General features: G+C 42.6%; 6 protein-coding genes across 8 annotated transcripts; 3 read left to right on the top strand and 3 right to left on the bottom strand.

Moving 5' to 3' along the window:
* The first annotated feature begins 5325 nt into the window (after positions 1-5325).
* Positions 5326-10789, top strand: rnft1 (ring finger protein, transmembrane 1). Its single transcript, XM_086160576.1, has 9 exons — positions 5326-5518; positions 6488-6948; positions 7022-7098; positions 7197-7297; positions 7545-7698; positions 7779-7937; positions 8028-8093; positions 9684-9785; positions 9864-10789. Exons 1-9 carry the CDS (start codon positions 5490-5492, stop codon positions 9996-9998), a joined length of 1284 nt encoding a protein of 427 aa, XP_086016702.1. The 5' UTR covers positions 5326-5489; the 3' UTR covers positions 9999-10789.
* A 2449-nt stretch (positions 10790-13238) lies between these two features.
* Positions 13239-26448, bottom strand: rps6kb1a (ribosomal protein S6 kinase B1a). 2 transcript variants are annotated; one of them, XM_086160575.1, is made up of 15 exons: positions 26300-26448; positions 25438-25481; positions 24142-24262; positions 21753-21821; positions 20993-21140; positions 20818-20875; positions 17722-17822; positions 17508-17598; positions 17342-17432; positions 17070-17177; positions 16930-16992; positions 16557-16634; positions 16368-16475; positions 15220-15332; positions 13239-15121 (listed from the first exon to the last, which is right to left on the bottom strand). In XM_086160575.1, exons 1-15 carry the CDS (start codon positions 26369-26371, stop codon positions 14860-14862), a joined length of 1527 nt encoding a protein of 508 aa, XP_086016701.1. In that variant the 5' UTR covers positions 26372-26448; the 3' UTR covers positions 13239-14859. The 2 variants fall into 2 exon arrangements, with proteins under 2 accessions (XP_086016701.1, XP_086016700.1); XM_086160574.1 differs by having other exon boundaries at positions 17342-17598.
* Positions 26449-38496: 12048 nt separating this feature from the next.
* Positions 38497-92873, bottom strand: LOC147226673 (vacuole membrane protein 1-like). Its single transcript, XM_086160403.1, has 12 exons — positions 92474-92873; positions 90773-90864; positions 90531-90669; positions 87194-87284; positions 85918-86028; positions 71195-71428; positions 66954-67085; positions 58471-58551; positions 57979-58095; positions 54060-54121; positions 39914-40016; positions 38497-38637 (listed from the first exon to the last, which is right to left on the bottom strand). Exons 2-12 carry the CDS (start codon positions 90843-90845, stop codon positions 38497-38499), a joined length of 1284 nt encoding a protein of 427 aa, XP_086016529.1. The 5' UTR covers positions 90846-90864; positions 92474-92873.
* Positions 92874-95608: 2735 nt separating this feature from the next.
* On the top strand, positions 95609-99436 carry ptrh2 (peptidyl-tRNA hydrolase 2). Its single transcript, XM_086160573.1, has 2 exons — positions 95609-95703; positions 96393-99436. Exon 2 carries the CDS (start codon positions 96403-96405, stop codon positions 96916-96918), a length of 516 nt encoding a protein of 171 aa, XP_086016699.1. The 5' UTR covers positions 95609-95703; positions 96393-96402; the 3' UTR covers positions 96919-99436.
* On the bottom strand, positions 98437-130469 carry cltca (clathrin, heavy chain a (Hc)). 2 transcript variants are annotated; one of them, XM_086160571.1, is made up of 32 exons: positions 130453-130469; positions 129955-130235; positions 120631-120838; positions 117234-117502; positions 116933-117094; positions 116727-116840; positions 116259-116432; positions 113274-113471; positions 111676-111876; positions 111132-111284; positions 110851-110973; positions 109817-109954; positions 109562-109726; positions 109209-109389; positions 107936-108099; positions 106723-106848; positions 106498-106640; positions 105962-106196; positions 105753-105875; positions 105518-105663; positions 105213-105396; positions 104934-105126; positions 104319-104476; positions 103963-104235; positions 103454-103771; positions 103212-103343; positions 103015-103125; positions 102755-102925; positions 102429-102650; positions 101770-101790; positions 99879-99954; positions 98437-99731 (listed from the first exon to the last, which is right to left on the bottom strand). In XM_086160571.1, the coding sequence occupies exons 2-32, from the start codon at positions 129994-129996 to the stop codon at positions 99598-99600; spliced, it is 5058 nt and encodes a 1685-aa protein (XP_086016697.1). In that variant the 5' UTR covers positions 129997-130235; positions 130453-130469; the 3' UTR covers positions 98437-99597. The 2 variants fall into 2 exon arrangements, with proteins under 2 accessions (XP_086016697.1, XP_086016698.1); XM_086160572.1 differs by lacking the exon at positions 101770-101790 and having other exon boundaries at positions 130453-130468.
* A 4479-nt stretch (positions 130470-134948) lies between these two features.
* nherf4b (NHERF family PDZ scaffold protein 4b) lies at positions 134949-140293 on the top strand. Its single transcript, XM_086160402.1, has 9 exons — positions 134949-134958; positions 136709-136730; positions 137324-137391; positions 137479-137690; positions 137781-137973; positions 138054-138190; positions 138515-138719; positions 138791-138987; positions 139174-140293. The coding sequence occupies exons 1-9, from the start codon at positions 134949-134951 to the stop codon at positions 139255-139257; spliced, it is 1128 nt and encodes a 375-aa protein (XP_086016528.1). The 3' UTR covers positions 139258-140293.
* The last annotated feature ends 3886 nt before the right edge of the window (positions 140294-144179 follow it).

Raw genomic sequence — 144179 nt, 5'->3', positions numbered from 1 at the left:
CTCAGACTGAGCGTCTAATTAATTCGCCAACAATAAGGCGCGCGTGTGTGTGTGTGTGTGAGAGGGAAAAAGTGTGTGTCTTGCAAATTACCGTGTACGCTTTGCATTCCTGGAGTGTTCTTTCATTGATTGGAGAGATTCATTCTTGAACAAAGTGTCTCATGTGATAAACAACGTGGCGCATTTCCTGATTAAGAGCCGACGTGTAAAGCAGTTCAAACACCAGGAAAGTAGCGGGGGTTGATGCTTCTGATCATTTACTCTCAGAAGATAAGCAAAGAGCGAGGCTGACCCACAAAGCGGGACACGGGGGTGAACTCCTCGGGTCGACGCTTATTCGGGAAAGCACAAGGGACTTTTTCTTAAACGACTGCAACGTACAGAGTCTGGGACGGGAATAGACTTTTAACGGCTAATCCAGCCACGCCTGTGCAAGGGAAGTGGATCCATGACAGCGCTTCATCCCCAACATGCAAATCCTTCTACGCCGGTCTGATCGCCAAACATCCGGCTCCGCTTGACGAGTATCGGGAGTCCCGTGACCCCGAACTGCCCAGCAAACCGGTGGTGGGGACTGGCGTTTTATCACACGAGGAGAAGCCGATAGAGCGGTCCGATTGTTCGTCACGTTCATAAAAATAGAGATGGGGTCCAATTTGGAGAATTAGGCAATACCTACAGGGGAGACGGACATGGTTTGGGCGCTTCTGCAAAGGCGAGACAGGGATTGACATCGTGGTGGACTAAATATCCAGATAGTTTTTTTTTGCGATTAAGTAATAAAAGCACCCATTTGGACCTATCTTTCTTCTTCTCCTTTGGGCTTTTCCCCTCAGGGGTCGCCACAGCAACTCAACCTTCTCCATCTAACCCTATTCTCACACAACTACCTTCATATCCTCTCTCACTTATTCCATCAATCTCTTTGGTCTTCCTCTAGACCTCCAATTCCAGCATCCATGTACCAATATCTTCACTCTCCCTCCTCTGTACATGACCCAACCATCTTAGTCTGGCTTCTCTGACCTTCTCTCCAAAACATCTAACATGTCCCTCCAATGGACTCATGATCCTATCCGCCCTCCCAAAGACAATCTTGACATCTTCATCTCTGCGACCTCCAGCTCTGCCGCTTGTCACTGTTTCTGGAGCATACAGCATCGCTGGTCTCACCACTGTCTTGTCCACCGTTCCTTTCATTCTGGTTGATAGTCTTCCGTCTCATGGTACCCCTGACACTTTTCTCCACCCATTCCAACCTGGACTGTTGATCATAGGTACTTGAAATCCTCCACCTTCGTTATCTCCACTTCCACCTGGGTTCCTCTCATTCACACACATATATTCTGTCTTTCTGTAACTAGCCTTCATTCCTCTCCTTTCCAGCACATACCTCCACCTCTCAAGATTTCCCTCAACCTGCTCCCCGCTCTCGCAACAGATCACAATGTCATCTGCAAACATCATGATCCATGGAGATTCCTGTCTAACTTCATCTGTCAGCCTGTCCATCACCACTGCAAACAAGAAGGGGCTCAGATATGATCCCTGATGAAGTCCCACCACCTCCATGAACTTCTCTATTACACCTACAGCACTCCTCACCGCTGTCTTACAAATAGCATACATGTCCTGCACCACTCTAACCTACTTCTCTACCACTCCAGATTTCATCATATATAGAATTATGCATTAGCTGGAGTCCTGGTAGGATTTGATGAGCAGCAAAGTCTAAAATGACTGTGAATTGTGCATTCCATCTCTCCGATTGGTTGCTGTTCTTGTCCTTCACTTCAGTCTGAAATGAAGAATCACCCCAAAAGGAAACCTGAGTGACATAAATCCAAAGTGCAGACTTAAACACGGACGTGACTCTGTAAGTTAATATAAATACCAATATAAGTGACTGACAAATTGACTTCAGCGGACCATTTCACAATTTGAATTTAAAAACGTCTTTTTATAATGTCGGTCAATGAAAATTTTAGATTTTAGATTTATTTGCTGCGCAAATGTCTGAGAACGGTCCCTTCATTTTTTGAGATACCTGCTGGTTCAGATGTCAGTCATTTCATGCATCAGGATTAACTGTAATTACATTTTTCCCCTGCCTGAGAAACTGCACTTCAGTTGAGTCATTTTGAAGGACGATAATTAATTGTCATTGGTGAATCATCTGGATTTCTCACCACGCGTTGCAACATGTGTTAATGAATCACACGTTCAGTGGAATTGCAATTAACGTACTTTTTTTTTTTTCTTTGCGTGAGACGCGTATTATTTCACCGCCGCCACGATGTGATCTCCTGTAGCGTTCTTCGAGGAATCAAGTTTTTCCAAAAAAGCTCTTCTCTAGATTCCACTGGGCTGAGGACTGGGTTACACGCATTGACACACTCCAAACCAGCACTTCAGAAATAACATCTGGATGGGAAAATGTCCCTTTTAGGACAACCCGTCCCCGCAGGTTTGGTGCTGGGAGCAAGAAACCGCTCAGCAGGGGCAACCAAACCATCCTACCACCCCTGCTTTTGGGATTGCATTACTTACAGAAAATCAGCGACAAATTAGAGACAGAAGTGCAATTAAAATAATTTTCAGTTCGCCCTCACATAATTCAAACTGTAATTTGCTAAACATAACCTTGAATTTCCAGTCTGCATATTTTCAAATAAACAAGATATACAATTACAATTATCTATTCCCGGAAAACTGTTTACGGTGACACTTCTCCGTATTAGAAATCATAGGGCTTTTACGCGGCACCAAAAAACTAGTTTTAAAACCAAAGTATTTCATAACTGCAGTCAAATAAAGGCCTGAGACTTTAGCCAGCTCGGAGCCAAACCGAGTAGCCCGTCACGACGAAGCGGACAGTAAACAGCCGCGTCTGGTCTGCTTCACAGAATTACATTCCCTCCCCGAGTCGCGTTCTGTCGATTGAAAAAAAAAAAAAAAAGGAATAAAAGTCCAAACCGGCACAGCATCGATGTGCCAGACTCGTGTTTCAGAGGTGTTAACGCCGCGGGACGAGGCCTCGGCAAACGCCGGCGCCATCTGTGTCTGCCGACAGGAGCGAAAGCAAAAGCGCGAGCCAAGGTGTTCAGTTCTGAGAAGGTGCACGTGGAGTCGCGCCTCCGGAGCACCTTCGCGACCTCCTGCGATGTACATCTGAAAATCCGCGGGCTGCATTCACGGTCGCCTGAAGAAACGGGAGGGACTCCCGGGTGGACGGATGTGTGTGTGCCGCTGATGGGTGCAGATGGCGGGGGTTGATTGTGGTTCTTGCTCCTCATTCGGCGCTGATGAGGTGGGAACTTCGGCCTGCTATCCTCCCCTCTCCGGAAGCAGACGGCGTCTTCTCATGGTCCAGCTTGATGAGACTATCAACTGGATGCGGGGGTGAACATCCGTCGCGTCCGCCCACCCTGTCCTTTCGGCGTGTTGGGCAATTTTCCCATGGAGATTATTTTCCGAGATGGAGATTTTCACTTCGATCCCGGGTTTCGGCGGTGGTGTCCTTGCCTGATACCATCTTTCACTCCCTGCTGGTTGCTGCTCTGATTCTCACCATTTGGAAGATTTCTGCCGCCCGCTGATTCCTAAACGCGATCTTTTAAAAACAGAGCCTGCCAAATTGAGTTATGAATGTGGTGAAGCAGCGACTGTGAGAGGACAGGGGGCATTCGCCAGAACCCGCTAACCACTTCCAGTGAAGACAGTTGCAAATCGTTTATTAGGCGGTGCCACAATTTTGATGACACCATTTCTTCCATCCTCCATATTTGACTGTCTGCAGCAGCACAAACGAACCCGCAAAATTCAAGACCCCGTTCTGTATTCTTATCTCAAATGTTTCCTCCCGTTTACTTTTGATTTACCGCTCACATTGCCAGTAAATGTTTGTAAATGACCCGTGTAAACTTGATAAATCCCACCTGTTCTCCGCAATCACAATTACAGACACGGCGCATTTGGAGGAGCGAAAGCCACAAAGTAAAAAATAAATCCGGGCATATCGCTCAAGCGTACTGCGGCTCCATTCATTCAAAACCAAGGGCAGAAAAAGCTCCCGGTTCTGGGAATGGCGTACAACGCTGTGCATAACTGATCAAAGCTATGAAATTAGAATTTCGTCATTTCTGCCCTTGGTATTTACACTATAATCAGGTTGTCTGATACAGCGCCCAAACTGTTGAATATCATGAGACAGTATTTTACAGCCAGACGCTTTGTGGAAAGACAGATTGGTTGTATGTGACTCTTTTCGCAAGACTTTATCATATGTACATTTTTGACAAAACAACAAATGAATAATTGTGTCAAGTTCTTGTCAATGCACCAGTGACACAAGAAAAATGGATGACCGAGTCCTTCTTTCTTTCTCACAGGCTGAGTGTTCCTTCTTCTCAGCCTTGCGCGGCGCTTCCCCGGGTTCATTTTTTTCTGTTTAGGACCATCTATGCTGACTGTGCATAGATAAGGCGGCTCACATGCACACTACTTTCATCCTTGTTGGGATTGGCGGTAATGCATTGTCTGTTCAACAGTTGGAATTAGTCCAGACATTTTGTTGGTTTACTAACGGAAAAGTTTTGTGGTTGGGCAAAGGTTTGCCATCTTGGTGAGTCATGCAGGCGCGCTTTACTAACACCATGCAAGTGTCAATAAACTGTCGCGTCTTGATCAAACGGCATTCTATTGATCTAACGTTAAAATTCAAAAATTCTTCACAAGTTGCCAATAGTCAACGGGTCTGAACAGCAGAAGCACATTATTCCTGCAACACCAAAAATCTGACGTATGACACTGATAACACGAAGAATGCACACAGCAATTAAGCAACAGGGTACCGAGATTTGACAAACTACATGATCACAAATGGTCCAGAAGGGCAGGTCATTGTAGGATTTAAGATAATTCCTTTTTTCTGCTTTTTAAGGAGTAAATTAGGCTCACGCTTTTTCGAGAAACTTTTTCTCTTTTGTTTTTTGCATACTTGCATTGTAATCTTTACATTTCACAAAGGAGAATCATTGTCCGCGGCTCAGCCGGTACAACTTTAAAACGGATACACCAATAAATAGATAAATGACAGTTGACTTCATTGAGGGGATGCAGTTGTGTGATTAATATTTAATAAGGGAGAAAATAACTCGCCAACATCGGATCTACAGACGTTTCCTCGGAATCACACATGATACATTTCATTGCACTGGCGGATTGTTTTTGTAATTCTCAGGTTGACCACTAGGGGACGCTAATGCCACATTTCACGTTCAGCACTACACATTCTCAGCGGCAGAAGAAAACCGTGACGTCACCGGTCGTAGACAACGTCAATATGTCCGGACGACCAGTTTAGGGCTTAGCTTGAGAGCTCACAGCTTACTTTTTGTTTTGTTTTTTTTGTTTGTTTTGTTTGGTTTCCTTTTTTTTTTATTTCGTTTGGCTACCCGCACGGTGTATTAAATGGGGACCGAGAGGTTATGATGAAACTCCGGGTGCAGAATGACAGGTGAGCCGGCCCTTTCGGTGGCCTGCCAGAAAAACAAGTGCTAGCCGACGATGCTAACGACAGCTCGTTTATCTTTCGGGGAAGTGTCATCTGTCAGTTTTCCCCCCTTTCTGGTTTAATCTCTTATCATAAATTGTGGCAGCTCATTTAAGTGTAATAAAACTGAATGCATCGTTGAGTTAAGGGAATTTTCCTACTGGGTCGAAGAAGCCTTAAACATTAACGGCACGTCTTAAAAACTAGCAAGCAAACTTGAGCTAATCCTGCTGTTTTGCTATTTTTCCACAAAGACATTTAAGCCGTGAAAAAAACAATCGCTTACTAAACATTTATGCCTGGCATGTCATTTTATTTTTATGTTGCCATGATAAGGCTTTCAAACGTCAACTCAATGACGACCAATCCTGAAATAATTAAACGATAATGCGTGAATTTTTCTAGTTTTTAAGTTGACTGGTTGGACATCATGAAGTTCATTCATGGAGGTGCGGTCAAAATAAAAATCGAAATAAATTATTTGACCTCCTGAGAAAATGCTCTTTATTATTTTAATTTATGTATTGTTTATTACGATCATAAGCATCTCGATGGCGTTTGTATTTTAATTGTCCGTGTCGCAACTATTGTAGATCTTGACCCCTCTCTTTAATGTATACACCATAAAATCAATGTATCTCATCTCCATTCGAATGCCCGGTTTTGTTTTATTAAATTTTGACATGATGCATTTAGATAATAAAAAGCGTACCTTTCAGCTATTGCACAGCTCTACAGAGAGTGTGGAGAAGTGCTGAAGATCTGAGCTAATCATTAGCCTTCACCAATCATTAATCAATCCTTAGACCATTAGTAAGTTTATCATCTTTGACATACTAGACGTGCAACAAGGAGCGTGTTATGTGATGCCTTTACACGGTGTTAAATGACTTTGTGATGCAAAATTGTTTTGTTTTCAATGATCTGACTTAGGAGTGATTCCAGAAGAAAACTGAAAGTGAGGGAGCCTCCCGCTGTAATGCAGCCTCATCCAAGCCAGGGGAACGCTCATGTGAAAAATGGTACATCCCTTTCTCTGCAACCGGAGCTCGTCACAAGGACGCCACCGTCCGGCGCCGCCGCGGCCCCGGAGAGCGGCGACGTGCAGATACCCATGACCGGCGGGGCCGGAGACGCCTGCGGAGGCGCATCATCCAGGAGGACGAGAGTCAGTTCTCACGGTCACTCCCACTCGCGCACGCATTCACACGGACACAGCCGAGCGCAGCACCAGCCCGGTTTGGAGCCCGAGCTCGACCAGCCCGACTCCGACCTGGACTCCGGGGAACCCAGTGCCTCGCTGTCGGAGCTCCGCTGTCTCCTCCGGTGGCTCCAGAAAAGTCTTCCCTTCCTTGTCATATTATGCGCTAAGCTAGTCATCCAACACGCCCTCGGTGAGTCAGACATTATGCGGACGAACGGCTCGGCTCCATCGAACCGCCCGTCTTACCTCTCCTCTTTCGACAGGGCTCGCCGTCGGTGTTGGCCTCTTCACAACTTTTCTATATGTGAATAAAAACATTCAAACTCATGTCTTTCTTCAGGTAAGTGTCAAAGTCGTCCAGAAGACGCTCAGAAATTAATCGTCACTTGCGATACCTAAAGCTCAGTTTCTCCCGTGTGTGTTTGTGTGCGTCGACAGGATCGACACGCAAAGCTGCACTGTGTGTGGCTGCTGTTCTTCCTGGTCTCCTCCACCATCCTGCTCTACTACACTTTTCACACTGAGACACTTTACCACTGGTAGTATCTCCTCTCTCGTCTGCGACCCAACCTCAACTAAACCCGTGCGATGTGACCGAGCTAATCGTGACAACATATAACCCGCAATCGGGCTCCCTATTGGATACGGAGTCTGGTGAAAAGAGTCGAAGATGTTTCTTTCTGATCGACTCAGCGATAGCTCGTGTTTTGAGACGTGTCGCAAAATCACAGATCGAGTCGACGAATGTTTGTTACTCATCTGCGAATTAACACTCCTTCCTTTCAGCCTCGTGTTCCTCGGCCCCACCGTCGAGCCTCTCGGTTTCTGGGAAGTTCTCTGGGCAGTCGGCGTCACAAACTTCATCATAAAGTTCCTCTTCATGGGGATGAAGTGCCTTATCCTGCTGGTGCCCGTTTCACTGGTCACCTTCCGAGGCCAGGTGAGACGGGACGCCCTTTCGGCTCGCGACGGATTAACGCGTCGCGTCTTCACAAGTGCACTGCCTCCCTGTGGCTCCAGGGACGGTGGCTGATGATGGCCGAGGAGCTCGGTCAGGTCCACCAGGCGACGGCTCCCGTTCCGCTGTGGTTCCGCTACCTGGTCACCTACCGGGAGGTGGACGGCACTCCAGGACTCACACTCGGGGTTTTGCTGGCGTTGCTCTACCTCATATTGAAGGTATCTGGCTGCTCTTACTGAACTCCAAAAAGATTTTTCAATGCACTTCAAACTTCCCTTTCAACATTTTGCTTTCTTTGACCCCTGCAGCTTTTAGCATTGTATGGACAGTGGACATCTCTACTGAAAACTGTGAGGATATTTCTAAAAGGCGAGGTCAGTGGCTTTTGACGTCATTTTGCCTTAAACCGAACGATTCAAATGCCTTTTCTCGCATCCGACGCCCGCATTTAACACCCCTGATCCGATCCATGATCTTTTAGTTACAATCTCACGTACGTGCGCAACATGATCAGATCTGACACATCACAAAGCAGGATTTTTCAGCTCCTGCATCCCAAAGGTCGTGCCCGTGGCCCAACCTGTTTTTCCCGTCTACGTCTGACTCACTTCAACCGTTGACTTGGATCTGGGAAATCTTCTATTGTAGCTCCGCTGCACAATGAGGGGAGTTAAGACAGTGAAAACAAAACCCGACTGCTTTCCTCTCTCTCTCTCTCTCTCTTTTGCTGTCATTTAAAAGGTTTTCCCTCCCGCCTCTAACAGTGCGCTCAAATCCCTGCTCAAATAAGCCGCACTTCTTCAGCTGAATTTGCATGGGATGTAAAATACGGTATTCATATCATTCAGAAAAAAAACAGTTAACCATGACTTCACTTCCTCACTCATCGGCACGTGTCACGCCCAAACGCCGTTGTCTATTTTTAATCCTCGTTGGTGTCGCATCCTGTTTATTTCTGTCACTGTTTCTGTTCTTTATCCTTGTTGTTGTTTTGGTCGTCTATTTCTCGTCCTTGCTTTTCTTTTGTTTTTCTTTTCGTTCTCTTGTCTGTTTTTATCCTCGTTCATTTTGAGGTCTTTTTTTGTGGATGTCTCTCGCAATCTTTTAATGCTCTCTATTATTTAGAATTATACTCATTTATTGATATTGATATTGTCATAGTTGCGCTGCTGTGACAAAACAATTTCCCCTATGGAGATCAATAAGTATAGCTTATATTTAGAACGCACATCCAAATTCATGAACATTTTACTGTCACACAGCATTTTTTGATTATATTTATATCTTACTGGTAACTCCTTTACTTTTTTTGGCATCCTTTCAGTAGGAAAATGATGTATCCTAGTTTTCAAGAGGGCAGAGTTTCCCTCTGCGCTCTGTTTTTCTTTTCTCTCGGACTAAGAATGAACTAAATCCACCCGGCTGTTCGTAACTGAGCGTTTTGGACTGCGCTTCATGACGAAATGAAAGTTAACAGTGGCCAGAAACAAACGCAAACTGAGTAAAATGTAAGAAAAAAAAGGGGCCTTTGCGAAGTCGATACCGGCATCCGTCGTGAAAAATGAAGCCGTCAGCAGAGCACAGCTCATCTGTTCAAGAGGAAGTAACAATCGCTTTCCCCGAAATAAAGTACTATTGCCGACATGTTACGACCGACCGCGTTCATTTCAGTGACCTGACCCATGAATCAACCCGTGGGCAGAATTGTAATCCATAAATCACGCCATTGGACAATGATGCACTCGCGTCTTGTAATTTCATTTTTGTTTGTAGGTCGGTACCAACAGAAACAATTTGAACAAGTTGACGACGCGCCGTGACGTCCTCCAGCCGATCCCGTCCCCGGCAACATTTCAATCAATGATTAATCGATCAGTTAATTCCCGCCCGCAGAAGCAGAAACCTTTTCGCTTGATATGCAAATGTTTGACAATAACAAGCTGCCGATGCGTCTGTGTCCTCAGCACACGGGCGCCGCCGCCACTCGCAGCCAGTGCAGTGAAGCCGGAGGCGTCTGTCCCATCTGTCAGGGAGAATACAAAGACCCCCGGGCTCTTCTCTGCCAGGTAACGCCTCGCAAGCGTCCTCGAGGTTCCCCGTCCGGACCGCCGTTAAAAATCGCACGCCATTCTCCCTCTCGCCAGCATATATTCTGCGACGAATGCATCGCGCTTTGGTTCAACCGGGAGAAGAGCTGCCCTCTCTGCCGCACTGTGATCACCGAGAAGGTCTACAAGTGGAGGGACGGAGCCACGTCTCCGCACCTGCAGATTTACTGAGCACCGAGACACAGTCAGGAAGCATTTAGTTTTGTTGGATATTCACTCGAGATAGTGATTTGTATGGTTGTCAAATCCCACTGACAAATTATGTTGTACACTGTTCATTTACTGGCCGGAGGACACTTTGTACCCGAGAGTCTCTCTCACGGAAAACAGAGGGGATCCTTTTGGTTTTTTTTTAATCCCTCATGCCTGAAAGTGTTTTGTTTTGTGTTTCATCCCCTCTCGTGTTGTGTTTTTGTCCCCCCCCACACACACACACACACTCAATAAGACAAATATTGACTTTCCACTCGGGGGCGAAGAGTTGTTCTAATACAACAGAAACTGTAAATATGGGAGATAAGAAAACTAAAAGTATTTAAATATGAAATAATTTCAAAGGTGATTTTCTAATTGGTATCAGTAAATGCTTGCAGGATTTAGCTTCAGCTGCATCTCTCAGATTAGCGGGTTGATAGAAAAGAGGGCGCGGACGACGAAAACGCCGTATTTGTCTCGAGAAGGCCGTCGCCCGCCACTTTCTGCCACAGAGGGTGGAGACGGACGCGACGTTTTCGTTCCTTTTCCGGCCTCTCGTGGAAAAGGCGCAACTCTTCTCATGAGATTAATTTACAAGTAAATTATTTTTATACAGAGGTGACATGGCCTCGTTTTTTTTTTTTTTTTTTTACAAACCAAAGACTGGGAGAAGCATCTATTTTATTATGTACGGAAGGACTTCCACTGTGTTATTTTTTATCCATTTTGACCCGTATATATCTGAATAAAGAACTACATTTAAATAAGTAGGGTGTTTTATTTCAGCTTAAACTCATCACATTAACGTCAATCACATATAATCTCGTGAAATTATCACGTTCACCCGTTTTCTTTCTCCGGATCCAAAGGAAGCCTCGCTTCTCAAATCATGACTCAAAAAAGTTCAAAACTAGAAGAAACACAATCCTGAGCTTCCTGCCACATCTGATGGACGCAGCATCCTGGTCCACATCCTGCTCCACCCGGAACCCCACGCAAGATGACACGCAAAACACCTGGAGCGGTACTCCCACCCCGCCTGCAGGGGGACAACCCACCACGACCCGCGTGGATGCAACACAACCACGCAAAAGCGAAATAAGCCAACCTGATCTGTAACAAAACCTCAATCCTTGGAAGTTTTTTGGGTGGAAAAATAGACGAAAGTAAAAAAAAAAAAAAAAAAAAAAAGACATGACCGGGAGATGAAGCGTGGAAGCGGGACGGAAACACGACTCACCGGGTCTCGGCGTGGGAAAATCACCTGGCGCGGGAATCCTCGTGTCTTTTACACGCTGCCTTTTTTCCCCGGGCTCCTCTTCGTTTTTTTTTTTTTTTTGTTGTTTTTTTTTTTTTTGCACAGAAAATTATTCCGTCTTGTTTTTATCGATTTTTTTTTTATTATTTTTTTTGTATTTTACCTCGCTTGCGGGCTCAGCGTTTGTCCTGACGTGTCACATGACCCGGGCAGCTTAAACACGTGCCAAGAAGCGCACACCTGATTGGCCGGGGGGGGGGGGGGGGATCATTTTCAAAACAACTTCCACACCTGTCATCATTTAAATGGAAATAAAATACCCGTATTCCACCTTTTGGTGCTAATATGCACCAGTTGTTTGCGCGGTGATCAAAATTCACGTCTCCGTGGGGTCGAGCAGCGAGTGTCCCTTTGGAACGCGACCATGTGGGATTTCACCGCTTCCAACCACTGCATCTAGAAGACTCTATCCGCTGAGATCTAGAACTAAATTGGAGGCCAGCACCAGCCGGAGGTGTCTGAGGTTGTGCCAAAACCACGGCTGCAGCTCTAATGACATTTTGGGGAAACCGGACGCCCCCCTGGCGGCATCCCGCCACAAAACACCACGCGGCCTTCGCAAAATCGTAAGAGCACATGTGGAGCGAATAGGTGTTTTTTTTCTGTCTGCAACACGAGACTGCATTGTTCCTCTTAAGCTGAAATATTGGGCTCCGTCCCCGACCTCAACAGCAGCCCGGCAACGTCCAGGGTTTCCAAACAAAACATCACTGTCTCATGTCAGAAACCATTCATTCGTTTGCTTTTATTTGGACCTCATTATGTACATGATACATATTAACACTCCATCGGCCACGTGAGCAACAAGTTTATGGGGTTTTTCATCCAGAAGTAAACTTGATATGATGGTTGTTTTCAAAAAACCTGACCAGAAGCTAAACGTCAGCCTCCCCCCGTTCACACACCTTGGAAGAAAAAAAAAAAACAAAAAAAAACTAAAATCCCTTGCATCACATCATATTACAGTGAAATGCAAAACCAAACAAATAAAACATTCTTTCAGATAAAAAAAAAAGGAAGTGAACCTCACAGATCACTTTCACAAACATACAGAGAACCACACACACAAGGCACACACAATGCCGCTCACGTCGGTTTTTGCATCATTTTCCTCATTCTACACTGCCTCTGCTTCAAGCACTGCAAAAAAATAAAAATAAAAAGTTCAAGTTTAAAGCGAGGAGAGCGAGATATCAAAAAGACATTTGAGGAGTTTGCCTCTTGAAAGATGCACTGCCGTTTATAAAGTACAAAACAAAAAGAGCAACACTGTTGTAGGTCACTGTTCTCGGTTGCAGAGAAGGCGCTGAGTCAGAGGTTGCAGTAACAAAGTAACATGTGGGTAGTGTAAATAAAAATCACAACGTTCGCACTTTAGGTGAAGAAAAAAAAAAAAAAAAAAAGGGGGAGACTGACGGGAATACAAAAATCAAATAATCCAACATTCTGCTGCATCATCTAAATAACACATAATAAATACCTAGCTTGCATAGTGTGAGCGATGCAGTTGATACACAATGCCACTGAAAAAAATAAATATGACACATGAGCACAAAAATACGGTCGTTTTAACGGTTCATAAAAAGAAAAAGTCAACTTAAAAAAAAAAAAAAAAACTGGTTCACCCAAACAGTGATTTTGGTCAGATTTTACAACACAGAGCAGTTTTACTGACAAATTCCTGCACTGTTCTAATCTTCATTTTCACTCAGCTTCGCAGCCGCTGTCAAACACAACTCGGCCGCGTCTCGTCCGAGGCTTCGACGTTTACCTTGTTTCAGTGAGTTCGCGGGTTGAAATTTGGCTGCCGGTTTTGCAAAAACAAAGCGTGGGAAAATGAAGTGACTCCGAACGAAAGAGCGTTCAGTCTTTTACATTCAACATAAAATAATAGGGGGGGAGGAGGCGAGGGGGTTGCGACACCGACCGGTGCCGCTGGACAGGCTCGCTGCAGAAAGCTCTCCAGTTGCAAACGTAAAGCAGCATTTGGTATTGATTGTGGTGAAATGATACTTGCAGCTGAAGTTTCACTTTGAGCTTTTTATAGACGCTTTTCTGGAAGTCGCGCTCCACCTACTCTTCACCGCGAGCCTCTCCGACAAAGCCTACGGGACTCTTTCCTGAGGCGAAACGTACTGGGTTTTAAGAGGAGCTGTTATTTAACAATTCTACAAATTGACAGTGTTATATGAAGTTCGTATGGACGGGAGGGGGTTAATCGAACAGCGTGAACCAACCATCCAAACAAATTTGAAGCACAGAAGCACCAATTACCGATATCAACGCCTCATCAGCTTGTTACTGACATCAGCATCCGTTTACGGCCTCTTATGAAACCTTTTTACCATAAAACAGAAACTGCGCCATCACACTTTATCTGGAATATGTTGCAATGACTGCATCAATTGCCAAAGTTTGCCTCAAACCATTTCCGCCTCTGTTGCGCAGACGGCGCAGCAGCAGCAGCAGCGGCAGCAGCGGCAGCGGCGAGGGTCTGGCTGGCCGTCCGGCACTCCTTCCCGAGATTTAGCATTGCGTCCTCTGGTTCAGTAAAGTAAAGCTCCTCTTAAAACCCAGCTGGATGATGCCAAGACTGTCCCGACACCCACGCCGGTCAAGAGGACGCGACGCCAGCAGAACGGTCGCCGCTTGCCCAGTTGGCTCTGCGGCGATGACTTCGCGTAACTCGGGAGCTCCGGACGGTTCCCAGTTTGAAACTAAAGTAACAAGAGAGCCGGCCAGTAAAATGTGGTAAAAAGTTCAAGTTAAAATAACAGCGGCCTTTCCCCCCCCCCCCCCCCCCTCCAACTAACCGAATGGTGACAGAAAACTGGAAAATACAACAAAAGTCAACAAGTGGGAAAAAAAAAAAAAAACACGGGGTGAAGAATTTGTGTGGTCCTGCTGAGACCACACACACCTTCTATCGACTGCTGCGTGACCGTCGAGGCTTCGCGTTTTCTTCCGACTCGGTCACCCGACTTCTTCGAGGCTCTCGCGCAAAACCTCCGGGGAGAACCGGCTCCCGGCACCGCCGTGGCGGCGGCTGAGGTCACGGGTGGAGCGGATTATAAGCCCGAAGCGAGCGGCGGGCGTTAGCGACGGCACAAGTTCTACTCCTTCCTCGGATCGTTTTTCGGCGACGAAATCCCACGATTGGTCGATCTGACAGTAACAGTGTCCGGACTTGAGGATGTAAAAGCACCATTGGGTCATGATTTTCATGCCAGCTGAGTAAATGATAACCCGCAGCAAGTGGTCCAGTCAACATCCGGCTCACGCTCCTCTGACGGACCGTGTGTGTGTGTGTGTGTGTGTGTGTGTGTGTGTGTGTCGCGTGCAGCAGGCTGAGGAGGCCGGGAGAAGCGAAGGCGCTGCTGGAAGAGCTGGTGATTGCTGTTAACAGTGTTTTGTCCAATTTGAAGAGTTCCTACAAGGTTCTTTAGAACTAAAAAAAAAAAAAAAAAATGACCAGAAAGGGGGAGGGGAGAGTCTTCGGGTGCGAGGCCGAGCCTAACGTCATAGGTTCATCCTGAGATGTTCAGGTCGCTTGGAGTTCATGGGGTAGGCCTGCTTTTTGTAGAGTCCCGCGTTCATGCCTGAGGGGTGCCTGATGGGAAGAGGGGCCGAGGCCTCGCACATCCCGCCGCCGCTGGTGTCCATTTGCTCCACGGAGACGTCCATGGGCTGCTCCGTGCAGCCGGCGGCGGACAGCAGCGACGAGCCGCCGATCACCGAAGGTCCGCGGGGCCAACAGTCCCCGCTGGCAAACTTCAGCGGACTGTAAAAAGAGACAGACGGGACGGACTCCCCTTCAGCTTCCGATGGTTTATCGATGACCTTTTCCGAAAAAAAAAAAAAAAAAAAACACACCGGTACCTCACAGGTGTTCTCGGGCTTCCCGGAAACTTCCGCGGCGAGCGGACCTTTGGCTCGAAGGAGAATTTCTCCTTGACGTTTTCCAGCACGGAGGGGGCCACGTACGTGAAGCCCTGGTGGGGGAGAGGGACCAAAGCACGGGACCGATCTGAGTTCACCTCTTCAAAACAGCGTCTCTCCAAAAACAACCCACGGCTGATGATGAGCAATGAAATGCTGAGCGAAGCCAATCATGCAATGTGGTCAAACAGCGAGCGGAGCTTCCAGGAAAGCCAAAAGGACCAAACCAGATGGGACACATTAACAGATTCTCGTAAGAACCTCATCCTTAAGAAGCAAATAACAAAACAATGTCCAGTTTTCGCTGCTGTTTTTTTCCCCCCTCTTTTGGCAGAAACAACTGTTAAAGGCTTTTTTTTTTTTTTTTTTAGCGATAATTAAAAACCTTCCCTGTTCCAAAAATCCCGTGAAGCCCTGAACCAATTAACAGTAAATTCTTTGGAAGTGTTTCTTGCAGAGGACTTTAGACAAACAAAAACATTATATCCTTATTGGAATTAGATGGCAATAGGTTTTAAAAGGTAGTATGTGTTTGGGTGACATGTGGAAATCCTCAGCTTTAACGCTTTTAGACACAAAAAAAAACACAAAAAGACACATTGCATCAATTATCTGAGCTGTACACCTTTCATATCAAAATCAGATATGCTGTATTGATCCCTGCTGATCAATTACTTTGTGTTGTGCGCTTCTGGTGTTTAAGCATGATTTAAGACATGCAGAGATAGAAGAATCCATGCGGTGGAAAGTCACATGAAATCAATGTTTATGGCTTCTTGGGAATCAGAACATGAGAATGTTGAGAAAATTCCACATTAAAAATAGTAGTTCAGGGGATCTGGAAGTAACTACCACGTATTTAAATCAAATATCGACCCTTGCTAAAAATAGAAGAACATTTTCGTTAATATTGCGCCATAAAAATCACCAATATCGAAGGCTAACTGGCACTGCTAACCCTTCAGTGAAGAACCGGCATGAAAATGCAAAAGGTAAAAAGAGAGAAATCGGCAGAAATCCGAGGTTGTTTCTGAGGCCGCAGGAACAGACGCTTCGGTGTTTTCGGAGCTACAGGAGGAGTCACCCACCAGGAAGACTTGGTTGGCGCTTTCACTGAGCGTGGAGTCGTCGGGGCTGTCCACGGGAGTTTGGCTGGTGAACTTGGAGTCGAACTGGCTGACGTCATCGGCCGATTGCTGCCAAGACAAGCGGGGTCGGTTAAACAGCGTGGCGGGGAAAGGTCACGGAGTTCACCGCCGCACTGCGGACCAACTCACCAGGAAAGGCTTGAACGGAGGCTCCACTTTACGTGCCAGGAGATCCTCCCAGTTTATATGGCGGAAGAAGGGGTGAGCCTGCGAGGTGTGAGGACGCACAGATACATCGCGTTGAAAACATTACTTTCTTGATTAATGGATGAAGCGAATTGTCCCGGAAAGACCTTCGACTGAAAGTAGAAAAATAAAACGCATGACAAAGTAGCTCGTGGACACAAATGTGTCTTTTTCGCTCCGTGCCGAGCCATGCAGTGGGGGGGACGGCAGGGAAATTTCATGTTTTCTTTGGCGCCGGTGCTCCGTGTGAGGAGAAAGGGAAGTGAACGACAAAATTAGATTTACGCGCGACGTTTTTCTGATTTCGATTACGGACCTGGACCTCGGCGGCGTCTCCCGGTCCCGCTCCCAGTCGCAGCGACGCGTTCCGCTTCAGCAGCTGAGGAGAAAAGGTTTGAAGACTTGACGTCTGGCTAGAGGAAGAAGGTAGAAGGAGGGGAGGAAGAGTTGGCTCACCTTCTTCAGAAGGTCCCTCGCTTCCTGCGTGAGGTAAGGCGGAAGGCTGAGTTTGCTTTTCAGGATTTTGTCGATGGTCTTCTTTCGGTTCTCACCGGTGAACGGAGGCTATTGGACGGTCCAGCGGAAAACAGAGAAGAGCATTTTTTTGTTGTTGTTTTCTTTTTTTTTTTGTTTTTTTTGAAAACGTGATTGCGTCTTCTCCTGGCCGCGGTGGTGTGATTTGCACTTTTTGCTTACTTTAGCGAAAAAGTTGATCGGTGTGCACTTACTGCTCCTGTCAGCATGTCATACATGAGAGCCCCCAGACTCCACCAGTCCACAGCCCGGTTGTGTCCGCTTCTCATGAGGATCTCCGGAGCCCTGGAGGAGGAGAGAGCAAAGGTGACATCCGGAGCGCGCCGCGGCGTGCAGGACGAATCCATCGGCGTGACGTACATGTATTCGATGGTGCCGCAGAAGGTGTGGGTGACCGTTCCGTCATGGATGGACTCCTTGCATAAACCGAAGTCCGTCAATTTCACGTGGCCTGGAAAACCATTTGAGAAATTCCATGAGATCAACGGACCGGGTGTCCCGTTCCGAGGCGAGAAAACTCCTCCGGCGGACGGCAAGCTTGTGCGTTTGAGCGTCAAAAAGATTACACGTGTACCGTTGTTGTTGAGCATGATGTTCTCGGGTTTCAGGTCTCTGTAGATGATGCCTTTCTGGTGCAAGTGACCCAGCGCCATAGAGATCTCGGCCAAGTAGAAACTGTCAAAACAAGAGACCGAGATGCACGTCGGGCTTTCAGCGGGTCTGCGATAAAGCATCGGCATTTCTTTCGGGAAAAACCCCGACATCGCCGGCCGCTCTGAGGTCGAGGTGAGATAGCCGAGGTCATTCGGGAGGAAGACGTGTCGCACGCTACACGAGAAACATGAAATAAAAGGAAACGGATTCATATCCTGATCCTTTCGTTCGCACTGATCTGTCCCTCTCAGCTGAGAGGTGAGAGGTTGTGGAAAAAAAAACAGCTCGACTGCGTGAACAATGAAGTTGTTTCAATACAAGAACGTATGTCAGTCTGCAACGTCATCGTTTGTTTGGCCAGAACCTCAGCGGGCCGTTGTCTAGTTTGTGTGTTTCTGCGTTTGTGTACCTGTGAGAAGCCGAAGGACGGAAGCGGCAAGCCATCAGCTGCTCGCATTGAAAAATGACCGATTTCTCAAATTCCAGCAGCTGCGTGATGCATTTCTCTCTAGATCCTCCTAGTTTCCCTTTTTTTTTTTTTTAAGAGCAAGAATGGGAACTTAACCTCCAGCCCAGGTATTTGGCAGAATTTGGTGTGCAGCTGTTATTTCAAAGATATAAATTTAATCAGCATCCAAAACAAAACAGAAGGTTGTGTGTGAGGGTTGAAGGGGAAGAAAAAGACAGAGCAGCTTGTCCTCCACCTGCAGCCCAGACACACCTGCATGCATTCCCCCCCCCCCCCCCCCCCCGCCGCTGATAAGGATCTGGAAACCTTTGCAGATCCTTATTTGCAGCCCGGTGTAGCATTACAAGACAATCATCTACTTTATACGTGAAGCATAGAGGAGTTATCAAGGCGTGATGTAATAATTCCTGTTTGGAATATTAAATATTCAACTGCCGGTTCACAGGATGACACCCGGGACTTGGTGCTGTTGTACCTCCCGTGTTTAAATAACACTCTTACATCTTAAGGATGGCAAATTTGTCAAGTGAAAACGGAAAGTGCCGGATCATTGAATTATGTAACATGGGAAGTAAAATATCGAAGTTTCGAATGAGATGCGTTCGCCGCGTTCGCCTCTGTGCTCTGGCCGTCTGCTATCCTGATAGAGTAAAAAAAAAAAAAAAAATTGAAAATGAATTTTGAAACGTTTAATTCACGATTGCATTACCGATGCATGTTTTCTTACCGGACTTTGACAGTAAAATCAGGAGTAGCTCATTGCCTAGGACGACGGCGCTCGCGAGGAAGCTTCATACTTTCAGTTTAATCACAGCGGGTGCTTTAATTTCATTTGAGCGTCTCGGCGTCCTCCTACAAAAATCGTGGCCTTTTGCGGCAAATGAACATAAAAGCGGGTCATGACATTTGCGCGTCCGTATTCGCTTTTCCGTGGAAAGTGTTTCGCATCCAACCGAGCGCTCGTGTGATACACCGCGTGCTAAAAACTCCTCTCTCGAACGTTAAAGTCACCAAGTTAGTCCTGTGTGTTTATAAAAAACACAACCCAAATGTCAAACTACCAGCGCAAAGAATAAAACTGCATTCCCTCCCACAAAGAGGGGAATCTTCCTTTATTTTTCCTTTGAACCCAGCCTATCTTAAAAGTCAGCCCGAAGTTGAAAATGACTTGGAAAATATTATATCATTATGATCACAAGGTTCTGAGGGAGTCTGTAGCTGCATGCGCCAACACCAGATCATCAGAACGAATGGAGCAACGTTTGGCCTCGAGGAGCAGGTGATTCGTATCAGCCGAATGATCCATCCTGCATCCCTGATAAACAGCCAGCAAAGAGTGTATTTTTCCCCGTCCCGCAAATGAATTGAAGTGTTCCGGATTAACGGGGGGAGTAAAGCAACCTCACCGACGCACGCGAAAGGATTCTTCTTTGGAAAGGCAACTGTCGAATGTTCCCCACTGACGACGGCGCTTTTCGCTGCCGACTCGCAACGCAAAGAGATTGGGACACCTCGGTTACCCCGAGGCTGCTGGGGGACGAGAAGATTCTTCCTGAGACTCGTCCGTCCAAATGAAATATGTAAATAGGACCGGCGGTAGAATTAAAAACAAAACAAACGCACGTAGGTGTACCAGTGTGCTTTTTCGGTTTATTCTCTCACCGGTTTGCCACGACAGCGGTTCCGAGAGATGGGCTCCGACTTTGCGATGAAACGTTTTACGGTATCTTGAGTGCGTTATGACGCGGCGTTCTGTTGTTGTTAGCAGGATTAGAAAACGAACGCACGATGTTTTTGAAATTTGGTGAGGCTTTATTCAAAGCGCCGCTTATTCACAAAGAAGCACGTTTTGATAATTGGCTGTTTCCGAGCGGGAGGACACTAGCTGGGGAGGAGCGGCGCCAAAAGGATGTGCTGTCAATAAACCCGCTTGGTTGAAATTGAAAATGACACAGGACTAACTCGGTTCTTCCTTTGCAACTTTTTTTTTTTTTTTTGGTCCAGACTTTTTACCCGATGCGGTGAAATCACTCGTACCTTTTGCATTAAACGGAAAATTATGAACATCCATTTGAAAAAAAAACAAAAGCCCTTTTTTTTTTTTTTCCGGGGTTTGTTCCCGTGTCAAAGAAGCCAAAACACTGAAGGCTGGTGTTTTATTCAGACGGCCAAAGAGCTTGGGAAAACCCCTCCGTAACTTCTATGACTATCTGGTATTCACTTCACACAGTGATAGACCAGCTGTGCAGTCCTCACGCACCATCTGGCCGTTCTGGCTCTCCTGTGTGAGTCAGGAAAGCCACAAACTTGCAAAGCTAGTTGATTGTTAAGAATCCAAATAGACTTGCGCATTCTGAAGTGGTCTGAGATTGTAAATCCTGGCTGTGGCTTTGGATTTTGTGTACCAATATGTAATGCGTGAGGGGAAAAGCGTCGGAAACAACTCAAATACTGTTAAAAATGATTCGTTTCGGCACAACAATCTGAAAGGGCCCAAAACAAACAGGGGGAAAATTCCCACGGGCCGACGGAAACAATGAGATTTACCATGCCGTGTCCTCCATGAAGATGCCCTCTCTTTCCAACTGCATGAACAGCTCCCCACCTGCGGTCACCACATGTGAAGTCGGTCTGTCAAACGCACTGATATTTTCACAAACGTATCCAAACTTCCAACCGAAACGGACGGGTTGGGTTTGCGCCCGGACGCCGATCTGCTCACCGCTGAGATACTCCAGGATGAGATACAGCTTTCCTCCCGTCTGGAAGGCGTAGATGAGGTCCACGATGAAGGGGTGCTTCACCTCTTCCAGAATGTTCCTCTCGGCTTTGGTGTGCGCCGTGTCCTTTGCGTTGCGCACGATCATGGCCTGGCGGGAGGGAGGGGGAGCACAGGGTCACGCTGTCTTCAGACATATTGTGTCGGCGCGTCAATGTCAGCTGCGGAGGCGGAGCAGGAGTCGGACGGCCAGCATGGTAGCTCCAGTCGAGTCTCATTAAGCCAATAAACACAGCCATTAGCCCAAACCTCAAGCTTCTGGGAATATGAGCGGTAGCGCGGTGTCAGCTGCGGAGCAGGCAGCGGCGCTGAGGTTTCACGGGGTAAAGCCTGCTGACATTATTTCGGGTGGTCTGCTTTTAGCTTCTGGCCTCATCGCTGGATGCACAAGTGTGTCACCAGGACAGAAAAGGGCACATGGTACATCTGAAACACTAGACATTATTTGGCTGCATTAGGCTTAGAAGTCTACTTAGTATTTAAGGAGCTAATCCCCCGCAGATGAGGCCTGCTTGTGTTTGCTTACATATGCTATTTCTATTACGCCACACTACTTACTGTGTACACTAGGTGGCAGTTAAGATCTAATGGGACGAGCTTAACCGCCCCCTCGTGCCCCGTAATTGAAGATCCGTCGGAGCGCAACGGATGTGGTGAGAGAAACCCTGAATAATCCCGAGACCCCACGGTCAGATTCACTCACCTTCTTCAAGACTTTCATCGCAAATATCTTGCCGGACGTCGCGCCCGAAACCTTCCGGACCTGAAAGACCTGGAAGGAAATAAACGGCATCAATAAACGGCATCAACAAACGGCGGAAGGGCGTTCGTTTTCAGTCATTTCTTCGAGGCTTTTGCTGATTTTTATGATTTCTGACATTTTATTATTTTTTTCTTGATTTATACATTTTAGGCCAAAATCTTGAGGGACTTTTTCTTCAAAACGGCTCGGTGATTTCTGGAGGGCTCACATTCGATGTTTTCTCATTTTAGGGTGAAGTCAGGAAATTTCTCACTTAATTACTGAGGGCATTTTCCCGTGATTTTAAAAACGAGCCGGCTCATTTGCCGAGGGGGGGGAAAGGTGATCGGTAAATTGGAACCAAATTGCTAAATTGCTAAAATAATTCATAAATGAAAGATTTGTCAAAAGAGTTTGTTTTTAACAATGAGCGGCAAGCAATTACCCAATTCACGAAGTAATTTCTCGATGTTTATCTTTTGTCACAATTACGGCTGGAACGGCCGGGTGCCATTTGAGAAAGTCATCTCTCGGCCGCCACTTTGGGAACCCCGAGAATAGAGGGCCGTCAGGGACTGCTTTCATTCTGCATGAGCTATGTTTTGAGTATCTGTTTACCCACATAATCCTTGAATGGTTGCTTGCTCTAAGTTTTAAGGCCAAGGAACCTCCGTCCGCTGCCAAAACATACAACGACGCAAGAATACACAACGAACAGTCTGTCTCTAAAAAGGTAATCATTTAGCAATGCTAAGTAATTTCCAAGTAGCAGAAAATTACTTCTTAGTCATCATACATGAATGCGCTTCAGTGAGGTCGTGCATGTGGATAAATGTGTACTTCATCTACATTGTAAGAACATTTCAATGCCTTATCGTCAACATTTAATCTCTAATTCTTCCCATGATCACATCTTTTCAGCTTTCATATCAAACCAACACCCCATAAGGGCATGTTTACACTATTACGCTAACATTACTTACAGAGGATAAGCAGGTTTAAAAGATTTCCACGAGTTTATCCTGGGGTTAGATAATTAATTAGGCGAGAGAACGTGTTTGCATTTGATTCCCAGACCTTGAAAATTACTCCGATGGATTGAAGTCGCACACATGCGATCGACATTCATAAGTCGTAGCAAAGGTGGTTTCATCGCGTAATACAGCGGAGGAGTCGGGAACATGGAGACGTACTCAACGCCGAAACAACGTGAGGCTGACGGTTTAATGGAAGAAAACTACTGGAGACCAACAAAGAAAAAAAAACAGCGATGCCAAAAAGCATTTCAGCTTCACGTCATTTTCAGTCCCAACACAGGAGCCCGGCCTTTGGATGGAACGGATTTGGTGTCGATATTTAATCCCTAATCTTGAGCAGGAAACGTCAGCTTCGGCTAAACGCTACGCTGTTAGCTTTCCTTGTAAAATGTAGAAAAAGTAGCAATAGTAACATAGCATATGATAAATAGTTTGCGTGGATATCCAGCCAGGTAGCGCGGAGCCACTGTGGCTCGGATATCTAATACGGCAACATGGCAAAAGATTATTAAAAATAACACGCGCACAGGCAAGCAACGTCTTAGATTTCTCGATATATTTATTGGAAAATCTGAGCCAACATTTGGTGTGTTTAAAAGGAACTTGACCACAAATAGTATCAATCGAGTGCAGCGAGTAACATCAGTATTTACTGTCTGAACTGGTACCAGCGTTTCGACGTATTCTTTTCAGGCTCTAAGATTAGACGCAGCGGGTGCAGATGATTATAGTTGTGTTTTATTCATGGTAGTAAACCGGGACGCACTTCAGAGAGGCAAGTCTTTATAGTTAGAGGGAGGTTTTTTTTTTTTCTTTCTTTTTTTTCCTCTACTTTCCACTGTTGAAATTACTATCTCATTGGAATTAAAAGGGTTATTGATCAATCCAGGAGAGTGGAACACATCCTGAGGTTTCCAGCCTGCAAAATGAAATTTCCAGACACTTAATTTAAGAAAAAAAAAAAAAAAAAAAAAATCCCCACCCTTTGGAATATCCTCCTCCACAATGAAATGATATGAGCAACTGCAAGACCCAGGCCAAAAAAAGCAGATGACAACGTGGTATTTCCCCTCACATGTATAAATTCAGGACTTTTCAACAACCTCGATTCTAATCTGGTTTTGTTTCTTTTCTTTTTTTTTTTTCTACAATGAATCAAGTGACTTGCATGCCGAGCCAAACCCATATTTCCAACTTTCAATATCCAAACTCTGAGCCAAGTTACATCTTCAAGAGTGAAATGGGGGCGAGCTGAGAGGCACGTGTTTCAGAGTTCATATTGACATTTCCACTCTAAATTACAGAGCTCTTACCTTTCCATAGCCACCTTTTCCCAGAACTTTGAGCAGTTCAAAGCATTCGGGCCTGATTTGCTCCGTTCCTTTATTCACGCTGTTCTCCGAAATTTCAAACTTCTCGCAGTCGTCCATGTTACTGGCAAGACAAACATACACAGAGAGAAAATGCTGAGAAAAATAACAATTTAAATGCAGCGCACTGAGGGTTTGGGGAGGAAAATGGAAACTGACCCAATGCGATGGCATTTTTAACACTCGAGCTTCCACGAACAGTGCAAAGAGCTTCAGTTCACTTGGATTCACCCTTTCCCTCATATTTTATTACATTTATTACCATTATTACCAAATATTCTACAAATGACCTCAAACCGAGTCAACATGGACGGCCATTTAATCAGGAGTTGACACCATATTCAAGTCAACTCGTACGTATTATTTACGTTTTTGGAACCAAAGCTGTCGAGTCATGAAATGATCCCGCGTTACTTTTGCTGAAAACATCAACACTGATTTCAATACCACAGCCTGCGTGACATATATTGTGCAGCCATGTTGGCGTGGAAACATCACACCTCAGATGATGCACTCATCAGTCAGTCAATTAGTCCAAATTGTGTGACAACATCATTAATGGCGAAATAGAAAATTGTTTATCTTGAAACGCCATTCATTCTGGAAAGAGACACTTTTTTGGCGGGACGGCGATGCAGTGGTTGGTGTTTCTGCCTCTGTAAGAAGGTTGCACGTTCTCTTACAGTATCTCCGTTTCTTCCCGCAGTCCAAAAACACGGTAGGTCAACCAATAATTTCCCAGACGTGTCAATGACAGTGAAGGTTTGATTGTCTCTATGACGCATAAATGAGAGAGTTAATGGTTATATGCCGATACATGATGCGCAAACGAGAGGTTGAACGGTTGCATGTCAATATTTGATTTGTAAATGACAGGGTGAACGGTTACATGTCTTCACGACGGACGCCGGGATCGGCTCCAGCTTCCCCCGCGACCCCGAGTGCAGGATAAGCGGAGGAAGATGGATGGATAAATTAAAAAAAAAAAAAAAAAAAAATCAACCGGAAGAAAAACTGCGGGCTCCTAATAAACAAAAATATTCATCAAAAGTGGCGTTAACTTGCTTCGGTTACTTTCGCTGTTACTGTTATGATATCTTCCAGACGGGTTGGCGTTGGTGTATTAAAAACATCATCCACACAAAGACTTATCACCGAGAGTCCTTGGAGATAAACTTCTTTTAATCGCCCAAAAAATATGCTGGTGTGTCTTTTTCAGAAAGGGATGCTTATACTTACAAGTCAAAACTACTGCACTGGTCCATGTACTCGCTGAGCTGAACCTGGAAACAACAACAGGTCAGTGAACGTCTCACAGCCCGTTAGTCCGTCAGTCAGTCAGTCAGTCAGTCAGGCCGCCCGATGCACCGTGAGAACCGGGTTGTTGCATTGATGCACTTGGTTGTCCTGGAGGCCGAATGTTTCACTCATGCCGCCGTTGTGTGTGTGGGGTGAACGGGTTCGTCCCGCCGGCCGGCTCCGGGGGAAGCCGCCGCCGGCTCCCCGGGGGAAGCCGCCGCCGCCTCCCCGGGAGGAAGCGGCTCTTTTCGGCCGTGTTGCGTTCAAGTGACGCCGTGAGCGGCGGTAGTTTGGAAACGTGACGCCGCGCCGGGCGAACGCCGACAACGCATTTCCATTATGAAGAGAGAGAGTCGCATATGAGACGTGTTCGGCGTCTGTCCACCATATTTCCACGACAACACAAATTAAAATGTGACGTTTGTCACCCCGGTTTTATGTTTTGACCGGTGACTTTAACGCAACGGGGTTATGGCGGACACGCCAAGGCGCTTTAACCACCGGCGTCCAACTCTTAATACTCTTAATAATGTCATCCACCGGAGTCGGTTACGAAGGTGGATTTAAAAACAAACAATGACAAACAACAAAAAAACAGCAACAGCTTTTATTCCAAGTTCGGCGCGTTTCCCTGTCCGACTTTTAAAACCGACGCTTTTTGTTTGGGACGCCGCCGGTAATTCGCGGGAAGATAAAGGGCGAGGGGCTGTCCGATAATGGACACCGCGTTGGCCTAGCAGATGCTAAACTAGCTTGAGAGTTGAGCCGGCGGGAGCTAACCGCCGACGCTAGCCGAACTCACCCCGTCTTCGAGTTCGTCGTCGGAGACGTTCTCGTCCGGCTGGTCCAGATCGATGTCGAAAACCCCGGCCATGGCCTCGGCGCTGTGCTCGGCGTCGACTCACAGACAGGCTGGGCCGCTCCCCCGCTTCACGGGAGAGCCGTCACCGTCCCGACCGGCTCCGGCAGACAGCATGAAGCCTTGCTAGCAGGCTCCGGAGCGGATCCGAGCACGACGGCGAGCAGCAGGGGGAGAAGCCTCTAGCGTCGGTCACCGGCACTACCCGGCCCAGCGTGGCCCGGTGACACACAAAAACGCTCATTAATCAATAATAATAATAATAATAAAAAAAAAAAGAAATAATTGCCAGCTGTCAATTATAAAGAAAATTGGATCACAACAGTAGCCATGTGCTTTTACCTCCCTTCTTGTCAACAACACGTGGACCCGTCAGGTAAACAAGTGTCACTCAACTTGTTTTGTTTTTAAAAACAGTTAACCCGGGGATCGCCGGTCGACGGCGGATCTTATGAAACGGGTTTCTTCCCCAGAACGGGGGAGGTCGGGAGGCACGGGGATGTTCATATAAATCAACAAAATGGCCCGACGCGACGGCAAACCCGAGAAATGGAGTTGTTTCCAAACAGCTGGCCCGTGGACCGGATGCATAGTTTGACGCTGAAGTGTGTTCCACCCAGCCGTAATCAGATTATATCCCAGTAAGTCACTGCACGTCCCTGATTTTTTCCCCCCCTCGGCACACTTTTCCTACCAATAGATGGCGGCAACTAAAGCGGAGAGGCCTCATTTTGTGACCCGGGAGTCAAAACACTATTATTAAACTCGTTTGCATTTCCAGACCCCGGCGGCACCCCCTCAGAAAGGGTTTTGAAATGTATCAGTCGCAGTCAGCCGACACTTGTTTTTCACCCGCTGAGTAAGATAGATAGATAGAAAGACAGATTGTTTGTGAGAGATCATTTGAAGCGAGTAGTTTCTGTCGGCCGGGGGTCCCCAACCTGTTTGACTGACAGGTGATGCGGGGGCGCATCGTGCACGGAATAAGAAAGCGTTTCGCAAAACAACGATGTACTTTGCAGACACAGCGAGAGGAGCATCGAAAGCGAACCCCATATTTTTCCCGAGCGTCCATCAAAATGATCCCAAAAACTTTCAAACAACGTCCCCGGATGAGCGCGCGGTACGGGAAAAGTCTAGCGTCTTTCCCTTACCGTCCCCCTGTTTCTTTTTGACGCTTTCGAAATTCATGGCCTGGACGAGAGACTTTTTTCATCGTCTGAATGATGAATTCAAGCGGTTAAAGGGAGCATTAAAAGAGCACTGGATGCGGAACCGGACAGAAGTCGGTACGGATTTGACAAAGAGGCACATGAGACTGGGTCACTGCAGGAGGCGACAAGCTGCAGCTTTTACAGCTTTTGTTTAAGAACAAAAGGGCCGGGAGAGAAGAATGTGGAAGTGAGAGAAGCCACATGTGGCCTTTGCAGCAATTCTCCCTCTTTCTTTCACACGCCGAGGCCTTCCTGCATAATCCCCGTGTGTTCCTGGATCTCGAGCGTGGAGATACGGCGATGTTTTTGCCGAAAAGGCCGCGTGTGCAAATGAAGCCTTTCATCGGTGAGATGCAGGAGATGCCGTGATGTTAAATAGGCCAGTTGCACGAATGTATTTTTTAACAACGCTTGAATTCCTCTGAGGGACGGGTGTTAAATAAACAAGCGGGAAATTCTGTAAATAATCAAAACCCACGCGAAACCAGTTACCTGGTTGAAAAGCTCAGCCCCGTTTCTCTTTATTTAAGGCCCTTCATATTAAGTCCGTAATATTAAGAATAATAAGAATAAGAATAAGAACAACTTTATTTATCCCGAAGGAAATTGTTGTGCCAGAGTTTCAAGTAAAACATAACAATGATAAATAATAGTAGGAAGGAGGGAGAATAAGAAATACAAATAAAACCATAAAGTGTCAAAGTCAAGGCTCTAAAGTGTTTTAAGGTCTTAAAAAGTACAAACAATGTGAAACACAAACGGCGTCAAACCTAATCAAACGTTCGGCGTCCTGACACATTCACTTTTTCGGGTCAGAGACGTTTTTTTCGTTGTGAGTCAAAAATGTATTTACTCATAAGAGAAGGGGGGGAGGTGAGGAAAGATTTTGCGATTTTCATTTCCCCGTTCGCCCTGTGACCTAAAAAGGTGAAACCGGTTTTATTTATCAATTTGCCTATTGATTAGCCTCGCTCACGGACTTCAACCATCCCCCTCCTCCTGCATCTTTAGTCCATCTTTGCATCGTGACCCCGTTTCAACCCTGATGCACCGTTGTCACAAGCCTCTGGTATTTCTCACGCTTTTAAATTAAAATAATCGAGCGCGGCGTCATCAGAAGCAATCTAACGGCGTTATTAAGGTTTTACCCGCAATGTGGGGCAGGGGAACGCCGTTTTCCCTCCGCCTCCTCCGCCAGCCAAGCGCGCTCGGGAATAACATCCACCTGTGTAATATTTACTACCCGGAAAAAAATAACAATAAGCGCAAATGCCTGTTGTAATTCCACCTACAGGAAATCAATTAAACAAAACGCAAAATTAAAATGATGAGGACGGGTTAAACGGGCGAGCCGGTCGGCAGTGTGTTTTAAATGAATGTCGTCTTCAATAATTCCCACCCGCTGCTTTCCTTCAGGCGGCCGGGCTTTCCATCAGCATGATAAAATAATTTGTTTTTGAATGATTAAACCATATTCGGCCTGCGTGGTACACCAGTAAAAGTGACAATGATTAAGGATGAAAATTCCCAGCGGGTCTTCAGTTTGGGAGCTGGAGGGTCCATCTCTCTCAGGAGGTTTGAAGAAGCCCCCCGCAGGTCGGAGTTACAGCTCCCTCTGATAGTTTATTTTACTTTCATCGCCCGGCGAGCGACAAATTATGATTTATGTGAGCGTGCGTGTGTCCTGTAGCCAGTTTGTCGTTGTTTACGTGAACAAAATAACAGTCCGGAGGTGTGCAGATAGCTGCGGAGCTCTGTTGTGGCTCTGCGTGTTGACCTGAATCGGAAACCCCCCGACCACGAGATGGAGAGTCGTAAATTTCGAACTCCCGGGGTGAAGATTCGTTTTTCGTTGACGTTCGGGAAACGTTCTTTGAAACTTTAAAACGGCAGGTGCCGCCCGTTAAACCGTACGATAACGCGCAACCGACGGTCTCCACGGATAAGCTATCTGATCGGGACGGCGATCCAGAGGCAAAGTTTATCTTTCGAATAATCACAATGGAGCCATCGCCTCTCGGCGTGCCGCGGGCAAATAATTCACGCGCGGCTCAAAGAGGTCAAACCCACGTTATTATCATGCACCTGTTCGCATGATGTAAAATCAGTCGGATTATTTGTTATTCAAAGAAAAACAAGAACCCAACGTCGGCCAAGCGGGGTTTACGCGTGCGGGATCGATACGAAATCAAAGGATCGCCGCGTGTCGAGGTTTTCTACATCGACCGATTATTTCGGTAGTTTGTGATGTCCTCGATCTTGGGTCGGGTTATTTTATTCATAAACAGAATCTGCAGGTAGAAGATGGATACATCACATTCAGACTTGCTGCGAATGAAAAGACGCCGTTATTTCATAATTTCGTCGAGGATTCGTTTCGGAAGCGGATCGATTAAGACGACTGCGTTTCAACTGTGCATTTAGCGCTAATTGGAATTTAAAAAGCTAACTACGAAAGCCGCTGAATCGCTCTCCCGGTCTGAGAGCCTTTATCCCCTGGTTGTAGATTCATGCACGTCTGTGGCCGAGATTTTAAAAAAAAAACACAAGAGCCCGTTTACTTCTTGGATTCAGTTTGGATTTCTGGATCTCGAAAATCGGAAAATACAATTTTCCGGATGAAATCTTTAAATAAGGTGACGGGGTCCCGAAGGGACGACAATACACGGCGTATTTATGACAAGGACGGGACGCATCGCTCATTGTTTGAGGAGGATCCTGCCATTGAGCAACTGCGGATGAGATGTCGCCCCGAGGGGCCCCGGAGTCAGACCACCTCCTCTGCAGCTCTTTTCTTTTTCCTTCGCGCTCCTTCTCTGGATTCGCCGCCTTCCTTCCCCGCATTACTTCACTTTCATTGTATGGCAGTATATTGTACTCTAATGCCAATTGTTCACTTCAATTGTTGCCTCATAACGCCGAACAAAAGGCTCACGATTCAAACGTTACAGCGCGGGTACGGACTGTACCGTGGGAGGGGCGGCCCAGAGCCTCGTGGTCGTTCGACGTCACGTATCGCGAGGTGAACGCGGCGGCCCCGGCTGTTCCAACCCAAAAAAAAGCGTCGGACTAATGGGCGTCAGGTGCGACCAATTGCGCGACCGGCGGGGGGGCCGCCGCGCCGGGCCCTCCGGATCCCTTGCGGCGTGATGGGTGGTTCCGCAGATCCTCCGGGAAACGAAGGAGCTGCTTTTTTTTTTTTCGGAGAGCGGGGGAGCCGGAGATGACGGCGGAGATTCGGAGGTGGCGAGAGACGGGGAGGAAACGGACGGACATCTCGCTCTCGGCGCGCTCGGTGCCGGGCGCAATTGATGTAGATGGAAAGGATAAGCATGGTTAGATCCTCCTCAGTAGTGGTAAATCTAACATAAAAAAAGCCAGTTTACACAGTTTAAAGCATTTTGGGGCCCAGGTGAGGTTGTTAAAGCAGTAAAAGGCAATAATCCAGACCAGATGAACTGGGAGCACAGTGTGCTCGCTGTGTAGTCTGGCGTGGATGTGTCTGGGTTTGTTTGCTCTTTGTGGGCGCGCTGCATACAACCACACTGCATGCAGTAAACACCTCATGCAGAGTATGTGGACATGGCTAAAATTAGCTCTGGCGCAAGGCAATGAAGAATGACAGTTTAAATTTGTAATAGTAATGTCATGTGTTTGCAGGCGGCGAGGTGGGCTCGCGCCGACTTTGATAGATTTCCCCTCTTTTGTTTTACGGGACGGAGTAAAATGAAGACTTTCGGTGCCGCCGACTTTTACCGCGTAAGAGGCTCCCCGATACGTCAAATAGTTCAAATGCCGTGCGTGTTAACCTCAAGGTGACTCCCGAAAAGTCACCGCAAAAAATAGTTCCGGCACATCCAGTGGAAAATGGGGCTCCTTTTTTAATCGCCCGCGAAAAACCGGTGTGTCCGACTGACGAGACAGTGACTGGAGTGGAAGGCATTTCCAGGCAAATTCAGCAGTTACATCGCCTCACGCTCCATCGGCTGTCTCTTCCGTGTGTGTGTGTGTGTGTGTGTGTGTGTGTGTGGGAAAGGAGTCGATCAATCTCCGTGAGTGGGAAACAACAGGATATCAGCCGGCGGAGAATTAATTGGGAACGGAAAAAAAAAAAAGAGAAATTCAGCAAAGGGGGATGATATTCCTGGGCTGTGGATGGAAGCGCGTCGCTACCTGTCTTTTTTCAAATCCCACTTCTGGGTTAAAGCCTTACAGATGTTGGACTTTTGGCTCCGACTCTTATGCATCCACTCTTTCCTCTTTTTTTTTTTTTTTTCTTTTTCGCCAATTAAAACTCCAGTCGGCCCCGAGTCTCGACTTAACATTAGCGCCCGAAATGATTCGCTTTTTATTGGTACAATAACGTGCACATTAGCGAGTCTGTTTCTGGCACGAGCGAAGCCGTTCGCAAGACGCCCCTTGAAACGCCATGTTAATCGACGGCCCCAAATTTTTTTTTTTTTTCTTCGACCGACGCAGATTGTTAAGATAAAACGTGACGGAACGAGCCAAAACGGAGACTCCGGTGACGACGGGCGACCGACGGAATCTCCCCGGGAGGGTGAAGGCCTGCGGTCGGGCCTTGGCTCGCCGCGCTCCATCCGCGTCCAACACGCCTCTTAAACCTCTCGCTCGCAAAGTTTTTCTTAAAAGTACAATAAACTCCATCGTTATTACAATAATAATAAAACGGCACGCAGGGTTGGTCTGTTTCACGTCGCATTTTTACATTTTGGCGCGTGTCTCGGGACTAAAGAAACATTTCAGATGATTATTCTGGCGTTCTTATCGGGATGATGAGGTAGATCGATCGATCGATCGATCAATCGATCGATAGATAGATTACAAAGGCTGAAGCACAACATACTGTAGAAAAAGCAGAGCGCGTGGAAGAAAATTATAATATACATATTAAAATATAAATCAAGGTTCCGTACCCCGATATTTCCCTTACGTGTATAGGAAAGTAATAAATGATTTTACCATTTTAATTATAAATAAAATTAAGATAATTGAGTATTCCATACAATTAAAGGATGGAAAAGTGAAATACCTGTACGGATTACTTATATCAAAAATAATGCATGCATAAAATGTAATGTGCAAAATAAATGTTGGACAGCAGACTTGCTATCATTATCAATTTATTTCTAAACATATTTTATTTGAAGTGAACACGCACACACACACACACACACACACACACACACACACTTTTTAAGATTACAACCCCATCGTTATTCACCGTAAATGACGTGCCCCGGCACCGGTATGCGTGACACATCCACACACACACACACACACACACACACACACACACACACACACACACACACACACACACACTATAAACAAAGGTTGCAGGGGCTGCTGTTAAGATATCAGGCATTCCTCACGCCAAACGCATACCACGCAGGTTTGTGTGTGTGTGTGTGTGTGTGTGTGTGCGTGTCACGTCGTCCGCGGGAGCATCGTGTACTTTTCCGCCACTTCACACCCACTTCATGGCTGCTTTATGAGCTTCCTCAACCTGAGAGCTGCGTTCACGTCCGGTGTGTTTACGGCACACCTGAATGACGCAGGTTCCTTGGCAGGAATCCTGGAACAACAAAGAGGACGCGGCATGACGAGGCATTATTCTGCTTTTACAAATAACCCTCCCTTTTGCCTTGTCGTGACACGTTAAGAGATAATCTCCATTTTTTTTTTTAAATATAATTTGCGTGGGGAAAACCGTGATGTCCTTATTGTCCACAAATCAATCTTGACCCACTTTGATAAATTGATCTGGTGCGCATGCGCAGTTCTTTCATCAAACCAGGTGTGTATATGTGTGTGTGTGGGTGTGTGTGGTCAGGTAAGACAACAAATACACACACCTTGACGTGAACTGGAGCGGGAAAGTAAACACAGGAGTCGTGGATGTGTGTTTTGTCACGGTGTCCCGGCGTTGCCACCTGGCGTCGGCGGCCATGCTGGCACTGGGTGGAGGTGGAGGTGGAGGTGGAGATGATCCAATTCCAAAATCCCAAATCAAACCCGGGTTCATCCCGTCACCGCGTCTGGTTCGAGTTACCCCGAGAAAACCCCCGATTCCCATCAGCGGGCACTTTTACCGGCAACCCGGATAACCCGGATAGGCCCCGGCTCCCCCACCTCCACGGCCGATCTCCAGATCATCCATGAACGTCCAAAAAGATCTGCCCGCTCTCAAACACTGGACACCATTAATCCTCCATATTGCAATACTTGGGGAGTTATTTGACTGAAAAAATCCTGTATGTGCAGAGAGCAGCTCTTCCCGTCTGAACTGCGCAAAAAATAAAGATTGAAGTGACGATCACGCCGATATAATCTAAAATCTAATTTCCCTCCGTTGCACAATGTGCTGCCATGAAGTTACACATAATGTTCAATCAAGATACAAAACAAGTTTGTTACGCAACGCGGAGAACATGTTGCACACGGGCAAGATTATTTTATTCACAAAAAAAAAAATAATTCTGTTTTGACTTTTGAGTTAGGGCAAAAACATAAATAAATACACCAACGCAACAGGCTGGTTAAAATTTAGATTTCACGAAATGGTATGTCACAGTGTGGAAACAATGAGGTGCAAGCTTTTCATACAACCTAGTTTTTACTGTTTTACCTCCACACGCCTTTTAAATACTCAGTCACCAACCCCACCTTGAAATAACAAGTTGTCCGAGTAATTATAGTTTTCGGTGCAATGTTGGTTTTTTTTTTACAATTTTTCAATTTTTAATTCTTCTCCCACACAGTTCTCAAGTCAAGTCCTGTGAGTTCGCTTGTGTTTTAAGCAGAAGATTTTGCAAGTAAACATTTGATAAGAGAATGCTGGATTCTTCTTCTTTTTTTAAATGATTGAAACAAGAAACATAGAAATGGAACTTGAAAGTTGGTGGATAAAATATTTTAAGGGAAGACTTGTTACATATCAAAATTGATATGTAAGCAACTCACGCACAAATGCTTGCAATGAGACAAAGCCTCGAAGAATAAAGAAATATTGATCCTTATTACTCCATGTGGTGTGTGTGTGTGTGTGTGTGTGTGTGTGTATAAAATTGAAAAAAAAACAAACAAACTTGGATGTGACCCCTTAATTGCATCATAAAAAACATTCATTACTAAATGAAATGAATGTCAGTATAATATAGATAAATATAAAGACAGTGAACAATCAAATTCGAGGCGGGCGTCAGATAAAGTCGGGGATATGAAGAGCGAAAAACCTTGAGAGAGGGCGTAGGCAAAGTGTGTGTGTGTGTGTGTGTGTGATGGGGATAAGAGGGACGCTATGTCAGAACTGGGCTGTAATAAGTCGTCAGCATATGGAGAGACGTGACGAAGCGAGGGCGGTTTTGCTGGCTGATTTGAATTTGTTTGGACAGGCAGGATTTGCATGTTGGACGCCAAGCGGCAGCCCGGGGGGGGGGAGAAGGTGGGCGGGATCCGTCGTCGTCACGGTGCCCCGGGTGTGGCCGCCTTTTTCCTGCGGGGGTCTCCTGCGGCGGGTCACGCATCTGACCTCATGACGCAAAATAAAAACCCATCGGCCTTTGTGTTTGTTTGTTTTTGTTTTTTTTTTTTTTTTTTTAGATCTGAGCTGAGAAGTCGATGAGCTTGCGTCATTTCAAATCGACGCGGGAGACACGTCGGTGTGAAACCCCGGTTGTTAAGTCGTTTTCAAACGCTATTATTTCATCTGGGTATCATTTAATGCACCCGGAATTGGGACATTTTCACGTTACAAGTTAGAAACATCTTTCAACCACGTGACTTTTTCAACAAAAGATATAAAACACCTCCCACTATTGTTAACTTGAAATATTAGGCCTTATTCTATTTATGGTGCGAAGGGTGTTGTATTGACAATTTATGAGAAGACGGGCAAGTGTTGCTATAATTCAGCAGTTGGAAACCGAAATGGAGATGATGTCAGCTCGGAGGGAGCAAATCAGTAATGTGATAACCGTTTGAATGTGAAACACAAGACGGGGAAATCTGAGTTGTGATGGACTCTGTATCCTCCTTGTCCCCCTTTCTTGGCCGGGACGTCGGATTCTTTGGAGGCTTGAGGGTCAACACCAGCTCTGTGTGGTCGGGACTTATCACATAATGAACACAACACCAATCCTCTTTTCAACAGACTTTATTTAAAGCGGGGAAGAAAAAAAAAGAAAAAAAAAGAGAGCATTCACATTTAAAATAACTCAGGTACAGACATCTATTCAACATGAAATACAGGCATTACACATAGAAATATAAAAAGATTTTCTAGATAAACACACACATACACTCATTCAGACAAGCATGCCAAAAGGGGGCTCCCTTATGGAACAGGACATCCTGAAACTGCCAAGAAAAACACACTCTGAGCCAACGAGCCATTCCACTGTTATCCAAGGATTTCGCTTTTATGACCAGGAAAAGGTTTGACCCTTTTGCTCTGAGAGAAAAAAAAAAAAAAAAGAAAACAAAACCGAGGCTTTGCGACAAAAATATCCACCCGTCGAAGCAATGATTTTCAGCTTTGTATAATTACCAATCTTAAAAACAAAAGCGGAAAAAAAAAAAAAAAAATCGCCCCCTTGGAGAGTTCTTCCAATAAAAAAAAAAATGCAGCCTACTACAAAAAGTGTGTATTGAGCAACAGAGGAAAGAGAAGAGGGGAAGTGTAAAGGGGAAGGGGGGAATCTGGGTGAGCACTGAGTGTACTATACCTAGTGATGGCTGTCACGCTGTGTTGCAATACGCCGTGCGCTGTGTGGATTCTCACAAAATTCAAGAGAAGTGAGCCAATGCTCACCACTGGAGACGCATAGAGAAGTGTGTATGCTCTGACATCAGTTATATTTGCATTCCCTTTCGTACGAACCCCCCCCCCCCCACATTCTCACACACAGATACACACATAATCAAAACCACGAAAAAAAAAAACAAAAAAAAAAAAAACCCTCACACACGTCAGCAAAGAGGACATAAACAATAGACCCACGTCTCCGACGTTTCACAAGCGGTTAGGATAAAGGGAAGTGACATCTCGGCACACACCTCTTAATGGGAACTGATGCTGGCTGAGACAATGACAGTAACAGGAGGAGGACAAAACAGGATGCTGGTCAGATGAAAGAGCCCGAAATGTCAGACAGCCTACAGACTGTTGTCGCCTTGCAATCTTAACAGCCAACACCAGTCTGATAAGCTATCTGACAGGTCGGGAGAGTGACGGACATGCCACGCGTGGACAGAGAGAGAAAAGGGGGGAGTAAAAAAAAAAAAAACAAAAAAAAAAAAAACAATGAAATAAAACGAGACAATCCTAATCCGACTTACCATGATGGGAGAAAAGAGGGGATGTGAATGTTCTGACTAGAGCTGGTGCAGAGCGCAGGGTTCAGCACGCTCAACAGTACCTCTCTGTTTTGAATCTACTCGAGTGATTCGTCTCCTGGCTCCGAGACTGGGGCAGTGCAACGAGTTCATTTGAAGGTTCAGCTGAGGTAACGGCACAGACGCTTTTCACTGTACGCTTGAGGGTTTTTTTTTTTTTTCTTCTCTCTTTTGCTTGTGCCTGCTCTAGCGCCTGCTGCGCTCAGTCCAGCGTAGCACAGCAGCGGTACAGAGAGGGAGGGAAAAAAAAAAAAAAGCACATTTCACTGGCAATTACGGAAAGAAAGAAGGTTCTGCGTTCGCCGAGGGACGGCTGACGCGATCCGGTGAATTGAAAAGAAGAAGGCGAAGAAAAAGAAAGGGGATCAAAATAAAAATGCAAACTTTAGTTTTTGGGAGGTGCTCGTGTAATGTGAAACATGAGCTGGCGGTCCTCATCTGGGGTAAAAAAAAAAGGGGAGGAAAAAAAAAAAAAAAAAAAAAAAAAAAAAGCTCTGTGGGCAGCAGACAAAGAAAAAGACCTACAATGACTAAGACTGTCTCGGAGTGAAAGGGAAGAGCTACTATCTTGTCTCCGAAGACTCCCGAGCAGACTGGTAGTCTATTAACGGAGCACAATCAGCTTCAATCCATAAAAGATAAAAGGGAGAGCAACAAATGTGGCAGCGCGCAGCCTACTATCTCTGTCTGCCTCCCCGTCTCACACACAGACGTAGATCTGATTCAATACATGTCTGCATCTGGCCGCCCCGGGCTGACTCCAGCTCTCTTCCTGTAAGCAGAACAATAAGGGCAGACAAAGGGACCGGCGGGGTGATTCGCGGCCGATTTCTCCTTTCTCATCCGAGAGCGCCGACCGGGACGGGGTTTGCCGCTCGTACCGGGCGAGCGGTCACCTGACGCACCGGGAACAGCTTGAAACAATAACGTCCTCGGGCTCGGCGGCTCTCCGTGTCGGCACGCTTACGAGCACCCCCCCCCCCCCCCCGCTCATCTATTTCAAACACTGACATTAGTAGTCTTAAACATCACAAAACACATAGTCATGTTCCTAAAGTTGCAAAGGCGTGGCTAAATGGCGAGTCAATCGCAGAAAAAAAAGCTATTAATTCTATAACCGCTACTTACACAAATGGGTCAAACACGACCAACATGTGACACCGTTCTCGGCGTGTAAATAGTGCAGCGTCAGGCCTGGCGCGGGAGGATTCTTACCGGCGGCTTGGTTTACTTACGAGCTAAAAGTACCACAACTTAAACGCCCCTTAACACCTACCTTAGCGGAGAACAATCGGAGAAATCGCAACCGATTACAAAGCCCGTGAAAGCGCGTGACTGGAAGTCCGTGTTGAACACAAACATGTTGCTACGATAACGAGAGGGAAAACAGATGGAGGGTGATATAATAGTGAGGTATCAGTCTGGCAGGAGAGCAGCAGTGAGGGGGCGAGAGGTGGGAGCGTGGAGACGCGCCGGGGCTTCCGAGGGACGACGGCGAGCGGGCCTTCACTCGCTCTTGCCCCCGGAGTGCTTCTGACGCTTGCGTTCGGCGTAACTCTGCGCCGTGGAGTTGACAATGGAGCAGACAAAGAAGCATACCGTGATGACCACAACCTTCTCAAAGAGCCACGACAGCCAGCTCTCCTCCTGCCGGGGGAACGCGGCGAGAGAGACGAGAGGAGACGGGTCAGCGGGCTGAGGAGCGCCGTCGCCGTCACCTCGCCTCGACCCCCCCCACCACCACCCGCCCACCCACCCGCCCACCCCCCCGCCCTTGCACCCGGCTCGCCCCGACGCTGCGGGCGAGGTGGGGATCCAGCTTCATGAGCAGGACAGATAGAGATCAGGGGTAATAAAACACGTGGCAACCCCCACCGTCCTCCCTCCGAACGCCCCCGCTGACCCCAGCCTGCAGCCTGCCTCCACCGAGTTAAATTGCCTCGCTTCTCTCCTGTAACTGCAGGAGGCTCAAGTTACAAGAAAAAAGGAACATTGTTCTAGAAATGCCTTAATCTGTCCTTGTGCAACTCAAAGTCTATCCCCCCCCCCCCCCCTCCCCTCCGCACCCCCTTCTCGCTCCTCGTAAGCCCATAAAAGAGGAAAAAAATCGTTTTCAATGAATCACTAAGAGCAACAGAGAAAGAGGCAGAGGAAAATAGAGAGGAGGGAAAAAGGGCTTTGAAAGAGAAACAGGCTACGGCTACAACTGGCTCTTTTTGTTCTAGACAGGGGGGGTTTTGATGGATTGTCACTGGTGGGGGTGAGGGGGGGGGGGGGCGGGGAGGGGGCGCCCCGGTCTACAGTCAGTGCTGGGTTCAGGCGGGGCACAGAGTGCAAGTGTGTGTGTGAGACACATAGGGGAGTGACCACGCTCACACACACACTTCCAATTGGTAAGATGGAGCATGAGTCAGCACGCCCCGCGCTCCAGTAGTACAGTTCAATACAGAGAGAGGAGCCAGACCTCACACCCCCACCACCACCCCCAGCCCGCCCAGTGCAGCGCTAAGCTACTCTGTCATCTGGCCCTAAACAAGCTTCTAATCTCCACTATCAATACAGGACACATCTCGAATATCAACACGCTTCTTTAAAAAAAAAAAAAAAAAACTTGAAAAAAAACCCTTTTTTTGTTGGGAGGGAGGAGAGGGACATGATTAAATGTAATACTTTGGAAACTAGGAAAAAACGGGATTGGGTTTATTCTGGGGAAGGGGGAGGGGGGGGGGGGTTGGGTGAAAACAACAATAAAAAAAGTCTGAAATAAAGTGAGGAGAGGAACAAAAAAAAAAAAAAAAAGTGCGGGGAGAAAGAGCGAAAGAGGCAAAAGTAAGGGGGCCGCATTCTTTCTTTGCGCCGACATGGGAATGAATAGAGGCAGTGAGCTGGGGGGGGGGGGGGGGGCTGAGGCCCCTGTACTTACAGTCGGGATCCCCTCTCCGGCGCGATGGTGCAGCTTGGCCTTCTGGGCCTCCAAGTACTCCCTGAAGGGCTTCTGCAGTGCCGCACCCAGAAGTGGAACAGCGCTGCTTCCACCGACACACAGGCGAAGGGGGGGTGGGAGGGAAAGAAGGAGGGAAGGAAGAAGAGAGAGAAGAGGGAGAGGCATGGGGGAGGGGGGCACAAATCACGTCACATCATTGTTACTCACCAGCCCAAGGGCAGCAACAAAGGGAGGCATGCTGTATCTCCTGTACAGTGTAGGTCTCTCCTGCTTCCCTTCTCCAAGGAGAGAGGAAGACGGAGAGGGCAACGAGTTCGATCCCTTCACTGCTCATCCCCCCGCGAGCACGCACAAAAATCTCTCACACACACACACACACACACACAACTACAATTTGTTCTTGAGCTAGAAAACAACACAACTCCTGAAAAACCATTTCAATATGAGAAAGAAATTAAAAAAAGGGGAAAATTAAAAACTGTCTGGTCCTCATACAGCAGCTGTAGCAGCCACATTCTCCTGCTCTGCTTCTCTTCTCTTCTTCTCTTCTCTCTCTCTCTCTCTCACAACACACTCGCCTCCTCTCCCTCTCCCTCACACACACACACACAAACACACACACACACACACATCGGTGAACTCGTTCAACTCCCCTGCAGTGCCTCCTCTGCCGCTGCAGCGAGGAGAAATGAATGACTTCTCAGAACTCTCACATTTATCACAGGCGGTTCCTGTAAGAACTGGTTTCAGCCAATTAATGAGGAAGTGAGTTGTACCCGAGCTGTGTCATCACTGGCTGAGACCTGGGGGGGTGGCCCACAGGGGGAGGTCGCTCCTGTAAGACGGCCCATATTAGGAAACCCTTTACAAGATTTTAGCCACCAACTACACGCACACCACTGAACACCCCCTCCACACACACACACACAGGGAAAAAAAAAAAAAAAACGCGAGATACTGCGGAGAATACACTAGAATCAGTGGCCCATCCCTAGGATGGAGTTAGTGATTAATCACTAAACAAATACATACTAAAAACCTTCACTTATTCTGTTTTGTGGCTCTAATTACATCCCCTGAGCTATTGTTTCAGGCCGTGCCTGATGTTTCACTTCTACATCTTTTGTTCGTGTTGGGATGGCGTCGTCAAAGCTGGAAGACACATCAAAGATTTTTACAGCAGGTTTGTGTGGGCAGTCGTGTCACATACGGTTGACTTTATAGCTGATAACTTTCTCCGAGGGAGGTGAGCCATTTCCGCCTCACCCCCAGTGCGAGCGCACACACACACACACACACACACACACACACCTAAAAAACAGACTGTAAAAGATAGTATTAAATGATTGGGTTTACAACAAGGAAGCCCTTTAGCAATGATTAACCTTGTACCAGAAACTGAAATCTTAAAAGCAAATGGGCATGGAGCAGACGTGAAGTCTGACAGTGGATCACACAAAGGAAAGACACACAATATCAAAAACTAGCCAAGAACACCCATCCCCCCCCACCACTAAATGACTAAGACCTTCACAGTCAGAAACGGACTAATCTAGAGTGACGATAGGTAACTTGAAAAGAAAGCTTGTTTTGAGTTTCAACAAAAAAAAAAAAAAAAAAGGAGGAATGACTAAAAAAAAAAAAAAGTCACGGGAGATACAGCAAGAGTACGAGCCGAGGAGTCGGAGGGAAACGGTTTTCAGAAATGGCGGGCGAATCATCAGACACGATGAGCAATACTGAGTCATGAGCCCGGGCGAATCCACCAACGGTGCAGCTCAAAGCTAGCAGTCTAAAACACATTTTAATGCCCGAAAGACAGATCTGTGTCGAGGCTCTGCCATCAGAACACACTTGGGAATATACTTTGAATCCCCGGACATGTTGCTTAAATTGTCGGAAATGAGCGTTCTGCCGCGAGTGTGTTCATGAATTACCTGTGAGTATTTGAAAATGTGTTCAACCTTTGTTTCTAGATGAGCAGAGCTGAGATTGTATCTCCTGAATGTTCCCATGTGGAGATTCGTGTGCATGCGTTACCTGTGATAAATAATATTGTGCTGTAAAAATCACCTCCTGTACATTTTGGGGTCTGATTTTTCAGTGGACGTTTCAATAGTGTGAGTATTTCTCTCCCGGTGGAGCAGGCGTGGTCCTCCTAGAATGTGGCATGGGTATGAGAAGCTACCAAACTTTGAAAACCGGTTAAAAAAATCAAGAGGCAGAAGAGAGAAGTAAACAATGCTCCTCAGGTGCACGCTCTGCGAACATGACTTTTGTGAAAACAGTGACCTTTGAAAAGAGAGGAAATGAATCAGTTTGAGTGTGTTTTAACACACTCAGTATTTTTTATCAATTTCCAAAGTAAAAAAAATAAATAAAAACAATCTCGTTCGTTTTATGGTATTACTTATCTTGTTAAAAAATGAAGGACTTCATATAATTAAATACAATGGGATTCAAGAGGTTATGAGAATTAATAATGTCTCAAATCAATTTTTTTGCTTTTTGATTTAACAGCTGATGCGTAAATAAAATATTTTGAGGCAATTTGTATACATTTTTTCTCTTTCTTTTGACTTGACGTGACAGTAGAGAATCTATACATTTCACATAAATGCATGTTTTATAACCGTTTTATATTATAAGACCTATTTTTGTGGGTTAACATTCAGCCCCATCAATTTAATGATGCGCTCAAAAATCAATCTAATTTGTGCAGATGTGAAAAAAAAGGTCCCTGTCACATTGACTCCCTGAGGAGAAAAACATGAAAAAAGTTAGGAAGAATGCTAATAATGATAAGTTTGAAATGAAGCTAGTTTAACAGCCATAAAAATCTGCATGTGTGGATCCCAGCAAACGTTAAAACAGTTGTTTCCCAATTGAATAAATTACTTCCAGAAGTTCTGCGTTAAGCATTTGAAGTGTCTGAGCCTGGGTAGGAAAATTATTTCCAGTAAACATATGTGAGACAAACGTTTTTATTCAATACACCTAAAACATATTCAGCATAAGGAGTGTGTATTTCTGTTTAAACACAAATAAAGGCTGTGCCGACTTTAATGGGGATATTTCCTACCTTTACCAAGTCATTTCAAATCAGAAACTCAATTGCAATTACCTGAATCCGATGTTTGAAAATTAATTGTCACTGCAATACATGTCTCTTAAATAAATGATTCAATGTGTTCTAAATGCTAATTTATTCAAAAGTTTGTGGTTTTTTTCCTCCCAATGTTTAAAATATATGTGTATATTTGGATTTTTGGGTATTTGGATTCAAACCCTGTGACATAGAAGATTTGTGTTGGAGTTAATTCAATCTGAGTGTAATCCATGTTTGATTTGTGTCTTTATTGCTATTTGAATATTAAGAAAATAAACTTTTCTCTCAAAAAATTATTTTAGTTAATGGACTTCATTAATGAACCCACTGTCAAGGGAAGTCTTTGTTAGGTTCTTAAACCACACACACACACACACACACACACACACACACACACACACACACACACACACACACTTATGAAATAAACTGATTTGTATTTTAGAAAAGTTTAGAGCAAAAATATTTCCCAATGTTAAAACTGCACGAGGCTAATTGTGGATGAATCACAATGACGGGATATTTCGACATGATGTGTAAAACGTGATATCCTATCCTGTCATCATTGACAGAGATAGTGGAGATTGAGAGCGTCAAAACAAACGAATTATAAGAATTTGACCAAAGTGCCTCCGTCTCGGAGGATCGAAAGACATTTTCACACACAGAGATGTTAACAACCATGTTTCTGGCTGCAGATATTTGTCTTTTACGGTAAAATTCCTGTTGTTGGCCGGTGGGATCTGGGAAAGAATGTATAAAGACAAATGTTTGCCACAATATTTATAAATATGAATTACAAACATGTTCAGGCTGATAAAGGTTGCTAATGCCCCGAGGGTGGTCAATCATTCAACTTTTGAGCTTTTACCCTTCAGAAGCAAAGGTTACTACTATTGTCTTACTTCCCCCAAAGGGGGAATGTACTCGCCAGCACTTGAGATTTTACGCGCCCTTTCTGCCTGTTGACCAGGAAGTTGAAAATGTAATTAATGATAAGGAAATAGGAGCAAAGATTTTCTGGGAAACCTGTGGAAGGAAAACTCCATTTCTTTCTGTAAAGACTCATCTTATCCGACATTTTTCAAAGAGGTATAATTTCCTGCTGCCGACTGCAAAGCATATTTCGGCATCTCGTGTTTATTTCGTGAAAAGATTCCACAGGCCGTGAGTCAGAGGCGACCCTTGACCTGTCCACCCCTGCTGAAGACTACCACTCCTGATAGCGTTCAAACACACACACACGTAAAACTCTCGTTTTTCTTTCTCCTTTTTTGATAAGATCCTAAAGACACAGACGCACAGAGATCATGGAGATCCCAGCCTTGGGATGATAGAGAAGAAGGCCTCACATGACAGCCAGGCCAGGTCCAGCTTGTTACAACATCACCACAACAACTGGCTTAGGCAATTGCGAGTGTTACCCAACGCTCCTCGGGGCCACAGTTCACACCTAACATCACAGCAGTGACACCGCAAAACATACACACACTCACTGTGGGTATGCGGCTTTCTGAAATAAGGTGCTGCAACTCTAACCTCTCCTTCGAATCTGCAGTGACACAGATATGGGATCAGTTTTTTTTCTTATCAGCTGAATATATTCCTCTGGTTCTAATTTTACTTCATTGCAAGTTGCAGACAATAAATTATGGAGGTAAGGGAGGTTGAAGTCCTTTTTTTTTTTATTATATCGTAAGGAAAACCTTTGAGTCACTTGAAAATGCTGTAAGGTAATATCGGAGTTCGTGTGTGTGTGTATGTGTGTGTGTGTGTGTGTGTTCCTCCTCCATTTCAACTGGGCTTTTTCCCAATGACTTCATCACTAAAGCATCAAGCCCACTCCTGGATGGAGATCCCCCTGCCCAGGGTGTTTATCAAATCCCTGCTCCACAGCCATCTGTGTCAGCCACCCCACACACACACACACACACACACACGCACACACACACACACAAGTTTGGACACATCCTATCCTCTTGGGTGCCCACAGCGCTGCCAGGAAATAAGGGGGCACCAATTATAGCAGTCTATTATTCCTCTCACTTCCCAGACGGCCACATGAAACAGGCCGGCAACCCCTGCCACCCTAAAGATTGAATTCCGCATGCCGATACGGACCCTCATGGTCCGAGTGCAAAGGTGTGCGGAGTTGCCGGGTCACTGGGTAATGAGACCCGGACCCCACTGAGGTGAGAAAGGGTTGAGTCAGATGTGACCGCCGACGCATCGAGACAGGCCGGAAACAGGAGGTGGAGGAGCAGCTGAAGAAGCGGTGTAGGACTACGTTGGTCTCCATCCATCCTGTGATGTCATGCTTGGAGGGACAGCCACTGGATGGCATCTATGGTGGCATTGTTTCCTGCGGGACAGCGTCTTGCCCTCTTTTCAGATGTAATGACCCGACGATAACCACACCTACACCTACACTTTATGACTCCCAAATGGGAAAGTTTGGGTGATTAAGTCAGCAAACCCAAGAACGCTGAAATATACAAGTGAGCTTAAATTAACACATTACAGCATGTCAAGTAAATGTAAAGGTTAGAAAAACACCAATGTCACCGGCACCCGCCGTTGGAAAATGAACGGCACGTGGAATAAATGAGAACTTGAAGATCAACTGTCCCATAAACACAATGTATGTTGCTAAAACAGTGCGGCGAGCTAACCGGTGAGCATATACATGTCTAAACAGGGCACGCTGAGCCCCGCTAAGCTGCAAGGAGTGTGTGTGCGGTTCACATACACGTTAACTTCCTGTTCCAAAAAAAACCAAAAAAAAACCACACAGGTTAATGCTTATCTATATATGTCAAAAACCAAAACACACACTGTATTTACATATGAATGGCTTGCACTTTTGTTTTTTTACTCTGACTGCAGTAAAAATAGAAGTGAAAAAAAAAAAAAAGCTACAGCTATTCGAACCACTTTCCGATTAGCTATATATCATATTTTTATCATAAGGAGACTGCGGTTGAGAGATTCAGCTGCTATTTCATACAGCTGAATGTTCCAGATGTCTGCATTTCATGCTGCGATGATGTTTCTTAATGTGCTGGAATAAACCCGCAATTGCAGGAAAATTTACATTGTTCAGAATATTATGTTACTTGAAACCGAAGAGCGGTCTAGTCTCATAAATGACAATAAAATAAACTCTACGCACGATGATGACTTTTTCGGAATTAGCAACTTAACAGTGATAAGCAAATGATGTATGTGTCTGTAAGAAAGTTGCCAAAGAGAAACCAATCTTGATCCCAAACGAGCATGGATGGATCTCAACAGGCCAACGCTGGGCATGTGGATGGTTCGAGAGAAGTGACTACTCCCGAAATCTCTCCTCCCTCTCCATTACCCGTGGACTGACGATGGATAACATATCTGTTTGCCCGAGGTGCGGTGAGGGCAGGGTGGGGAGGAAAAAGAGGTCGGGAAGGCTGGCCACTCGGCCTCTGAGTCAGGGCCTGACTAGAGTGACTCCTCGCAGTGTATCAGTACAGACACTCATAGAAACTGCTGGAACAACCTCATCTTATGATGCTGTTCATGGGAATAACTAAACAATTTACTTCAGTGGATGATGCTGATTGAGAGCTGAAAGGTCAGACGGGTGTTCCCCAGATATGAATGTTGCTTTAAAAACCAATTTGTGTACTCTATCCAAAGGCAACACACACACAAGCCCGTTGTCATCATGATGACTAAATATGTTAAGTTTATAGCCTTGACCTGTGTATAAGCAGCATGAGTGGTGGATCGGGGATGAATAAGGCAGGATGTCTTGGGATACACAATGTGCCCAGGAGGCACATAATATGACACCAGACACAGAACACATATGTGACCTTGTTGTGTCTTTGTCTCTCTCACACACACACACACACACACACACACACACACACACACACACACACACACACACACACACACACACACACACACACACACACACACACACACACACACACACACACACACACACACACACACACACACACACACACACACAAGGCTACAATTACACTCTGATCGTTGTGCAGCCATGAGTCCTTCAGTATCTGCAATTAACTGCAAAAAAAATGAGGCTACAGTACATTTTAACAATAGGTTTCTTGGGTGATTGGATATTATTCTAAACGGCTGCGGTGAGGATGTTTTGGCTCAGCGTCAGGCTTCTCTCGCAGTGTTACTGCCTCTGTATTTATGTCAAAGCTCGTAAGCCAAGGTAATCAGAATGGTGGAGGAGGGGGCACCCCGCGGTGCCTCGCATTAAACTTAACACCGTATTAAAAGAGAGTCGCTTCGCTCCATCCCTCCGACCCAAAGTGTTGCAGCATAAGCTTCGAATCATGTCGCGCGTCACACGGTGGCAACGCCGGAGGAGAAATGACTAATCAATGCAATCTTTGTCAAGGAACTTCTCAGGTTGCCAGCCCTTAACAGTGACTAATTGAATTAAAAAAAAAAAATACAAAGTCGATGCGATTTTACCGCCTTAAAAAGTAAAAAAGGTCACCTAAGCCTTTCATTGCAGCTGCACCCCTTTGTCATTCCACCCACCTGTCCACCGTCTCCTCGGAACCAAACATATCTTGAGAAAAAGATCATAAAGATACCCTCTTCATGCGCTCTGTGGTATTGTGGGCACCAGCATCACTCATTTTATTTTCTATGTGAAATGCGAAGATAGTCATTTATACATACTTACCCGAAAACAATATCAATTTTGAAAAGAGTGTAATTATTCTTTCATCAAAGCTAGCTTTCGGATTCTATTTTTTTTTGCAGTGTACCCCCTTTGAGAAACAGTGACGTTACACATCCTGTCCAGTTTTCCGAGATGAGAACAAAAACCACAGTTAAAGATGGAGAGGGGCTGGTCGGGACAGCTGGCTGTTACTGACGCCTCAATCTTGCAGTGCAAACATAAACGTAACAGCTAGAAATAGTGCAAATTCAAATAGCTCATCTTGATATACAGCAATAGCACGGTGCCAGTTCACCAGTTAAAAAGGCATTTAAAAATGTGCTGCAGCAGGAACATCCAAAACTGCTCATTTCATTTTTACTCTGCTGCTATTTGTGCTCAAATATATTCCTTGACCAAAACCTGAATCCTATTGGTAGATTAATTTGATATTTCTACAGTATATGGTTTGAAAAACATAACAGTAAATAACCCTAAGTTATTGTTATTATGTTCAAACTATTTGATCAGTCTAAGGAAAACGGTGTGAAGATGACCAAAAATATGGTTAATCAGAATTATTTCTCTTTTTATTTTTCATCAAGTGAAAGCAAGTGCCTTAGTCAAAATATTCATTGCCGTATTCTAAAGGCCGCAAATTTCATCTTTGAAGTAACAGAATAACTGCTGAGACAGAGGCCAAATAAAATAAAATTTCTGTATATTTTACTGACAAGCTACAAGAGCTTTGTTAGTTCGATACGTGGAGTGGGAACGGCAATTCGTTACACCACATCGTAGTTTACGTTACAAAAGACAAATGATGAATTATTTGATCAGAGAAATTCCCCTTTGCATTTGTACAGAATAATGTGGCATTTTCTTATTAAAAACAAAAAAGGGGGGTTTCAGCTTTTATGAAAGCCTACCAGAACTTTCCTTGAACACAGACAAGACTACATTCAGTGCAAAACCACACAGACTTTCTATATGAGCGGGGCCAGTCTTCTTAGGATGGTTAAATTCTGTGGAAACAGAGAAATAGACTTATCTTTTTACGGCCTGAGCTTTGCAGCCACACAAATAAAAGGGCCACTGTGAATCCCCTGAATAGTTTGATTTGAATCGTGAGATGGGTGCATGGGTTATTTGACTTCTCCAGTAAGCTAGATTTATTTGAATAAATTGTCAGGAGGAAATAAAAACAGTAGAACAGTTATTGTCACACGTGTCTTTCAAGCATAATTAGCAATATTTCTTCTTCATCTAGACAGGATTTTTATGTTACTGTCGTGACTTTTTCCTCACTCCTAAACTTCTAATCCAAATTTATTCTGAGCCTTGAATACACACAGGACCACAACTGATGATAGACAAATTGCAGAATGGCATTAAAAAATAGAAACAACTCTCCAAATTTTTGTTTCATGTCACGAAAAAAAACGACAAGCGTCAAAGTGACTGTTTATGTTGCGCCGAGGTAAAACAAATATATTTTTACACTTCTGCTGGTGGTAGAGGTATACAACTACTAGCTGAAATCTGGTAAGATCCAGTACGCAGCTCATGCAACCCCCGTTTGCACTGCCCTGACCCTGGACTCTCCTGTGGCCTCCCTCGGAGCGGGGACGCCTGCTGTGATCCACCAATGCAGACAGGCTCGAGTGTCAGCAACGGCCATCTGCTGATAATGAACTCTTCTTTAGAGATGAGCCCACATGAAAATGGCTGCATTCTCATGGATACACTCGAGGCTCCCCTCATGGCCTGGCACTCCAGTTTCTAGATGATAACCTTTTCAGGTCTTAACTCTTCCTCTCCGCATCTCAATGGATCGCTCACCAAGAGTCCGACGGCGATAGGTCCCGCCCTTAACACAGGCCCCGAAGGATTTGTCGAGCACAATATACAAGACACTGAGGAGGGCTGACTCAATCAACGTGATGGATTACAGAGTACAGTCATTTAAAAAGTCTGTGTGAGGCCAGATGATGAGATGCAAAAAGATAAAACCGGTGGGTCTCTCCTGCTGTCTTGTCGCTCTTTCCCAAATCCACAAAGAAGAGCACAATAACCTTGCCCCCCCAGCTTGCTCACAACGCCACAGAAACTAATCCCATTTTTACTTTAGTCATCGATGAGGAGCGGTAGCGCAGAAGTCCCGTTGAATCACAGGTAGTTTGCTTCTCAAACAATCCGGCATCATCAATGTTGTCCTCATATTGAGACGGGACTTTTTGTTTTTTCCCCACATGTCATCCCACAGCTGCCGGAGCAGTTGGCCTGAGCACAGCGACTCACAAAAGTTAAAAGTGGAAAGCCTGGAGGCCCAGACGGCGAGTCAAACACAGGAAAACACCCCGTCCCAGTACTGCTTGGACTGAGCATTCTGAGCTCTTCCTGCTGTATATCATCGACATACTGGCTGATGAAGCCCCAGCTGAGACAAAAGAAGACAGGGAGGACGAATGAGATAAGATAAAATAATCGTTATTGATCCCAAGAGGAGAAATTCAGGTGTCGCAGCAGCACATGGCAGAGAAGAGGCATCAAAAGACATTAAACAGTAACAGTAATATTAACTGGAGACATTAAAATGGACAAAGACAACAACAGTAAATGGATAAAAGACTGGTCACAGACCAAATCAGGGTGAGGTTAGCTTAAAGTTTCTCTGAGCTACGGTAGGAATACTAGTATTAGGATTGAATGAACTCCTTTCAGAATTCAAGCAAAATTCAAAGGGTAAAGTGTGGTATATTTCTAAATATAGGCTATTTTGTAAGAAAACCAAAAAAAAAGTTGTACGATTATTCGAGAAACAAAGAGGATAAAACACAATCGAAATATTTCAAATGTTGTAAAAAAAAAAACATAAAACAACTCCAAGTTGAAATGGACAGGAGGACAATGAAAATGTTTAATTACTATCAGGGGAAAAACTTCAAACTGAAGACTTAAATATCATGATGGTGAGTAATGCATTACTGCTTCAGATGTTGATTAAAGACTTATTGTGACTGAAATATCAGTCAAACGCATGGCTGGTTTGAAAAGGAGATGAGGGCAGATTATTCACAGTGCAAAGCTAACAAGTTTGAGCAAACACAAAGCTTCAACCTGGTGAGCAGTTCTTGTTTCCAGTCAAAAGTACAAATGAGGAGGCTAAATTGTGTCATTCGAGCACATCAAAGCAAAATCATCATTAATAAAACGGCCCTGACGAAACATGATAAATTTAAATGCGTGTACTTTGCATAACAGAATTTAAAAAAAAAAAAAAAAAAAAGATGTAATGACACAAAGTCCTCCCGCACACAAGGATACGTCAGTGTTTCAGTTTTCACAATTCATGTGGGGAAGCGGTGCATGAATTTTAAAATGATTTTGTTCCAAAAAGACAGTAATTTTACACAGCTGAAAAAGGAAGAAGACCACATGATTGAAAAACTGTCAACGGACAGGGCTCATTTACCCACTTTACATTTTTGCTCTTCTCTCAAAAGAAACGTCAGACAGTTGTAAATCTATAACGGAAAATTTGAGTCATTTATGTTCTTCTATTTTTCTTGCAAAGTCTGCATTTTTTATACCATCTGGTAAAAAACACTGAGGTTGGTCATTCTTGCTACCAGAGGTGATGAAAGTAACTGTTGTTTTAGGGCCTTGTGAGGTTTAGGCCTCAGATCCAAACCTCTTGAAATTTGAATTTTAGTAACACTCCGTTTTCCATTTGTGTCAGAAAAAAAACAACTGATCAAAACCTGCTGATGAACCAGCAAAATCACGAGATATGTTGCTTAAAAGTTTGACATTCACTTGATCATTTGTGTAACTATTCCATGATGTAGACGACATCTCTTACACAATATTTTCTTTTTGAAACTTTTTGGATACTCCCTGTACAGGAAATAACAGAGGCATCGGGTGTGATACGTCAATAAATGTTTGAAACATTACTCAGTCAGTTCTGATCAGTTCTGGAAGTGATGTACTTCTGAGACAGTTGTTTTCAAACGTTATAGCAGAAAATAATTATATCATTACATCTTGGTCGGAAAATGGAAGCTCTGTTCTTATTAAAATAAGGTACTTCCTCAATTATAACAATTAAAAGATAAAAGTTTAACAGTATGGGGGTTGGGGGGCAGGTTTGGGAGGTGTCCCTAGTCAAATGTCTCATGTTAAGTTTCTGACAAATATGCCGTTTGTTTGTAGAAATTCAGCAGAAATCCAATTCTGCTCTAATCATTTAATAGTCAAGAGAGTCAATAATGATTATGTTCTGTGGGTTATTATAGAAGAGAGAGAAACTTCCGTGTCTGTTCATATGCTATTTGATTTTATCAACAGTATCCCCTGACGGGCAAGAAACTAGAATTCAATAAATTGAATAATTCCATAAATCGATACAGCAATGGTCGGAAAAAGCTCTGCCGCTCTCAAAGACAAAAGGTAAGCCCTTGGTTTCTGCAGTCTAAATCTAGATCCAGGACAACAAAGAACAAGTCAAAATACAAATAATTCGATTGCAGAAACAATGACGCAAAGTTGGTGAGAAAAATTAAATGTATAAGATCGTGAAGTGTTTCAAATTGTTTTAGGAAAAGCTGCAACAGTTTTATTGGTATGAATCAGTATCAATCCTTCTGAAGGAAAATCTGAATAGCACAAACTCAAAATAGTCAGATTATTCAAAAATTAACAAAGAAAATATTCACTTTTACAATTGAAATGAGGTCCTTATTTGTGACCATTTCGATCGAAAGTATCATAAGGAACATTTTCATAAAAAAAAAAGACTGTTGGTGTTCAACTGATACAACAGTCATTTGAGGAAGTGTGTTTCCAGAGGACAACCGTTTGGGGCTTTTGTGTGTGTCTGTGAGTGTGTGTTTGTGTGTCCATACGCACATGTGCGTTTGCGCATGTATATATTTTTACGCAACAGACGGGGCAAAAAAGCAAAAAAAAAAAAAAATCCATTCAATATTTTCACCTGACATAGTAGTCAATCGGCATCTGAAGGGTTAAATTTGAAAGCCGGCACTCATTCATACGCAGAGACGTGTGAGTGAAAGAGACAATGAGAAGTAAAGGTGATCGAGCCTCAGACAGGGGAAGCCAGCGGTCAACAAGTTGTAAAGGGGGAAACTTCCTCTGAAGAAGAAGCAGGCAGTGAGTCAGAGTGAAACCGCCGCACTTCAATGAGCAGTGACAACTGGAGGGAAACATCTTACCTATAATATCTCTTTCTCTCGTACACACACACACACACACACACACACACACACACACACATGGACACACGGACTCACACCCGTGACTGCTCATTATATCCATGTAAAGAGTATGACGTGTAGAAACTCTATTTTCACATTTGTTCCACAGATAGATTAAACACACAAATAGATGAACTGCCATTTGTGTGTATGTGTGTGTGTGTGTGTGTGTCCCACTATGTCCAGCCGCACCAACCAAGTACTTATTTTACATGTTGGCCTTATTTTCCTACAGGTCGGGAATATGTGTACCCGTGTATGTTAAACTCCAATAATTTTGTGAGAGGTTTAGAGTTTAACCCGATTCTTCGTCTTAAAAAACTGACGGCTTAGTCATAAAACAGGCCTCTGGACTGCGTGAGTACGAAACACATAAAATAATCGCAATGGTAGCCAAGCCTGTAAAAATACTGACACAATTTAATTTCCTTTGTGACAGCATGACTTCGAGAGAAGTCACCAGAAGGGCCTCACGTATACAAGGTCACATCATAGGAATGCATCTCAGGAGACAGAGAAGCAGCGCCTGCTTTTAGGCTTGTGTTACCTATGGCACGAAAAAGGTAAAGGGCAAATGTAATGCATCATGAGGGATGAAGCGCAGAGGGGGTTTTTCTGTGATAGGAAAGTTCATCCTGCCCTGTCGAGTGGCCAGAACATGTTCAAACCCACAGTCTTCGAGTGGAGACAAAAACAAAAAAAAAAAATCAAAACAAGAAATCAAGCCATTAATTGCCACAAAGACGCGGCACGGACAAAATGAAAAGCAGCGAATGATAAAATACCCCTGTTTCAAGGTCTGCAAAGACTTCTCGCAAGAACAAGTCACCTTTGAAGATGTTCAATTCAAATCCATCTCATATTGTGTGATCTTAATCTGAGTCAAAACAAGGAGGAGATCACACTGGGGAACTGAAGGTTCCTGAAAGCTACAGGACTAACTAATTGGTCCCTCAACATTTCTCTTGTGGCGGCTGTACACACCCAAAGGTACTTTAGGCAAGAAAATACAACCATCCACGAAACACAAGCACTCACCCAATGAAGGACATCATCTGCTCCACGACGTGCGTGCTGAAGGTGATGATCACGAGCACTTTCTGTACAACAAAGAATCACAGAGAAATTGCAAGTCAGTGACTGAACCGTGAGATCATTGTTAGGGTGCATCATGCTTTGAGTAGACATTTATCAACCCCCCCCCCCCCAAAGGCAATGTCTTGAGTCACTGGTGGGGTTTGGTCTAAAAACCCAACTTCTTTTGTCCTGGGAAGAAATAAAAGACACTGGGATCTATGATACATCGCTACCAAATGATACAAGGTCAGCATGCCTCACTGGGTCTTGTGAGAGTCTGTAAAAAAGATGCTAGCAGTTTGGGAATCACAGGATGTGTCATTGTTTCTGAGGGGGTCTGACGGCCGGCTCTCACACGGTCCTGCTTAGTCACAACGCAGGAAGGGACAGATGAGCAACCAGCAGCCATTCCGCGTAATATGCCGAGCACCCCCGTGTAGAGCACATGCGTCCAAACAATGACCTCATTTTCTCGGGTCCTTAACTTGCCCTTTGAATTGTTGTAGGTTAGTGTGTACTGTGGTCAAAACTCGTAACCTTTAAGTTGCCTTCGATAGGCCGTTCGAAAGACTTAACACAACAGAGGCCTCGGCGGGTCCATCATTACAAACTCATGTTGTGCAAAAAAGGAATGCTCAAGCCCGCAGAGTCTTACTTTAAATCCCCGTCCAGATCCCAAGGTTTCCAAAGATACTAAATATATACGGCTGAATTACAGGGAAAAGTGTATAAAATGATACATGAGAAAAAAAAAAATCCATTTTGTTTAATGATGGAGCCATAAAAGTGTCATCTAGGATTTGAATATTTGAATAAATGTGTGTCCTTCATGAGAGCCTGGCAGCACATTGAAAATAAATGCAAAATATGCTTTTGAGATAGAATGCATGGCATCCATTAAATTAAGCATGCCTACAATTAGTCAGATTTGGGTGAAACCTGGATACACTCCTGGACACACACTTTATGAAATATTGAAGTTTTTCACGTGAGTGTAAACTAACGCAACAAGTTAAATAACAAAAGAAAAGGCCCTAATAACGCGACCGAAAATAAAATGACAAGTTTAAGAACGATAGAATTGACAGAGCTTCAAGAAACTGCATTTGTCCGCACAACATTATCTTTGCATTTTGTTCAGCATAGCATCAAATAAGGAGTGTTTTTGCAGAAGATGATTAAAGCTGATCTCAGACTTTTCAAATACGTTTTGTTGGATGACTTCATCCATACACACTGTAACGGCTAGAATGGGTTTTATGCAAACAGATGGAAGTAGTTTCTAGCGTCTGAGTGAATATTCATACAAAACATCCCTGCATTTTTACACCAATCAGCCGCTACATTACGTCCACTGAGCTGGACTGAAAAACATTGATCGTCTGGCTACCGAGGCATTATGGGATATATCAGAGACAGAGTGAGCATTGTGTCGTCACAGTTGAGGTGTTGGAAGCGGCGAAACAGTTGAAGTGTGATCGTGATGGCCGCATGACTGAGTCTGAGCATCAGAAGTGCTCCCTGTCTGCAGTGGTCGGTACCGACCAAAAGAGTCTTTCGCAGCCAAGATTCTGATGTGAGCGAGGAGCGAAGGCTGGGCTGTGCGGTCCAAACCCACCGATGAGCTACTTAGGTTTAAATGACTGAAAAACAGAACGATGTTTCCGATGCAAAGCTGTCAAACGGGCGCGTGGGCATCAGAACCGGACCACAAAGCAAGGTGTTCATACTGTTAGGACTGATCGGTGTATTTTAACGTCACTTTCAAAAATGCTGAAAATGTTTTTTGAGGGTTCTTGTCCTTTGAGCACCGAACTCTAGGTCAAAATCAAAAAATCCTTGTAATCGTTCGCGACTCCCTTAAGGTGTGTTTGAGATAGTGGTTGCAAACGGTTTAAAAATGCTTTACGAGGTCATATCAACTTTGACCACTAAAATAGTCACTTTATCTTCGATCACTGTTTACATGTCACCATGAAGGTTTTGTGACAGTCTCTAATATCCAGATACTCAGTTTATCATCGCAGAAGATATTTTTATTTCGGTGGTTGGACGCAGAGATTTTTTCTTTCTTTTTTTTCTCTCTTTAGGAGCTCAAACCCCATTACCAAAAATATTTGATGATTGATTTCCGGTAGCTTTGCTAATTGTTACTTTCTCCCCCATGGTTTCCTTTTTTTGACATGGAGGTAGACATTGGGCTGTGGTGGATACTTCTTAGTCACCTGGCTTTCAATGGCTATTACTGGTTTTAACATTCCGTTGCTGCTCTTTTCACAGAGCATTTATATTTCAGGGTGAGCGTAAAAACATAGCCAGTGACATCAACATGGTGTCACCAAAACCTCCCGCATTGCAGGGAATATTTACACAGATAATCAGTTGCAACCAGCCCTCGCTGTCAGGAATGAGCCCAAAAATTGTCAGGAGGGGGAAAATCAGACCCCAGTCAGCACAATTTTCCCGTTGTGCAGGGGCAATATAAGATGCCCCCGAACAGAAGCTGACGGTGACAGTCTTCACTCACTGGCCCAAGTTAAATGATAATTCTGATGAAAAACTATGAAGATTCTGTTTTTAGACATAATATCTCAGGATGTAAAAATGACCTATTTACTGACTCATTTTACATTTTAAATTGCTATTATGTGACCCAAATGCGTTTATCAGTGAGGTCATATATTCACCAGCATGACTTTTAGATGAGAAGCGTAGTGAGGATTATAAATGGAAGTGATAAAAAAAAAAAAAACCAACACCTTCACACATAAGACTAGCAGGAATCCACCTGAAGCACAGAGGCAAAAACATGTTGCATTAAAGCGGGCTGGATTTAAACGCACACACACACACTTTTAAATCCTCTTTTCGTTCCCTGCTGACCCACGAGGGAGAAGTCACCTGCTCTCCAGCGTGCGATATTCTACAACATGCTTCCGGCTCACGTGCTTTGGTTAATAAAGCACTTTATCAATTGCATTACAGGAAAAACAAGAGCTTAAATGGGGCCCTAACGCAAGGCAGGGAGTGAGGTCTCCTTTTTTTTTTTCATGAGACATGACAGGGAGGGACACACAGTTCGCCACGGAGGCCCTCGTGACCCCTGGCCATAATCTGGTCCTGTGTGCGAGTGTGCCGACTGTTCATGCAAACCCTCGTTCCCCATCTCTCTCTCTCTCTCTCTCTCTTTCTCCATCACCTCCCAGAGACAATATTTATCTGCTTTAGCTCGTGCACGCGGGCTTTCACCCCCCCCCCCCCCCCTCCACCCCCACCTTTTTCTCAGTTTGGGCCACAATATTTCCACGACGAGCCGGGGGGAAAAGGCTTTGCTTTCAACTCATCCTCGCTGCGTCGCATTGAGTGAATTCCAGCATTTGCTTAGAAAACAGAAAGGCAAGCCCTGATGGTCATCACAGACATTCTGCAAATACCAGGACGCAAATTGAGGATTTTCCAGGATTAAGTTTGTGAAGCAAAGTTTCCTATGAGCAGTTTTCTTATTCAAGGGTTAGCTTACATATATTACTTCCTTATAAGTTCTCAAAGTGCTGTCGTCTGACCGGCCAACTGTGAAGTGCAGGGGCTGCTGCAGCTGCATTCACAAAATGGTTGACTCCCCCCTACTTTGACTACACAAAATGGCCTCCCTACTACCAGCTGAGTACAGTCGGGAACCGGTGCAAGTGTGTGATCCATTATTCAACACACATTTCTCTTTCAGGATCGTATTAAATCTGCATGCATAGCTTTAACTTTGGTGTAAACAATTGTTCACTCTTTCCTACCACCATTCAAAATGTTAAAGGTAAAATGAGATATTTTAAAAGTCATCTGTGGCGCTGATAAAAAAAATCACGTGCTTTTCACCGCCGCTCACCTGAATGTGCATTTTGATGACGGCTTTCCCGATGAGCGTCGCACCGAAAAAAGTCCAGAAGGGGACCAGGAAATGTCCACATGTTATCCCTGCCAGGTCAAACAAGGGATTTGGAATCTAGAAGGGTGCATATTAAACAGAATATTAAACTTAATGAATGTGTCACTTGGAAAAGCACAAAGTAAATACCTTGGGGTGAAGAATAAAATCTACAGATTTAACAAGTCTAAAAATCGATCCTGTATATTTAACAAACAAAGTTTAACTGCCACGTGAGAATCTGATAATCTTCAAATGCCCATTGTATTTGATTTAACTTTCATGTTGCGAAAGCCTCTGCTGCCATTCCTTTTGAATGATGCACACACCTAAATATAACAATATTCGCGGGTGAGAATACGGTTTTAACTGATGACATATCATAAGAGAAGGGGCTCGGAGGTGACCAGAATGGAGCAGAGAAGAAATATGTAAGAGAAATAGGTTACTTACAGACGCGCAGGCTAAAATCCCGACGAAGCCAACCTTCTGGATGAGTCTCTGCACCGCTACTTTAATTTGGGTGACAAAGTCCTGAGGGAAAAACAGTGATGAAATGTGTGAGATTTCATTTTTAACAAAGACCTGTGAGTAAAGCTGACTGTTATTCGGCACTTCAGCAAAGTACCCACAATGGCGGTGATTAAATGAAGTGGAATAGCAAATGGTAAACCTGTCTCTAATATATTTATAAAAAATAAATCAACAAGAAAATCATTGAAACCCCGCAGAAATAATTGTTTTGTGATATTTTTCTACATCCTACAACATTCCACATTTCTTTTTCCTTGGTTATTCTTTTGCTTATCTTTGTGATCAAATACTAGCGTTTAAATAGATCCTAATAAAGTAGTTTTCAGGTAATTTTGATATCTAAAAACGAAAAATAATAGTAGTGTATTAATTTTAGAGAATGAAAGGGTTTCTTCTTGATGATTTCAGGAGGAGAGGGAGTATCAAATACAGCTACGAAATCATTTATGTAAATAGTTGCAATTTGCCTATGGGGAATATTAATAAATGCTTTCAATGTCTGAAAAACAGGCTCTACTTTTTCATTTAAAAGAGCCACACATTAACAGAAACAAAAGATTTCTCTGCCGGTGCCGATTTTTACATTTCAGCCTTATTCCTTTCAAAATAACAACCTCTGAATTGACATAAAACCTCTCATTTTCACATCCAAAAACACGCTGAGGTCCAAGTTAAACGAATAATGAGTCAATAGTTTGTTTTTTAATCTCTGATTCTCAGCAATCACTGCAAAAAAGCAGGCAGCTGACACAGCAGGACTTTCTGCCTCGCACAAATGGTGCCTTGACTAAAAAGGTTGATCAGTTACTGGGGGGGTTTACAGCTGGCAAACACAATAATTTGATCCTGAGAAATTACAGATAAAGACACGGAGAGCAGTGTAATTTAAAGCACAAGAAATTGCAAGGGTGTTCTAATTATTATGTCGTGGAATGAGTGTTCACCCCCCCTACGTTTTTGCACTTGCAGTAAAATTTCTCATGTGTATTAACAGACATAAGATGCTGTTTTTTAAACAGTTTGCCCTGTTTTAACTTCAGCCATTTTTATCTAAAGCCCATAGATAACCTGTCATGGGGAAATCTTGAATATGATTTACAGAGAAACAATTTCCTTGACAATGAACAATTTTCCAGCAGGGCCATAAATTGATCTCAATTCACGAAAGCTAAGATGTGAAGATTAAATCATATCCTGCACTAAATTCATCTCGTTCTCGACACCGTAGGCTTCTATAAGTTCACAGAAAAAAATGAAACTATTGATTCACCTTCAAGATATAAAAAAAAGGGTCAAAACAAAAGCCTCAAATTTAGAAGAATTATTCACTTTTTTAAGCATGTCTGTATTTTACCCCTTTTTCTCACATTTTTAATGTATTGTTGCCGGAGAGCAAAAGCAGGACAACAGAGTTTTGTCATTCCACTGACTCACAAATTCTTATTTTTTCCCGTCTGCCAGTCTTGCCCTCTTCCCCCTGACAGCCTGACAAAAGACTCTTTTCACAGCAATGAGACAGATTTTTTCCAATATACCTTTTCTGGGAAGAGGAGTCTTAATCTGTTTGGATTTTACTTAAACAAGTTCTGGGAATATAGTGAGAGAGCAGAGGAAATCCCTTGTCCAGGAACTTTACACATTTTGAATGATACATTCAATATAGAAACTAATTAATGTACATAGCTTCCACACTGGGCTGAGACAATTTCTTCGCATCAAATGCTTTGAAGAACAGGTAGGCATTTGAAAATGCAGACAAAATAATTCCAAGGTTGTTGTCTTTCTAAATATATGAATATTTTCATGACTAGTTTGACATGGACGCAGCAGAAAAAAATAGATTCAAAGGGAAAAAGAAACCCTTTAACTTTTATGAAACAATTACTGTTATTCTCTTTGAAAGTTTTGTTGTTCTTTTAACATAGAAATTAATTGTTTAATTTGATTTTTCAGATTGTAGGAATTATTAATTTTACACAACAATTTTGAAAATAAATAAATTACACCCATATACGAAATTACTGCCTCTACACTGCACAAATACAGGGCAAGCATTTGCATTTACAATGAGTAAGAACTCATTTGACATTCAAGACCACAGCAAAGAATTTCTTTTTCATTTATAGGAAATTTATCTCCAATTTGACTTCCTGCATTTAAAGAAATTACACACTATTAAATTGACTTATTGCAAATGACTACTTTGGTACAGGAAAAATGACCGTCACATTGTTTTGAATTAAGCTAATGTGTGTAATTCATATTACAAACAGTTTAATATTATTTCTTGATGGGTTCATGTTGGAAATTGACTTCACAAATTAATCTGCAATGTTTCAAAAGGAATTCATTAAATAGTTATTTGCCAGAGCTGTGTTTAAACATTATTATTGAAATCAAATGCCCGATGAATGTTTCTCATCTCAAATAGAATAAAAGTAAATCATTTGCTGAGGGAAATAAAGAAAGAAAATTGTTTTATAGGAACAGACATGACTTTTTTTTGGTGTGTTTCAAAACCGAGGCCTCGATTCATGCATCAAGTTAAAAAATGAGATGCAGAAGGGGGCTGGGAATACATGATCATACCAAATATGGTCAGCAAACCCAGTACAGTACTGATGAGATTCTTTGGGGTGCAGCACAGCAGACAGGAAATCTGAGAGACATGGGAGGTCGCCTAATAAGGTGGTGGGGGGAGCAAATGGACAAAGAGCCTGATTGGCTCACAATTTGAATTTCTGCCTCCGCTCATGTCCAATCACAAAGGTTCCTCCCTGGACAAGCCTGTATTTTTAATTTTGGCCTGTCCCCTTGTGTGCGTGTGTGTGTTTGTGTATGTGTGTGTGTGTGTGTGTGTTTGAGAGAGTTCCTCAGCTGGTGGGAGGGAAGGAATGTGTATGGTTGGTTTACAGCTGAACCACCACGGACTGCGTGTGGACCTAATACACCTGACAACCGCTCGTGTTTCAGTGCGGAGGAAGCCTGCAGAACCAATCAGCGCTATGGCGACGGCCTGTGAATCCCATTCATTTCCTAACATGACGACACATGCGTTGTTGGCATTCTGTGCGATAGTTGAGCTTTTTGGCTTATGCAGTGAGAGCAAGCATGAAAATATCACCACCGCGTGAACAAAGAGCCCCAGAAGAGGTGAGGGGAGGGTGTGTGTTTGAATTTGTGACACTAAGTTTGAAACTATTCGAACTATGCGCTTCTCGCTCGATCCTGCATTTCTGGACTGGGAAAGTATCTATCTTTGATGGCTGGGGCTCAGACATCCAGACTCTGTTGCTGGCGGTTTTTGGAAAATCACCATCTTTGCCAGGCAACTTGCCAAGGGCGGCCTGCCCCCACCCCTCCCCTCCTCTACCCCTATCAACACCAGCCTGCAGGGCAGGGCTTAGCAGAAATTACATTTGGTAAGATCTTGTCAAGGGTGCAGCATCATTAAAACCATGGAGGCTTTGGTTTGGCTGCTTGGCACAAATGCTTCACTTGGCAAATCTGCAGAGTCACCCCGCATGAAGCTAAGCTTTGCAGGGCACAATACTTGAATTTGCCGGCTTTTCAAAATAGTCATCCTCCTCGTATCAAGTCGAACGAATCAATTCCCGACATTGACAAGTTAACGATCGCTGCTTTTTTTAGAAACCGAAAGTTTCATGTGTATTTTGCGGTCGTACGAAATTTGAAGGTCTCAATTCAGCTTTTCAGAGTTAATTTGTTGTGGCTTCATTATGAAAAGAAAATGAGATTAAAATGTTATCATTACAAGCAGACACAGCCGCCCGGCACAAAGAACATGAAAATATCTCCCTTACTGGTGAGACCGGAGCAAAGTGGACACAAATTCAAATATGATGATTACGATTTCCGCGGCTAACAGCGGTTAAAAAGGAGGGAAAAAGAAAGAGCAGTTGTTTTTTGAACATGACACAGGAACTCCATGTGACTCCTAATTCAGCACAGTGCCAAGGATTCATTATCGTACTGCACCTTCATTTCCTGTGAAACTACACTTTCAAGATTAGTTTTAAGCACCACGTTTTCGCAATAAATACTTGAGTTGGTTTTTGTTCTTCACCTGGCCTTTTTTCTTTTTCATGAAATGCTTTACTGATTTCTGTAAATGTGAGTTTTTCTGGAGTGTTTCTGGGGGGGGTTATGCCTCAACGGTTCCGAAGCTGGCAAAGTATCACACTTTGTTTTCATTAGCGCCGATGGGGTACAGGGTTCAAACTGAGACAAATATCAACCGGCAACAAGGCACTCTGCTCCATGCGGAAAATTAAAGTGTCAGACAAGGAAAAATCTATGCATAGCCTATACACAAGTCAACACCCACACACATTTTTTCTCTCCCTCTCTCTGTTTTTCTTTTTTTTTTTTTCTCAATGAAACTCTTTCACACAGCAGACACACATCTCCAGTGCAGTTGTGAGCGCGCAACACAAAGACGGCTAAAGTTCATCTCATTAACTTCTGACAAGCCCGCTCCCGCTCTCTCTGGCACAGGAAGTTGAGTGATTAAGCACTCCTGACGCAATCAAAGCTTCGGTCCGTTTTCAAAAAGAAAAAAAAAAAAAAAGGGGGGGGGGGGGTTGGGTGGTGGTGGAGGGAGTAGACATATATGCTCAAATCTATCAGGACACACGCACGGACACACACACACACACACACACACACACACACACACACACACACACACACACACACACACACACACAAAAATGCACCCGAGTCCACGTTGACAAATTCTTTAACAAGCTGTGGTTAAAGGGAAGCTGGTTTTACTCTGAGTCACCCCCCTCCTTTCAAACAGTTTACTGGAAATAAAGAGGGAGGAAGAGGGAGGGGGCACTTTCAGAGAAGTCACGTGACAGAGCTGGGCAAACCACAGCACAGTGAGCCTTTGAGTGCAGTAGGCCAGGGGGGAAGGCAGGCATACGCCCAGCGCAGATGGCCCTGATTTGAGTTACAGGAGATACGATCCTGGGAGTTGGCAATCAAGAATTCACAGCCTGTTAACCCTTTTGGTGCCGGATGAAAAAAAAAAAAAAAGAACCCCACAAGCCAGGAAACAACTTTATTATCCGGTTACAAGCAATGATGGACTCGCTCCATGTCGGATCCTCTGAGACTCTGTGTCAATACTGAGGATTCCTCTCGAGTCAGTTGAGAACTCTCATACTGAGCTAAAGATTTAAGAGGGGAAAAAAAGCTGCTGTTCATGACATCAGTGTCTGGAGCCGTTAGAAAAAAGCATGACTTCATTATTCTTGAATAGTTTTGTTGAATGAATGTGAAAAAAAAAAAAAACTAGAACGCACTGCTGCTGGGCATCACGTGCACTTGTGGCAGGAAGTTGGCGCGTGCAGGCTGGATGAAATACCACTGGGTTTAAGTCAAGCCACTGCCACCTACAAACCTCTGTGACTTAAGCAGGGAGAAACAAAGTCAGCATCTTAAACCCAATTCTGTTGCTAGAGCGTGTCCAGTGTGTGTGAGCCTCTCTGTTTGTTTTACATCCTTGACAACAAAACTGACTTGCTCTCGAAAACATAACGATCCAGGTATTCTTGAGTTACAAACCCCGTATTTCTACTCTCAATGCCAAACACTTGTGTTCCAAAATTTGACACAGATCCACGGTGGATGACGGCCCTCACTGCTGGGAGAAGAGGAAAAAAAAAAAAGGAAAGGTAAAAATTAAAGCGTCTTTTTTTTTTTTTTTTTTGGTACAAAAATGGGAACCCTGGGAACTTCTGAGTTATGGGAAAAGCCCTGGAGGGAGAAAAAAAATTTCCGAATGCGGCAGGTCCACGCGACTGTAAACGACCTGCCTCCAGATGCCGTCCAGTCACATGTAATAAACATGCATACGGCTGCCAGATATCATCAGAGAGAACGCGAGAGAAAGTAATGCACAGTGGGAGATAAACAGAGTGCGTGAGAAAGAAAAAGGAAGAGAGGGACAGAAAAAGAAACAATGCAAGCGAGACAGGGGCTCTGTCCCGGGACAGCAGCGAGCGATGTCACTTCTAATCTCCTCGCTCGGATGCGAGACGGACAGGCGATGCTTCTCCAGTATCGCCCTGCTGGGGAAGACACGAAGCAGCTCCCAGATGCTGAAATAAATGTTTTGGCCAAAATCCTCTCTTCATCACGCTGCCTGTTACTCCACTGTTCCACTTTGTTCTATTTACACAGGTTGGACTGGATGCGGCACTTTATCAGCAGGTCTACTGATGTCAGAGCTCCTCCGTCACGTGCGGTCTGAGCAGCAATGCTGCCTCAGCGTTACACAGTATATCTTACAGCAGGTGTTGCCCCTCCGCCCCTTGTTAACGGTTGCGTAGATTCTCCTTGCTTCATCTTTGACTTTGGTTCCTTAAATCGGTTTCAGTATATTGTGTCTGAAAACGTCACATCAGCTTTTCTCTGAGGAGTTTTACCGCAATAATGGAAAATCTCGTTTGATGGAAAATTTATCGACGACTACCCGATCTAATCTGACCAGAACATACATTGCACAAATGCACCGGTCCTATATCTGTGCTGCACTTTTACGCTTTTGTTGGGTTGTGTGTCTTTGATAGATCAGCAATTAAAATTAAGGGAATTTAAACAATGTCATCAAAATCAATGTGAAATAAAGCCAAGCAAGGATTTTGTTATTTGGTTGAATCTGAAAATTTTTAAAACACAGACTGTTGACTTTTCGGTTTGTTACATCATATTAAAGACATGCATTACTGAGGTTTGCTGATAAAGTTAATGTGGGAGGAACTGATAAGTTTTCATTCACACTTTGCGAAATCAGAGGGAAATAAATCTAATAGGAGTATATTATCCTTTTGACTTAAAAAGAAATGACAACATTTATAAAACTCAAAAATAGTGTGGGAATTTTCAAAGGAGAGAAATATTTTTTGCGATCCTTGGTATCCAAAGGCAGACAGAGAATACATGCCAAGATCTAATTTCACCGCAAATATTTTTTTGTTTTATTACCTTTTAACATGGGAGCAAACACTTTATCTATTTATCGGCCGATTGACACAGAAAGACCCCAAAAAGCTGCTGATGCATTTAGAAGATGAAGTAATCATAGAACAAGGAAGTAAGTCCTTCACAATGCTCTTGAACGGTTCAGAAGCTTGACGTGACAGATCGCTCTTCTTCTTAGCACCTGGTCAGACTGACCGCACAGACAAATATGACTAAATCTAACTTCATTTTTAAAAGGGAATGCCCAATGTATAGAATCAAAGAAAATGAGGCAATGTTTCTTTCTTTTTAAGCTATTTTTATGAATGACCGTTTTAAAATGGTCATTTTAGAGACGATTGAAAAGCTACCAAGGGTTTGTGATGAATGCAGTTGTTTTAATTGGACAATGACAACTGGGGAAAAATAAAAGTCAGAAGCTGCGTTACGGTGGATGTTACCTCATACACTCAGCAATACCCTGATATGAAAGATACACTGATTAAAGCGTCGGGATGAATTTGTTTTTTGTTGCTTTGTGCTGCAGATAATTTGTGAGTGCTAGAGTAAGTGAGCCTGCTGTCAAAATAAAAAAAAAAACGTTTATGGATGCATTTGTTTCATTGCACTTGACCCGTCTGACTGTTTGACCCATGTTATTGGAGAGAAAAAAACATACCGAAGGATGAAGTCTTTGTTAGGCATAGACTCAACAACACCGCGTGGTAGCTTCCTCTCATTCATTCATAATGACTAAACAGTGAAAAATAAATATTTACAAAGAGTTGTATGATACAGAAAAACATTTACACAATGTTTGAAATTCAATCTTTGTTTTGCATGCCACTTTTTCATTTGGGGGTGGAAATGGTGGGAACATTTTACTCCAATGCATCACGGCTGTTCTCAAGATAATCTTTGTAATCAATAGCAGCTTAAATTCTGCAAAGAGGGATGAATGACGATGTGGCTTTCAAAATATTCAAATAAAAACAGTCAGGTGCCACGGACTTTTAGCAGACTTTTAGCAGACCCATGCACTTACCATCAGATGATTTCAGTTGCAGAGTCATCGCAGACAGATGGTTAATTGACCGGCTGAAATGTTTGCACGCATTTATGCTAACTTTGACAAGTTTTATGCTCCTCTCATAAAGGTTAAAGAGTATTATTATTCTGTATCAAAATTAAAAAAGAAATTCTAAGTGAATGGTGCGGGTAAAAAATCATCCTGCAGTGTCTCAGTTGCTTGGAGCTTCTTGTTTTCAATGTATCGAATTGTGCCACATTTGTCCGACATCTTAAATATCACCCAATGCCAAAAATTGGCTCAGAAAGTGCTCAAACAAATGTCTTAATAGGGTTCGAAAGTTAATAGGTTGAGAACGACAGAAGGAATCAAGGGTCACCTGTGAAGCCTGGGTCTGGTCCAAAATCATCTCCAACCTCTGGTGTTCCTCATCGTCTGGGTCCATGCCAGAAAGCCGAGCTGCACGAGCCATGAAATAGGGAGGAAGCTCTCCAATCGCTGTACCTGCACCCTGCTCATACCAACGAAAGAAGACACACATATAAAAAGGTGCTCAGCTGTTCAAAATAAATCCCTCCCGGGATAGACATACAGTTTTGAATTACATCAGTCATATGTTGTTCATCAAACCCGATTAAACTCGACTCTAACGTTTGGATGTGGTGCGGCTGCGTCATCGCTGTATGACATTATGTAACAGCCCAGGTAATAGTTGCAGAGAATAAACATGTTGAATAAATGCTGTGTAACTGTTTTATCAACTAGGATGAGAATCCCTCATCACCGACAGAAGATAGTTGGTTTGTCAGTCTTGGGAGCAAAGTCAAGTGAAACAATTTTCCCACAGGCAGCCTGACATTGTGTGTGTTTATTTTCAGTTTGTTTACTAATGTTCTCACCAAGCACCTGCCTTTTTCGTTGTTGGAGGGTTGTGTGTACGCTATTTCTGCAACAAGAAATATTCACTCCCAAAGGAGCTTTCATGGTTTGATGTCTGGGATTGTGTGATCAGGGCGCTTAATGAGAATAAAAGGGAAAGGAATTGCGAGAACGAAAATCCCACAGATAATCATTTGATAGCGGACAACACAACCAAGGCACAAGCCAAAAGCCCCTGCTAAACATCATATCAGCATGTTGCTCCACTCATTGCTCTGTGTGAATCTCCTTTGCACATGTGGAATGTAGTATTTCTGGAAAATTTAAGAAGTGCTAACAAGCCCAGTGGGCTGTGAGGGAACAAACATATCGATATCTGACAGCCAAAAGGAGCTTGTAGCCATAAAAGAGTGGAGCCTGTGTGATTTGGGGGAGCTTAGGAAGAAAGCGGAAGTGATTTGAGGGAAATAAATCCTCAGCACTTGGTTCACCAAGTTCATACCGCCCAAACATGGGGATGGGGAGGAGTGAGGGGTGAGAAGGTGAGGGCTACAGACTCAATTAACACAATGAAAACAGCGGCCAAAAAATGCAGTGTTTTTGGAATTGCTCAGAGCTCATTACTTGAATGTTTCAAGGCACAGGGGACGAGCAAGGGTTCATCGGGGATGGAAGAAGATGCTAAGGATACAGTAGAAGTTCAATTACAGATGCCATTTGGATGATTTCAAGCCCCGACACATCCATTACGTTCCAGTACGCACAAGCGGCTATGGAAAAAAACTTCCGCTCTGAAATTCACTTGTCTAACTGTAACACACACAAAATCACAGCTTGAATCTCTCTCTCAGAAGAACATAGCTGGCTAATCATGGCCAAATTACTTGCACGTAGCGGGATGGCTTAGCCAGAAGATGATTAGTGGGTAGTTAGCAACCATGGCAGCGACAACAAGCCCAAACAATAATTCTCAGTAGGCGGTGCTATCCCAAAGCCTGGCAGACGGCATCTTTAATCTTGACACCCTGTTCTCTTGTTAACACTACAGTCTTTGATGAAATCTGCCATTTTTTCTCATAATGGAGACATGCCTTAATCTCCCTGGCAGCTGTTCCATTCAATTGCTCTGCTTCTGCCTATGTGTGGGGGTGTGTGGGGGGTGCAGGGTGTGTGTTGTGGGGGTGCAGTGAAATATGTCCATCTGCACAGTGGTGGCGTTTGAAGTGGGGCACTTATGGGAGCTGCAGTTGTGCAGAGAGAGAGGCTTAAAGAGGGAATAGAAATTACACAAAGACAAAGAGAGAGAGAAGCAGAGAGAAAGTAAAGGGCAGGGGAAGTGGTGGTGGCGGCGGTTGTCTCATCACCAGCGTATCTAGAGGGTGGGAGGGTGGCAGAGGGAGGTTTGCTCTGTGTACTTGGAAATTTTAGGCGCAACAGGTGTCTGAAACAGCAGAGCTGACAAGCTGCTGCCGACGCAATACCAGGGTGGGGTTACATGGGTGAGGTGGTGACTAGGTGGTGATGAATCCAGGGGGATTTAGCACCACATACGCGTATGCACGTACGCACATGCACGCACGCACACAAAACTTTTTATGCAAACTGTGTCTAAACATACAGGGAGTATTAGATGTTAATGGATTAGGAAGACCTGCCTCATAAAAAAAAAACAACAACAATGTTTATAGAATCATTATCAAGGGTGAAAGGTGAGGCAAACCTTTAAGAGCATGATTTAGGGATTAAGGCGAATAATAAGAGGCTCTAACAGGATTACATTTTAGGTAATAGCTACATATTAGCATTTTGTTTACGATACAGCTTTAAACATGAAGGTGCTAACCTCGGTGTTATGTCGTCAGCATGGCACATTTTCTCGATTTTTTTCTGTGGCGAATATCGAAAACAGAGCAGACGGATGACAAGGTTTGGTAACTCAACCCAAAATGAAGTCAATTCTGAGATCTATGGGGATATTTTTCTATAACTAGCTAACTTTTTACTTATGAACAGTATCATAGCTGTGTACACCCTTTGCTGAAAGTGTCACTTGAATCCTGTTTTTCGTTGCTGCGTAGAGTTTATCAATATGTTGCGACTCCTAATATTTACATAGGTGACTCTTTCTGATCTAATACATGAAAATTACACTCAATGACTTCATTTGTAAAGACATACAAGAGACCTTGAAAATACACTTGAAATAAAAAGAAAACATTTCAAACAAGTGATTAAATATGCAATGAATCTAAATAAACTATTGCTATTTCACATTTAAGTTCCATTCTTTGTTGATGAATATTTTTACAATAGCCTTTGGGGTTAATTCATGACAATGAATGAACCTTATACATTTTTGGGTAATTGTTCAAAAGAATGGCAGAAAAATCTAAATCTTAAATTCTTCACTGCCATTTTTCTGATATCCTTCTTCCAGCGAATGTGTGTGTTTGTTTGTTTGTTACTTTGTAAAGACTATGCGGAAACTTGGACCAGTGAGAATTTTGTAAAAAGCCTTCCTGGTTCCTGTAAAGCCCTCTGCAATAAAATAGCAGCTGAGGATCGGTATTTCCCCCTTCACTCAGCCCCTTCCACATGACGCAGAAGACGGAAATGCAAGATGCTTCTGTCATGTACCTGTTGCAAGGCTGTCTTTCCTGAATGAGAAGCCATTCAGCGATTTTCAAAAATGTTGAATGGAGAAGAAAGTAAAGCGGGATACAAATGCGCAGATGATTAACAGTAACTAAAAAAATAGAAAAGTAAAAGCTGATGATGCCGTACCTGTGGTTACATTATAATAATTTATACGTTATTAGTCCCTTGTGGGGAAATTCGTTCAATGCATTTAACCCATCATGGGTGAACCTTGAGCAGATGGCTGCCGCTCATCAGTTCAGATGTGCGTGTGTGTGTGTGTGTGTGTGTGTGTGTGTGTGTGTGTGTGTGTGTGTGTGTGTGTGTACGAGAGAAAGAGATATCTTTTGTTAAATAAACAAAAGATGTTTAATACAATGATCAAGTTCGTCTCAATCAAAAAAATCTATGCTTTGAATAACTAAATTGTTCTTTTGTAACCACCAAATGAAAAACTTTTAACATGAACGCATGTATGAAGAGTATGTATCATAAGTGTGTGTGTGTGTGTGTGTGTGTGTGTGTGTGTGTGTGTGTTGCTGTATGTATCTATTTCATTCAAATGGAGTGAAGACTAAGTCAAATATAGTATTAACAGTTGTATAAACAAAAGATGTTTAATACAATGATCAAGTTTGTCTCAATCAAAAAATCTATGCTTTGAATGACTAAATTGTTCTTTTTTAACCACTAAATGAAAAACCTTTAACAGGAACGCAAGTATGAAGTGTATGTTACGTAAGTATTTAAGTGCTTTTTTGTTTTTTATAAAGAGTATCAAGAGTGTATCACATTGTTCTCAGTACCTGCATGGCTGGTTCAAGGTGTGCAGCCACCAAAGCTGCAAAAAGGAAGTTCTTAAGTAGGTGTTTCCCCTGACAATTGCCATTTATAGCATTTCCTCAAACAACTAAAATAAAAAAGATTTCACTGGTAGAAGTTTCTGAAAATGGAGACACTTTCACAGACATTAATATTTGCCGTTATCTTTCCCCAACGCAATCAAAATTGTGTCATGACAGTTGTTAAAAAAAGAGAATTTTTAGGCTCCTCATAAACCTTTTGGTCTAATGTATGCAATGCCTCCATGCAAAAAGTACTCACCCACATACAAGCTTCCAGGCGTACTTTAGAAATGATGCTCCAGAGGGAGATGCTTCCTGGTGAGCTCACCATCCTGTCTGCACCTGCGGCCTCCACACCCACATACTCAGTGCCAGAGTGTGTCGGTGGTGCTTGCTGCTGGGGACAGACAATTTGGTCTGGATAGGGGGGCTCAGGGAAATCCACAGAGCCGCATTCGTAAGCCGCCAGAGTCACCGATGCTATGTGTGGTCCCTGAGAAAAGACAGACAGGAGTAAATAAAGAGGAAATTGAAGGAAAAGTATTGAAAAACGTTGTGAAACTAAGTCCAACGGCTTGAAGCAGTTTAGTCTTTACAAGGCCCACCTGTAAAAGGCAAAGGGGAAAAACATCACTGCGTCAAATCCTGACTGATGGTGCAAATAATGTTATTTGTGGAGGGGACTTCTACATGTCATGCTTTGTTTGCCTGACAGCTAAGCAGTTCATGCCTTTCGAAAAGAGTAAAGGGACGTATTTTTTTTCACATTTGGCATGTAGAAACGCATGAATACACCAAAACTGCAGCATTATGCGGGTGAGATTTCAAACAACATGAACATCAGTGTCTCAACAGACATGGACAAGACAGCCGAGACAGATACAGTAAAATTTGAACTCGAGCAAAGACGGAACACACACACACGCACGCACACACACACCAAAGTCTGACAAATTCGAATGTAAAAGAAGCACCAAAACAAATCTGACTGGGCGTAGCATGCCCATCTAACTTCCTGCCACACCCGAACCTCAAAATTTAATTCGGATCAAAATGAAAGGGAAAATAAAAGATAGGCAGGTATCTGAATTTAGCAGGGAATAGTTACCCTAATTACAAGTCAGCTTTGAGTATATTCCTATAAAGTTGTACTCATTTGCTCACCTTAGATTTTAATTTTTATTGCCCTTTGTGAATGTAAAATTTGAATCCAAATTGGACAATTTTCCAAGTCTGAGTCTTGGCATTATGAATTAAAGAACTGGCATTTTGTCATATTAAGGTATTATACATGAGCAGTTAAATATTTTGTTTATCCAACCAAATACAGGTTTAAGTCAGTTATCACCAACTGCCAGAATTTTATTTAATACCTTTGTTTACTGAGGAAATTCCATTTAATTTCCACATGTGGTCAAAGCAGATATTAAATGTATCGTCATATGTAAATTTCTTAATACTACATTTGAGGTCTAGATTCAGTTATCAAGGTTTCTGTTACAGAGGAACAATAAAGCTCTGTGCATAAACGGCTGCTGCTAATTATACAATGACTCATTGTGAAAATAAGGCCGATAACATCGTCTGAGAGCATATTTGATTGAGCCTTCGACTGAAAATGATCCGATGAGGAAAAGGTATATCAACTTTGTACTTCCTATGCAAAAAAAAAAAAAAATTAAAAAAGTTGCAAGCTGAGTAACCCTTAAAAATTAATGTATACTGTCTGGAAAAAAAAAAAAAAGTCAGAAGCAACAGAACAGTCTTTGCAGATAAAGTTGGGTAAGTAACCCTCCACGTATTTAAACTGTGGTGTACATTTAGCAATGGTACTGATGACGCACAGGGCTCGTCAGGTATTACTCAACCCAGCACCAAAGCAATCTGGCAAACCAGGGGTGGGGCCGTAACAACGGGACTGCAGAAGATGAGGCAGAACAGGGCATGACAGGACATGGAAGGGCAGGACATTGGAATACGGGAACTGTTGCTTCTCTTTTGATGATACAAATTACTTTCCATGACCTAGTAATTTATGATGTTCAAAGCACCGCATTATTAAGACTTGATTTTTTTCTCATGAACGTAACTCGATGGGGAGTCAATTGAAAAAGTTTTGGTTTTCTGGTGTCATCCTTTTTTCTCACCAGAATGTTCACATTGGCGAGCAGATGAAAAAAAATGGCTATACCGATAATAAACCACATAATAATAATAATAATAATAATAATGATCCACATTATAATAATATTGTATAAATAATAATAATAATAAATCCACTTACTAACAGATAAAGCAGAAAATGCTCTTGCATATATTTCCTTACAAATCCAGAAAAATTACAAAATATCATTTAATGACCCAGAGAAAGAACTATTGTTCTCCCCTACTGTACTCGTCAGATGGATCTCACTGCCCTGACACACACACACACACACACACACACACACACACACACACACACACACACACACACACACACACACACCACACTTTTTACATTTTACACTTTAGTCTTTTTGAGAAGATTTTTTTGTGGCTAGATAGCATACACTGTAATTCTCTTGTTCACATATTTCAAGCCTTTCTCAGGTAATGTGTGTTTACCAAACACACACTGACGGCGTGCCAACAGAGCGTTGCGTGACTCAGTGTACCTGCTCTCTCTTACTCTCTCGCTCTCTCTCTCTGCCTAATACTGTGTCAAGGCTCCTTCCCGCTAATCTGCAGTCCAGCCCACAGCAGGCAGATACCTGCCCTATGTCTGCTTGAGTTTCTGACATTATGGCTCACAAATGCAATACACAAGCCACTTCTTAAGAAGCGAATAGTAGATGATTAATGACCGACGCAGTAACAATATAAACAGGGAGGAAGTGTAATTTCTCTCTTTCATGGCAGCCATTCTTTTATTTCAAACCATTTACTAGAAACAAAGGGATGAGGCTATGTCTGCATGTCCTTTATGTATAAACAACATGAATATAAAAAATTAATGGAATGGTCTCTTCTATTGCTCAAGCAAAAACATATTTCAAGAAAGCATAACTTTATTTATTGACTGCAAAATTGTGTCACAATGTGTGTAAAGTATTGTTGAGACGATGTTCTTAATCTGGCGTAAGAGTACAAAGGTTATACAACCGCTGTAAGACATTGAAGTGAGATTATTAGAAAGAATAAGCTGTAAAACAAACACCAGAAGGATCTTTTATGGTTTAAAAGTATCATTAAGACCACAATCCATTTTAGATTTAAAATCCTACACGGTCCACTCAAAACATATCATCAGTACCTTGACAACTACCACCACTGCAAATTAAAAATCAATTTACCTGTGCCTGCCAATTTGAGAACAGACACATGGGAGAAAAAAATAAATGGTCAAGCCCTCACATAATCACTCAAAAGTAAAATAAAAAAAAGTCATTAAATACTATATTCTTGATTATTTATTGGCTGTTACAAGCCATTCATGTTGAATCGTTAACATTCAATGTTACTTTAAAACAAAATTGAATGGATTAGTTGTTCATTATTTTTCTCAGTGTATCGACTGTTGAGATAATCCTAAATTCACGATTTTGGCAATAATGGCTCGTCATCATAACAATATTGATTTTTGGTGTCAAGACCAAAGAAAAGGAAGCTAATGTGCTTGAGATTTGGAGCATCAGTTTCCTTATCTATTACTCCAGTTTCTCTCACTAATAACCCAGGAAATGCATCATTCTGGCAAAACTGAATGGGGCATAGTTTAATTTCCTCTCAAGGTGTCGGGAGAATCTAGTATGCACAATTACAACCCCATCAACACTTAAAAAATATTTAAGACAATAGAGGCACATTTTGATGGCCCTGTGGTGCCTGAGGCATCAAAAACCAACATTTCAGAGGATGGAGGATGTAAATGCTGGCTTGGAAGTAGCTGCTACTGAGAGTCTGCCAACAAGCTTATCATCTTACAACAATGAGGAATTGTCGAAAATGATATAACAACACTGTGTGCAGCCTGTGTACTGGTTTATGGCAGTATTTGAGCAAAAACATACGTGCATAACATAACATCGTATGAATTTAAACATGGAATTTTTAAAGTGACGACATTTACATTAAAACTCTTGAAGATAAATGCGGAAAGTGCTGTGAAGTGGATGTACTCATAACAAACTTAAATAAACCCTGTAATTTAAAAATACATTACATTCCCTTCGGGAAACAGCCACACACAGGAGTCAGATGAATTGTAAACTGTCTAAAGGTTAAAAAGACATTAAAATACCACGAAATCTAGTCCCTGCATGCCTTTCCAAGTTAAATGTTTTGCACTCGACCAGACTTTAAATAAGTAAAGATAAAAGAGATATAAATTGAAAAGGGGGAAATCTCCAATCCCATCAGGATTTTAATAAGAGGCCCAGAGTGGTATAAATGGAGTTACTTCCAAAGCAAACCCAAACCGGACATTAATGGGTGACCATAAACTGACCAGTTTTCAGTGACCATGGCCGCAATCCTGTCCAGTTATTAACAGGTCGCTGTGGTTGTCAAGGGCCATTGAAGCACATTAGACATGTTAACCGCCTCTTGCCATGGGAGACTGCTGGAGGCGAAGCAGGATAAACATTAGAAGTTACTTCGTTATGAAGAAGCCCTGGTCAGGATCTGGAAGGGAGGTATGACAAGGCTGGACTACAGCCAGTGATGAGTGGGAAGGCAGGGACAGGGAGGACTGGGGGATTTTAAAGGTGTGTGCTAAGTGCACACATATACGAAGGCGTGCGTGCAAACACACGCATTAATGTGGTTCCATCATATGATTTAATGTCCACAAAACTCCCAGAGTCATTCACTTTGACCCCTACTGAGCAATGACTAATCACCACGTACTGTGAAAATCAATGTGACTCCTTTGTCTTATTTTTCAAAAGAACCATATTGTTTCTGTAAAGATGCGCATACTCAGAGGACAAGAATAAAAATGGAATTAAGTGTAAATCAAAAAATAACGACCACTTTGAGAACAATTGAGGAAAATTGGTCGAGACCATTTTGGGGGAATTAAAACGAAAAAAACATGTCGAGTCAGTGATTTACAGTCTCCAATGTCATCGAGTGTCATCGGTGCATCATGGTGAGCGAGCGCATGCACACACACACACACACACACACACACACACACACACACACACACACACACACACGGAGAGAGACAGAGACATGGAAAACATTTAAATATATTAACTGAAGCTTTAAGTACTTTATAAAAATATATTTTTACTGATAACCATTAGAAACGGAGTGAAACAACAAAAAGCCATTGCTGAAAATGATTATAAAACGCACAATAATACAATTAAAAAAATTCTGGGAGGACCAAACCAAAAATGAGACTAGTACAACGACAAATAATAGAAGAATAAAAGAATAAATATGGTTGTGTTTCACATGCCTGAGTATGTTCTGATCTCTTTATAGGCGGCGATAAGAAGAAGTCTTTCCTTTTTGCAATGCATTTGTGACACACTTATCATGGCTGCTCGAGGGAACACAAATCCAACACGCAACCTAAGAAGTGAAAATGTAAAGTCAATTGCAGGTGTGGAATCAAGTAAAACAGTGATGGGACTCTTGGTATTAACAGTATTAACAGATTTTTGAACTCCTTGTGTCTCACAGGTGTGTGTTCTTTGGGGGGAAAAACAGCAAGCCTTTCACTTTTGGTCTACACAAGTAATTCAAAAGGCAAAAAAAGTAAATAATCACACCCTTGTTCAACATACAAATGTAACAAAAGGTTTTTGACAGATGGGTTTTCTATAACAAATAATTCTCATCAAGCAAATACCAAACTCTCTTCTTTAAAGTCTCACATTATTACTTAAGCAGTGACATTAATCTGCTTTTTTAAAATAAACTGTAACATAAAAATGGCTGGTGTAGAAACAAAGAAAAATGTTTAGTTTACTTACGATCTGAACTATTAAGGCTAAGAAGTAAAATTCAACTATTTCAACTATTAATTCATGAAAAATTTGGTGGGGAAAGATTTCCTTTGTTCCAACAACAAGTTGATGATAATGGCTTGCTCCTTACTTTTGCAAATCTGTAATGATGGATGGGCAAATTAAAATATATATATATTCTGGGGAGAAAGAATTTAATTTGTTCCTGATGTTAGCAATCTGATGAAAATAATCAAATGAAGTTGTGCTCTAAATCAAAAGTTATAAAGCAGTGCATCTTATTTTCCATGTAAGTGCAGGGATGCCTTCAGTGTGTAATATCAAGGCACAATGTGTCTACATTCCTTCTTTGAACGGGTGTCAGTATCGCCAACAAAAACCACTTGAAGGAAACAAAATGTTGGGAGCTAAAATGTACCCACAGCAAATCCACCAGGAGAACAAGCTGCAGCTGAGGATGTCAGATGATGGGTGACTGAAAAGCAGTGGGTGGGAATTTTTAGAACAAAAGTGCGCCTAAACACCTGCAGTCTGGTTTGTTCTGGTCAGGTTTGGCTTGTTCTGGCTGTTCTGTCTGTCTTCATGTGGGTCGCTCTCTTTCTCTCCCTCACACAGACATACACGTGCGCGCAGACACACACACACGCACACAAAGCCTCCATTTTACACATATCTATCTGGTATTTTTCTTTCAAGGACTTTGGTGAAAATGAGTAAGTCACAAGACATTATGAGAGAGGCATGCCTTCGATGTTATGAGGAACTAAATTTACTTAATAACATGAATGAAAGCTTTTGTGTGTGTGTGTGTGTGTGTGTGTCCCAAGTCCTTTGTGGTACAGTATTTCATGTTTTAACACAAAGTTTCACAATTCCCCCAAAATGCAGCTGTGGCTCTTAGTGAGTAAAATTCCCCACCAGCATACCTTTATGTAAAAAATTCTGTCCGTTCTGCACTTGGAGCATCAAATCCGGGCTATAAAGCTCTGACATACTATCTAGATGTAGTAAAAAATTAATGGCTTCAAATTGAATTTAAGAAGTGTTGAAGTAACAGGAGAGATCCATTACTGCCAGCCAGGTAGTGAATCATGAGTGGCTTTTCAGCTTTTGAAAGAAGCGCTGAACTTGATCCCAATATGTCACTCATGTTCCACATAGTATGCGTACAAGGTGTCAGCTTCTGTGAACAGAGGAGCGGCTATAATTAGTCACAAATTTATAATGTCTATTTTATTTAAAAAAAATTATACTTTCTGAAATTAAATAACATGGAATAAATTCATCTCTGTTCACTAATCACAAATTAGCAATTTTGCAAAAATAAAAAGTATCACTCACTTAAATAAACCAAAACAACAAAATATGGTTAGCTTGATTAATAAGGACAGAATTGTACGCATCAACTCTGTTTAAATCATTGATTTATTTTTTGGTTTACCAGAGAGAAGTGTATCCTTGATTGATTGCACCTATTGATTAATGTCTGCACTGACTTTTGTCTGAGTTGTAATCGAGAAATGCATAATTTAATTTAAATTAATTGAAGCAAATTGGAAATAAATATGTATCTTGGAGACATCATGTGCTGGGAGATGGTCTTGAAATCAAAAGAAAATAGTATTAGTCAAGATACTTAAAATAAACTGTTGGGTACGCCAACACCATATTTTCAGTATGTTCACTTTTTTCTTACCAGATAAAATGAATTTGATTTTATTATTTTGGGAGATGAACTGATGTCAATGTAATATGTTAATCAGAAAAGGTTGGCATCATCCTTATCAGCTGGATTATACCGCAGAATAAATATTCCTTGCATCAAAAGTAAATTTCATACAACATTACTTTGGTGACACCCAAAGTTGTCTACTTTAGGAATCCCGTCAAGGAAATAATACACCCAACTTGGGTCGTGCCAAGTTTAACCAAAAGAATATTCAAACATATAGAAATAATTCAAAATCAAAATCACGTTAATGTTTTAACTTAATGTTGGACAACAGCCTTCACAGTGAAGCCATGTCTTTCTATCGAGATAACTGAGTTTCAACAGCACTGAGCAAAGAAACGGTTTTCCAACACTTGTCACGTGACAGAACAAAAGCACTTATGCTCTGTGGAAATTTTACACAAGACCATACAAAGGAGTGTGAGTCATTTCTCGAATTATGCACGTTTCAATATGTGAACATGAAGGTGTAAAACCGCTTGTTTCAGGGATTTTACAGTGACTCACAATGGTCAAGTCAGTGAGAGGTGACACTGGATCATGTACAGGTATATAGGTGCTTTGTTTTGGTGATTTTCTTACGAAAATCAAAACTGTATGAATAAGCCACAAAAAAAAAAAAAAAAAAAAAAAAAAAATTCAAAAACAAAAACATGTATGAAAAATACCACAGAAAAACCATGAAGATATTAAAAGCAGGATCTTAAAGTGCTTGCAGTACAAAAAAAAAAATAAATGCAGGGGAAAGCAAAATAAATCAACTAAAATGTTGAGTTTGAATCCACTGCCGTGGCTGGTTTAATAAGGGTGATCACAAATGTGACAAAGTTTCCATCATCAAAATGTTCTAATCAAACTGTGAATGACTGCGTAGACTAAAGGAGAACGTACGACATCTGAGAGGTAAAAATTTGAAGGACCTGTGCAGCAGTGTGTGTGTGTGTGTGTGTGTGTGAATACAACAATGTGTGTAAACCGCACTCTCAGACCCGCTCAGTGCTTACTGTTAGCGCTAATTAAAGCTGTACTACTGGTAATTGACAACAGACAAAACATAATTTTAGGGGGCATACTGGGGTAAATCAGTATACTACATAAACCTCCACTTCAACCTATAATTCAACTATTCCAAAGGAAAAATGTAGAATCTCCAGAATGTTCCTTTTACCTATACAATTTGTGCACTTAATTAAGACGAGGAACTAAGAATGGTGGATTAATAACATAGTATAGAGATGGTTTGATGAGGGGTTTTTTTCCCCCCAAAGTGCCTCCGAATTTTTATGATGGCAAAAAACATGAGCAACTCTCACTCATAAAACAGCTCAAAGCCAAGAGGGAGGGAAAAAAAAGAAAATCAGCCTAGTTGCTATTATTGTATGTAAACAGCAACATGCACAGCTTCAAATCATAATTACTTTAATTATTTGTTGCTGTTGATTTAACGAAGATCACAACAATTTTCATGTTGCCCATAATGACTTAATAGCTGCATCCATTACTGAAAGTAATTTAATGGTGGGTGACTCAGATGATGTCCCCTCCAAAATATTTATAGCATTCCCGAACTTTCTTAAGTCCCAATCATCATCAACCTCCAAGACCAAGGACACCGGTTGTCACTAAAAACCAATGCTTAGAAACTAAAGAGAGGATGAAAGCTTAATTATGATTGGCAATAAATAAGCAGGTGTAGGATACGAAAGGCATTCATTTAGATATATTTCTGCCCATTGAAGTCATTGTGAATCCTAACAAGATGAGATCCTTCTAGCGTTCATGAATAATTTTATTGTTTTGATCGTCTGTGTTTCAAGCCCCCACCCACTACCTCTTCCAAAGAGCAGCTGGATGAAACACACTTGATACTGTGCCAGAATGTCTGATCTTTTTGTGTGTACTATACATATAAGTTTTTTTTTGTTTTTTTTTTATTGTATTTTTTATCTCGCTCCAACAACCAGTCCCTATGTGGACGTAATATCCTGTGGTCTCGACAGGATGAGAACACGAGGAGACAAAGTGCATCGATTGCCCATGTCCTGCAACAAGAGAGCTGCCACCTCCGCTCCGGCGTTGCCGAGTCGGTTGATCGACGCTCTACCAGCTCTACCGCTCCCTCTACTGGTGCTTCAACAGCGCTTTAACGAAATAAAGACTGACCATTAATTGGGCGCAATAAATGGGCGATGCATTCCAATTTATTTCTTACAAATAACCTATTAGCAGGAAAGACTGTCATATAAGTTTCTCACGGATCAAATTAACTGTGAATCCACTGTAGCCGGTCCCATCAGCTCTGCATTGCACAGACCACACACCTACTGTAACTACAGGAAATTAAAGAATTAGCTCCAATCAAGGGGTTAAGTCATTTCAAAGAGTCAGAAAAAGGACAAACATGATGAGCATTTGGAACACAGAGATTGCCATACACAGATTTACAAGTAATAAATGAGAGTAATAACAGAGTGGACTTTAATAATTACTTAATAAGCTATTTGTGTAAGTGCGTCCGGTTACAAAAGAATGAATGCATGTCATTAGTAGGTGCTTAAATTGTAATTGATTATTTAATCATGATGTTATGTTGTGTTTTGTGTTATTTAACTTGTGAATGCAAAAACATCCATGGTTACATAAATGAAAAAAAAGCATTGAAGAGAACGTGCAACACTCGTGAACACTCAGAGAACTGCAACATGAACGAGTCAACGTTGGCACAAGCATTTATTCAGTGACAAAATAGCCAAAACTGTGAATTTACAGGTTTGTGTATTATAGTGGCAATATTATTTATCTGAAATTGTTTTATTAACGGATCCCAGCAGAACCAACCATCAGCTAAAACAAAGCTCCCTCATATCATCAGAAATTCACAAATGGTGCAGCAATTCTTTCCACAAAAATCACGCAGGGCTCTTCAACAGGGCACTGAATCCGCATCTTCTCTCCAGAAGGTCCCACAGCGTTGTTGTATGTTTGTGTGTAATCACGTTCAAATTACGATGGACTGAAAAAATTATTATTTTTTTTAATTGTAGGCAAATTGCCCTTCAGGGTTTCAAAAGTTTAAAACCCATATTGTCGCTGAAATGAAATTACACTGAATCAATCCATTTATTAAGACAGCTAGCACTATTTGGAATTCTGAAAACTAGTTATCATATTTTCCAGAACTTGGCATTGAATCAGTATAGGAATAATAGAAAAAAATAAACAATTCAAGCACTTGTCGATAAACTGTGTTTCCACAACGTGAAAACAGGTAGATACAACAGAGCAAGAAATGTTTTGTTCCTACAGCCAACCACAGATGCCTATTTCACTCAACACAATCTTGCTTATTTTTTACTTTCCAACATGTTTTTGGAATTGTTAATGTTCCTTCAAAATCAAACAAAGCTGGCACACGGGGAGCTACAACTGCTTGTTTTTATTTTGAATTAATATGCTACGGAGACATTCTCTGGAAATAAATATCAACAAACTACACGGCTGAATAAAATGGAGCAATGTGTTTAAAAATTGAAAACTCAAATGTATCAGGCAACATGAGACAGCGATGCAAGGTTGTTGGCTGTATTTTTAGAGCAGTGCAGATATCATGTTGGAGAGGAGAAACATAAATTGCTGAAATTGTGTGACCAAAGAAAAAACTGACCATGAAACATGCTAATCGCAGCAAGTCCACTGGTATTATAAAAAGGGAATGGCCGCAATATAAATAAGTGAATGTGCCACTGTGCTAAATGTAATAAAATCAGAAAATGTACACGTACACTCTGAGCAAATAATCAATTCAGTATCAAAGTTGTTTTCCATGTTACACGGGGCTAAATTAAAATGGTTTCTAGTTTCGATCTTTATTCTTTCACTTGTGGAATGCCCAACTCCAGCACTGCGAGGAACGAAAGCCTTCGGTCAGCCAAAGTTAAAGTAGTTTCAGAGCTTACATCTGTTTATATCAACATGACTAAATCATGTCTAACTGAGACAGATTAGCCACCAACCTCCTACTCGCCTTAATTTCTAATTGAAAAGCATCTTGAAGAACAATACTACCCTCTACTGACCGTCCATCACAATGACGTGGACCATGATAACCGCATTGTCTATTTATTAAGAACTTGAGTAGCACATGTATCGCAGATTCATCGATAAAGAATTCTATCCAATAGAAATGGAGTCAATATATTCCACTACAAGCAGAACATCTTTTTATTTGTATTATAACTTAATCCTGTTACTATGCTTTACCATCTCAGAGCACAAGCTTTGATCTTCAAATATATTTATTCCCTAAACAGCAGTCCAAAGCCAAAGGGTTCAAAATCATCTAAAAAAAATAACTGAATAAACAAGACTGCTAATTCAATGTGCAACATAGAGTCAAAATACCATTTCTGTTTCAAACCGCAAGTAAAATTTGTTGTAATCATTGTTTGGTGGGCTCAAAATCTATTCACAAAAGAAATCACAACAAAAATGGATCGAGGAGTTAGAGAGTGTCAATTAAAGACTCAAAAGACTTAATCCACCAATGTAAGTCAAAAATAAACACACATTCATTCGGGTGAACTCGGACTTCGCAGCTGTATTAACAGAGTCAAGAAAGTTCAGGTTTGGATTGGTCACTGGAAAATTTCACTGCTGCAAATAAAGAGGCAGCGGTATAATAAAAATAATAATTGCACAGTTCTCTAATCATTTAAAATACACAAGTGAATTTGTGGTAAAATACTCTTTCAGGTCGATCAAAAGTACAAATTTATTGTAGTGCGAACTGGTAAGAACACAATGTATTATTTCATTTTAAGGCCTCTGGGAACTAAAGGCTCCCATCACAAAAATATTATGCAGCCTGAGCTGGATAGAGAAATGTCTAATTCAAAATGTTAAAAGCAAACTAATCCAGCTAAGATGACGACATGACTGACAATGAGATCAAGTCACACTGGTACCGCTTCTTGTTTCCATTTGCTTCCTCTGACTGGCCTATTTGAAATGTTTGAAAACACTGTATATTTTTGGTTAGTTAATTATTGTGGTGAGGCGAGAAAAATATTTTGTTATTGTGCCGAGTGCTTTTATTTTGAAACCTTACCTAAGGCCTCACGGGTTATTGCAGTGACATCACAAGCGGCTCATTGTACTCAAAGTTTATTTTTGCATCATTATCATTGATCTCATCAAACAATGTCATGACACATGCTGTCATCCTGTTCGGTTCATTGGTCGATTTGAAAAAAAAAAATAACTGTGGAAAATTTGGTCAGTTGGATGCTAGGACATTGTAGGAGATTTATGGTTCTAGTGAGAGAGGATATGAAGTTTGTTGGTGTGTGAGAGAGGAGGATACAGAGACGAGGGTGAGATGGAGAAGGTCGATTCTCTGTGGCGACCCCTGATGGGAAAAGCCGAAAGGAAGAAGAGAGGAGGAGGAGGATGCTTGAAAATTGCAATACCTTTCTTAAAGGTAAAGGTTCCCATTTCACAGACGAAAATAGTTTTCGATGGTGTCCTGGTGTGCATTTCACTCAAAATCTTAAATGTTCCTGTTTTAAACCAATCGAATATAAAAACAAGTCGAGTTTGCTTCTACTTTTAGTCTTGCAGTTATCCTGCATTTACAGTATGCAGTTTGACCTGGTTCTAAAATCCAAGAGTCCCAAGAGTTCCTCTGAAGAGGAAACGGGTCTGCCTGCGCCTTTCCATATTCACTTGTCTCGGAAATCCGAAATCATTCTAAGGATCCAGATATCCATAAAATCATTCAAGAATCTCAATGACTCTTTAAAAAGTGGTTCCTCCGAAAAGAGGATGTATAATTAGAATTCTCCGGGGTTGCTTTTGCGCTTTTGGTGGTTGAGTCTCACGGTTAAAAAAAATACAAGCAGATACTAAATCAAACAGGTTCTGGAATGCACAAGAAGAAAAAAAGAAAAAACAATTAAATGATATAAATATAACCAGATCAATGACTCAAGCTGATATCATGAATGCAGAAATACTATTAACATATCAGCCAATAAAAGACAACAACCTTGAATGCAGTTCACGGGCCCCACTGACCACAAGTTGTATTTTATTTATGTCAAACCATATAATTTATACCAGCGTGGTGAATGTGGAATGCCATCAACCGATTTAGGTTAGTCTGTCAAATATGCAGTGTTTCTATGTTTAGAGCATTTTCTCCATCCTATAAAAAAAAAAAAATTCAAATGGAAAAACAGGCAAATAAAGGCTTATATTTTTTCATGGGCATATGAGAAAAAAACTTTCAAAGTCACGCACTGATTAAATTTCCACACAAAACAATTTATTGGAGGAGTCAAAAGTATCTTTGTCATGTCCTGTAAAAATAATATCAGCCAAACTTTATACAAAATTTATCCAAGCAGCTCCACCAAGGAGCACCGAGTTCTGTCATGAACCCAATGACACCACAACCTGCAGTAGCAAACACGCTCACTAGATGGTGACATCTTACTTTGAAGCCTGAAATAAAAATGAGCCGAGCCACTCCGGGTGCAGCTAAGCCCTCAAATTGCATTTGGGAACGATAAGACTTTGGCTTTTAAAACCAGCCGGATGGAGGACATGCACTTCAAAGTTTTCCAGTTCAGGTCCATTGGGCAGGGGCACATGATTGCACAGTGACAGACGGATCAAGAGCAAAGACAAGCAGATGTTTTCAGGCTCTGATCTAATTTACGGCACAGACTCAACATCTCCCAGAGCTGAGAGATGAGCAATAATACAGAGGCGACGCAGAGCAAACCAAGAGGAAAATAAAAACGCAGAAAGTTAGAGGAGGTTGCATATGACAAAGTGAGCGACACAGTGGGGAGCAAGTAAGCGGCGAGAAAGCGGAGAAAGTACTCAAAGGGGGGAGGGGGAGTGTTTTTATCCTCATGTGCACTCAGTCTGCGGGGTCAGTGAGTGCGATTGTTCCTGGACTGCCTGTCAAAACAGTGTGGCTACCACAGTGCCTTTTCATCTCCGCCCCTTTCTCAAACGCATGCACGCACAAACCCATGCGAACATGCTCATGTATGCATGTGCTCATACGTGCGGGTGGATACGAATGCTTTTAATAAAGCTTTTATGAGCTTAGCAACACCCCAACAGCAGCATCAACACAGCCTTCTGAGAGCTGCGTCACTGAACCACCGTCGTCCACTGTGTTTAGCTCTGTCACAAAACATGCAGGAGCGATAACCGCGGTGCAAAAGTGATGGGGCGGATAGTGGAGAGTCACAGAAAATGTTGTCTTACCAGGTACAGGATGAAGGTGTGCAGGCCCGTGCCAAGACCCACCGAGGAGAGGATGCCGAGGCCGACCCAGTATGCACACCACAGCGTCTTCTTCTCCATGTAGTGCACGTACTAAAGGGGCCAGAGAGAGGGACGTTCAACCACATGGCAGAAACACATGCACAGTGTGTGAAGAAAACAAGGAAGACGAGGAGGGGGCACCTAGAGAGGAGGGGAGGGACAGAGACAGAGCGAGGGAAGGTAGAAGAGTGAAAGTGTGCAAAACAGAGGGCACTTCAAAGGGTGGGAGAGGGCAAATGAGTGTTAAAGAAAGCGAGAGGGAGAGAAAGATTGAGAGAGAGACCTTTAGAGACAGAGGTTGTTGAGTTTAGAGGACAGAGCTATAGGGTGGGAGTGTTCAGCACGCTGACAGAAGAACAGCACCATTATTCTTTTTTGGTCGCAGCCAACTCTTACACAACTAGTCAAGTAAGGCAAGCCAAGATCTCTCACTCTCTCTGTTTGTTTCTGTCTTTCCTGATCGCCCAGATCTTTCCCTCTATCACTCTGTTTACATCTTGTCCCCTGGGACAAAGCAGGTTGCTTTTAAGGGGGAAGCATGGAAGGTGTAGATTACTGGAAAGGGGAAGAAGGGGGGGGGGGGTAAAAAGGGAAATCAATTCCCCAGGAAACCCAGCAAAACAAAAACTACATGCACAACCTCTGCTTGCTGGCACAATGCTGGTGAGTGCAGTGCCAGCCATGAGCAATGGTTATGTGGTTGGGTACTGAGAAGTGATTACACAACTGTTGAGTCTGTGATGAAGAAGGAGAAGAAATCCAAAATAATAGAGTGAAATGGAAGAGGTAAGGAAGAGATAAGGAAGAGGAAGGATGCAAGCCAGACCGGCTCTTTTCTCAAAGTGTAAAACAAAATGAAGGGCCAATCTGAGCTTTATGAGAAGTAAATAATTAAACCAAAATGATGAAACAAACTGCCTGACACAAGCACACACTTGTCAGTGAACCCTGCTGCAGATATAATTTCCACTGTTCTCTGAAATTCCTCCAGCAAAATCCCTCTCTATCCTATTTTCCATCAGGGAATGCTGCAGTTTTTACAAAAAAAAAAAAAAATCCACAATTTCTCTAATTTCGCTTCATGAGTGCTTTTCAGCAGAAGAACACAAAAATCACGTTTCATTTTGAGTGACACTTGGGTGACTCATGTCGATCAGACCACTTCATCAATAATGCCAGCTCAACAATGTTAGACATATAAATAACAGTCAGTCACCTTCTGGTGTGCTCCCTCAATACGATAGGCAATGGAGAGGAGGATGATCAGGATGAGCAGGGCAAACACTTTCATTCTCTGCTGCCAAAGCCTGGATGGGGGAGAAGAGGATGAAGGTGCAAATTGAGGCATTACAGTGTGAGATGGAAAAGGCAAACCAGATACAGAGCAGTGAGGCAAAATGCATAAATACACTCAGGAGAAAACATAGTCAGAAGAAAAAGAATTGTAAACATCTCATTGTGGCATGTGTAAGAAATAGCAAGTTAAAATGAGGAGCATCACAGCAATGTTGCTTGCAGGAGAATTGTGCAAGCTGGCATAATTATACTTGATCAGTCTTTGGCACTCGTTGTGGGTATTTCAATGGACTATTGGCAGAAATTGATTACACATATTTTCATTTGTGTAAAATCATGAACATACAGGTTTCTTTGAGGTGGGGGGGACATGATGAGGATGCCTGGCAATGAGACACAATGACCTGAAGGCTAGCTCACTGTGAAACTACATGTAGTTTGTTTAGTTTTATCCCTGAATAACAGTTTGACCTCCAACATTACTCACATTATTTTAACTTATAAAAGTGACATTCTAGAAAAAAATAATTGGGGAAAAAAAGAAGATAAATATATACATATATGAGGCAAAAGACCCTTTGAATGGCATCCCTTTTAAAATGTCTTATAATTTTAAAATGAGCCTGATTAGCCTAGCTAAAGAGAACACTAGCCTAGCAAAGAAAACAAAAACAGGGCACTCATTTTTGTTAGCCGGTTGCACCTGAGTTTACCTGAAACAGGTCAAGTAGCTGTTTTGAGCCAATATATTCACGAAATTTGGCTGTATTCACGTAGATAGAAGCTTAAACTTGCTATATTATAAATTAAAATGCTACCGTTAATGCTACCTCGAATTACTCATTTAGACTATGGGTGTCCACGCCGAGACGCCACATTTAGTAACAGTGACTGGGGAAGAAAAAAAAAAGTATTTTCGTTGCATTATTCCTGCGTGAAACATCTACCATGCATTGAAAATAAATTTAAATACTCTTGTAAACTCGTCACGGGTTTGACATCGACCACAATCTGAACTTTGAGCGTTAGCTTAACTCCAACGGTGCGTTCAGGGTCGGGTGTCCGACGTGCCTGCCCAGGCTCATTGGTTCACTTACCGGCGCCCGGAGGTGGGATGGTGGGGGAACAGCAAAGTGAGAATGACACAAATTCACCGAATGAACCGGATGAACCCGGAAACCCCTCGTCCCACCCCGGGCCCTCCATCACCCCCGTCGGTTAGCAGTCGCTTGTTAAGAGTTAATTGAGGGGGGCATTTCTCCCCGTCTGGCATAATATTATGCCTGGGGTGGAATGATTGAAATGTGTTTGAACTGGGCATTTGCTGTTCAAACTTTATTAGTGCAGCACCTTTTGTACTGGGTTTCAAAGTGATTCACAGACGAGCCTCAAAGCAGGCCGTGACGGTAGATTACGTGATAATCTGGGTGTTTAAATCGTGAGATTAGGGGGAAAAAAAAGTTTCTTTCGTGGTGGCTTCAACAGCTAGTATGATGCGTTCACGGTCAGGAAAGTACACATCTTAGTAGAACTGAGACGAAAATAAACACGTGTCGTTAAAAATGACGCTACCTTTAAACAGACCGACCCTGAGGCGAGAAGAGTTGTGATTTATTTTAAAATAATCTCCTCCCATTCTCCAAAATAAGCAAGTTTATGCGTTCACACTGTCTTTACCAAAGTGCGTAGCGACAGGGATGACCGAGAGGAGAACGAAACAAGGCATGCGCAGAACCGCGCGCTTGAGGGCACAGCAATCAGCCAGTCAGGACGCCGCTCGCGGTGTTTGCGGCTAACCACTTCCTGTTGTAGTCCGGAAGAGGCCTCCTTGAGCGCACAGTTCCGGGGGCCCTCCGATGTAAACAAAACGGCAGCGCCGCGGGGGAGGCGTGGGTTGAGTTTGGAGCCACCGTGCGGGCCGCTTTCACCGTGGAGCTGAGGGGAAACAGCATCGGTGAGGTGCAGGGAAGCTGGCAGGCCCACCAGGAAGTGATGGAGGGTAATGAGAGAGAGAGGAAAAGCAAATGTTCATGTGTGTCTTTTGGACAGACTTATTGGTCTCATTAGCTCCCGGACCGGAGACTAAACTTTCATGGAAAAGGCCTTCTGGATTGATAGCGGCGAAACAAACAAGGTCACCTCCTGTGTGTGTCAGGGAGGGAGCGTAGGGAGGCTATTTTCACAAGTACGAAATGCTCACTCTCTCCGCCTGAGAATTGCAAGCAATGTTTGCGATTTTATCAATAATCAGGCTGCAAAACAACGCGTCGTCCGTCGGGCCCGCGGGGTCACGTAGCGCCGTGACACACACGGAGAAGCCGCTTTACATTTCAGCTTCTGTCAAATCATGTTAAAAAGTGCCCAAGTCGTATAATCGCCTCACTGCATTCCAGCCGCTAAGTCACATTTTGCAAAAACACGTGTTTTTTCCTTTTAATCAACTGACAGAGCATTTAAGGCTATTGTGATACACAAAGAGTCAAAAGCGAAATTGGGAAATACATGAAAGGTTTCAGGGTGTTTTCACGAGCTGGAGCTCATCCTTCATAAATATGTAAGGAGACGACGCGTGTCGTCGGTTTTCCAACATTAGATCTTGAGTTCTCAGTTCTTCTCCATGGCATAACTTGAAATATTTGGCGACCATTTTCCCTTACAGTTCATCCCGGAATATATAAAAAAAAAAAGAAAAACCTCTCTTGCATCTTGCCTTTACTTCTTTGAATCCATCCAGTGTGGGTTTTGTTGGATTTTGGAGAAGTTGGCCGAGGAGATGTTTTGCCTTTTCTCCTGTTCAATGGGACTGAACGGAATTTTTCTTGTGGTGTGAAAAGCGCCAAAAATTTCCATGTGGAAAAACTCAACAGCAACATTTCCAGAAATAAAGACCTGGTCAAGGAAATGCTCTGGGTTTTTTAATAACTAGATGGTAGTAGTGGATGTCGCAATCCTAATAAAACTGTTGACAACGCTACATATTTTGTTCAGGCACTTTAAAAAAGGTAAACAAAACAGAAACAGCACATTGGGTTTTTGAGGGTTCGGGTATTTTGCCCCCCCCCTCTTCCCCCCGTATGTGCATTACCCTGCAGGGCCTCTTAGGATCGCCTTCCGCCTCTGCTTCTTTTTTCAGGAAGATGGTTTGCAAACTGTGACTTCACAGCTTTATGTTACAGGATTTGTTCTTCGGTTCAGTAGTTTTTCATGTTATTTCGATATTGGTGGGGGTGGGCGTGGTATCTGCACCCTGACCTCACCTCCATATCCACCCTTTAAAGTTGATGAGCAGCTCCATTGAGAAGTAGTTGAGCGTGAGCAGAGGCTTCTTCCACAAGAGCAGAGATTCCCGCTCGTCCGCGTCCGTCTGCCTCCTCTCATCCGGGGTCGACGCCGTGTCTGTTCGCGGCGTTGGGATTTCAAGCAGAAACGTCAAACACAAAAGCCGATCGCGCCTTTTTTTTTTTTTTTTTTTCGAAAGGCAAAAAAACCACATTTTTACCTGTCCGCTCTTCGTTCGGCCGCTCTTTCACAGCGGGACACCCGTGAGACTTCTCTGCGTCACGCTGCGCCATCTTCTTCGCTCAAGGCCTGCTGAGAATGGATGCAGGCCATCAGCGGTGTCGCAACAACGCAACGCTTTCCCCCGAACACCCTTCACACGCGAGCACCTCTGCGTGCGCTTCCACACACCAGATGACCAGCCGGCGGTCCGTCCCGCCGCATCCTGCAGATTACTGGTAACCCAATCAGGCCTTTAATTAGCATCCTTGCTGACTGTGGAAGCAGATGCAGGTCTTGTTTAGTTTCATTGTGTGCTCTCATTTACGAGATCCCCCGCCGATCGAGAGGCAGGGAAAGAGGACGGAAGAACGGATAATTTAACAATGCGGTCGGAGGAGAACCACACGCATGCACGCACACACACACACACACACCTGCTTGTAAGCATGTGTGCCGAGCAGCTTGCCGCGGCGCCTCGGATCTCTGAGGAATCTGTCAGCGGGCAGTGAGACGGGGACTCTGACACGGAGGTATGCGACTCGCCATCTGGTGGAATTGTCAGTGTCTCTTGCGCACACTCACACACACTCTCAGGGCTTAATCCCTCTATCCTGCGCCCTGGGTCTCTGGGCCTCCGGCTCCCGTTTCAGTGCATTCACACTCCACAGACTGTCGGGGCCACAGAGACAGAAATGTACTCGATATGATCCAAGGTTTAAGTCCGTCTTTCAAACGTTTCGTCCAACTCAAACAATCAGGGTTGTTTATACTCTGACTTGTCACACCGAGCAATAAAAAAAAAATCTTATCAATTAGACATTCAGCGAACCACTCCCCGGCTTTCTTTTCCACGTGAAGTGCAAACAAAGAGATAGATGTTGAACGTTGAGCCTCTAGTGTCTCTTGTTTTCACATCCCACCATGAACCGGTGTCCAACAGGACAGATCGACATCACTGCCTCCATGCCAGGTATCCTGAAATCCAGGTTTTGGTACAGAACACAGTGATTAGCGTTTATGGTTTGACTTAACATTTGCGTTCCCTTTGATGGAAATGCTCTGAGAGCACGCTTTCAGCCCAGATCTGAATTTTCCGAATCGGACCGTTTTGGGAACAACAGTAGTCCTCTGTGACTGAAGACTAAATAGAGTTTCAAGGGGAAATGACGATATCTCTTGAGGAACAAGAACTGTAAACAAATGAACGCATTCAGCAAACGCAATTTTGGCAGCTCGTCTGTATTTCATTAAAGAGTGACTTCCATGTGATCTAAAAATGACAAAAAAAAATTAAAAACTCACTTCTAATCAGAACTAATGAAGCGTTTTATCAGAACAAGCCTATTTATGGCCGCCGCTGATTAACGCTTTGATTCGGCAACAAATCTAATTTCACTAGACCGCTCGCTATCTGCGCCTGGAAAGCTGTTCCATAACAGCAGACCGGTGAGAATCGCAGTAGCTCGCAGCTCCGGCAGCAGATTGCGCAACAGCTTCTGGTCTTCCAAAACAACACGGACCTATTGAGCAACTCCTCCGAGCTAAGCACAACAAGGAATTCAGAGCTGAGAACACGAAGCATCGCCACCAGAAATGGAACAAGCCAAAGCGAACGTACACGTCCGGGAAAAACGACATTTAAAATATACAGATACATCGACGCGGGGCGGTAATTTTAAGGGAGATCTCGGCAACTCACCGCTCGGTTGATGCTCGGTCCAATTTAAGCTCGGCAATCAAGTCGAGCCGCCGTGGCAACGTCAGGCACGAGTACACCGTCCGTGGACGACACCGTAACTTGGGCGCATGGTTGAGATGATGGAGGGGCCCTGCGGCGGACGGATAGGTTGCCGAGGGGCGGCGTTGGGGGGGAGCGGGCTGGCAGGAGAGAGGCAGAAAGAGGGAGATGGCTCGCCCGGTTGCACCTCCAGAGAGCCAGTCTAATTAAAGGTCTATAAATAAGCGGATCGCTTTCCTGGAGCACACTTCTAAAGCTTCTCGGTCCTCGCCGGAGACCGAGCGAGTGGCATCTGGGCAGGGACGGCTCGGCAACGTCCCGCGGGGGAACGGGGGGTTGGTGGAAATAAATACATTTTCAAAAAGGCGGACTTCACATGTCTTTCACAGGACCGATGACCTTGACTTAGTATCAGCCATGTTTGACTTTCAGACTTTCTGCATCATTTACAACACCAGACAGAAAGGAGGAGTCCCACAACAGATACGGGAGTATTTGCAACCATAACCTGAAGTGTTTTCAGTTTTGTTCATGTTTTCCCCGGGACTCTAGACCCTCAGCTTCACCCTCGTAAAATACTTAAAACTCCTATAATATGTACTGCTCCAAAAAATAAAGGGAACACTTAAACATCACAATGTAACTCAGACTTCTGTGAAATCAAAGTGCAACACTGGAAGCAACGCTGATTCATTTTGACTTGTTTTAAGAACATGACATCAATGTTGGATCTGCCTGTTGTGTATTTTTCCACTTTCATTTGGAGTGTGACTCCAAATCCAGACCTCCATGGGTTCATACATTTCATTTCCATTGATCATTTTTGTGTGATTTTGTTGTCAGCACATTCAACTATGTAAAGAACAAAGTATTTAATAAGGATATTTCATCCATTCAGATCTAGGATGTGTTATTTTATGTGTTCCCTGTATTTTTTGGAGCAGTGTATTCAAATCCTTTCCGGTGAATGTGCTTTTTTTTTTTTCCCTCCACCCACCATTCGTTAAAATCATTTTATATGCTGAGTGATGCGACTTCGGGCTATTTTAACACTGACCTTCGTGACATATCATGAATAATCAATTATCTTACTGCTTTGCGGTGTGAACGGTCATTTCCCAGGACAAACCTTGTCTGAACGGTGGAGCCGACGTGTTATTTCGGTTAAAGGTTATTGGAAGCATGTTTGTCGACTCTGTTTGACCCACCGTTTTTTTTTTGACAGGTGTTTTTTTTTTTTGTGTGTGTTGTGGAAGCAAACGCAAGTGGTAGTACAAAGAAAAAGAGGAATGACACAATAAGTTTATATCTGTTTTCCCACAAAAACCCTGCAGATGAAAACAAACCTTGTTTAAATGTTAAAATGCGGTTGGATCAGAAAACGCCAGCTTTTGACAGCTGACATGTTCAATGCATTATCGCCGCGTGAGCAAAATCCAACGACTTAAAAATGTTCAAACGTCGGAACATCTGTGTTCCATGACTCTTTGTTGGTTTCAGCTCCGGTGTCGGAATTCAGCATCTACTCGATTTTCATCTCCAAGAGAAATGTGACGTCTGTCTGAGAACAAGGAGTCGGGTTCCTTGAAGACGATGACATGCTGCTGCTGCTGCTCTTTGTATTTGTGGGGGAAAACAAAGCAGCGAGGGTTTGAGGAAATGAAACAGTAACATTATGAAAGGATTTTACTAGTTTCTGCTTATTGTTCACCACAGTCCACTACCACAGGCTGAACTTCCCCCAGTCAGGAACACACGTTTTGATTATGTGTTATAAGCTGTTTGCTACAAAAGGTGCAGTGAGGGAATGGTTAAAGAGGTCAAAGCTTCTATTTTTGTTTTGTGGCATCACAAAAATCACTTTAGGGGTTCGGTATTAAAATAAACATCGCGCCTCATGGGGCAAAATGTGGACGATATCTGTGTCGAACGCCGTCTCCGGCCGCGTCCTTGTCAGATCAGTTACATCCCGTCAGGTTTTGACACGGAAAATGATTTGCAGAGCAGTTGAATGACGGTGGTTCATGTGTTATTGCACATCTCATGTCTCCTTGAAACTAAGTGATATCAGATATTACACTTTTGCAAACCATTTGGTATCATGTTGCAAGTGTTATCGTTTGTGCCACAAGGCTTTTGCAGTGTTATGCATAAAAATATGTCAGTTTAGAGAAGCATGGCAGCTGCCTTCAACCCAGCATCCTCCCAGCGACATGCTATGTTTAAACATCTTCTAAGAAGCTGCAACCAGTCAGATGGAGGGAAACATGGATGTGCCTGGAGAACATGACAGCTTGTAATGTGTTTTTTGTAACGTAACTTAAAATTCATCCGTTCAAACCTTGATGAAAGATTAAAACTTCATGAAAAATGTCACCATACTGGAAATTCCAGACCTGAAAGTGCCGGAGCAGGTGGACCGCTCTGTGAGCCGAGGAAACCACAGCAGGGGGTGCTATTGCTTAAAAACATGATTATTTAGATGTAAAGGGTCATGTCGCTCGGAATTATTGGCTGCGGGTGCAGAAGTCTGACAATGACATATGGAGAAAGCGGGAAGATGGTTTTTGGCCTGCAGTGGGACACATATTTCATGTTACTTACGCGAGTCATAACAGAGACGTCCTTAGATTGAAGCAATCAGCCAAGACGCCAATGCACGCGCACGCCCAGGCCCAGACCTTCGAAATCCGTGGGGCAGGTTTTTATTTGTACTTTTGGCTGCACAAGAAAATTTGTTAGATAAACTGACAAGGTTGGCACAAGATAAAAAAAAGTGAAAATAGAAAATAAAACTCATCAGAATGCATTGTTGAATCCAATGAATCAGTCAGTAGAGGAAGATGGAATTTTCATCTTCAATATTGAAGAACAATCAAAAAGGCAAACAGATAAAATAAATTAAAAAACGGGCATCGTTTGGCAAGGAAACTAAACACAAGTATAGAAAATATACAACACATTTACATCCAGTGGGGAAAGAAAGGGAAGAATGAGCTTGAGAATCCTTAAATGATAAGGACGAAATCTGCAGATTTATTATGATAGGAGAGCGTTAAAAGTGTTGAGGGCGACCACTAGGGGGCGGTAGTGAGCAATCCGTGTGTCTCTGCTACAGGAAAAAAAAACACCGAAGAAGAACAACACGGAAGTGGCGGAAAAAACTGCCGGCACGCCGAGGGAAACTTCAGGTATCAATGCAAACCACAGAAAGCAACCAATATCGAGTGTATTTTAAAACGAAAATATATATAAACGCTACAAAGTTTGGAACTTTATTTTCACTATTAGTTTGACTCTGTGATGTCGTCGTCTATGGACTCTTGAGTGTAGTTCAGGTTGTTGCTATGATGCTAACGTTAGCATGCTGTCAACCAGTCAGGTTAGCAACCGCGCAGAGCAGATGCCCGTTTAGATTTGCTACTCGTTGAAGTTAAAATAGCTGTTATTCCAGGCTCGGTGGGTCGGAAACAGTTTCTATTTGAACAAATACTCTAATCGCATTCCTAATAATGCCGTAACCTTTGCCCTGAAACCAGCTGTCCAGATTTATCTTCTTCCCCTTGTCAACAACGGGCCTGGAGAGGGTGGTTTCTCAAGACAGGGGAAAGAAAACAACAGTTCCTTACCAGAAATCAAGTCATGGTGACTCAAGAAAACACTATTTCATGTCGAAGTTTCGCAGACGTTAAACTACTTTAGATCAGCTGGTGACCTCACACCGATAGACGTCTATCAACACTCCCATATATTCGATCATGATGTGACCTCTTGGCTTTCTGACATCACAAATGCAGGGATGCGAGGTTGGGTTACTTTTTAACTGATTTTAGTTTTCTTAACATGGTTTGATCAAATAAGTGAATCACCTTTTTCCCAGGTCTGACACTATGGATGTGCTTTACGGCCCGCTGGGCGTGGGCGTCGTTGCTGGGCTGGGCTGCGGGCTCCTGCTTGGTTGGCACCTCCGCGCTCGCTTGAGCCCGACTTCTAAACCCGTGATGACACCCGTGGGAAACAGCTCCGGCGAAGCGAGCGTGATGGGAGAAGGCGGAGAATTCAAGATGATCCTTGTAGTCCGGAGTGACTTGAAGATGGGCAAGGGGAAGGTGGCCGCCCAGTGTTCCCACGCTGCAGTGTCAGCATACAAACAGGTGCAGCGTAGAAACCCAGAGCTGCTCAAGCAGTGGGAGTACTGCGGTCAGCCGAAGGTGGTGGTGAAGGCCCCGGACGAGGACGCTCTCATTGAGCTTCTGGGTCAAGCCAAAGAGGTGGGGCTACCGGTCAGTCTCATCCAGGATGCAGGGAGGACACAGATCGCCCCCGGGTCACGCACGGTGCTGGGTGTCGGCCCGGGCCCCGCCGATCTCATAGACAGAGTCACGGGGGCCTTGAAACTTTACTGAAGTCCCAGCTTGAATCTGGAATGTTTGCGCACACATTGGAAAGGTTCTTTTCATAGCAGCCATTGTCAATGTTATTGTGGGACAAACAGGTGTAATAACATTTCCTTTTAGTCGCGTTTCATGTCGGCGGCGCAGATCTCCGGTTACTGCTCGGACCCTGGATGCCTGAGACGCAAACAGAACGGTCAAGTCTGAGCAGTTGTGCAATGGCTGCTGTGAAAAGCCCCCACTCTCAAAGTATTTTCAGAGTAAACTCAGATGAACAGCTAAGTTTATATTTTTATACAAGTCTAACTCTTGTATGTCTGGCTATTGTTTCTTTTGGTGCCGATCAAGCTTTGCAAACGTGTCCATGAGAACTTGTGTATTACTCTTGTTGTAGAACTACGGCCGCGGCACAAGAAAGTGGCAGTTGGTGGAAGTCAGACTGAACAAATACATTCAACTGATAAAAACAACCCGGTCTGTCACTGATTATTGTTCACACACCACAGCTGCAGAACATGTGATCTAAACACTCACTCTAAGCTGGACTAAGTTCAATAAAACTTGGCGATGCTTGATTCAGAATTCATTGATTTGCAAAAACATTTATCCGTTTACACATTTAAATGGCAAACATCTAGAATTGACAAACAATACTATGTAGCAGTTGCTGACTTTTGCCAGCAGATGGTGTCACTGATTCGGACATCCTCTCATTCATTCTCCACTGTCATCGTATTACCTGCCATTAGATGACAGGAGAGGTTCACCCTGGGTTGCTTACAGGCCACATAGACACACAACTGATGTTATTCATAGGTCATATAGAGACACAACCATTCACACATCAGGGCAATTTAGGGTTTTTCTATGATACGCATATTTTGGACTGGGGAACCCAGAAAGGCCCCGTCTGAATAAAAACGGATCCACCTACGGTGAGGAATAAGTGCTAACCATTATGCCCTTGACACTGAAATCTTGACTGACATGTACTTTGATGTGTAATCAAATTACAACCTGCATAATCTGCAGAATCACAACAGGAAATGATGGGTCATTTCTTCTGAGCAGTCACATGAGCGCATGAACTGATTTTCACTCGTTCGCTGTGAGAACGACAAATCCGGCCCAGCTGTATGCGTTATTGCTCAATTATGTAAGACCATTTATGGCTGGCTTATGAAAGCTCATTGCGGGGTAATTCTCAGTCTGAGAAGACGCCCGAGCACAAAGGAACACCTTCCAATGGAATCCAGCTGCAAGAACAGCCTGAACAAATGTGACAAACAGATGCAGACCTGGAGTCTCTCGGCACCGCCGATGTTTGAGACTTGACAAACTACAATTGGGTTTTCTGTTGACGGCTGAAACGAACACAAAAAACGTTTGGAAACAGAAATGGCACTTTTTTTTTAAATATTTCATCACATCTTGTACTTTAACTTGTGACAATGAGTTGTGTCTTTACATTGAACATTTCACCGGTTTCACTCCCACACTAACTACAAACAAGAGACGCTCAGACTGGCATTGACAAACCAGAAGCTTTTATTTTTTATTTTTTTTAAGTCAAAAACAAAACCGCTGTTTCATTCATTATGATTCAGATTATGCACAATCAAGTATCTTCAGTGCACAATTTTGATATAGGTCATTTTAGCTAGGAATAGTATGATTGAGTTCCAGTATACACGCAAGCCTTCGCTACAAACTCCAAATTACCACAAGCCCAGTGAGGTTTCTTTAGTGGAGGAGTGAGTTAACTGAAAACGGTTAAAGGTGACCCTCGACAGGAAAATCTCTCCTGCAAACTCATTAACAGCGACTTTAAATATCCAGGAGAAACAAACCGCGGCACATCAATGGGGCGTGTTAGCTGAAAAACAGGTCTGCAGTTCCTCCTGAGGTGTAATGGTCCCACGTTATAGTAGAACTAAAAGCGCCGGCTAATTCATTCAATTTCCTGCATAGACTTTAGCTGGAAAGAATCTACCTTTCCCGGTAGTTGTATATAAAATACTCTGGGGGTCGCCTTCAAGAATCAGCCCTGAAGTCTATATTTGTGGGGACGCGACTGGTACGTCATAGTGTTTCAGGATCGCGGTCATGGAAGTGACAATCTCATGTTCAAATATTGACGAACACAAGCGGTTTGTGTGTCTGAATATACAATAATTAAATGCATTTTACAGCCAGACAGAAGAAGCTGCTCACACACATCAAGAGGAAGAGGATCTACATCAATTTTCTTCTCACTACAGAGTGCAAATCAGAAGCTTCACAACAGACCTTTCTTTTTTAATAAGCCCGAGAAGAGGACTTGCTCTTCCCACAAAGAAGCCCCCCCCCCTCCCCATTGTACATAAACCTGCTTCCCATTCAAATGAAACAGACAAAAAGAAATTCATCTAGTAAATACGGAATGTGAGAAAATTAATTTGTAATTCAATATTTTTTCTTTGAAAACAAAACAGTCCTTCATGACAGTTTAAAAAGGGAAAAAGTAAAAAAAAAAAAAAAAAAAAAAAAATTGGAAAAAAAAAATAAAGAGGGAGGGAGGAAGGGAGGGGTCTCTGTATTCTCCCAGGCTCCCTGTAGAGGGCAGAGAGACACTAAAGGTCTGGTGAAGGACTGAGGGTAATGGATGGATAGAGGCTCCACCCTGCGTGTGGAGAGAAGATTTTGGGGTCTTTACATGCCGTAGCCAAAGCCTGGCTGCGCTGCTGGCTGGCCGTATCCTGCAGGTGCCTGATAGCCGTAGCCGTAGGCTTGCTGTGGGGCCACGGGGACGCTGGGACCTGCTGTGAGCATCAGCTGGGGTGTGCCTGCAGGACATAAGACAGTTTCAAACACACGGAAACCTTTGAAAAATCTCCGACTTTAAAAAGGGCTGTGTTGAACACAACGTTTTTAAATGCAGACGGACGAGAAACGAGCCGTCTAAGACGTAAGGAGGGTGGATGCGATGTTACCGTAGACGATGGGTTGCGTCTCCGTTGCCTGCTCCTCCTCTTTCCTTAGAGACTCTGAGGTTTCAAGTTTGTCAACCTGCATGGTTCAGACAGAGATCTCGTTCAAGTGACGGCATCTAATACGTTCACGCAGCAGCACCCTTATGATGCTAAAATAGCTACCGTGTTTCTGCCTCACGGTTTTAAGCTTCTTCCTAACAGGGCCACTTGTGTGAGCAAACCATAATGATGTACCACTGAGACTAGAGTTTTTACCTTTAAGGAAAATGCTATCACTCAACGTGATCTAGTTGGACATCTAGTTTGGTGCGATATCTTTGCGTGGAAGGGCTGCTGCTAGTACATTAAGTCTTTTATTCTTGGGATTTAGAAATTGTCAGTCAACAGCAGTGACTGCTCTTCACGTACACCTTTTTTTTTTTTTTTTGTTTTTTTAAAAAGGCTTGGAGAATTTTTAGAAAACTAGCCGAATGTCGACTGCAAAATACAAAACGTCAAGCACGGGGGTCAGATGCAACAAACTCAAAGTCTTCATGCCTTCTAGGAAAACCAGTCGCTCGTGATGAGTCTCAACAAGCGGAAGCATCGGTGCCATGCTCTTTGTAGCAGACAGCCGGGCCAGCGGTGAACAGGCTGCAGCACTGAGATGCGCGTCGGTGGGAGGAGGACGGAGGAAGGGCAGGGGTCTGTATTACGAAGCACGATTTGACTCTTTGCGCAGTCATGCCAACTTTAACCCTGAGCGTCACTCATGGATTCTTTCCCTGCACGTCCAAACAATCAGTTCAAATTAAGAGATCGCAGTGTCCAACAGCACTGAATGCCGGCCAATTTGGAAAGCGACGGCACTATTCCTGTAAACATCCTGTGGCCTTTGGTGCGCGGATAGTTTCAGGAACAGACAAACCCTTCGGCTTTTCTTGACGGGCAACCCACCATAAGGAATGTTTGCCGGTTTGATCCGAACCTGCTACGTGGGCTGATCACCGCATTGAAACGTTGGACTGGGTGACTCTAGGGTTTCTAACTGAACATTAATATTCTATTAAAGTCGCAAATTTCTTCTTACTTAACATAAAGTTTCCAGCAAGAAAAAGGAGACAAATTGACGAGACATTACATCCCTTACGTTATAACAATTAGAGATTCCTTTCTTTGGCAGCTGCTCATAATCTGCGTTATAAATTCTAATTGCTCTAATCTGGTCACGACAAGGTTTACTTTTCACGACTAGGACATGCAGCTCTGTTGACAGCCACATTTGGTTTTCGGCATCCAGTGCCAGCACTGTTCCTCTTTTGAGAAAGAAACAGTATTGTTACACCACTGATCGCTTTTTACTGCACTTTGGGTATTTGCATCGTAGTACAGGCCCTTGGTTCTGCCTGCATGGCAACCAAGATCCCTCTACCATGTATCAGCAGTCCATATTTTCAAACATGCTTTTCTGCCAGATACAAGCTGATACATCAGAACGCCGCGACCTGTGATAGGAAACATACAGCATGGCATGATCTGCGAGCAAAATGCACTTTTAATGTTTTACATGGGAAGAACCAGAGGCTAATGGTCCATTCACACTGTCCTGAAGTCAATTTGATTCATTGGTGTTTACTGACTGGTGATATGCCGCACAGAATATATTATTCTCAAAACGAATTCAGTTAGAAACACTACGATGATTAGTATACAAAAACGGTATGCCGTTATGTCTTCAGACTTTCGATTCCTTTTGTTTACGATGGTGCCCCCCGCCCCCCCCAAAAAAATTCAATTTCATCTCAAGAGATCTAAGAGTGAAATCAATGCGTGGTAACTATTAAAACCATGCACTCTCAAGGCAGCAGTCATCTGAGCTCAATACTTCAAAATCAGAGCATGTCAGTTTCACCTGTTCCTTAATTGCATCAACCTGCAAGAGAAAACGTGCAGCAAAGAAAGGAAAGTTAAAGATATTTCCTCTTGACAAGTGGAGGTAAGTGGTGAGCGGAAAAAAATTGGGGGTATGTTTTGCAGCGGTTAATAAAACACAGAAATAACCAGTCCAGGAGAGGAAAGGGGGAGAAAACAAAACAAACGAAAAAAAAAAACCATCAAACATAACAAATGGTTCTGACAGCAGATGCAGATTTTTAAAAGCTTCCAATACTGACTCTAATATTGATTGAGGCTTGGCGAGTATGTGATATCAAATCACAACATGAATATGTCGGAGCCAGAAGGGAACCTGCTGTCAGATCTGTTTGGCTTTCCAGTCCATTCGCTGCCTTAAAAATAAAGCTTAGATATGAGCTCCGTATGCTGTGCTCCCCTGTGTGTGGATGGGATGGGTGTCTTTTATGACATTATAAAAAAAAAAAAAAAAAAAAAAAGGGGATATCAAAACATCTCACTCCAGGCACTTGTTCTTAGGAGGTCAGCATCGAGATATTTCTAAATATTTGTAACTTATCAGATAACCCCTTTTCATAAAATTCCATGAAAAAGTCTGGATGTGTGAAATCTTTGTCATATAAAACGTTTGGCTGAACTCAAAAGTATCTGACTCACCTTGCTGAGGTATTCCCTCATGACCTGAATGAAGTATGGCATAGAAAAGTCCATGATGTTGTGCCTCCAGGTGGTCTCCAGAACCACGTCGGGCCGCAGAAGGTCGTAGCAGGTGAACAAGCAGGCGGCAAAACACTCCTTCTTATTCTCCTGTAGGAACCAGGACAGCAGGTCCTCTGCCAGCTCTGTGTCCTTAGACTCTGATGCGTACTGCATGGCATCCTGGGCGGGGAGAAGATCCCACAGACATGTTTGAGCATTTGCGATCAATCTACATACGGCACGTTGAGAAACTTTCATTAAGAAGGCTGGCTGGAGAAAAACACCTTGTAGAGTTTGTCCTTCTTGCAGAGCTCCACACTCTGTTTCCAGCGGTTGTTTCCCTTGAAGAGGTACGCCGCGATTCTTCTGAACTCAATCAGCTCGTGCTTCTCCAAGCGCTGGGCCAGTGAGATGTTGTCGAAGTTGTCGTAGGCATCTATTGATGTCCTTAAAGCCTAGAAGAAACAAAACGGGAAGAAGTGTATAATACAGAAGTGTATAATACAAGTGTAAAATACAGTCAATCATCAGTAGCACGCGGTACCTGGTAGTCTTCCTCTGTGATGAAGAGGTTGTTAAGTGCTTCGTTGACGGACTTGTTGTTGTGGTTTTGTACGGACCGCAGGTAGGGCTTGACCAGTGGAAGCTGTTTTACCTGTGGACACGCACAATTATCTCAATCTGAACAAACAAACGCCACCGTAAGCCGCTCTTAAGACACTCAGAAAGCTTCATGCCTACCTTGCTGAAGAAGTTAACAGCACGGGAGTGGTCCAGTCTGGGGGAAAGTACTATGAGCAGATCATTCAGTAACAAGGGCTTGAACTCCAAGTAGAACTGGACGGCTTTGTAGTACAGCTCCACGTTCGCCACCTGCAGAGGTTGCAGAGAGCAACGTTAAGCTACGGGTTCGATAACATCAAATATGATATTTTAAAATGACTGCAGAAACCCTGTGACATCGACGAGAAGTCCGGATCTACCTTCGTGATGATGTCTTTGAACTGGCCTTCCTTCCAGGCATCTGTCGGGTGGTTCATCATGGTGATGATCGCGTTGTCGTACTCCTCGTACTTGTCGTAGAGGAACACCAGCTCGCCCCAGAGGTGAGCCTGCTCTGCTGCTCTCAGGACCTTGGGGATGTTAACTCTGGACCAGAAGAGCTCCAAGTGCTCCCTCATCTTCTGGGGCTTGAACTTCGAGTAAAGAATAGCCAGCTCTGTGAACATCCCCATGTGAGCGCGCTCCAGGCCCAGAGCCGCTTCCAGCATGGTGATCAACTCCTCAAAGTAACCACGGTCCTGGGTGAGAGGATGGAGGAATGCACGGGACAACGTTATTTCACATCCGGAAGTGTCGACAGGTAAAATATAGGCCAAAAGACAGCTTTCAACAGAAATGCACATGGTTGGACAAGTTTTTTGCACGGGCAAACCTAAAGTCGTGACAGAAAACATACATGCAAGAACCTTCAGGCTGCCTTTTAACGTACTTGGTAGTAGTTGATCAGCTCTTCCAGTTCATCAGCATGCACCACGATGTGGAGGCCGCACATCTGGGCAAGTCTGAACTCCTTTCCATCGACACAGGCAAAGCACACCTCCTTCCAGGTGCGAGTGCTGTTGGCCTTACGGGCTCCATCAACAGCGGCCTGGTACTCTCCGAGGTGCACGAGTGTCGAAGCCAGGCGGCCAAAGTTGGAGACGTTGTTGTACAGCAGCTTGGCAGCCTCATACATCTTCTCATCGTAGCAGCGATCTCCAACCTAGGGGGAATACATGTATCTATCGTGAAAAAGGTCCGTTTTTTTGAGCTGTTCACATTGGGTCGAACGGGAGTGTGGGTGACCTGTTGGATGTGAGCATTGTTTGGTCCATTGATGAACTCTTCCAGTTCAGCCAGGCGGTTGGTTTTGGCCAAAGCAAAGATCAGCTCTGTCTCCACGTAGGACTCGCGGGCCTTCTTGCGAGCCATTTGAAGGAATTTGACCAGGTCCTCCCAGTTTCCTAAAAAACATAAAAAAACCCCGACATTACACTTTTGGTGTGCTCACGAATCAGACGTGCGAGGACAGGAGGAGGACTCCACCTGACCTCCACAAATTGAAACAACCACGTTAGGAAGGTTTGCAATCCATAACGAGAGGTCCAAAACCAAACTGGTAGGGATAACAGAGTTGTTTATTTCAATGTGAAAGTGTTACCATTTCCCGAATAAAAACCTAAGTGAGCGATTAAAAATAATCCGATAGTTATTTTCTCCAAAATCCTCCTCATCAGCAATTGTGCAACTCATGAAAAGTGAGCGAGCATCCTTTCTGTGGATGTGCTTCTTAGTTTAGGAATGACCTTTAACACACTGTGTTGACAGTTGGGAAACACAAGCGTCAATCATTTGAGACTATAAAACAAAAAAACCCAAACTAAGCACAGCCAGTGGTTCCCCTGCTATCTTTCTACTCACCGCTCTTATCAGCTGCCTGTACAACCTCCATGTAGGCAGACGGGTCATCTGCTTTAATGTAGGAGTCAATGGCCTCTTTAACAAGGCCCTTCTGGAGCTGAGCCTTGGCCAGCTGGCTCCACACCGCAGGTTCATTGCAACGTTCTGCGAACTCATAGGCCCGGTCCAGGTTGCTAATATGCTCAATTAGCACCTACAGAGAGAAAAAAAGGTGATTGGATCATCAAATCTTATAAAACCCAAGTTATTCATGGAGTTCTTGACCAGGTCGTGACTCACCTGCACAGCAGATGTGTTGACGTCAAACTTCCTAAAAATGGCGAAGGCTTCCTCAAACAGCTCATTGCTGATGGCGATGTTCGCAATGTCAGGGGCATCGTAGTTGTCAAGTCTGTTGATGTATTCCATCACACGAGTGCGGTCGGCTTTGATAGCTGTCAGGATAAGCAGGTTCTGGAGATTTCTGCAGGAAAGAAGAGCGTGCACCAAGCAAACTTTCATTTCAATGTTGTTTTTTTTTTTTTTAATTTTAATCTGTTTGGTAGACAAAACAAAACAAGAAAATCCCTTCCACGACAAAGCACCTGTGTTCACTGAAGACAGAGTTGTCCAACACGATCTTCTCGAGCAGCTCAATCAGCTCATTGGGCAGGTCGGCGGTCATGAAAGCCTTTACCGTAACTGAAACCTCCTCCGGGTCCTGGGTTTCTGACAGTGCTGTTTGCACCACCTTACATCAAAATATGAGAACCTTTAGAGAGGTAACATGTAGTTGATTGTATTCCCCAAGACGGAGTTCATGTTTGAAGAATATTTCACCTGGTCGATCAGTGGCCGTCTGTACGGGTTGCTTTCCAGCAGCACGCTGGCCCAGAGGTCGGGATCTTTGCGGCGAACAAGGTATCGCGACAAGCTCTTGAATAAGGAGTTCTCATTGCAAACCTGACGGGGACAAAATAATTGCAGTTCTAGCAAAAGCAGCTTAAGGCGTTTGTGACATTTGGATGAACACCATTTGGCAGCCTCACATTGATTAACTCCTGGTCACACTGTCCTCTCTCGTAGGCCACGCAGGCCAAGTGGGGGTCTCTCTTCTCGCAGTACTTCCCCACCACACGGCTGTCGTAGTATGGATTTTCCCTCAAGAAACGCTCTGGGTTATTGTTGCTGTCGATGTAGATCTTTGCCAGGGCGTTGTGAGTGGCAGGCTCTTCGCAGCCTTCGTGGATACGAGACTCCAGCCAGGGCAGCAGCAGCTTCAATCTGAGGGAAAGGATATTACAAAATTGCCTCTTATAATGAATTTTAAACTCTGAATGTGACTTTAAAAAAAAAAAAAAAAAAAAAAAATCCCTAAGGGAGTCTCCCGAGGGATCAATACAGCTCAATCATATCTTATTGTATTAACCCAAATGAGCTGCAAAATGATCATTTTCAGGCTGCGTATTCCATTGGCCCAAAAAACAAAAACGGGATCTTAATCCTGCTGACAGAGTCCTCAGCCTTTGAGGCAGTTTGTCGAATACGGGGGCTCAAGGAGTGTAGTATCGGCAGAGTCCTGCACCTGTTTCGCTTTTCCACTTCAGCAACCAGTTCGTCCGTGGAGAACTGTCCCCTGACCACCAGGATCAGGCTTTTAATGACATCTTCTGAGCAGTCCACATCCAAGAGACCACCGACCACAACAGGCAGACGGCTTGGGTTCACCTACGAGATGTAAAGAACACAAATATTTAGGTGACGTCTGCAATGTAAAGTCGTACAGCGATAATGCCCTTTGAAAGCCTACCTTCTGAACGTAGATCTCAATGTACTTCTGCAGGTTGTTGCGGTAGAGGTAGAGGACCAGGTCGTGTACAAAGTCAAAGCGATCACATACGATGATGAGTGGCAGCTGGTCGGTGAGTTTGGCTTCCTGTTTATCACACACAGCAGAAAAATGTTTAAAAAGGTGTCACAATCCAAAATGAAGCCTCTACACAAACCACAAAACATCGAAAAACCTAATGCAACCAATTTTTATTTTTTTATCTATTTTAAATTTAATGGAATACACTGACTAAAATTAATAAAATGTAGATGTGAGATGTTCATTGATTATTTTTTGCCTCGCCCAAGTCAATCCTCCTTGAATGCAACAAATTTAAATTAAGGACTGGGTTGGGGATAAAATACTACAGCAAGTAGACTTCATGATTTCAACACCGACCACTGAGCGTCTGTATCACAATACTGCCAATCACACAGGATTAACAAACTGGGATTGAGCACCTCCTCAGATTATCCAACAACATGCTGCAAAGACTAGGGCTGCACACAGTACACATAAACATCTTTACTACCAAAATACACTCCGAACATGGGAGTATAACCGTTTTCGTTATCCATTAACTGCAATCACAGAGAACAATGAATGGCTGCCTAGGACCAGGTCTCTAAGAGACCTGGTTGCAGGCCTGTGCTTGTATGGGCTGCGGTGTATAAGTGTGTATATATATACACACTTCCATACAAATCCCAGTTTCAATCCTATGTTTAGATAAAGGGTAAAGTGAGGGTGAGAAAGGGAGACTTCCTGTATGGTGGGAGGGATAGATTTACCTGATACATGTCCTGCCATTCCAAAGACAAAGGAGGAAAAGCACAAAAAATAATTCACTGCCATCAGATTTGTGCTTGAAAAAGTCTTTACCAAAACAGGCAAATCAAATTAAATTTAATGTGTTTTTTTTCCCCTTTTTTATTTTGAAATGAATGAAGGAACACCAGTGGAATGATAGGAGACTAAAGTTTGGAATTGAAAACAACTGAAACATCTCACTGGGACACTACAATTCCCATGTCAAACATCTGACTTACAACAACGTGAAAAAAAAGAACGTGATATCACAAAACAGGACAAGGAGATAAAGTAATCAAAGTCAAAGAAATAAACGTCAAGATAGATAAGACTCAAGTGATGATCCCCTCTTACAGCATACCACTTGTCCATCTGGATTTACCTTGAGGAAGTTCTTGACACGCTCAGGGTCATAGCAGTTGCTCTCTCTACAGATTCTCTCCACCTCCTTAATCTGGCCCGTCTTGCAAGCTGCTTGGATGTACTTGAAGTGAACTTCGGGGTCCTGACTGAAGTTCACAATAGAGCCCAGGAAGTAGAACAGACCTGAGACAAGGAAAAAAAACAGATAGTGAAATTAAAATCTCTTTTTTGTCACTTAGTACAATAGCACAATGAAATTTAAATGTAAGTTAATGTCTGTTCTTATGACAGTCTATCACTGAAATAAGAAACCTTGTGCTTGAATTACTGTGACTAAGGGTCGTTGTGATAAAGCACATTTTTAAGAATTTTGTGCAAAGAGTCCCACAAATTCATCATAGCCATTCAAAGGGGTAGTGACTGGAAGTGAATCCCCCCATTTGACTTTAGGATACTGTGAAGCCATTATGTCATACGTTCTAATCCTCCATGTGTCAAGCTATACCTTAACATGGACGACTAACTCAAACCGACAGAATTTGACACAAGTGATTATAAAACTCGGAGCGACACAGGTCATAGACAACAAAATATGGAGTGGATTATCGGACACATGATTTCTTGCGTGCCTAAACAAATACGACAAGGAATTTATATATATATATATGAACTTTAACTATATATATATATATATATATATATATATATATATATATATATATATATATATATATATATATATATATATATATATATATATATATATATAAATTCCTTGTCGTATTTGTTTAGGCACGCAAGAAATCATGTGTCCGATAATCCACTCCATATTTTGTTGTCTATATATATATATATATATATATATATATATATATATATATATATATATATGTATTCCTCCATCTTTCTCAGCTTGAAAATGCCTGCAAGTCATTACTTTCTCTCAGTGATGTGAAGATCAGCAAAGAGACCAGGGGAACACCGCAGTACTTTGGACCATTTGGAAGCCACTGAAGGACTTCTGGTAAGCAATGGGCTATTGTGATCTAAATGGCAATCTAAATTAGCTCCAGGCCAATCCTTACAATTCAATGACTGTCCTACTTGCATAACTGATAGATACAAGATATCCATCCCAGTAAACAGGCCAGGGGAATATTTAAATACATTTCCATTTTGTACCACTCCAATTGTCATAAATTTACAAATAGCCATTTTTAATGATGACACACAACCAGACAGAATTCAGACAGCGACCATGTTCCATGACAGAATGTGATTCAAGATCTCACCCTCAAAGCTTTTGAAGGACTCAAAGAGCTCTGTGAGAGCCTGTGTGGTGAGCTGCTCATGGTACTTGGAGGCCACCTGGACACATATCTGCAGGTTCTGACGAATATTGGCCGACAGCATGGCCCTAAGGCATTCCAGAGAGTCCTCCACCGACAATGAGCCAAAGAAGTTCACCAGCCACTGCAGGTAGAAGAGCAAAGGTCAGTTTTGGTGCTACAATTTCGACTTATTTCTACTATAAGGTTAAATAAATAAATCAACAAAATAGGAATTTAAAGTATGTCAATAGAGCATCTGAACAAGACTGAAATTTGCTCATGAATTTTGAACTTTAACTTCATCAGAAGGCTACCTCTGGATTGAGAAGGTGTGTGTGAACCACAGCACGTTTGATGTCATACAGGTCAGTGTAATGTTCCAGTGCCCTTTGCAGGAGTCCCGCTTTCTCACACAGTTGGGCAATGTGCGCGTGGTCGTAGTTGGTGAACATTTGGTTTCCCAGGATAGCGTCGGCAACCTAAACATATGATGAAAAGTCAAAAAAAGGTTAGAAGAAATGCAGCCTAGCTCAAATAACTCACCTTGTTTAAGTACGGTCAGTGCTCACCTGAGGAGCATGCATGAGGTTCATCTCGAGCAAGCGAGTCTGCAGCGGCCCCTCTGAAGGTCTGTTGTTCTTCAGCGCATCCAGGAGGAAGGAAGTGCATTGCTGGATCAGGTTGTACTCCATGAAGACGTCCACGATCTAAAGAGATAAGACAAAGAGATCAGACTGAAGGTGAAAACAATGGATATTATATATAATTATAATCCTATACTTTACAGTTATGACCGTGTGAAGAATGCTTATAAAAACCTCTCGAGAATAAATAAATAGCTACTGGCTTACTTCCCCCTCATTCAAAACAATCCTCGTCTATGGCTCTTCAGTACTGCTCTGACTGCAATAAAAATCTGGCAATCCTTGTCAGATCTTGTTTTGGCACATGGAAAAAGTACAGCTTTTTAAATAGACAGTTGTTTAAAAATATGACCAAATTGTGTTGGTTAAGCATCTGAAAGCTGTTTGCAAACTTCTCTTGTATATTTTTATTCATTCTAAATACAGCCTATCCTTTGACCTTAGTCACAGGGGGACGAGAGGCAATCCCGGCATGTATTGTGCCTGTTATACATATTTGTGCTCTTCTTTGGACAAATGAAAAGATTACTAACAAGATAATTTGGTCCAGTGAAATTATCCATGAGAACACACTAAATCCACTAAATCGTGCCCTAGAGGAGAGGAACAGAACTAGGATGTGTGGCAGAACATTTCCCATAACAGGCTAATCAATCTGGTATACGGGCTAATGTCCATGAATTGATCAGTACTCGAACGGCTTCCCAGCATTGTATTAGAGGGCAGCTGCCTTCAAATGAAAAGATCATGAATAAGGCTTCCCGTGACACAATAGCAAAGTGCTAGGAACTGGACTCGCATTTCACAATTAAAAATTTAAGGCTATTACACAGGGCAAAATGGTTTTCCAGTTTTGATTTAAAGATACCTGCAGTTTTACCTTACCAGCATACTGTTCATACAAAATTCATATTTGAGCAAAAATCACATTCCGAGGGGGTACAAAGTAACCCGCTAACCTGGGTAATGTCAGCCAACGGCTCTTCATCCTGCACTAGCATCTGAGCAAACTGCAAGCCTTGTTCTGGGTTGATCCGCATCACATTCCTCAGCAGAAAGATCCAGTCAGGAGTGTAGCCCACCTACAAAAAAGAAAAGAAAAAAACAACAATCAGCTCTCGTACTGCGTTTAGGATACTGTCAAGATATCAGAAGTCTTTCTCATGATACAAAATTTGAAAAAGAATTCTACAATAGAGAGACCAATTATCTCTGTGAGGAATTAAGCACACAAACATACCTTCTTGGCGTAAAGGACAATCTTGGGGAACTGACCAGTCTCTGCAAAACACTGGATGACCTTGTTGGGGACATTGGCCCTCAGGTAGACACTGAGCGCCAAGGTGGGATCCACCGCCTTCACCAGGTCACCCAGCTCCTCAGAGCATTCCAACTGTAACACAGAGAAAGACAATCCGTGCTGTGTGCAATTCTAAGTGAAAACATTTTAGACACACAATGCTTTCACAAAGCAGGGGAAGTGACTGACGACGAATAAGAAATACGCAATGAAATGTATTTAATTCGGAACATGAATGGTAGCTGCAAGTAAAACAAAAAGGATCAAAACACTGCATTCCAAATATTATTAATACATGATAAGTCGTGTCTGGGGCTCTTTTCATTGCTGACAATGCTTGGAACCACCCAAGTGTAGCGCTTGTAGGGGAAACCTCAAATACACCAACAGATGATGTCAAGATTCCAAATAACAAAGGCTATGTAAGCAAACAGGCAGCTCAGGAAGGACCTCTTCCTGTGACTGGGTCTGAGATCTTGAATACCTTGTCCTCCTTGAGCCACTTCTCCAAAAGCTGTTTGCGGCCCTGCTGGAGGACAGGCCTACATAACTCCAGGGATTCAAACTTGTTCAGCTGGCCCTGGTCCAACAGGATGCCGAAATACTGCAGCAAGGGGGAGGTCTGGCCAGGCTGAGTCGGAACGGTCTGGAAACGGCGGATGGTTTCTGGGGTTCGCAAGATACCCTGAGAACCAAACAGTCAGCAGAGGGGCAAACATCTTAGCGTTTGAGACAAAGGGAAACAAATGTAAGCAGAACAATATACCGTAATGTCCGGACGATAAGCCGCCACTTTTTTCACGCAAACAACGCTGCGGCTAATATATGGACTTTTGGGGGGGGAGCTAACGAGCTTCACGCCGCTAAAACATTTATCCTCGAGAAATTCTGAATCCGTTCAACTCCGACACCGAAGAAGATGACTTTGACGGTTTTAGTCCCGAGATAGCAATCGTCTAGCCGGTGCAGCTTATATTGAGGTGCGCTCAATAGTTCGGAAATTACGGTAATAGTCCTTTTGTCTCAAACAGTGCGCTGCAAGTATTTGCTTAAATATGCCTCTTTGGCTTTGACTATCTTGCCACAGTTGGGCAAAATATGCTAATAGTGATTGCAGCAGCAATCAGGGTGCTTGATAAGGGGGCATTCTCAAAAGGTCAAAAAATAACTATTCACCTCTTACTTTGGAAAATATATCTTCTGATCTATCTTTGTTCCATAATTCTTAGTTATGCACAGTGGGAAGTGTAAAAAGATTACGGAGTTTATTTACATCATGATATAGTTATCTTCAGTTAATTGATACCGGAACTCAGTTTAGTAAACATCTCACAGGAAATAATCATCGACGATAACACTGACTTTTGAAGGGCTGACTTAAAGGTCAGCGTCAACATTAACAATGTCTTCATCCATAATTCATCCAGCTGACGAGCAAGACTTATTTCTCATATTTCACTCGTCAGGGCTGATGTCATCTGTGGAAATCCACCAAAAGTATAATTTCTCGAGCTGGCTCATTTAGTAAAGCCATGCAGGATATCAATAACCGATTACTAGTGTAATAGAACTGCATATAAGCCTCCTGGTCAACCCAATTAGGACTACATGAAGTCAATCTTGAGGTGTGATTGAATAAAAGCTACTAATGACATTACAATGCATTGCATTGCCTCCACTGTTTGTTTTGCAATAAACTGGGCTGTGCCTCAAAAATCTCAACCTTTAAATGGGGTTACTTTCTGCTCAGAGCTGATTTTTAATCAGTAATTAAATTGTTTCAGAATTTGGGTTGTGTAGTAACAAGGGTCAGAACTGTGAAAACACACACAAGCTCCAAAAAAACAACTTATGTGACACGGCCTTTTTGTAACCCCATTTAAATACTTGTCACATTGAGCAGTAATTGAATGGCTAGTTGTTGGGAAAAGCAAATTATGCATGCAGAGTTACAGGGTTTAAATGAACTTATTTCCTCAATTGCAAGTTTTCAGGAGCAATACCGAGCTTGGGAAAAGGATGTTTGTGTCTGTCTCAATTCTCAAGTCATCGGTGTAATATCTACGCTGACAGGATTAATACCTTTGGTGCATTGGCTGCCACCTTGGCAGCCTCAGAGTAGTTGCCGGCTGCAAACAGGTTGTTAAACTTGCGTGCAAAGAGCTCCTCAGCACCAGCAAGGTTGTTGCGGACAGCCAAGCGGAGAGCCAGATCCGGATTTTGCAGCACATTAGTGATGTAGGGGATGATGTTCTCTTCTTCCACGCAGACTGACAGCACCTGAGTGGGATTCATACCGCACAGTTAGTGCCAGAAGGTTGTGCCAAAATCTAGCTGTAACATTATCCTACAATGGATGAAGTATGTGAGAAGTAAGGAGCTACTCACTTTACTTTAAATGTTCCGGCCAAAATTATTACACACACACACACACACGTACATGCACACATACGCCTTGTGAAATCAAAAGAAATAAATAGCCTTCTTGGACCTAAACAACATCAAATAAAATTGCTTGCATCTGGATAGTGCTGAATAAACTGATTTTTAATCATTTCAGACCGCACAAACAAATCTGTATTGACTTGCTGTTCTAGAAATTAGTCGACAGCAAGCTCATCTGACTCTTATAGCGGGTGATGCCATTAACCCCTTTAAAAACTGTCTCGCCTTGAGTTGTGGATACTGAATGCAAATGTATTCTGAGTGGGTCAGTGTAACGCATGGCTTTTGTTGGTGTTCTGGCAACTGAACAAAAAAGAAGAGTAAGTTGAATGAAAGAGGGGCATGAAGGAAGGAGGGGGAGGGCGAAGGAGAAAGACTGTCTGTGTTGGCCCTCTACAAACATGCTCGTGGGTCAGAGCCAAGGGTTTTAACATGGTTGAGTAGAGATCATTCTGACACCGAGGGTCCTTTACTATCATGTGGATGAACTAGACAATGCAAAAGCCGGTCACTCCTCGGAGATGCGGTTTTCTAATAAGTAGTTTCCGTTGCAGACCTTAAAAGTACCGACACTGGTACTCACTGGTGCCCTGACCACTGCTAGTGTTTATCATCATACAAAAAAGAATGTTTTTTTATATTGACACAGCAGCAAAGACAGTAATGCAAAGACAATCTATTCATTTTAGTGTGTGTGTGTGTGTGTGTGTGTGTGTCCCGCCTCCAAAACCTGCAATGTTGGTAGTCAGATATTTGAGGTCTGCTTTTTAGAAACTTTCTAGTTTTAAGCTTCCATGTTACAAAACAGCAATAAAATAAAAATCTAATTTTACTTGAAAGAGTGTTGTAATGATATTATCAACCACATTCACTGAAATCCTGGCTTGTCGTTTAGCAAGAGGCTGTATCAAGTTAGTCGAATCTCTTGGTCTCTATAGAATTACAGAATATCTATTACAGGATAAGACATTCAAAGTGTCAGGGATCTTGGGGTTTTCTAACATAATTTACATACTTGCATATCAAATGCCATGAAAACATTGCTGAATACAAATGAGTGAGCAAGATAAGCAAATGCATTCTTGGACTGACATTTACTTCCTTAAAAGTATTTTTTTAAAAACCTGACTGACAAAAAACTGGCAGCGAGACATTGCCCTTTTAAAAGACCATTTAAAAAAAAAAATCCAATGTAATGTACTCTCTTCTGCTGAAAATATAAAATGCCATGTATGTGCACACAAAAAGAATGCAGTACATTAGATGACAAGCCGCAATATCAAGTGCTACGCTGGCCAGAGCAAAGACTGAAAGGTACAACTACAGGTCAGACATCAGAGGCCTTTGCCTTGCAAATGATGTGGAGGATAAACTGTTGGATGTGATTGGATGAGAGGACTTGCTTTCACTAAGAGGATTGAAGGCGCCAGGTTGCACCTCCCTCTTTAAATCATGTGCCGATGGGTGGGAGATCCCTTTTTTTCTCTCCTGACTCTGTTGCTTGCACTCATTTATGTCAGTGGTCTAGTTATGGCAATTCTGCAACACAGCTGTCACTGTAATATCCAAATGAATGGAGAAGAGAAGTCCCAAAAAAGAAGGGATTAAGAGTTTCAAAACAAGTGTCAAAGGAAGAACCCTGGAGGGATGATAGTAGATACCAGAGCCCAAGTTGAAAACATAATTCAAACTGTGTTTAACACATACTATTCTGTTTGCAAGAAGTAAAATAGTGTTCTGTTACCCTCTATAATTTGTAATTGAAATGTCAGCCTCACTCCTATACATCTTAAAAGTTTTTCACTAATTCTTGACTGCAATCAGGTATTGCTATATAGGATAAAGCAAAAAGTATACTATATTTGATTGCATTATACATCGCAGAGAAATTGCATTATTCCCTGCATTACTTGTCGGGTTCAAAGAAAAGACGTTCCAATATTATCCCCAAATCAGTCAATTTCAAATCACCTCATTTGTTTCACTAATGATCTCATCAATAACATCACTTGGTTTCCAATAATGTAAGCTTAAATTTCCCATGTCTGTATAACTTCCTATTAGGTTAACAACCTCAACAACTAGAGGCACACAGGCCAAGATAGGGTCCCATAATCTCTTATATCACCTCTGCTGTGTGCATGTTTGTGTGTTCAGACACAGCCAGACACACACCGACTTTAGTCATTGCCACAGATCAGTTTTCCTCCCACCCTTTAATTATTCATGTGTTGTGTGGCCTGGCTGGAAGATTATTCATCAGCTGGTTGGATCCAGTTCTCCTCTCTGGTTCAGTTTTACAAAAGCAGTAAGACACAACCATCTCCGCACTGACTGTGAAACGCTACACCTTGGATTATTTATAATGCCTCCTGAACAAGACTAAGCTTGAGTGATGACGAAAAACCAACCAAGTTAATGCTGTAATGGGTCTCGACAGAATACGATTTATGTTGGTTGTGTCACATTATATTCATTGACTTGTTTTGTATTTGCATGTCACATGTTTGCTGATGACCTAAGGACAAGGAATTAGCTCTGTAAATGCAGCCACAAAAAGTAATGAGGAATATGTCTCAAAGATAACTGAAAATCAAGGATTGTTCAGGCTTCGCGGCTTACCTGTCCCTTCCTGTTGACCCCGATGATGCCTGAGGTGGCCTCATGTGGAGCAGTGACAAAGATAGTCTCTCCACTGATACGGTTCATGTAGATGCAGGTGCCTGTCTCCAAGTCATAGAGGTGAATGTAGCCATATTTGGTGATCAGGAAAACCACATCCTGCTTGGAGCTTATCTGTGAGAAAAAAAAAAAAATCACATCAGGAAACGACGTGACGAAAAAAGTTTACATGTAAATATCTGAGAAGACGGCATAAATTATCTTGGAACTCATGGTGTCCTTGAAGCAAAAGGTCAAATTTAAATTCTGTTCATTGCAGTGCAGATGTGTCATTTTGTTCCTAGGATTCGCATGGCTAATACTGCCATATGAACTGCATGTTGCTGGTTGTAAAGTTCTTCTATGGCAATCTATAAGCCGAGTGATTTCACAGTTTTACTCAGGTAGTAAGCTTTAAGTAATGCGCACCTGCATGGCAACAGGGAAGTCATTCTGGGCTTCTGGAGGGAAGAAAACATCCACAGCTTTCTTTGGAAAAGGCTGATTGCCAGTTGGAGGGGTCCCCACTTCAATGATGTGCAACTGCATTGAATATAAATCAAAAAACCGTGACAAAATAATACAGAGAGGTTTTTCCCGGACAATGTCTCCATCATTCCATCAGTTCCATTCACCTTTCCTCCAGCCTGTCCTCTGACAGCGAAGCAGAAAAGAGTTGACTCCTCTGCATTTCCCTCCATCTTGAACTGAGCAAAGCTGGCGGCGTGACCTTCAATAGGCTGAGACACCTTTCTGTCTACAGAGTACAACTGCATGGCTCCGACCACACGATTTTGCTGTGGAGAACGATGCCATACAAACATATGAGCTGGATCACGCAAATGTAGCAACTCACGACGTCATGCAAAAATCAAGATCAAACCATTGCAGTTTTAGTCGTCCCGTTCCAATCCACTCGAGCCAGCTGAAACGTACCTGGGCGGAAATACCAATGAGAAGGAGCCATTTCTGCTTGGCGTCAGTGCGGTAGTTGATAATCTGGCAGCCCGCCAGGCTGGAGTGGCGGTCAAAGACTTTGACGGGTTGTGAGTCGCCCTCCATGCTCCAGTGGTAGACGGCGTTGTCAGTCACAAGTGCAACTGTGTTGAGAGAGATCCACTTCCAGAAGGTAACGTCGTCCGTCATGGTGTGCGCCTTCATTTTGCTCTTCATCTCAATGTTGAAGATCTGCAGGGTTTTGGCAGCTAAGGGGGGGGGAGGGGAGAGAACACGGCAGGAGGAGGACCCAAAACCTGTTAGCGTCTGAAAAAAGCATGTCGACATCCACGGTCACAGAACACCACATTTAAACAGATGATTAGAGATTCAAATTTGAACTATTTGTAATCATGGCAAATAGATCAGGCAAAAATGCCATGATAGATAGGTAGGGGATGCCGTACATGCTGTAGTCGGAAATGGCATCATATGTGAAGTTGTGTGAGGAGATCGGCAAAAGAGAAACATGGAGCGAATGAATTACGTTTCGGATCATGTCCGGTACTAAATTAGGTTCATGTGCATAAGCGAGTACGTTTTAGGCAAATTACAATTATAATTTAGCAAGCCAATGCAAGGAGGTCACTTTTAAGATTTGCCCAATGCCAGATGTATTTCAGATGGTCCGTAAATGTGTAAATAGAAAGATATACATTTCTGAACAATTCGGTTTGCTGAACTGAGAGACTGCAGGTGCTCAGTGTTTGTCTGCGGGAACGTGAATGACTTAGTTCATGCAGACTGAACCTTTTGATTTGGCACACCAGTTGCAAAATGAGTTGTTTTTAAAAATGTGAGCAACCAAACATAACATTAAACTAATCCAACTAAAACTCTCACGAGATTACTGAGAAGCGTTCTCAGTTGGTGTTTAATGCACTGTTATGTCCGACTACGTGGCCTACCCCATTAAATCAAGAGTCTTAAAAAGGTAATAACAAAGCAGAGAGTGTAGAAGCCAGGGACAAACAACTCACAAAAAAGGCAAACACATCTGCATTGTCAAATATATGACAGTGAAATAGAACAGTCAGACATTGAGGCACAATTTAGTGGAATGGGGAGGGCTAGGCAATCATGGGTTTTTCTTAAGAGTTAGAGGAAACGTTTCCAATGTTTGATTATTTACGACTGCGGTGAATACGCTTTCGCCCATCTGGATGACAGTTCAACGTTAAAAATAGGTTTACTCACCTGCATTGTTGTTTTTTTTTTTTTTTTTTTTTTGGAAAAGTTAATTTAGTGCGCTGAAGCTTTATTAAGAAGCAGTGTGACTTCCTTGTTTGTTCATTATTTATATACTGATTCACAGAATGACAAAAAGCAAAGACCAATGCATTAGTACAACCGACATGTTCATCTTGCCATTTCGAAGCCATGAGATCAGGGTTCAATAAGCAGTGTGGCAAATGGACCACTAATAGCAGCAGCCAAATTACAAAGAGCAAGGAAAGGGCTTTAAAACTAAATCCTGATCAATTGTTCGAGGGGTCTGAATGTCTGTGTGCGTGATTGTGTGCGTGCCTGTTGTATTTGACTTCAAAACATGAAATTTGGCTGAAAACTGTCTCTCCTCAAGGTCGGCTCACAAGCATCATTACAGCAGACTTAGAAATAAAGACAGAGGGGTAGGGGTGGGGTTTTAGTGACGACCCTGAGGTCCTACAACAAGCACAAATGTGGTCCTGAGGCTCCTCAAACACTCATCACTTTTTATTGTCATCGTCGCAAGGACTTCAATAATCTGAGACATCTTAAGTTTGTGGAGGTGAATGAGATATTAGCATTGAAGACATTCAATTCTTCTTGCAATAAAAATGCAGACAAAATGTGAGTTGCAAAAATGGATGCCACCTTTTCTTCCCTGAAGCCTGAATTACTGCGCAACAACCAGACACTGAATACTGAGATCCTCAAATCTGCTTGCATGTCGATGTCAAATGTTTGTCAGGAAGGTTCTGTCATTAATTAATAACTGTATTTCCTAACACTTCGGTGAGGACCAGTTGGTGTTTGATTTCAACAAAAACACTTGGAAGAAAAAGGCACCAGAGGACCATTAACAGGAGGATTAACCCAACAAAAAATATTCTACAATGCGCAATCTCATCTTTCATGTAGTAAGACTACACCAAATCAATGATATTTGAATGAGGGACATCAGTATGTCAATGAAGGACAAGACAGCCTTATACATACATGTCATTGTCATGACCAGGGGAAGGTAATGCGACAAATGTCCACAGGATGAAGTTTTTTTTAGCTAATAACATGTAAAAACTGAGGAGGGACCAAAGCCAGAGAAGGACCCATAAAAATGCAAGATGACTTCACACCTTTACTGGATCAATAACATGTGTAAAGAGGGAAGCCTCGCAAACTCCTGGTGCTACTTCACCCCTTATCTGGGAAACCAAATTATAGATGACCCACCTGACACAATTGTAATCAACTCAATACTGCTATCAGATACCATGAACCCCAAGACCGTGTATTATGTCCATAACCGATGGTGTGAAAAGCGAACAGGCAATTTAATCTTTGGAATTGGGAAACCCAAGTGTCTCAAATGTTGGTGAATGAATTGACGAATATTAAAAACCGTGAAAAAGGGAAACAGGTTTGAGAAATTATAACTCCACACAGATGGTAGATGGCATCAAATAGAAAATTAAGAAGAGATGTGGATTAAATAACAGTATTACCAGATGTACAGCAGGTTCTAAATCATTTATACACATAAAAATGATGGAATGCCAGCAAGCTATAAGGCTGTGAAAGCTAAATCCTGTTTACGAAGATCTGTTTATCTGCTTTGACATGGAAAAAGTTTCCAAAAGTTAAGAATTTCAAGAGATACAAGTTCACTTTTGAAGTGTGCATTTTACCATCTTGAAAACAGGATTTTACTTCCACATTAAAGTAGTTAAATTTCAACTCACCGTCTGCAAACACACAAGAAAGCAGTAAAGAAAAAAAACATAGAAAAGACAAAAACAAAAAACAACAAAAAAGTCAAAGCAATCATGGATGCTGGACAAAAAGAATAAAAATATGCTATTTTGAATAGTTACAGGACAAATGCTTGTAACATAAATGTTGGCCAATAAAAAACATTTTCACAACGGAAAACTAAAATAGCTGGATGTGTATGGACATAAATAAATGAAAGTAATTCAATAACTTAAGTTGAATGTGGCAGACCCCTTATAGGGGATTTTTTATAATAAATGATAGAAGTAAACAATGTATTTTAACGTGTTTAAAAACGTGGGAGAATTGCTAAAATGTCTCAAGGAAATATTGCCTTGATAATGCAAATAAACTGCCTTACCTTTAAGTGCAATAACCTTGCTGGCAGGATTCATGATTGCACTGTCTGCTGAAATAGGCCGGCGTATAGGTGTATTTGGGTCGGCCATGTCGATGATCACCACCTGAGTCTGCTCGCCAACCTTCTCCCGGACACAGATGAATTTATCAGACTCCATGGTGAGGGTGCTGAAGCCTATATTGGCTGGATTGATCCCCAAATTTTGGAGCTGGGAAAGCAAGGAGGACACATTAAGGTGCCTTTGATGGGATAGACAAAAGGTGAATGTTTAAAAAAGCAACTACTGCACAGACATCTTTCACACATATTATACTTTCCTATTTTTTTTTTTTTTTTTAAGTCCAGAGCAATACAATTTGTTATGACTGAGAGAAACCAGGAAAAAACATAATGTAAAACAAATTTCTGTTGACAGGGAGCAGGAAGTTGTACAATTAGTGGTGGGGTCTTTTGAAAGCCCAAATTAGAATCCAAACACTTACACAATTTGTGGTTTCAGACTGATGTCTGCAGCTGACTGAACAATAGTGCTAATGATAATTCTTTGACTAGGGTGAGCCTGCATTGGCCAAACCAAGCCAACAGATGAGGTCAACACTGAGCTCTGAGGCAATATGGAGCTGTGGATTGGTAATAACAGCTAAAAAGCTAGAATGGGTGGAAAACGAATTCTATTCCAAGTGTTCCAAGCCTCAGCCAAAGAGGAAACTTTGCTCCCATACTGCACACACCCACTGCAGTCAAACTTTCAAAAAAAGAAAAAAAATCAACTTTGCAGATTTTCTGTAACTTGTTGTTTACTTGTGCTGTAGTTTGTCAAGTCTACACCTCCACTTGGGATAGGAAAGAGGTGTTGAACCAAAGCACATGAAAGGTAAATCATAATTGTTCAGCTGGAGCAAGTCTGTACTACTTCCAGAAATCTAACCATCGGTCCACAATTTTCTGGTGCTCAAAGCCTTTCAAACAATGTGATTCGGTGCATAAAACCCTTCCTTCGACAAAAAGCCTAAAGCAATGGCTGAATTGCTCACCATTATTAAGTTCTGCTCTGCAGTCCAGCTTAATGCCAAGGCAAGTCCCAGGGCATTTTTCTTGCCTTACACAAACCCTGACACAGCACGAGCTGTCGAGCGCACAGACAACAGATGGCTGTACCAAAACAGATCTGGGCAGGTGTGTTAAGACTTAACTATAGGTACAATCCCATGAATCACAGGGACTATATATATAAATTGCAATACAGATTGAACAAAATGTGTATTGCAACCATTCTACTTTTGATTCACCTAAAAGCAACGGATTTAGGTCATAAGAATTTGTGCAGTTTCCTTTGGTTCTGTACTCTGTCAACGATTTGCATCTTTGTTGAGACCCAATTTCTATTTACCACTGAGCCAAAGCAGTTCTATACAGTATGCATGCAGTATCCCTGCAAGAAATGCATAATATACATGTACACTGTATCGTATGACAGTAAATTCTCTTGAACTTCAAATTAAAGTGAACCGGGCCATCTTAAATCGGGCTTGGGCTCTAATCAGCATAGAGCGCAATTCTAGGAAACAAGGAAAACTTATCACTGAGAGGACACACCCTTACCAAAGATCTGCCCCACCCACATTCTCCCACAAGTGTGTAACCTACTTCCCTCTCAATGACATTGAGATAAAACCATGGGGGAAACGTTTTGCAACTGTTACTACAAGCGAAGAGGAAATAAGAATAAGGGAGTTTGACATGGCTTTGCTAGCCTACTATTTTTTGATGCTGTGGGAACAGAGTCTTTCAGCAACATCACTGCACCACTCAGGCCATCTATCACAGCTATTGTACAGTATGGAAACCTTTTTCCACCAAGGCAACATTTATTTAAAAGCCAAACAAAAGGGAAATCACCCGGACTTTAGACCCTGAATCAATCTGCTCTGGACAATAACTAACAGCCACCTTATCAAAACACTTCCAGTGCAGCCCTCTACTTGAATTTGATTTCCAGAATATAGGTTCAAGTCGAGAGCGCTCTGTCAGTTAAAAAAAAAAAAAAAAAGTGAAAAGAAAGTGAATCAACACTAAATTACATTTAATGATATTTCTGATATGTATAAACCAGGTTTAATCAGTGTGAGGCATAAGAGGGGTTAATGCTCTTTTATTACACAACACTTTTCTACACAGATTTAATAATGTTTCACTTTCTGTTTCTCTCCCATCTGTCAGCTATTCTGGGGACAGCAGGAAACCCTTACATTCACAATGAAATACATCTGTAAAACAGGGAAACACAGCACATCCAAATAACACTGAATAGGTTACCTCTGTCCCTTGGAATAAAGAAAAACAAACACAGCCAACAGCTGCACATATGGAGATTGGCTGATCAGGCAACTTTGCCATCGAGACGAGCTCAAAAACGCTGCTGCAGGTCAGAGATGTGTAACAACAATGAGAATGAATTTGTGTAAAAGCAGGTAAAACAAATCAGTGCAACCAACATTTACAGTGAAACCAGGGTTGGTGCAGCTGTTTTAACTTAGCTGGTAGCAAAATAATGGGTAGATGCGAGCTCAACATCAAATGAATGTTCCTAATAAATTATGAACAAAAAAAAAAGAATGTCACAAATATTCTGCACAAGTGCAGCAAAAAAACTGATTGTGCAGTCAAAGATTGTTTTGACTGCACTCTAAACACAACAGCATATTTTCCAAGAGCTGAAACAATTGTTTTTTCCTTAAAGTGTAATGACATCCGTTTACCTTCACAAGAGCCACAATACTAATTTAATTTCCTGAGAAATTAAAAAATTAATATAAAAAGAGAGGAAGATATAAGTCAGAGAAAATGACTGACACAGGCCAAAGGTTAAATAATACCCAAAACACACAGTAGAGCGTGGTTCTTGACAAACAAAACTTGTACGAGTCTGAAAACAGGCACCCTATACATCCAACGGGTTAAATGGACAAAAGCTAATATGAGTGTAAGCAATTAACCTAAATAGGTTACTAGTTTAAAGAATCTGCTTCACTGGTTAAGAAACTATGACGACCAACTTGTCTGACACTCAGAAGAATGGCAAATCTAGCAATCATTTATATACATATGATTTCCATACCATGCTGAATGCTGATAACTCATTGCACTCAATCTAAACTAAATATACTGACTGGACTGATGAATACATAATAAGCTTGAATGGATACATACATTGCCTGAATTTTGCTTTCCTCAGAGTGTGTATGTGTGTTTACTTAGTTCATAAGAGACATTTCTAATTCCTACAAGAAAAAAAAAAAAAAAAAGGCTGACTTTACCGCTAAATATGGCTACCTTGATTTTTAATCTCTATTTTAAATGTCGACACAAATATGCTTATCGTCTTTGTTTTGCATGGTGATCGTGGCAAAGCAAACACACTTAGTTGACATATACATAAGGTAGGGAGTATAGGTAATGGAAAGTAGAAGTTACGAGGAAACATGGGGGAACAAAAAAATCCAGCCTCATCAGTTATGACTGGAAAAATTAATCGTGACTAAAGAAACAGAATGAACTAGATTTATATAAAAAGGCCCTGCTATTTTCAGCTTCATTCATTATGAGTAACAGCACGGAGGAAGAGCTCCAATAGACCTTGACTAATTTAGAAAGTGTGCCCGTAGTTTGTCCAGAATAATGCAGTCTGGCCTGATTGTTTTACGTGCTCAGATTGACCTGCCGTATATGAAGTAATGATGAAGAACACATCTGCATTATAGTCGACTGGTTAACTGCCATATGGACTGGGCAACCGATGAAGTACCTGTGGATTTCCCCAAAAAACTTGAGTTCTGTGACCAAGCAATGCAAGCAGAGGAACCTAACGTAACTGCATAGGAGGACATTTCTGCAACACAGAAAATTACAGTGGTGAAATTAATCTGTACAGGGTTGATTCCAAGCTTAGATGTTTGTAGTGACATGAGCCATCTGGCAAGAGTACAATAGACTGGACACTGATTCTGAGTTAAAATAACGTTAAATGTTCTTTGTATAGTTAAATTATAAAGTATGCTTTTGTTGAAGATTGGATGGGTGTGCAGTTTCATATTTGTGCCAAGTCCCCATAACAAAAAAAAGTGTAAATTCCAAACAGTTTAAAGCTAGAGCTCTACTTAATGAGGGATTACAATGATAATGTTTTTTTTTTCCTGGGGGAACCTCATATGCCAAACAATTCATTCACCTCAAGGGTCATTTAAGTCTTGCAATTATAGCCTGCCCAATCTGAGCAGATTTTCATCTGACTAAGAGGTTCACTGTAACCTCCCAGGAGTGAGTCACTCTGCCAAATAACTGGCAATGCCGGCTAAAATCTCAAGAAGTTAAGGAATCAGCAGACACATTTGGACAATGTCTGATAACCCCCTTAGGTCCACGTGTTGGTTCAACCAGGTTGCGCTTTCCTCCTGAAGGAAAAGCAACATCTTGCTCAGCACAAAAAAAGCTGCGTGTATGCAACATATGAAAAGTTCAAGGCAGGGCAGAGAAGGATGTACGATGTAATGTGCTGAGGCTTGCAGCACTTCGTGGCAGTGTTCCACAACAGGAAACCAGGGACTCATTGTCTATCAGGACTGAAACAACAGGCCGGCGCAGTGCTGCCTACTCCACTACCATGTGACACTCGTGGGGAGGACATGTGACCAGCACAGGGATAAAAACCAAGAGGGCTGCCATTACTCTTAGCATTAGAGAAGTGAGGGATTGGAAGGAATGCATGTATTTCTGAAGCACATCCATCTCCCTGCCAGGTCAGCTACGCTGAGGTGGCTCTGGTACAGCAGTTTCCTTCTTCCTAACCCAAATGTAACATTGATCTAACGGGGCTGCGGGATGTCAAGTGTTCAGCAGATCTGTATCCTTTCCAGCATGTCACAAGATATCAGCTGGTCAGTGATCAGCACAGTTCAAAGTGCAGTATGCAAACATAAAAAGCATGACACAAAACTAATGTCCCTGTCTAGTTAACTGTCGGGAAGTTATAGGTACCATATACATTGTTAGAATATCAAATGTCACGCCGGTCAAATTCTCCACAATAAATTAACAGAACTGCTACACCTCTGTTTCCGCCCTTTAAAGCTTTCAGGAAATGAAACATTCTCCAAACTCATCTAAATGTCTCGTAACAGCTGTGCGACTGAACGCAGCAGCCAATAATGTTTTTTGTTTCCCTTGTGCATCCAGTGCAATTTGGCTTTGTGCTTTCTAAGGAGATTCATTCATAGAAAAAAATCTGCCGCTTTAACAACTTTAAATTTAAGAAATGTGGGGGTATCAAATGTGTAAAATAGAAAAACAAGCGCTTAAACTGACTGACAATTACACTCCCAATATATTCTGTTTTGTTTTTACTGTTCTTGATAAATAAAGTGTGGCACCAATTTTTGATATCCGTCTAGAAATGACAGCCTTAAAACTGACATTTAGAAAGTGATTTTTAGCATACATATACACAAGGAGGAAAAAAGCTTTGAAAATTTTCAAAGCTTTTCACCATCGTAACGAGATGTTGGAAGGACGCTTTCCTCAAAAGCTGACCTACATATGACAAAACTGGGGAAAAAAAAGCTTCTTTGTGGGTGTTCTGCATTTTTTTCCCAGCAGGACAGTTGGTTTGCACACCTAACTGCACTATCAATCATCCCATGCGTAGAGAAAAAGTAAATTATCTTTGTGACATTATGAACTCTTATGAGAAACTTGGCTTGTCAACATGCCTTTTCCAAAGCTTGCGGTGTTCCCTCCGCAAATCAACGACGCCTTTTTCTCAAATTCATCATAGTATGCTGTTACTGGAGGAAGTGTTTGTCAATCCAAGATGAATAGGATCCACACAGCCCATGCCCGGATAGAAAGTAGTATGTCAAGTGTGAGAAGTCTTCAAACTGAAATCAGTTCTTGACTGATGGCGATATTGACTGATACTAGTGCTTAAATGTTGCCTTTGTTCATTTAATTTTAGAAAGTGATTCCCAAATGTTTTCCCTCTATTCAGGGGGCTTCTATGAATGTTTATTTGAACTATGAACTTCAGTGCCAGTTTGAATGACTGAGCATGATGCTGCGTGCTAAAATCAGGCACTGGAATCTCACACAATTAAACCTCTTTTAACGGGAGTTAACACTATATAAATGGATGATATATGAAAATGCAAGATAAGCAAGTTGGCTGGATGACAGCACACACATGACTGCAAATCAGGAAAAGGGGAGGAAAGGAGAAAAAAATGTTACACTATTTGCGCCAACTTGCATTGAGCTTCAACATTATTGAAACTGAAAAATGCTGATGTGAAATATCTGTGCATCTTTCATTAGAACACCAGACCACCTTTACTGAAAACACTTTTGTAATTTTTTTTTTTTTAATTCACAAAGCAGTGTTAATAGTCAAATCTATATATTTGATCTATGTTGCTTCATGTAATTTGGCACATGACAGTGGTTTATACGAAAGTATATTACAAGGTCAAAAACAACCAATACATTACATTCTGTTTTGAAGCTGAAACCTGTAAGTCACATGTAGTTGACTCAACAATTTGTAATCCAATTAAAAACACTTGCATATTTGAAATGGGAGCTGTAAATATTGTAACAGGCATACACAAACTAATGGGTCCGGGTAAAAGACAAATAAATAAATTAGATATAAACATTTTTTTGAAAAAGTTCTGCAAAGCCCGATGTGCCTTTGCAAACTATCATGACAACACATTGACATGACAACACAGGTGCATTTCAATATCAGCATTATTAAAGCTGAGAAGTTTGACGATCTGTGGTGTTTGTCAAGAGTCTCCCATTACATGTTTTGACAAAGCAAGCGAGAGGACAACAGGCTTCATTACCATTTCTAAATTTCTGCTTAATCAGCTTGAATGATAAACTGTGAAACATGCATGAAAAAACGGACCACGCATGAGTAATCTTTGCTGGAAAACCCTCGGACATTCACAGTATCATACAGAATGATACTGTGAATGCCAATGACACAAATCTGTGAAAGCAGGCATGAATCCGACACAACCTGAGGTTCTTATTACCGAGACAGACGGCTCTGTGCAGAAGACAATCTCAATAAAGGAAAGTTAAACTGTGTGCACAAACGTAAATTATGTCAACAAGGCTGAACAAGAAGGTGAAATCAGTTTCACCAATTGGTTCAATTCAAAAACCAATTGCTCACTTTTGACAACAATGAAACATAATTTCCTATAGTGAACTGAAGGGTTCAGTGTACGTGCACAGTGTGCACCGTGACACACCACTTCTGAATTTTTCCTCTTTTACTCCCACTCGTTTAAGGATAAACGACAGTTCCAAATCATTGCACAAAAAAATTTAATATATCAAGGGGCATTGACTAGGTCTACATAACTCTAGAAAATGCTGTCTTTACCACTTCCGATTGACCTGAGGGAAGAACACTGACTCTTGTCACATTTAATTAAAGGGCAAGGAATATGCCGTTGCAATACAGAAATCTCATCATTCTGCCTTAAAATTGGCAGAAATACAATACAGTCAGCCGTAACATTGGCTTTCAGGTAACAAATATAACATCAACAGTGAGTGTGAGCTGTCTCATTCTGGATTCACACAAGCTGTTTTATCCACAAACAACATCCATATTCTTCGAACATCTATTGACATTCCAAGTGGACATTAATTCACATCCACAGGGTAAAACCCATCTTTTGCACCCAGCTGTCTTTTCTTCCTGCTGTGCTTTGAGCACACAGGCAGAAACTTTCTGAACACTACTGAACCTGTCAGTGTCAAAACTTTCTCTGAATGACAAATCTCAAATAAAAAAGGAGGAAGCACAATATCAACACTGTGAATAAAAATGGCAGATAAGAAACTAATATTGTCTGTGACGAACTGGAAAGGAAAAAAAAAAAAACGTACTCGAATTGAAAATTTAATTCAAAGTTTCAGTTAAAAGTGTTACAGTATGTTGAGGGGACACATGACAGAAGGGTGTCGTCATGCATTTAATTCTAAACAGTTAAACTTGACGTTCACAATGACAGTCAGCCAGCTGTAACATGGCACCCCCCTGCTGACCCCATTACATCTATGTACAGTTTGAAACAGGTGGTAAGGCATTTTATGTGTGCACAATATACCCCTTTTTGAGCAGACTATATAAAAAAAGGGGGGCTTCTGAGTTCTCCTGGGAGGTGTCAAAAAACAGTTAGATGATTATCAGCACACTTGTTGTACTTAGTAAAGTGCACACAGCTTCAAACCTGGTCAAATATCAGGCAAGACACAAATATCTGAAGCTGGATTACAAGACAAGAATCATGTTTCTATATTTAATAAGAATTACTCATGAAGTTCGAAGGACTTTATTGTAAAATTTCAGACGGATTTAAAGACAAGTACTTTGGTCAAGCAAAACCCCGGTCATTTATCCAGTGAAAGCAAGAAGCACACCTTATATCAATACAGTTTAAAACGTTTAGAGCAGCTAACGTTGCTTCCAATATCGAGTCTCGATTGTAACATTAGGCGTTTTCTTAAGAGAACTCGGCAAAGACTTCTGTGTCACTCGGCAAACTCGGGCAAAGTCATTCAACTCATTGTGACAACCTGAAACACCACATGACCGAATCTACAATCGGGCGACGTGAAATCCCCGGAGGTCGGATAATCACGTTCAAGGTAATACTACAAAGCATATTTCTCAACCGATAAACGTCACATGAAATTAAAAAGACAATTACGCGGTTTTCGCTCTTTATTTTGCTGCAGGTTTAGACAGCGGCGAGGTAAAAGCAGTCGAATCTGTCTGTAAATAATGACTGGATGGCTAGCAAATGGATCATTTGAAAATAATCGCCCGTGTCGAGGGACTCAGTCAACATTTTGAACGCTAACCACAACAGTCTGTAACCTTAACCTGAGAAAATGAATATCGTTAACCTTGCGAGGAATGCGGCATTCGTCCATGTAACCAAACGGAATGAGAAATGAAAATGCTTTCGTGAGTTTTAACAATGTTTTGAGTGTTGACCGTGTGTTTGTTTTTTTTCAAACAATTACCACTGTATCGTGATCAAGGGTGGCTAGTTTAAGGGTTAGCAAAACGGCTAGATGCTAAGTCAGATAAACGTCATCCACCCTGCCCGGCTAGCTAGCGTAGCTCGCATAGCTAACTTTACCTGTGTTGAGAAAGTGTCGAGTGTCAACTGGAATATAATCGGAATAGTGTGTCGAGTACAAACTACACACATCAATCCAAACATTCATTCAAGCACATACCTGCAGGTGCTCCTGAAAGCGAATAGGCAGGATCTGAGCCATGGCGGTTCCTCTCTCTCACTCTCCTCCGGTTTCTTCTAACGCTAACAAACTACGGCTTCTCTCTCGGATCCTAGCCGGACAGCCAGGGAGCCTCGGGTCTGAAGTACAAAACAACGAACTCAAAACCTTGTTCAAAACGTGCTGTCGGCGGGATGGTACTTTTAAATTCGCCCCACGGTTCTTTCCTTGCGGGTTTCCCCTGCCTAACGACTGACTGCCACTACACCGACTCCCTGGACCTGCAATGGCGGTGGAGGTTGGTCAGCACAGAAAACATCCCGGAAATGAAGTGCACTCAATGTGGCGGATGGATACAGAATCACAGTTCGAAAAAAGTGCCCTATATCGCACAAATATACAATTTCATGTGTACATTCGGAGGATTTATCGTTAGCTTTAAGATAACAAACATAAATATTCGACTATAATACAAAATAACTCAAAAGAAACGCTCACCGGGAACTACTTCTTTTTAGTCGGCCTTTGATTTTTGCCACATCATTCGTCTTTGTAAATTAACGTCAGTCCTACGTAGATACACTTGTTCCTCCCAGCCAATCAGATCGCTCGAAGCAATAATTCAACTCTTTCCAGCAGATGCTCGTTTAAATCGCAGAGTCTGTCGGTCGTTTGCTGCATCTCAGGATGTCTTCATTTCCCTGCAGTCTAACTCATAACTTCTGTGCACTGACGGTTTTATTTGAAATGAATGGTTTTCAACGATGCCTAACGTTTGAAGGGCATCGAGACTAACCACTGGTGACATGGGTTGAAGAACATGCTGCTTCAGCTTGAAACAAGAACTAAAAACAGATCATGTGCAAAACCAGTTCATGTTTTTTTTTAAATACTTTATTAAACCCTTTTATTTATTTGCACTATGTATATTACCTTTGCAGAATGTTAGATGGAGAAGGTTGATTCGCTGTGGCGACCCCTGAAGGAATAGACCAAATGAGAAGAAGCTATAACTTGTGCACAACGTATACAACTTGTCTTTTTATTTTGATTTTAATCCTGTACACACTCCGAGCCGGGAGCTCTCATTGCAAAATTTCACTGTGTCTGCACAATGCCAATGAAAAATCTTGATTCTTGATTGATGCACTCAAATGGAGCACACACCGTTTGCAGTGCCCTCGGAGCTGTTTGGGATGAAGCGCTTTGCTCAAATGCAGTGACACCCATCGATTCAAACATTTTACTTCAGACACAATTTGATGAACATTTTCAAATTAAAGTATTTATATGTTGTAAAATATATGAGTATTGGAGAGAATGATGCAACAGCCGTCGGGCGGAGCGTATGCCCGAGTAATCATTTCCTCTTTTTACATCCACATACTCCTTTTCCAGAGGATGTAACTTCATTGCTCAATGTAAAACTGAATGTTGGGAAAGCATGCAGACCTTTCAGCAGAAATAACTTAGTGCTGAGCAGGCAAACGTGGCTTCTAAATAATGACATGGCTCCAAAAAAGCGTGTGTTTGCCTCCATATGTTGCAAGGTCCGGATATGCATGTATCATCCACATTTCTGTTCGAGGACAGTAGCCTACATCGGGTCTGTTGAAGTTACAGCTTGCGTAATTGGTGCTCCTTTCGGAGGACACTTTTATTCCACGGGGCACCGATAGCGAATTGGAGCAGATCATTTATTGTTTACTAATTTTTAAATTCTGCATTGTAAAAACAAATAACATATTCAACTGTATGAGGATTATTTTTTGTTTTGAATGTATTCAAGTAGTCAACGAGATCAGAAAATCAAATCAAAAAGGAGTATTGGGAACAGATATAAGGTTAACAGATTAGGTTAAGAAAAAGTAACAATACATATAACATTGTAAACAATGCTATATATTTATCCTCATCGGCAGCTGTTCACTGGCCTCCTCTCAGCTCTGTAGCAATATGCATTTCTCAGAGCTGTACAACTCGTTATAAAACATTCTCTTCAATAGCATCTGTTAGCTGCTCATCTGGTGACACTATTTATACTTGTATATTCTGTAAAATTCTATATAATTGTTCATATAATATCTCTATATTATTCATTCTGTAGCATTCTATAAGACACCTGAATATTTACAGTTCCATCTGTATATTCTGTATAATTGTTCATATAACATCTCTTTATTATCCCTTCTGTAGAGTTATTGTAAGACATCTGTATATTTCTAGTTCCATCCGTATATTGCCATCTGTTAATCATACGGATCACAATTATTGTGCATAATCTCCACATAATTATCCACCATACTTGCACAGGCTGCACATATTCCGCTCATATCTTATCCACCTCTACTTGCACCAGCTGTAAAAAAAAAAAAGGAAATTGCATTCATTCTTTAATACTGCATTTATCTGTAAATACTGCACATTCTGTACATATGCACTTCTGCTTTTTGCATTTCTGATTAGATGCTAACTGCATTTCGTTACTCTGTATCCTTACATGTGTAATGACAATAAAGTTGAATTTATTCTAATCATAAATACAGAGCTTTGCAAAATAACGCTTTTGCAGTGAGTGTCTCTAACAAGGCTCCATCACTCAGTATCATCCAGATCTCTGTACGAACTGGGGACGACTCCAGCAGGCCAACCAAGAAGTGCACATCCAGAAATGGCTGAAAATCAACAGAGCCATGGCGTGAAAATGATGATCTCAGAAAAAAAGGAAACAACCAAAAATCGGCGGATATGATGAGTAATATTAAGATTCCTGGCTCCCTCGTCACAGAGAATCCATCGTGGTCCTCACAAGGGAAACTCAGGTACATGTTTACTTCTTATCCAAATTGAAGAGAGCGAAGCGTATCAAACTTTGGTCAACTCTTCCTGAGGTGAGTCAGAGATGTCAGTTATTGGCGTACGACGGTCCAGGACAGGAGGCCTCTGCAGTGGCTCATATAAACAACACAAGATATCCTCAGTTACCATATATTTATCAATCCTGACCTGAGGTTGCACGGGATGGTCTGGAAGACCCCACCTCAGCCATGCCCAGGTAGCCCTGCAGCCGAGGAAACAAGAAGTTTGCATACGGCTTCTTAGGATTCTATTTTATGTACAATTATCCAGCCCCCCCCCCAGAATTGAAAAATCAATATCGGCTTTATTTTGTTATTTTTTCCTGCAGATCTTTCATAGGCAGAGGGCATAGCCCAGGCTGACCTGAATAGACTATTCAAGTTGCTGTTGCCATGGATCCCACCTCTGAGGAGACACAAGACACTTACAGAGAAGCCATGTGTGTCACGATAAAAAGAGTGGCCTTCGGACTGCGCGAGGATGCCCACTGACGCTCGGATACCGCCGACGCTTTATGCAAAACGTGCACAAGCACCCTTTGCCCTTGTCTCCCCTCACAGTTTCTCAAACAAGATGTAATCGGGGTTCACGCAGATGAGCAGCCATGTCTGGTTGTGAAGCAAATGAGGTGACAAAAATGTTATTGTCTCCTTTTCACATTTCCGACTGCTAGCACACTCCAGTGTTTTGGCAAGGGTTTCTGCACAGATGGGAGCCTGTCTTTCTGTGGCTGGGTGGATCCCCTAAGGGAGAACTGAGACGGACTGACAACGGGAAAGCAGAATTATAAAGTCCTGTCGAAGAGCCTTTAAGACGGCAGGCATTAGGATGTTATGAAGGGAATGTGAACACACTCTCTCCCTCATATTTCACTGAATCTATGCTTTTTTTCTGACTGTGTAAACATGTGTCCCACGTTCTTTTATGATTGTAAATTTATAAGCGTGTGAGTGTTTTTGCTCATGTGTTTTCCTCTCCACCGCCGCCACCATAAAGCCCCAGGAACTGAAAAATTGTTACATTAATAATCTGTCTATGAGCTAACTAATTCTCTAAATTGTTTTTTTTTTTTGGAAATAATAATTAGCACAATAGTCAACAGCTAATCTTTTACCACTTGATTTTGAATTCCCTCTAATGACCCTTAGGAGATTGTAACCAAACCTTTGACCCAGAATGGAGATGAAGTTACTAATTGACTGGCGGGGCCTTTGCTCCTTCCAAGCAGGATGTAGACGAGCTTGTTACCGGCATTTTACAGTCAGCACTGGTGACACTATTAGTCCGAGAAAACAAGAAATGCTGATTTAAGGATCGAATGAATGCTGATCTGATGTTGACCCACGTGACGCACAATAAGGGGGAATTATCCGTTTTACTTGCAGTATGAGCTGTATATTTTTACCACATTATTTTAGCATGTCAACAAATACTGATATAATCAAGTCCCAATTGATTTGAATTTCTTTTGTATTTTACAGAATTTACCAGTTTTGATTTGGATTTTGTTGCCATCTAGTGGAATGAAACTGCATTTTGACATTGCTTTGAACCAAAAAGGATGTGACGCTAAACAATCTGTAATGAGTTCTATGTGTCTATTCCATACAAAACAGAGTAATTGGATTGTACTCTAATTTGTAAAATGTTGCATTTTTGTATTGAAGCATTTTTTGAGCAATTCCCTTTTTTATATTGTGTTGTTTTTTTTTTAACATTAGTTGTCATCTCACATGCAAATCTTCATGAATGCATTCAAAATAAAGATATGTTTTTAAATCCGCCATCCACCAAAAAACAGACGCATCATCTAGTCAAGCTCCAAGTCACAACTGTGTTATCTTTACTGCAGTGTACCCGTGCTTGGCCTTGACACGGCCCAGAACACTCACTCCACTGCTCTTGGTTAGCAGGGCCTATCAGAGCTGCATCTTATCCAGAATCACTTCACGTTCGAATCATTTATCTGGATAGAGCGGTGGGGAATGACGGGGCTGCGTGTTTGTGGAGAACACATTTCAACAGATTTCCCACATGGATTGAACATTAAGCCTGTCGTCGTGGGGGAGGAGTCTGGAGGAGCATAAATGTTTGGATGTTACACCTCTGTGTGGTTTACTACTGGGACAGACAGCATGGAATCAGGTATGGATTCTACCTTTGAAACATTTTCCTCATTTCCAACACCTATAAACTTTAGAAAAGTCAGTGTTTTTAATTCCACAGTCTGTTGCCTTTGTGATTGAAAGTGAATGGAAGGTAGCATCAGAATCTGAAACGAATGAAATGTGGACTTTTACAGGAATTTAATTACATTTGTTGAGTTTGAATGAACTGATGAGGGACTGCTTTTGAGATATAAAACAAAAACAAAACATGTGACCATGAGCCATAAGTCGCATTCACATTTCCATGTAACTGTAAGCATTCGGGAGGCCGAGGTGCCTTTGTGTATATTCGAGGAACCACTTTGTCCGAGGACGCCACAGAGATGGGTTACGATGGGGAAAAGCAAACAGTGATCCATTAGTTACATTGAAGTGTTTTTCTCGCAAACCCACGGAGGTGAGCTGGTACTCGGCCTTGTGTAAAAAAAGTGGTGACGAATTCCGTCTGGGGGCTCAGGCAGAGTCTCAAGGCCGTACGATCACAATACTGGGCCACGAAAGTAAAAGTAGTAAAAACACACTGCTTTTTTTTGCCGGATTTGGACAAGTTTCAGTTTGGAGTATAATGTACTCAACCCTCAAGGCAGAGAGGCTGCTTAAAAGCCATACCTTCATCATAATAAAGTGAAAAAAAAACAAGAAAATACAAGTCTCAAAGTCTGACAGCGGTATGTAAATTTAAAAATACACCAACTTCCTTGCAACATGCTCATGAAACAATTTAAATATATATTTGCTAAATTGTTAAAATTGCAATTTTCTTGCTTCGAACGGTCATACGACAAAGATCTTTCTCTCAAAACAGTAAAAGGGCGAGGGTTTTCCAAATAAAAAAACCTCCCCAATCTTGACTCCAATGTGGCTTGAATGTGCTATACTACCATTTATCATCACTCTCTCCAATCAAAAGACTTCATTTGCGAATAAAAGCAGTTTTAACCAGTGCTTGGGTTACTTTCCTGAAAACATTTATCAAGGCGGGTCAATATTTAAATTTTCTTAAATAATCATGAATGGTATGACAGTCATTTCATCACTCCAGAGTATAGATCCTCACAGTGGGACTACCTGATCTCTAATCTACATTAGCAATAGCAAACCTGGACATCCGGGGTACGAAATCAAAGACACAGCAAAGTTTCTTTAAATCAGAAGAAAAAAGATCTTCGCCTACAAACACTTCTCGCACAATGATGGAGGTTTACTTAATCCTCTCACTTTGAAGAAACACCCTCATTGAATGTGTTCTTGGAGAAAAAGAAACAACTCATCCCCGGCCAGCCAAGTCCTTGAAACTGTAAACAATGGACACAAAGTCAATCATCCCGCAAAAGGTGGTCGACGGGATTGAAGACGAGATTGATTTTCTCCAAGAGCAGAGTGATGTTGACAAAAGGTGTCATGGTTTGAAAGGAATGCCCTTAACTGGTAAGATAAATCAACGTAGGAACAGTCATATCTCTTGAATGGTGCATCGCAGATTTATCCCAGAGGAACACTGGGAATCCAAGAATGGGAACAACAAGATATATTTGCTCCAAATGGGAAAGAACAGTATCATCAGAATGCAGTCTATTTTTATTTTTTTAATAACAAAGAATAAATGCGTCGTCCTGGTACAAAAATCACAATTTCTGATTTTTTACTTCTATTCAACTATAAAGATGAGTGTTAAGTGACTACTGCAAAAGCAAACACTTTATCTGATTTCTTTTTTTCCCCCGAAGGTTTGGTAGAAGAGCCGGCTGGGTAAGTTTTAACTGTTGGTCTCCATGTTTGTAACAACATTCCAAAAAACAAACTCACGCGGGAGAGGCTGCAGTCGTCGCTGAACGTGTTTCATTCATCCGGCATGGCACGGAACAATGCCGGCAAGTTAGTCACCACAAGAAAATGTGGTTTTACGTTTTGACAAATCGATTTGCTCAATCTCGCGTGGTCATGGGACCGCATGATTGTTTTTACCTTCAGACACTCAAAGTGCACGCTTTGAGATGGGTAAAAGGGTAAAATCCTCACAGACAGAAATGAATTTAAGGGTGAACAACTTGCGGGCCCCACTTGACCCTCCTATCTATTGACTGTATGTCATCTGTCCACCTTTGTGTGCAAAGCTGACATTTCCCAAAAACTACTTCCATGCATCGATGAATTACAGAAAGGTGAAGTCTCAGCTGGTTCGGAGCTGTGCATGCAAATGCTGATTAAATCAGAGCTGAACAGCAGCTTAGAGCTGAGAAATAGCGACTTGGAATGGATAAACCAAAAACAACTATCACAGAAAGGTTGGTTTTTTTTTTGCCGAAAAGCCAAATCGAACATGCCGCCTCTTTCCTTTTTAGAGGGAAATTTACATTCAATCCAAAAGAGGGAATAGACAACCCAGTGATGGTCATCGCAGACTGTACAGGTAAATCGCAGAGAATGTTCGGATCCACTGAGGAGACCATTTCCTTTAAAAAAAAAAAAAAAAAAATCTTCTCTTCCTGCTGCTCAGAGTCTGAGTCGGTGCCTAAACCACGTTTGTGTGTGCTTCAAAAAGAAGAGTGGGAGACTTACGGCTTCCACCTGAGAATGGAGAGGGGCCGCCTGGGTCACATCATCAGAAACGTTGTTTCTGGCGGGGAGGCATGGCGCGGCGGACTGCAAGATGGTGACAGGCTTCTGGAGGTCAACAAATGCTACGTTGATGATATTCCTCACCCTGAGGTAAGATGACAAACATCAGAGATGTTTTTCAAGAACAGTTCCACACCGGAATCGGTGCGTCTGCACTTCCTGCACCAGGTGGCCAGGAAGATCAGACTGAGCGGACACCGCTTATGTTTACTGGTGTTGAGCGAGGAGGAGTACGAGCACGCGGCCGCCGGAGGTCAAGACCTCCGCTGGTGCGCCAAAGAACACAGTGTCGGCGACTGCAAACCGCCAAGACTCTGTCACATCACCAGAGATCCCGTCTCGGGTCTGGGCATCAACTTCACCCCCGTTGAAGGTGACCAAGACGCCTCACGAGAGCCAAAGTCGGAGCCCGAGCTGTGTTTGTGATTCGATGTTCCCGTTTGTGTCACGCAGGGGAAAAAGGCCATTTTGCGGTGAGTCTGGTTACAGGAGGCCCCGCCGAGCAGGCCGGAGTTCAGAAAGGAGATCGTCTGGTGTGGATAGATGGAGCCGAGGTGTCGAATCTCACGCACTCTGCACTCAGTAGGATGGTAACAAATCAACTGTTGATTTTTCTCATCAATCTTTTAGAAGACTAACAAGCATATATAAACTAAACAATTCAAAGACAGAATTGTTTGGTAGAAACCATAAAGTAGGCGGGATTAAATAAAACTGTCAGCTGGAATTTTGCTAAAGATAGAACTAAAGACAGAAAATATTTACTTTTGACTGTCAGGAGACCCTCAACCTACGACTTTATTTCATATCCATCACAAAAGTAGGTTGGCATTAACAAGATATCTTTCTACCGGTAAAAGGGGGTGATTATACCCGGACAGCTTTGTTTCACAAAAAATGTCATCTTTCCGTAGCTAAAAAAATGTGGCAGCCACGTCACCGTACTTGTGATTGACAGTGAGAGTGAGAGGAAGCACACGTGGCAGAAGATGCCCATCCTCCCCGTCATGGCTGTTCAACACAACCTGCCATACAGAGCCAGAAAATTCCACCTGGACGGAGGACCTCAGGGTTACGGGTTCTTTCTTTGCCAGGAGAGAGCGCCGTCAGGTCGCATTGGTGAGTGCTCAAAGCCGGCGCCACTCAAACGACAAGATATACTTCATCTGAACACGCCTGTTGGTTTCAAGCGAACGTGCTGCGCAAGGTTGGCGTCGGCAGCCCTGCAGAGCGGGCGGGTGTGCGGGACGGAGACGTGCTGCTGGAGGTCAACGGAGTGTCAGTGGAGGCACTGAACCACGAGGACATTGTGGAGAGGATGAGAGAGAGCGGACGGTTTCTGACCCTCAGCGCCATCACTCTACAGGGACTGGAGTTTTACACAAAGGTGGGTTTCACTCTGATCATCAGGATGAAGAGAATATATCTGCGTGGCTCTTCAACGGGGTGATGGTTGAGTGCGTTAAAAAAACATTTCAAGCAGAAACAAATAAAAGTCGGCCGATCGGACACATCTCAAAGGCTCTAACAACTGACAAACTCCTTTTAACGAATACAAATTTCCTTTCCATAGCTGTGTCTGCCGCCTCTCCTCTTCTGTGAGAATGGAGAGGAAGACGGGAGCCGAAAGCAAGCCCTTTGTACCTTGGAGTCCTAGGAACATCATCAGGCGGATGAGGAAGAAATATTGCAAGCAATAACAATAAATAAATCGATAAATCAAAATGAGGGGAGAGATTTGCAAGCTTCTCCTGTGTGCGAAACATTGAAGGCCAACAAAGAAGGCAAGTCTGCTGGTCAGTGCTGTTTTTAAGAACGGGTCCGTCAGGATGTGTTTCCTCTTTTCTAGCGTTAAGACAAGATGTTCATTGAAGAAAACCAAAATATATAATCATTTTCAGTTGAATGGCTGGGTTCCACTTGCAACGGAAGCGGTTCAGAAATGAATATTCACCTGTTCGGATGAAAATGTTTGCCATTTGTGACCCCTCTGTTATTGTTTCACACATTTTTGATTTCATAGCCCAGGGCATATGAACGGAAGAGTCACTTTTTAAGTACCTTAATCAAAAACCAAACAAAAAAAAAAAACAAGATTTCTATTTACTTTATCTGCCATGTGCCCTTATCTGAAGAACAACCCTTGTGACTGTAAAGAAATCGGAGAATATCAAAGAATAAATGCCTGATGTTCTTTTCCTGCTTGATTTTTAGAGCGAACCTGCATTCATTGATACAGAGCTGAGCTGAGCTAAATGCAAGCTGTACATTTCCAGGACAAGATGCTGTTTTCATTTAAACATAAAAGGTGACGGTGAAGAATAAACTGAGGGCCTCAGCATTGTGCTCTTTGCAATCTTTTCCTCTGGGTCACTAAGAGGAAGGTTGTCAGGCTATTTGGGGTTTTCAGACGTCCGTTTAAGACTGCTAGCAGAGCAAGATGAAATCAATAAAGAAAACAATAAACACACGGGACAAAAGGCAACTTCTTAAAAAAAGCAAGATTTACACTTGCCCTCTGTTTCCTCTTAAGGTGCCTTCAAGTTAAAATTACACCCGGAAACCTGCACTCATTTTTAGATTACCACTCTTGTGGCACAGGGGAATTCCATTAATCTTAATATCTCAAGAACACTGTGATGACTGCGCCTGTTTCCTGGCTAAGAATTGTTACTTGTAATCATTTCTCATTAAAGGGACTTTCTTCACCTTCCCTCTCTTGCAGTGCTGGTATTTCTTCCGCTCATGTCAAGTTGTTCCCCGTCTTATTTGTCGTGCAGTGACCGTCACCCTTGTTTTCTTCATGTCAGTTGTCCAGGAGCAGGTCATCTCAAAATGAATGGGGGGAAAAAAAAGACACCTTACAGGCAAAATACCAGCAGAATTCAAAAGTGAAAAAATACTTACCTTTTCATTTTCTAGGTGACTGAAAGTGCAGCTCCTGTCGACTGCTGATTGATGACAAACCAGTGCTCTTCCCTCCTCACCTAATATGAGTTTTACCAGGACCAATATTTTTGACAATTTCATCATCAAACCACTTATTTCCGTCAATGCAACTGGGCGAGGCAGATGGCCTCTCACCCACACTAACTGCAACTCATCTGTGGATGTCTTTTGCTAAATTCTAATTGTCTCTCTTATATTTATACCCAAATGTGTTGATACTCCAATTGTTACAATGCCGTGACAAAAGATTTCCCCTAAGGGAATCAATAAAGTATGTCTTATCTTAACCTGTTGGATTGACAGATAGACTTCGTTGCCTTAATAAATTACCTTGAAAAGGAACCTTACGGTACACTGATGAAAAAAATAAATAAAAGGCTGTGAGAATGCTCTTATCTGGAGCGCCCTGCAGCAGCTCTCCTGGGTCTGATGCAGCTCGGTTGTCGGCTCCTCCCCCAGTGATGGTCGGCAGCTTTTTCACCCACTTAGGGAGGCTAATAATAGATAATTAGGTTGTTCGATAAATGAGCAGCTGTTAGCATGAATACTGTGTAGTATCAACAAACGGTGGACGTTTTCTGCCTCAAAAATCAGTCCAAGAAATTACCCGATGTTCATAAACGTTAACTTTTTACATCATTAGCCTTCAAGTAAAAAGTACACTCTATACTCTGCATTGATTTGTAGACACTCACACTTGTGGCACAGTAGGATGTGCGGAGTTTCTGAATGTCTTCATTCTACATTATATTCTCAGGTTGTTCCTCATTTTTTTTCTCTAGCTGTTACCATCAGGCATTCTGTCATCATGATGCAGCTGTTCAAAGTCCCCTGAAACTGGAGGTAAAACACTTGGGAAATCCAATAAATGGACAGAATCAATGAGTCAAAAAGTAATACATGTGACTTAAAGCAGACTAAAATCACATTTTCATTTTCCAGGTGATGGAAAGTGCTGATTCTGTCAAGTGCTGAATGCCAAGACATCGATGGTCTTTCCTCTTCATCTGATATGCATTTTACCAGTATCAATATTAATAAAACTTCTCTCATTCTCATCTGCAAGCTGTGATGTTTTATACTCCCGTCTTTCCCACCGTGCACTCCCCTGCCCATTTAACCTTGCCTCAGCCCCCCCCCCCCCCCCCCCCCCCAACTTTAAAATGGGCTTGTAAAACTCAGACTATATCCAGAAACCAGATCATCCAAAGGAAATCAAAATGTTGTCCTTAACCACTGAACTAAAAACTCATCTTATCTAAAACTACGTTTGCAGGTGTTAAAATGTTTGGATTTTTCTTTGCAACAAATTAATTCAACTTATTTGACTGTATTAATAAACTGGCTTAACATTTATATCTCATTTATATAGCTTCTTCACCCACTTAGGCTGGACTGAAGGCACTGTGACCTTTCGTTGAAGGGTGTGTCCTTTACCGCTGATAAAGGTTGAAGAGGAGAGAGAGGTGGTAGCTGTCGAGGAGGAGAAGTAAGACTAAATAAGAAACATGATAAGACTCAATAAGAAGTGATTTATAATATAAACATGATATTTAAAACAGAATTGGGGCGTTCAGGCTTACGTGTGGCACACCTGGACAGAGACCAGCCGGAGGTGTTTACTCTGGAATCAGAACCTGGAGACTTCCTGGGGCTCAATTTAGGGATGGAAGGACAACTGGGGTTTGGCACTGAACTGGGGGTCCACCTAGAGGACAAAGCTGGGTAGGAAAAGGAAGAAGAAGGAGAGAATGAGGGGGCAGGGATGGAAGAGGTATAGGTGATACCTGAGGTAGAAGAAAAAGATGCAGAAGAGCAGGGAGAAACAGAGAATGGAACTGGGAGCCTTCTGAGGTGGAGTCTTGTGCTGCTGGACCCACTTGGATTAGCCAGTAAAATCCACTTCCATCTGGGCGGAGTGGAAGAGGGTGAAGAGGAGGCAGGGGAGAAAGAGGAGGAAGATGTAAAAGAGTTGGTGTAAGGAGACGTTTGCACCTTCCTCAGGATAAGGCTTGGTCTGCTGGACTGATGATTATTTGGCTGTCCGGAAGAAGCAGGTGATGGGACAGAGGGAGAGAAAAGAAGAGGAGGTGTAGGAAGAAAGTGAGGTTGGGATCTTCCTCTTGATGAGTCTTGGGTCTGTCATGGTGACCAGGATTTGGCATCAGGATACACCTGGAGGATGAGGAGGAGGATGGAGATGCTGCTGATAATAAGGAAGAGCGATGAGGGAAAGGGCGAGGGAGCGAGGAAGGAGACAAATAATGGTTGCAAATCATCTGGAAGAAGAGACAAAACAGAATCAGATCAGTGATTAATTTTGCAATAACAGGTAAAAGACAACTGTTTGAACAAATTAAATTGAAACTTGAGGTCAAATGACCAGCACAGCGATAAACAAATCCAGCAAAAAGTCAAAATTAACACCAATCCCTTTTTTTTTTTTTACTTGTTATAACTTTACACAGCTAGCAGTTATTGATCAGTCAGCAATTCGTTTTGAAGATAAATAAATATTTCTTAATTAGGGATAACCATTGTCGCGTAGATTGCAGAAAACGTAACACATAAATGAAACCAGCTGAGACTGAAAAGTCACTTAATTAAGAAACGGGCTGCTAACTGTTAGCATACACTTGAGATTCACCTTTAATTTGGCAGCATGCTTCATTTGCAGTAAAAAAAACAACAACACGCAAAAAAACAAATAAATTAGCAAAAATTCTATAAAAAACGTATAAATATTCTTAAAATCTATTCATGTACATACATGTAGATATATACTAAAAAAAGAGAACAGTTGTGGGACGATAACGTTGAACTCCTGAAAGACGAGGTGTTTGTAGAAAGTGCCGCCGATTCTCGCGCGATTCTGCGGGATATCAGAATCTGTTTACATTTCACAGGTACGTCCCACTACATTTATAATAAAAGAGAAACTAACAAAAATATCAGCAACTATAATAATAAAAATGATGAGAACAAAAAGAAAACAAGTTCTAGAGAGATAGTGATAAATCTGTGTTGTACTCTTGAGAACAATAGTCTTGGAAGTGACAGATAAACAAGACTCAGATGAATATGGTCTGCTGACACGGTGGTGCATTATTTTGATAAATAAACAGCTGCATACATAACGTCATCAACATTATGTATTTTTTACCATCTTCATAGGCATAGGATTGACCTCAAATTTGCAGCATGTGTTAAAATGGAATTGCTCATAGTAGCAAAACTCAGTCCGATGTATAAAAATATGATATTTTACCAAAAAAAAACGGTTAAGTGATTTCTGGTGATGAAACTCGCGTCGCTTGAAGAAGCGACGTTCACGTGATCATCTCTCTGTGGTATCAACAAAGCCCAGCAACCAGAAACTCTCCTTGTTTACATTTAAAACATCTGCATAACACCTACGAATAACTGTGACCAAACTATACAAGCGTACAAAGGGAAGTGAATAATATTCAAATGTCAAGAATTAACACATTTTAATTGACACGTGCAAAAGTAAAACGTTTACTTTTATTAAGTTGTCAAAAAATCAGACGAAATGTGATTGGGTTTTATTGAACAAATTCTCCTTTTAAACTAAATAACCATTCGCTTTTTGTCTGTTATTTGAGAAAC

This window comes from Fistularia commersonii, chromosome 15 (assembly GCF_037954325.1).
Source record: "Fistularia commersonii isolate RoL2024-O1a breed Wild chromosome 15, RoL_Fcom_v1.0, whole genome shotgun sequence".
NCBI classification, from domain to species: domain Eukaryota; kingdom Metazoa; phylum Chordata; class Actinopteri; order Syngnathiformes; family Fistulariidae; genus Fistularia; species Fistularia commersonii.
This window is presented reverse-complemented; position numbering and strand designations above follow the sequence as displayed.

Bases quoted from the DNA above. Each gene is read 5' to 3' on its own strand.
- rnft1 (XM_086160576.1), top strand. From the start codon at position 5,490: ATGATGAAACTCCGGGTGCAGAATGACAG. The intron at 7,699-7,778 runs GTGAGACGGGAC...CTGTGGCTCCAG, and splicing joins TGGTCACCTTCCGAGGCCAG to GGACGGTGGCTGATGATGGC. The intron at 8,094-9,683 runs GTCAGTGGCTTT...CTGTGTCCTCAG, and splicing joins GGATATTTCTAAAAGGCGAG to CACACGGGCGCCGCCGCCAC.
- rps6kb1a (XM_086160574.1), bottom strand. From the start codon at position 26,371: ATGGCCGGGGTTTTCGACATCGATCTGGACCAGCCGGACGAGAACGTC. The intron at 21,141-21,752 runs GTGAGTGAATCT...CCCTCCCGCCAG, and splicing joins CGATGAAAGTCTTGAAGAAG to GCCATGATCGTGCGCAACGC. The intron at 16,635-16,929 runs GTCCGTAATCGA...CACACCTCGCAG, and splicing joins GAGACGCCGCCGAGGTCCAG to GCTCACCCCTTCTTCCGCCA.
- LOC147226673 (XM_086160403.1), bottom strand. From the start codon at position 90,845: ATGGCGCAGCGTGACGCAGAGAAGTCTCACGGGTGTCCCGCTGTGAAA. The intron at 87,285-90,530 runs GTGAGGTCAGGG...TCCCCCATCCAG, and splicing joins TTTAAAGGGTGGATATGGAG to GCTTTGGCAGCAGAGAATGA. The intron at 58,552-66,953 runs GTGACCCTTGAT...TTTTTCCCTCAG, and splicing joins ACCAGACCCAGGCTTCACAG to GACTTTGTCACCCAAATTAA.
- ptrh2 (XM_086160573.1), top strand. From the start codon at position 96,403: ATGGATGTGCTTTACGGCCCGCTGGGCGTGGGCGTCGTTGCTGGGCTG.
- cltca (XM_086160571.1), bottom strand. From the start codon at position 129,996: ATGGCTCAGATCCTGCCTATTCGCTTTCAGGAGCACCTGCAG. The intron at 116,841-116,932 runs GTGAATGGAACT...TATTCAATGCAG, and splicing joins GAGGACAGGCTGGAGGAAAG to TTGCACATCATTGAAGTGGG. The intron at 99,732-99,878 runs GTAACATCGCAT...TATGTCCTGCAG, and splicing joins GACGCAACCCATCGTCTACG to GCACACCCCAGCTGATGCTC.
- nherf4b (XM_086160402.1), top strand. The intron at 137,974-138,053 runs GTGACCAAGACG...TGTGTCACGCAG, and splicing joins CAACTTCACCCCCGTTGAAG to GGGAAAAAGGCCATTTTGCG. The intron at 138,988-139,173 runs GTGGGTTTCACT...TCCTTTCCATAG, and splicing joins GACTGGAGTTTTACACAAAG to CTGTGTCTGCCGCCTCTCCT.